The sequence below is a fragment of the Mauremys reevesii genome, linkage group 1 (assembly GCF_016161935.1).
Source record: "Mauremys reevesii isolate NIE-2019 linkage group 1, ASM1616193v1, whole genome shotgun sequence".
In the NCBI taxonomy this organism is placed as follows: Eukaryota; Metazoa; Chordata; order Testudines; family Geoemydidae; genus Mauremys; species Mauremys reevesii.
Genome location: NC_052623.1, coordinates 323,678,159 through 323,787,175, shown reverse-complemented (window position 1 = coordinate 323,787,175; position 109,017 = coordinate 323,678,159). Strand labels below are relative to the sequence as shown.

Below are 109,017 nucleotides of genomic sequence, written 5' to 3'. Positions count from 1 at the left end.
TATAAGGAAAGGAGTTTAAGCTTAGCTAACCCCTTTCACCCGAAGAACTCAATGCACTTTACAAATCCATATAACCTGACATCAAATAATAGCATGGAACATTTAACACATTACTAGGAAACTTTGACAGAATGACTGTTTTTGTAAATACTCCCTTTAGTTTTAATAACAATAGAAATAAAATATCTAACTCTTATATAGTGCTTTTAATCAATAGATCTCAAAGCACTTCACAGTCTTTAATGTATATATCCTCATAATACTCCTGTGAGGTAGGGGAATTTTATTATCCTCATTTTACAGATGGGTATCTGAGCCACAGAGAGGCTAGGTGACTTGGCCAAAGTAATTATCTGTGGTGACACAAGGAATTGAACCAGTGGCTCCCAAATGGTAGGCTATTGCTCTCTCACATTCGATTCCAATGCTATCAGACTTACTGAAATAATACTAAGGGCTAGTCTACAACTGGCAACGTTAAAGCACTGCCGCGCCAGTGCTTTAACGTAGCCTGGGTGGTCGTGGCAGAGCTCTCTCAGCACTCTAAAAAAAACTTCCACGAGGGGCATAGCTACCAGTGCTAGGAGTGCAGTGTTTTTTCACACCCCTGAGTAAGACAGTTGCAGCGCTGTAAATTGACCGTGTAGATAAGCCTTAAGAATCAACATACCACACAGCTTGTCGTTCTTCACAGCAAACCTGCACAGCTGATTTTTTCTGCTGCTTTTGCAGCAGTGAGTAAATTTGGGGTTTCTGCTCTGCTTTAATTACATCCTTAGCTGTGTAGGCACATAGAAAAACTGTGATTTTTCAAATAGCTCGAGGCTTAAAATAGATTAACACTTTACTGATGCTTCCATTTCCTAGAAAGTTTATTTTCTTTTCAACTAAGTGTGAACCCACTGAAAGGCTTCAGGGCTTGAGGCAACACCTACAATGTTTCAGAAGGAATTTATTTTTCTTGTTTAGAGTTAAACATTCACTTTAAACTACATTTCATTCTAATGTTAGAATATTAGAATGCCAGCAATGTTGGATTTATATTATACTGTATGTACACAATGCTGTCCTCCCTGCCCTTTCTCCCTGTTTCATAGGTCTGTATAATGCCTCCAGAAAATGCTTTAGCCTGCTGCTGCTGCTGGCTTTATCTTTGCTTCCAACTTTGATAACTGCCAGAATTGTCAGATTAGATTTAACTTGTATACAGTGAAATAACTGGCTGTGAAACTGAGACATAACATGAAACAGTAAGAAATTGGCCTATTCCTGAACTAGAAAATAGAGCAAGAAAGAGGCTCCATGGTAAGACTTAGTTTCTTTCAGCTGGTTTCACTGCAGCTCAGTGAGACCTGCACTGTTACTAAATCCCACCTGCTATCTTTAACTGTCACCAAGTTCATGGTTGAAAAAGGACTCACTGCATCTGCAGTAGCTAGATGCAAACCTGAAGGTATTCTGAATCCAACTGGCACCATTTCTGATGTTAATGTATTTCGCTTTAATAAAAAGAGACAAGTATAAACATGTTAATTTTAATCAATGGAAGTCAAACACAAGACATACTGTATTTTAGAGCAGGCGAAGAATATTTTGTTGTTTTGCTTCTTGGCGAAGCAATCCTTTGGCACGTTATGTGAATATGTTACTTGAAGTATATTGAATAAATGAGTGAATTATCAGTCTTAACAGTTATAGAGTACTTCACATTTTCAAAATCCTGTCTTAACAGAACTGATTGAGCCTTACAGGCCCCTGTGTGTAAAAGTAGGAAACGGAGACACAGAAGAGATAAGGCACTCACCCAAAGCCCTTTGAAGTCAATGGAAAACTTTTATTGACATCAGTGGGCTTTGCATCAGAGCCTAAGGCCAGATGGATCTGAATGGGAGTTAGGTGCCTAAATACCTTTGACGTTCTGGGCCTAACTGACATATTCAAAGTCACGCGACAAGTCAGTGATCTTGCCCGCTGAGTCTGCACCATGCTCAGCCCTGACTTTCCAGCCTGGCCTGCCCAAATGCACTATCACTCCCCAACCCCAAGAGGGGATACAGGCTGCTGGAAGCAGGTCAAGGTCAGGCAGACAGCCGGCAGGACCCCGATGTAGGTGCTGTACCACAGCAGCAGCGGGGAGGAACAGCGCTGGCTGCTTCGCTGTCCAATCCAGTTTGGTCCTGGTGCCTCTCTATCATGACAGAGGGGCCTCAGGGTGAAAACTGAGTAAGTGGCATTATGACCTGATGCAAGGTTTTGCCCCATAACTCCTCCTGGAGCAGCGTTGCGATCCCCATGCGGTACATTGCAATGCCACTTACCCAATTTTGGTCCTGCCACTCTTTCTTCACAATGGAGGGCTGGCAGGGTCAAACTTCAATGGCCAGTAGGGTGGCTAGCACTGATCCTCCTCATTGCCACCGGAGGTACCAAGTGTGTATAATGTTCTATGAGTGTGGGCATTGCCGCCTACTATACCAATAATGCCTTTCTCTGATCCCTTTACCAAAATATCAGCATTATAAACATCAAAGAAGCATCACAGAATATAGAGGACATCTCACTGAGCCCACGGTTCAGGGGCAGCATCAGCTGGGTTCAAAACAATGACATTAAAAAAGGTAATGGAGAACATAGGATGGGTAAGGTCCTCTCTCTTAAGGAAAAGGAAAAGAAAGAAAAGCTAGATGGAGAGATAATATGGTCTCTTGGCTGAGAGGAATTATTGCATCTATACCATAAAACAATCTGTGTAAATTTTTAATGAGTCAGGCTGTGCCAAATGTTTCCAAAGTTTGTTTCAAATTTGGTAGGGAAGGAAATTAGCATAGTGACTTTTCTTTCTAAACATTCTAAGGAATCTGGTCAAAAATTCTGAATGAAAAATGCAGAACCAGAATTTTCCATGGGAACACGTCAATTTCTTTTCTTGTCTTGTCTTTTTTTCTTTCTTTTTGCTATAGGAAAGTTTCAAATTTCATTTCTATATTTGATGTTTTGTTTTGATTTTTGGAAACTGAAAAACATTGGTCTACCAATTCAATTTTAGGATGGGGGGGGGCTTTCCCCCCTTTTATTTTTTCTCCCTTTTAAACTTTCCCCAGCGGGAAAATAAAAAGGAGAGGGCAGATGTACAAAATATATGATAAAGTGATAAAAGCCCACTTTTCACAATTTTTTTTTTTGGTTTTACTTTTTTCCACCTGGACAGTATTTGACAATCAGTTGTCACCATTAAGAAGTCATTATTTGACATCCTTTACTACATAGTGGTATTCAATATTACCACAACACTGTAGTTAAAATTCAATATATATATCGTGAGTGCATGTGTGACCAGGGTCCCAGTGGGATCCAGCTGTGGTCACTCAATTAGGGTGAACTGCAAAGATTGGGGCAGACAATCCCGCAAAAGATGGTGGATATTCCAATACTTAGATTTACCAAACCAGCATAAAACAGCTTCTTAATTACCTCACTGGTTATTCAGAAGTCAACAGCACAGTTCCCTTAAAGTACCCAGCCTCAGGCCTCCATGCAGGTACCCAAGTCAAATATTATGATTTCTGAAAATCATATTTCATCATACAAAGAAAAGGTTGTACTAATCCCAAAGGATCATGTACATTACCTCCCAGGTTATTGAATATTCCATAGCTTACCCAGATACACTCATACAGCCAATTCTTATTAATTAAACTAAAATTTATTAAAAAACAAAAGAGAGAGAGAGTATGGTTAAAAGATCAATATACATACACACATGAGCTCAATCCATTGAGGTTCAGATTCATAGCAGAGATGGTTAGCTAGGTAGGTGCAAAGAGTTCTTTCAGAAATAGTTCATAGGTTATCATTCAATGTCATTGCAGGGTGTTCCAGCTTAGGACTGGGATCTCAGTCCTTATGGCCTAAGCTTTCTCCATATGAAGCCTCAAACAGATCTAAGGTGACAGAATCAGGACCCAAGGATCTTTTATACAATTTCATGTCTTTTGACAAATTGGAGTTCCTCGGGGAACAAAATGTAATTTAGGATGACTTTGAAGGAGGTCTATCACCGGTACTTAGCTAAATGAATTAACATAAGGAATTTGCTTGTTCCTCCATCATTCACAGTATATTTCAAAGAGTGATGAATACTGAGATATTCCATCTTTATAATTCATTTACATGCTAGGATGTTCTTTTGATCTCTGAACTATCAGAATACAGCATAGACAGGGATTATTGATTACATCCTTGACCCTACTCATATATATGCAAATACATAAAAACACAAACATTATCTCCCCACATGTCTTTTGAGGGTTATTTATTTTGCAGGATATTTAACCCTTTCTGGCCATGCATCACAGTGTGTTAATAGCTTGAAAATTTTGACTTTAGCATCTAATGCATATATTTTTAAAAGATTTGAAAGTGAAACCTTCATTGCATGTAAATTTCTGTATCTGTAAAAACTGGATATGTTTTAAACATTATATTCTGCCTAAATAAAATCTTTAATATTGTTAAATTCACATAGGCTTTCCTCCCCTTTTTTCTTTTATAGAAGTGTTGAAATATTTAAGAGATTCTCGAGATCAATCCTGCTGCCTGTTACCTCAGCTGAACTACATTAGTTACATCTCAGCAGTCAATACTAGCACAGTAGACCTAGTTTTCACTGGTACTTTCCTCATATGACCCTTCTTTGACAGTGAAATTAATCTACTGAAGAACAGAGATAAGATTTCCAGGTTTCTGTGCCAATTGACTTCATGCCTCATTGTAGAATTACCATACTTAATTTGATTTAGTTTGCCCTCAACGCTGGAATGCACCATAAGGCCAGTTCCTGGGCTATAGCTGAAGTGCACATAGACCATGTTGGGATGAGGGGTGTGCACACACAAGGCACCTTAACACTCTCCTTGGCACTCATCTGATCCTTGTTCTGCTCTGGGTAGGGTCACTGTTCAGTCAACAGAGTATAAGGCTACTCTGACTAGCAATGGCCCCAGAAGACCAAAAATGCATTAGAGTAATGACATACTACGGTGGTATCGTGGCCATGACCCCTTCTCCACTAGGAAATAGTTTAGTGTCCTCAGGACAGTAATTTGGTCTAATTCCATTTATTGCATTTAGTGTGTGGGTGCTGGGTGGTACTGGTAGCCAGCGGTATACAGGAGGTCAGAATAGATAATCTTCTGGCCTTAAACTCTATGATTCTGCCAACAGGAAGGGGGAGTGGATAGGAGTACGTACATTAACATATGATCTGCCCCTGAAACCCTTAAAAGTTTTAAAGCCAGATTACACCATCACCTGCAACACCACACAGACTCTGGTCCTAATGCCTATTTCCTGGTTTCTTTCTTTAATGAGTTATATTTTGTGGGCCTAGAGAGTGGAAATTCATGGCTGGATCACCTTAAGGTATTTGTCAAGAGTCCATGTCCAACAGCTCGGCAACTTGCATTAGCCCATGGCAAGAAAAATGACAACTTTTGAATATTTTATTCTCCGTGTCTCTTGGTGAAATCTTTTTAATTTCTATGTGATAGCACCTTTTCTCCAGAGTGCTGGAGAAGAATCATAGAAGTGCACAGGACTAAGAAAAATAATAATAATACAAGTGAATGGCTGGCAGTCTTGCATAAGAACAAAATATTGGGTATATAGGAAGAAGAATAAGAGGAGAAGAGGAGAATATTATTGAGAAGAAACAGAGATTGGTTGGAATGGAATATAAAATGACAAGGAGTCAGAAAAAATGAGAGAGGAAAAGAGAATCTCAAAGACTTGGGGCTTGAAGGCAAAAGGCCCAATGTTTATGATCTATTTAGAGTGTTAATTCTTTGGGGCAGGGACCAGGTTTTTGTTGTGTGTTTGTACAGCACCTAGCACAATGGAATCCGGGGCCATGACTGGGACTCCTAGAAATAACCACAATTGAAATAATAAATAGCAATAATAATAATTAGAAACAATATGAACAGACTAATCATTGCTAGAGAGAGAAGAAGAGGAAGGAAAGGTGAAAACAGTGGGTGAGGAAAGCAAAGGAAAAGTATTGAATTCCTGTAAATACTACCAACTTGTCCACAAAATAATGGCCTAGGCTGTAAAAGGTGAGATTTAATGAAGAGAGAGAAATCAAGTGGCTGATGAGATGAAGAGAACTGAGTATGGAGAAAAGGATACACAAATAATAAAACATGGAATTAGGTTTTAGTAAAAACATTGTTTAGATGCAAATAAAATATGAAATTGAACAACAGAGGATGCAGATTTAGAAGCGTAAAAGGGAGATCCATGCTGGTATTTTTGCCAGCAGCATTCTAAACAGTGAAGATCAATGCACTGAATTCACTGAGCTCAGCAAGGGGCAGTGGAAAGCAGAAGATGGTAAGAGGAGCTTTGGAAGAATTTCAGTACTTCTCACACTAACGAGCAGTCCACTCATCAGACAAATGAAATAAATAATGAAGTGGCCAGCTAGACTCCTATAGTTGCCATGCGTTAAGTGGTTTACATTTAGTCATTTTTAAGAAGAGAAGAAAGCACATAGTGTCTAGACATCACAGCTTATGAGGAAGCTTCTGGATAAAGTCTTCTTTTATATATAATATGAACTACAATACCTTGGTCTAATACAGTGAGTTAAGTATTTTCAGTCTAATTTCTGTATACCGTGCCTATTTTTAAGTTAAATATTTACAGAAATACTTAACTCTTTGTATGTGTCAATATGTAAATAGTGTTTTTTTACAGAGGTCACAAAATCACAAAATGCTGTAGAGAACACTGTAGCAATTCAAGGTTCTTAAGGTGTATCTTGAATCTGAGTGCAGATGGTTTCAGTCTTGCCTAGTGACAAAGTCATAGTATTTTATTTTCTTGTACTTAAATTCAACTTTTTGTTTTTACTGCAGCATGAAAATCATGGAGTTCTGCTGCTGCTGCTTTTGCAGAAAATTTATGCACAAGTTGTGATGTGCACTTCATGCACAATTCATGAAACACTGTCCTCCATGGCCTATATGAGACCTTTCAAAAGTGAGGCAGAATTGCAGTGTATTGGAAATTGGGACATGCATTTCCCTTTCACATTTGCAAAAGATATGGCTTAAATTAACTTCCTGTTTTCTTATTTTTTATTTCCACAAATTCAGTGCAGTCTGGGTCCTGTGGTTTTTAACCCTGGGCCTTTAGTTGTAGGCGGGCCTAAGCCTGATTGTCCCAGTACTGGCAATAGGTGCACATCATGCAACTTCTGCAACAAATGAAACAGGGGTCCTAGAGACAACAGCCCCCTTTCCAACACAACACCATCTCCAGAGCATGATCCATTCTGCAAACTGGTATTTTCTAACTTTTGAGCACTTAATTTTGCAACCTTAAAGTTATTTCTGTGTGTGTAATATGTGTATATGTAAAATAATTGTTGATAGAAGCATAGGTTGTTAACAAAGAAATACCCTCTTCATCAGGTTTCAGTGCTTCATTTTTCAGCTAAACTATGTTTCTGCAAAGACTATGATCACTTCTTCTATTCTTCTTCTATACCTTTTTTAAAAATCAACTCTTCTTAGTGGAAAATAGAATATGAAGGGTGGGATTTAGGGATAAGTGTATTTGTGATCTATTTTCCATCTGTGCCATAAAATTGACGTCATTGCGGGAGTGAAGCAAAGGGTGTCTGCCACCACTTCATATAAATCCATCATAATCCTCCTAAATGCAACAAAAGATTTATTTCTGTAGGCACATATTTTTTCCATCTTAAATTATGCATCATGTGCTGCTGCTGTAGAGAATAGCATTGATCCTGTCTCTTGCCAAATATCTGTATAACATAACCATTTACTAAGATGTCAACCTTTTTTCTCAAAAATCGTATGACACCTGGTATGTATTATAATTATAAACCAACCCCCATATTAACTGTTTTTATGTCACTATTTTAACTTCTAAATGTTGCCCATATGAAATGTAGCACCACTGCACAGTATGTGTGACCTATAATCAACTCAAACTTCTAACATGGACATTTCTGAACTTATTTGATGGCCTGTTGTGCCAGGGTACAGTACTGCCGCATTGTAAATATCTTACTTTTGGTCACATGGATGTAATACCACAGCACAGCTGGGCAGGGATCCAATTCACACTCAGGGGGAGGAAAACAAAGACACAAAAGATGTTTTTGTTTTAATTTAAATCCGGTACTCAACTGAGATTAATAGAATAACGTCGGCTTCAACAGGTTTGTATGTAAGTGGTTAAATACATTTGTTTTCATAAAAAAACAAACAAAGCCAGCTTCACCAGGCATGACCCCTCAGTTTGGTCTCAGGTCAGTTCTAGTCACTCCTACAGGCACTGTGAATTTATATAAAGTTGATATAAAAAACCCAAAAACCTGTTCTGATGTGAGCTGCCCTTACACTGTGGTGACATGTCAAGGCAGGTCTGTATTAGGTTTTTATTTGTGTGAGATTTAGCTGTATTGTGTCTCAGCTTCTCAGTGTATAAACTTAATAGAATTTGAACAGACCTGGCCTGATACCCATGTAAATTCAGGACAGGATCAGCTTTAGATAATGAATGAGGTTCCCCTTTAAACAAATGAATATTTTTCATTCACTTCCCAAGATTGCCTTGGTTTGGTGAGTGTCAGCATAGGTCAGTCAGTATGTCCCCAAAATTAAGATTTTCTTTTTTTAGTAATTTGTATGTGAGACTTGCATGGGCTCATTCGTGCCCTGTACGTGGATAATATAAACTTTGTCTGGTAGGCCATTATTCCATTATCATCATACACTAGACTCATTAGGCATTGTGCATCATACTATTCCATCATTCCTGACAAAGTTAATTGAGCCAGTTTTTTACATCCTTTGATAGCCCGCTGCTGAGGATATGGTCCCTCTCTGTGCCCAATACACAGAGAATAGTAGTTTTTTACACCCCTATCTAGAGAGCTTTAGCTCACTGTGCAGCAGCTTGTACATTTAGTTCTGGAGCTTCCTGGTTCAGTCTCTAGTATGTCAGCCAAAATGATGACCATCACATTTACTCATCATGAAGAGCTCCTCCATTGGCAAGGAGCCCAACAGATATTCATTTTAGGTAAGGGTGGTAGAATCTGGATTATAGTATGGTGGTAAATAACAAAGTATCCCAGTGGAGAGATTTACCAGAAACAAAGATGACATTGTTACTGTTACCAGTAACACTTGGAATTGGAAAAAAAAGTATAGAGTCACCTGGTTACTACTGAAAGGATACATACATAATCAGCAGGAGTTACATTGACATGGTGTGATAGCTCAGTTTGCTGCAGTTCTATTGGTATCAGCAGACTTACTGGATTTTCTGAGAGCCACCTTCCACCTGTCTCTCCATCAGCAGTCATTAGGGAAGGGGAACACTTTTTGCACTTTAGACATTCCAGATATTTCTCCTTTCCCAGAACCCCTTCCTAGTGATAGAAAACGTAAAATATGATAGTTCATCCACTAAAAGAGATGGTTTCATTCGACGAGACATAGGTGAAGTGAGGCATCCTGTTCTGCCCCAGGATCAGCCTTGGGAGGACCTGCAACTCTGTCTCTCTCACCTCTTAGGCGAGTGCACCACCCTCTGGACCGGGGTGGGTAAAATACAGCCCACGGGCCGGATCCAACCCATCTAACATTTCTGTCTGGCCCACCATGACTAACATTTATCTCCAGCCTCCTCTGCCTCCTCACGATCTCTGAGTCTGGGCCACTAAAAGTCCCGTGGCGCAGCAGGGTGCTCAGGCAGGCTGCCTGCCTGCCTTCCGTGGCCCCACGCCTCTCCTGGAAGCAGCTGGCTGCTCCTGGCATGTCTCTGCATGCCCCTGGTGGTGGCGGGGGGAGGCGACTCTGCATGCTACTCCCACCCCCAGCACCTCCCGCAGGCATGCCTGCGGATGCTCCACCAGAGCGACGGGACCAGTGGACCCTCCACAGGCACGTCTGCAGGAGGTCCACCCGAGCCGCGGGACCGGCAACCGCCAGAGCGCCCCCCGCGGCATGCCGCCATGCTTGGGGTGGCGAAATTGCTAGAGCCGCCCCTGGAGGCTTAGGTGTGAATTAGGTGCCAAGGTGCTGGTCAGCGTCAGGACTGAGGCAGCTATATGTATGCCCAGTTGGCAAAAATTAGGCACCTTGGGGACTTTAACAGTGGGAAACTTAGGCACCTAGAGACTTTAGGCATCTACAGGATTAGGTGGCCACTGGGCCATGGTTTTGTGAATACCAGTGGTGCCTAAATATTGGATGTAATCACCTAATATGTCAGTTAGGCACTTAGGTCCTTCTAGTGAATCTCACCCTGGGCTTCTTTTCCCATCAGATCATGTCTATGACCATTCTGTTCCAATGTAAGGTAGAGTAGAACCCAGGGCAGCAGCCACATCCCTGCTGGTGAACTCTTCTTGCAGTTGGATTGTTCTTTCTTACATTTTCATATACATTATATTTTATTAGAGGTGAGGATGTTCCAACATCTGGTCCAAAGTATATAGCAGTTACATTTCCTTGCATTTACTGAAGGGAAAGAAGGAGCTTGCACTGACCTTGCTGTAGGAAGTGACATCTTTGGACCCTGATCAACTTAATTAAATCTCATATAGCACCAATTCTTTCCCCCAAAACACTTCCTCCTCTGTTGCAGGCTGAAATAATCATGTACTATTTGGTCAGTGGGTTGTAACAGTGTACTTAAGAACATAAGAACATAAGAAAGGCCGTACCGGGTCAGACCAAAGGTCCATCTAGCCCAGTATCTGTCTACCGACAGTGGCCAATGCCAGGTGCCCCTGAGGGAGTGAACCTAACAGGCAATGATCAAATGATCTCTCTCCTGCCATCCATCTCCATCCTCTGACGAACAGAGGCTAGGGACACCATTCTTACCCATCCTGGCTAATAGCCATTTATGGACTTAGCCACCATGAATTTATCCAGTCCCCTTTTAAACATTGTTATAGTCCTAGCCTTCACAACCTCCTCAGGTAAGGAGTTCCACAAGTTGACTGTGTGCTGCGTGAAGAAGAACTTCCTTTTATTTGTTTTAAACCTGCTGCCTATTAATTTCATTTGGTGACCCCTAGTTCTTATATTATGTGAATAAGTAAATAACTTTTCCTTATCCACTTTCTCAACATCACTCATGATTTTATAGACCTCTATCATGTCCCCCCTTAGTCTTCTCTTTTCCAAACTGAAGAGTCCTAGCCTCTTTAATCTTTCCTCATATGGGACCTTCTCTAAACCCCTAATCATTTTAGTTGCTCTTTTCTGAACCTTTTCTAGTGCTAGAATATCTGTTTTGAGGTGAGGAGACCACATCTGTACACAGTATTCGAGATGTGGGCGTACCATGGATTTATATAAGGGCAATAATATATTCTCAGTCTTATTATCTATCCCCTTTTAATGATTCCTAACATCCTGTTTGCTTTTTGACCGCCTCTGCACACTGCGTGACATCTTCAGAGAACTATCCACGATAACTCCAAGATCTTTTCCTGACTCGTTGTAGCTAAATTAGCCCCCATCATGTTGTATGTATAGTTGGGGTTATTTTTTCCAATGTGCATTACTTTACATTTATCCACATTAAATTTCATTTGCCATTTTGTTGCCCAATCACTTAGTTTTGTGAGATCTTTTTGAAGTTCTTCACAATCTGCTTTGGTCTTAACTATCTTGAGCAGTTTAGTATCATCTGCAAACTTTGCCACCTCACTGTTTACCCCTTTCTCCAGATCATTTATGAATAAATTGAATAGGATTGGTCCTAGGACTGACCCTTGGGGAACACCACTAGTTACCCCTCTCCATTCTGAGAATTTACCATTAATTCCTACCCTTTGTTCCCTGTCCTTTAACCAGTTCTCAATCCATGAAAGGACCTTTCCTTTTATCCCATGACAGCTTAATTTACGTAAGAGCCTTTGGTGAGGACCTTGTCAAAGGCTTTCTGGAAATCTAAGTACACTATGTCCACGGATCCCCTTGTCCACATGTTTGTTGACCCCTTCAAAGAACTCTAATAGATTAGTAAGACACGATTTCCCTTTACAGAAACCATGTTGACTATTGCTCAAGAGTTTATGTTTTTCTATGTGTCTGACAATTTTATTCTTTACTATTGTTTCAACTAATTTGCCCGGTACCGACGTTAGACTTACCGGTCTGTAATTGCCGGGATCACCCCTAGAGCCCTTTTTAAATATTGGCGTTACATTAGCTAACTTCCAGTCATTGGGTACGAAGCCGATTTAAAGGACAGGTTACAAACCTTAGTTAATAGTTCCGTAACTTCACATTTGAGTTCTTTCAGAACTCTTGGGTGAATGCCATCTGGTCCCGGTGACTTGTTAATGTTGAGTTTATCAATTAATTCCAAAACCTCCTCTACTGATACTTCAATCTGTGACAGTTCCTCAGATTTGTCACCTACAAACGCCAGCTCAGGTTTGGGAATCTCCCTAACATCCTCAGCCGTGAAGACTGAGGCAAAGAATCCATTTAGTTTCTCCGCAATGACTTTATCATCTTTAAGCGCTCCTTTTGTATTTTCATCATCAAGGGGCCCCACTGGTTGTTTAGCAGGCTTCCTGCTTCTGATGTACTTAAAAAACATTTTGTTATTACCTTTGGAGTTTTTGGCTAGCCGTTCTTCAAACTCCTCTTTGGCTTTTCTTATTACACTCTTGCACTTAAGTTGGCAGCGTTTGTGCTCCTTTCTATTTGCCTCACTAGGATTTGACTTCCACTTTTTAAAGGAAGTCTTTTTATCTTTCACTGCTTCTTTTACATGGTGGTTAAGCCACGGTGGCTCTGTTTTAGTTCTTTTACAGTTTTTCTTAATTTGGGGTATACATTGAAGTTGGGCCTCTATTATGGTGTCTTTAAAAAGGGCCCACGCAACTTGCAGGGATTTCACTTTAGTCAATGTACCTTTTAACTTTTGTCTAACTAACCCCCTCATTTTTGTATAGTTCCCCCTTTTGAAATTAAAGGCCACAGTGGTGGGCAGTTGGGATGTTCTTCCCACCACAGGGATGTTGAATGCTATTGTATTATGGTCACTATTTCCAAGCGGTCCTGCTATAGTTACCTCTTGGACCAGCTCCTGCGCTCCACTCAGGATTAAATCTAGAGTCGCCTCGCCCCTTGTGGGTTCCCGTACCAGCTGCTCCATGAAGCAGTCATTTAAAGTATCGAGAAATTTTATCTCTGCATTTCGTCCTGAAGTGAAATGTTCCCAGTCAATATGGGGATAATTGAAATCCCCCACTATTATTGGGTTCTTAATTTTGATAGCCTCTCTAATTTACTTGGTGAATGGAGGCATTTTTATGTAACATTTCTTAAATATTAGTAGCTAATCTCTCTCTCTCTTAAAATCAGACACACAACAACAGCTGAAGAAAACAATTTGTATTGTTTTTAACCCCGTCTCCCAATATATTTTCTCTTTCTGGGCAGATGGTTTCCATAGCAAGTTTCAGCCCTGAAACTGTCTCAAGACACACTAAGAATTGCTAATGAAAATCCAAACAAGAAGCTTGTAAACTACCATGTACCATCTATAAAGGGATGGACACCGACTATAGGCTGCAATCCATTTGTAGGCTTCCTCTACCCTATTCAGCACACAAGTATCTCCATATTAACATACTCATTAGATCCATTCCTGAAATCCAAACTATGGAGTCTTAAAATGCTATTCATACCCAATATGGCTCTTTCCCCCTAATACTATACAACATAATAGTCCTATTTTAAATGAGAGTTGCTCGACTAATTCTCTGTACATCAAACTGCAAATACCATCCAAGTGTTTAAGAGGCACTCGCTTTCTTACATTAGTTTTGCATCAGTGTTACCCCACTTTAGATTGCTTGAATGTCATCATAAATGGAAGGTAATTTCTTCATGTTCTCTCCTAATCTGTCCTAAAACTTCAAGCTGTACAGTAGCTTTCTAATTCTAATTAACCAGGCTTTTGGAACTGACATCTTTCTCGGGATTTTCTTCTGCTTGATCCCACCAGCACTTCCCCTTGTAAACAAAGCACACAGTGGGTGATGATTATGATAGCTGATTAAAATAAGTAAACAGATTGGAGGACATTAAAGTTTTATGCTTCCCTACCATCTGCTTCCTCTTTGCACTGTACAGACTACTGTACATATTGTACACAATTGATTTTGTTTCCACTTCAGTAGCAGCAGACACTGTGGCACGCCATTAGTGGTTGGAATAATTCACGCAAACAACTGCTATGCCTGTTTTAGGTAGAGGCATGGCTGATATTCTTTGTTTCTCATATGATTTTGGCATTGATTTCAAGATGATTTATCTGAATAATGGTATTGAAAAGAAAATATGAGCAAAGTAGTGGATACTTTGTTTCAACATTGAGAAGTAATGAGGCTGATCAGTATAAATTATGACTTACTCCATTGTTTACTGGTGTAAAGCTGGTGGAAGTGAGAGGAAAACCAGGTCCAATAAATAGTGGTCATTTCCCGCTCTCTCTTCTTTGATTTTCACATGACTTCAGGCTCCATTTTATTATTTCAGCATGCTCATGTCTTCTTAATACAGATCTCCAATGCAGCTAGAGAAATGTACATTGTACAACAATACATATGGCTATATTGTGATACTTTTATGTTGTCTAGTAACTTACTCCTCAGGGAATTGTATTGAAATTAGTGGGACTCCTCAATATGTAATATACAGTCAACATGAGTAAGGTGATTGCAATAAGGCCCATTAAAAACTATTGTGTTTTTCTCAATAGTACTGGTATGTTTATTTCTTTATTTCCTTTCACAACATAATAACGGAAAGAAAGAAAGAAAGAAAGAAAGAAAGAAAGAAAGAAAGAAAGAAAGAAAGAAAAGCTAGAGGAAGAGGACAATGAAGAGAACATGGAGTGCCTAAATCTCCTTCAGAGAGCATTGTGTCTCATCCTAGGAAAAGAAGAACACAGATCATTTTTGTTGCCCTCTGCTGGACTCTCTCCAATTTGTCCACATCCTTTCTGTAGTGGGGAGCCCAAAACTGGACGCAATACGCCAGTGCCGAATAGAGGGGAATAATCACTTCCCTCGGTCTGCTGGCTACGCTCCAACTAATGCAGCCCAATATGCCATTAGCCTTCTTGACAACAAGGGCACACTGCTGACTCATATCCAGCTTCTCATTCACTGTAATTTCCAGGTCCATTTCTGCAGAACTGCTGTTTAGCCATGTGTTTCCATGTGTTTAGCCATGTGTCTCTGTGTTTCCATTCTCTATCTGTAAAATGGGATAATATTTTCCTATCTCAGAGGTGTTGTGAGTATAAACCCATTAATGTTTGTGAGCTTCCTAGATATCATTGTGGCAGGCACCATAAAGAGAAATACAGCCTATAAAGCTGACTTGGGTGTGAATTCAGAGATCAGAATGCTGCTGAAACACACAATTGCTCTCCTAAGCCCTGATCCTGTAATTGGATATTCCAGGATAGACCTTGTACCTGCATGGAACTCCATTGCCTTCAACCTGATGAAGACTCATTGTTACATTATAATCTTTTAGAAGGCAAAGTATGAGTACTAGCTACATTAATAAACTAATGTTTTTATAAAGTATGCTCTGAATTTTATCAAGCAGAATATTTGCAAATTCATGTTCTGAATTAGCTATGTTGTTTGAGAAATTAATCATGTTAATAATTTTAACAAGGACTTATGAAGTGTGCATTTATGAGGTCCCATTTTTAATCAACTTGTGAGGAAAATTAGCCCAATCATAGTTTTAATTTTTTGTGACTCATTGGGTCATTTTTCATCCATGAATTAAAAACAATAACTCCAAGATAGTTATTCTGTTGGTCATGCTCACTCGAGATCATTTCTACACTGACAACCTTTTCTTCAGCTTCAGATCATGAAACCACTTAAGGAGTAGGTCAGTAATGATGCAAAATGATGTGACAGATCAGAATCTGCCATTTTTTAAATTTAATCCAGAATTTTGGTTCATAGTGTGAAACCTCATCTAAATTTCATGTATGGCCCTATGTGGATAGGGGGCAGAACTCCTAAAACCACCTGATGAGTATCCTGATTCCTACGTATGGAGGAAGTTGCTATTCAAAGTAATTGTATCAGAACGTGGCCTATAGTGATAAGTGAGCCGCAAATGGTTGTAAGATTTGTTCCTACGGGGATAAATACCCAAAGGTTTGGATGTTTATCAAAGTTTTTCTGAACTATCTGAACCTCACCAGTCTGCAAATTTGGGGTAGGATCGTTTGGAAAAGTAGGTCGCTCATGAGATTTCTAGAACTTTCTGCTCTGTTCTGGCAAAAAATGTAGCAAGAAATAGCCTTTCTGATGGTTTTCCTTCATTTTCTCTTCTGAGTCCAACCAAGATTTTCTTGAATCTCAAAACTAATTCAATTACAGTTTTGGGTAAAGGTTAGCTGGGGATTTGGGGAGTGTGGGGGGGAAGGAGGGGTAGAGTTTTATCTTTTCAAAACCAGTTAACCCATTCCTGTTGTAGGTGTCTTTCTTCCTCACTTAGTATATAACACATTTACTTACAGAATTCACCAAAAATTGAAAAAAAATGGCATCTTCTTATCTGGATAAAATAATAGTGAGGGAAATGATAAATCCACTAAAGTAGTGGATGTCATCAGCTATGTCAGAAAATCCCATCACAGTTTTCAATGAAAAAGCAATAGAACAGAGTAGTAAATGCTGCAGTGGAAGCCCACCAGTCAAGTGGTTGATATCCCTTTTAAGAGCACCAAAGGGATTATCTCATGGGAAGGATGGAATGTACCAACAACCATAATAAACATCCATGTGAGGTCTCACTGTCAGTGAAAAAGGAAACTTGTTTAATTTTTGGTGTAATATAACTTACTGCAGTTTTACTGTTGCTTTCAGTGACTTGAGGTTATTGTTCTGTGTTTCTAAATGATGGGAGTTTAAGCTTTTGCCAAGAAGTAAACAGTGAAATCTTTAACACATACAGTCAGCTTGAACTAGGAGAAGGGAAGAGAACCTCCAGGCTAGCCTGATTTTGATAAATCATGTCACATTGAATGTGTTCAAGAGCCAATGGAGAGATTTAAAGTCAGGCAATTTTTGTTAAGATTATTAATTTTAAAAAACCTTAGCTTGAGGTCTTGTGTTAATTTTTCGTGTGAGTGACCTGGGTTTGATTGCTGGGATCAGTCTCTTGTTGCATGGGCCACTTAAAGCAGCAATGTGTGGAATCAGCAAGCTAAGCCTCTGGAAGGCAAACAGTGACCCCACTGACTGGTATAGGAGCAGCAGCAATTTGGTCTGTAGATTGTTCCATTCAGCCACAGGAAGGTCTCCATGCTGGGGAGAGAGAAAATAGTGGATATTCTGTAAAAGACCATGATGGAGCTAGTTACTAGGTCATGGTGCATGAGGATGGAGGCTGCTGAACTACTAGAAGTGCGTTTTGACCAAAATGATTCCAAGTAAACTGTCTGGGGGAAAAGAGAAGGCCCTGATTAGTGTCATAAGTGTGAAATATGTCAAGAATTAGGTGTGTCCTATGGGATAATAGAGGAATTATCACTATTAGAGCACTTGGCAGGCCAACAAAGGATAATATCATTTCTGTGTTTGATTTAGGTGAGTTTGGAGAATGCATGCATGTAAAGAGGCAGATTATCCTTACACAGGTGCGCAGTGGGTGGGATGAGGCAAGAAGGCTCCAGCCCTTGCATCACATGAGGGTCAGGCAGAATTGCAGTCTGTGTACTCTGGGGAGTTCCATTCCTATTTCACCCGGGAATGCATGGTGCCCCAGAATAAGTTAGGAGGAGATGGAGCCAGGGCTCCTTCTCCCATATCCACTAGTCGATAGAGCTAGCTAGCTGAACCCTATACAGGAGGGTGGTAGTGAGCACATACTTGACAGCTCCAGGGAGTATTCTGTTGCCTTGAGGCAGAAAGCCTCCTGTTGTGCCCTAAAGACAGTGCAGTTCCATATTGCCCCCAGAGAAGGGCTATGTCTACAAGACACAAACTCAAAGGGAATTCAGTGAGGAACTGATCCTGCACCTTCACTTACACCGCACACTCCCAAAATGCAGGGCAGCATAAGGCAAGGTTGGCAGAATGAGACCCTAAGAGAACAGCAGGAAACTAACCTGCTCAGGAAGCCAACCTTCAGCCTCTAAAGGATGGTCATCATTTCTGCACTAAGCAGCTAATCTACAATTGTTTACAAATATAAAATACTCAAAGCTATTAATTCATTGCTAGTCTGCAGCATTTTTTTTTTTAGTGCATAACATTCTATTTGTGTGCTTAGGGGTTTTTCCTGCAATATGGATTATATACACTGTATGCATTTTAGAATATAGGCAAATCAATTCTGCATTTGTACTTCTGACTATGAAGAGAAAGAACCAGACATTTTATAACTTGACTGGCACTGGAAGGTCAAGAGGGTTCAGAATTCAAAATGCTGGTAAGACTGGTGTGGAATGTTTGTCTGAGTTTACCAGTGGGGCAATAGGTTCACTAATGCGCTAACACAGACACAACAAATAGTAACTCAGAAATGATGGCATAGTGAGTAACTTGCTCCCAGCCACAAACAGCTTTGCTGTCTGCAGTGCAGATGATTAACTGTCCTATTTTTACTCAATCCTGTTTGCTAACTCACTAAGCCACAGACAGTTAACAGAAATTATCCCCCCCACCCCCTTTTAAGCTATTGCCTGTGAGCTCATCGAGCAGTGACAGTTTGATTCAGGAATGTACAAACTAATAAACATTGACATTGAGTTTGTGATCTATTTATTTAGACCGTGTAGATTTATTAAATCATTTGCAATGTGGGATTTAAGCTGACCGTAAGTTACTAAAACAATAACAACAACATTACACTGTCAACAAACTTAAGTACCCAGAGCAGGATGTGAAGCAAACTTTGTAACAGGCAAATAGCAGGACTCAGAGAAGCCTAATATATTTCACTTAGGCAGATTTATTGATATGTTAGTGATCTTCTGCACATTAAAAAATTAGCAGAGTATGCCAGTTCTGGGAAATGTATAGTATAATTTGAAAATCAACTCATGTGGCCAATTGGAGTTTCTAAAATTAGAGGACAGCAGAGACAAACAACATTGTAACAAACAGTAAAATTGGTTTTCAGCTAAATCTTTTCCTAATTCTTTGACTGATTTAATTGTAGTACCCCCATATCTATCTATCTATCTATCCTTGTTCCCTAATGTTATTGGTATATAATTTCTGATATCCCTCTGTCATGCAGATTTCATTTGCTGAGCCTGAATCCCAGGAAAGAGTGCCAGACCAATGCACAGTAGGATGAGGAAGGGAATCTTCACTTTCACCCTGTAGGCTGCTGGTGGCCGTCTTGGCTTCCTCCACTTATATATGGTATGGGTAAGAGTAAAGGATATGTGCTACTTTCCTTCTGCTGTTGTTTCTGGGTCAGTGGATTCATACTGTTTATGGACCATTGACCATGCCTCACCAATACCTTAGCCAGCCAAAATCCTGGACAGATTCCTGCTCCAGAGCTTGCTTCCATAGCACGCAGGATGTAGAGTCCTCTCTTTAGGCTCTTCACTGTCTGGAGTCTGTGCAGAACATTTTGGCCCTTAAGCAGTCACGTATAGGCTGCACAGGATTGTAAGATCTTCTGAATATTTAGCTTTTCATTAATTTGGAAGAATTTACAATAGTATTTAGCATTTATATGGCTCTTTCTAATTTCAACACATTGTACCAACATTAATTAATCATCACAACATCCCTGGTATGTGGGTAAGTATTATCTTCATTTTATAGTTAGGAACACTGAGGCAGAGAGAGAGACAGTGATTTCCTCAAGGCTACACAGCAAATCAGTGTGACAGAGCTGGGAATAAAACACATCCCATCCTTTGCTCTACTATTATGAAGATAGATCTATGTAACTTTGCAGGTACAGTATTTGATCTGCTCGGTTAACACATTTCTTCACTCGCTCTCTCCCCATCATTTTCCCAGTTACTATCAGCTCCTAATATAAAGGATTTTCTCCTGTCCCATTCCTTCAGTTAATAGACAGTGTGCAAATTCTATCTACCTTACAAATAAAAGTAGCCACTAAAAGGTTTGAGAAGTGACTGTACTATTCTCTCCAGGAGAACTGATTGTTGTTGTTGTTTTAAATCATGGAAAATGTTGATGAAATGGGGAAAAATTGTTACACAGTGAAAAATCATAAATCAAAATGTTCATCTGAAAGAAAAAATATTTGTCAGAAAACTTTATTCAGAAGTACTTCATCAATGGCTCATGGGAGTTGTTGTTCAAGTGCCTTGTGCAGTGACTCATGGGAGTTGTAGTTCGGGTGCCTCATGCCCCCAGCTCGCCTCTATAGGTTAAACTCCCTGGCAAGACTCCATCAGGCATGCACCATGGTTCCACCTCTTGCATTACCGTGAATCATGGGAGTTCTTTGCCATGATGCATTATGGGGGATTTAGTTTGCCTGAGGAACTTACTTCATAGACGAGAACAGGCCACAATGTATCCAAATTAAAAATCCATGAACTGAAGTGGCATTTCCAAATTGATTTTTTTTCGGTTTTGGGCTAAAACCCAAACAACGGAAAAGTTTTTGGGAGTTTAGTTTATCGACTAACAGTCAAAAATACTTTGAATGACAAAATTGCATTTTGTTAACAAAGCAATTTTATGTCAAAACCCAACCATTTTAATGGAAAATTTTAAACAAGCCTGGTCTTTTTTTTTTTCTCACACCTCCACACCGCTCTAGCTTACAAAAAGGAATGCAGTTGACCAAAGCATTAAAGTACTCTGCAATGTGTTCTCTTGTACCATGTTCATTCTTTTGCCATTTCTATCATTACAACCTTGACAGCTGAATACTTTGAATTCTGACAGAGTTTTTTAAAGTATATTAGGAACAAAAGACATCCTAGCAATAGTATAGGCCTATTACTAGATGGAAATGATAACATTGTTAATAATGATGGCGAATAGGCCGAATAAATATATAAATAAATCTTCAGTAAATATTTCTGTTCTGTATTTGGAAAGAAGCAGGCTGATGATGTGCTTGACTCACATGAGGATGATGAAGTACTTTCCATCCCATTAGTAACTCAGGCAGATGTTAAACAGCATCTGTTAGTGATAAACATTTCAAAAGCTTAGCAGGCCCCTATAACTTATACCCATTAGTTCAAAAAGAGCTGGCTGAGGAGATCTCTGGTCCACTGATGTTATTTTTTAATAAATTTTGGAATACCAGAAGATTTGAAGAGTGCTAATATTGTGCCAATATTTAAAAAGGGCAGCAGTATGAGCTAGTAACTATAAGCCATTTGGAATAACATCAATCCTAGGCAAAAAACAAACAAACAAAAAAACCTGATACAGGATTCCACTAATAAAGAACTAAAGGACAGGAAAATAAGCAAAGCCAGTCTATATGGTTTTATGGAAAATAGGTCTTGTCAAACAAAATTAATGTCATGCTTTGATGAGATTATAAGTTTGGTTGATAAAGGCAACTGTGTAGATATAATATTAGACTTTTTTAAGGCATATGAATTACTACCACATGACATTCTGATTAAAAAATTGGCCCCATAATATATCAATTAAGCACAAGTTAAATGGATTAAGAGATGGCTAAGTGACAGATCTCACAAAGTAGTTGTCACTTGAAAATTATTGTCGAATGGGAGTGTTTTTAGTGGGGTTCTGCAGGGATTGATAATAATTCCAGTGCTATTCAACATTTTCATGCTTGGTCATGAAGTAAATAAAAATTATTGCTGATAAAATTTACAGATGACAAAAAGATTGGCAAAGTAGTAAATAATGACAAGGACAGGGTGGTCAGATGCAGCGGACAAGGGCATACTGAAAAAATTCAGAAGGTTTTCCGATTTTTCTTGCACAAAATGTTTTTCAAAAATAAACATTGTAATGAGAACCAAGGCCTTTTCACTTATATATGAATGAACCCCCAGCCCATTTTGTTAAAAAGGCTGCTGGGAGTAGGAGAGATCCCGGTCTATATAAGCCAGACCCATTTCATTCCAAGAGGAAGGCGTAGGATAAGGCGGCATTCTAGAAGCAAAACCTAGGGGAACAAAAAGAGCATCATAAAGGGGCAGGAGAAGAGAAAATCACCCAATATGAAACAGTTACTGAGTTTGGGGAGAGTGGGTAACAGGCTGGGACATGCCTCCCCAGGAAACTGTGGAGTTGACATCAAGGGAAGGGAACTATGGAGAAATGGGGCTAGACACTTTTGGGTGTTTATGATGATGATAAAATAAATTCTGATGCCCCTTTTCTAACTATTACTACGTGTTCTCAGGCTCTATTTTGTCTCCTCCCCCAACCCCTTTCTCCCCCCGGCCCCATGGTTGTCAGGTCATCATGACCCATATAAGGCAATTGCTTCATGACAGATCCCTTAACCCTTTAAAGAGAGGGTTTTATATATTCTATTTTAGTCTAAATGACATTTCACACCAAAGAGCACTTTATCCAATGCCCTTGGGTAATGGGCAATGCTGATGTACACCTAAAACCACAATGCCATAAGAGTCACAAAATATAAATCATCCCAAGCAGCAACACTTCTCTCCTCCCTGCAACTCATGCAAACAACAATAACAGTTAATTCTTGATATTACTAATCTTCATGAAGAGAGGCTTAATCTTTGATATTTCCATTTCTTTGAACTGCCTGCAGCATTATGAAGGTTAGGATTCACTAAACAAAACCAACTAAACAAGCGTCCCTTCCATGTCTTCCCAAAACTGTCCCACTGCTGCATAAGTACTCCTTTGCTGTCCCCCTTTCATGGTCCTGTAGATTAAGATGTTGCATTGGGCATGACAAATGAGCAGTCAAAAACCTTACATATCTGTCAGTCGTCCTACTTCCTCTTTTCTTTGGTTTGGAGCTATTTATATCTCTTTACTGAAATATTTCCAATGTCTGAACCCAGTTAGAAAATATCTAAAGCTAATGAAAAAATGTTTGTTTATTTATTTGAGTAGTGGCTAATGTCCAGATACTGTTTCCATTACTTATACACAATGGGATTATTCCTGCAGTAAATTACTACTCCGCTTGAGGAAAAGTCACAGAATATTCTATTCCTTCATATTCCGAAACCATGCCCATCACTCTGGCATCTGAAATAACATCAAAATGAAACAAATTTTATGCAATAAGCTTAATTGTTCTAATATTCATTTCTTATGCACCCCTCCTTGACATACACCCATGCTCACCTTGCACTCTCACTCTTGTCCTATTCTTCTAATTCTAAAAGGTATAAAAATAACTGAACTGAGTTTTAATGTTATTTATAGACACCCTATTTAGAAACCACATAAGAACAATAATCCAATTTATCTGAGAGCCGGTTCTGTTTCTGTATTTGGAAAAAAGCAAAGGGTTCACTACCTATACAGCGAATGTATCGCATATGAAGTGACCCTTATGTTTTCGATATTGTAGTATAAATAATAAATAACATGCATCCAGCCCTCAGCATGAGTGTCAGGTTATTTAAGGATAGTACTCTGAGTTATTGATGCTGTTTGTAGTAAAACAGAGAAATGTATAGAATGCATTCCTCAGACCTCACCATGGTCACATGTAAGAAGGCATTAAGTCATTATTCCAATCTGTGTCCATAGATGCAATATAGTCATATGATTGGGCTGCTGGAGCATTGCAGAGCCCCTGTAAGGATGTATCCATAAACTAAATCTCAAAACACAAACAGAAAGTTGGTCACTAACCCATTGTTCTTTTCCTTAAGGAATCCCACTATTTGTATATTGTTACGGTCACTAATTATTGCTACTCTGGTCAAGATGCTAGGTAAGCAGCAGAAATAGCACTGCTTTGTAATGGATGCACACAGATGCCGATTTCATCTGTTTTTTCCTTGACCAAACCTACTACATATACTGTTACACTGCACACACTAAACTGCTGTATCCTGGCATCTGGGATTCTGCAGCAACTGACACACCGTGGAAACTGGACTCGGGTTCTGATAGTACAGTCACATTGTCATTCTTATCTTATATTATTGCTTCATTTTTCCTGGTCGTGTGCTGCACAACCAACAAGAACATGTATGGCTCTTTGAATGTGTATCATCCTGCCATTACTGTTTCCTTAGCCACAGTCTGATCCCAGCAGCCTGCCTGGTCTGGCACATTTGATAAAACCCACAGTGGGCTTGGCTACACTTACAAGTTGCAGCGCTGGTGGAGGCTTTCCAGCGCTGCAATTAACACCCCGTCCACACTTGCAGGGCACAACCAGCGCTGCAACTCCCTGGTTGCAGCGCTGGCTGAAAACCCATCCGGGTTGGGGTATAAGAGTGCAGCGCTGGTGACACCAGCGCTGCTCAGCAGGTGTGGACACTCACCAGCGCTTTACCTGTCCTCCAGGGAATAAGGAGCTATCCCAGAATTCCTGTTCAGCCACTCTGCACATCAGTTTGCACTCTACTGCTCTTGCCTCAGGTGACCCGCCCTTTAAATGCCCCGGGAAATTTAAAAATCTCCTTCCTGTTTGCTGCAGCCAGGTGTGGAGTGCAATCAGTTAATCAGTTACAGGTTACAGGTAACCATGCCAGCATGGAGCACAGGTGAATTGCAGGACCTCATCAGTGTTTGGGGTGAGGCGTCTGTTCGATATCTTTGAGCAGATATCAAGGGACATGCTGGATAGGGGCCATCACTACAATGCAGGGTGAAAGTTAAAGAGCTGCGGAGTGCCTATTACAAAGCCCGAGAGAATCGCAGATCCGGATCCGTGGAGATGGACAACATACTTGGGGTGACCCACTGCCAATCCCAGGGTAACGATGGACACTTCTGAGCAGGCTGGGGACAGGAGGAGGAGGAGGCTCCTGGGATGGGAGATTCCTGGAGGCATGCAGCCAGGAGCTCTTCTCAAGCCAGGAGGAAAGTACCCAATCGCAGCAGCAGCCAGCAGTTGCAGAAGGACAAGCAGAGGCGGCTTTTATTTTCTGGGTGGAAATGTTTCTGGAGAGGAAGGGGGTTATGGATGCATGCATGGCAGCGTCTAGATGTGGAATAGCCCGTTGATGTGGTCTATTAATCTGCTTCAGTTATCTCAGCAAAGCTTCATCCAGGCGTGGTGGGCAATATGCCTGCGCAGGTTTATAGGCAGAGCCACTGTGTCCCTTGTCCCAGGCGCCACTCTTCGGCCAGGGGACCATTTCTGAACACAGGCACGAATCCACATTGCTCTAAAGAGCCCCCGCTGTTCCCTAGTGAAAACATCTTCCAGGATTAAGTCCTGTGAAAAATGTTGGGAGACTCTTTAGTGAAGAGATAGGAGATAAGATCACCCCTGCATCTGCATCTTCACTCAACCCCTCTAGCACTCCAGATTACTCCTCACTCACCATTTCGTGGCTTCTGTTGTGTTTTCCTTTTGGGATAAAGAATGCAAGTGAGAACTTGCAAGTGAGAACTCCTCAGTGTAACAATTCATGTCTGGAGATAGTGGATACAATGCTGCCCGTGTTAAATGTTGTCATTTCTGTGTGTACAGTGACCTTGACTGGACTGCCCAGATGTTCAACATCACAGAGGCTTCAAAATTTGAGAAAAAATCCCCGAAAGAGCAAAGAGGACATGCTGAAAACTGTTCTTCAGCACTCTGCTACAGAGAGAAAAGAATTGAAGGGCAGGACCGAGAAATGCAGTGGCCAAGAGGAAAAGCACAGAGCGGCTGCTAAGCATCCTGGAGTCTATAGAGTCACTCGTTGCCATGCAAGCAGAGCACTACCGTGCTACTCCCCACCCGCCCGTCCTTTGTGCCTTGTGCCCCAATGTCAGCTCCAACCACCTTTCCCCAGCATCCAGGCTCTTACCACCACCAGCTGCCTCCAACACCTGTACGTTCCCCAACCAGCCCTGATACCTACCACCACCCTTACCCTCTGCATTCAACCCCCATCACCATGCAGTATATGCACCCTGAAGTGCAGGATTCATTAAACAGCAATCCAGACATGGCATATGCAAACTTGTGACTGTACAGTTCACCAACCCACACCCTTGCCCTCTTGTGTTAATGAAATGTTGTGTGTCTGTCTGTCTGTCAAGGAAGTTTTTCTTTTCAATAAAACAATTCTTGGCTTTGAAAACAGTCTTTATTATAGCAGATAGTGAAAGACACCTTAGCCCAGTAAAGAAAGAGGCACTGCAAATCATATTATTATTATGGATAATAGAATAACAGTGTAAGCAGTGCAATTCACTCCCATGCAAGGCAGCAAACATTACTGTTGGCTTTCAGCCTCAAATTCTTCCCTCAAGGCATCCCTAATCCTTGAAGCCCTGTGCTGGGCCTCTCTATTAGCCCTGCTCTCTGGCTGTGCATATTCAGCCTCCAGGACTTGAACCTCGGTGGTCCATGCCTCACTGAATGTTTCACCCTTCCCTTCACAAATATTATGGAGGGGGATGCTGCTTTCCCAAGTCTAGCTTCCCATACAAACATCTCCAGCGAGCCTAAAGCACACTCCACAGTCATTCTGCACCGGCTCAGCCTGTAGTTGAACCGGTCCTTGCTCCTGTCAAGCTTCCCTGTATAGGGTTTCATGAGCCAAGGCAAGGATCACAGTGGGCATTTCGACATCCCCTACTGTGATCTTCCTGTCTGGGAAAAAGTCCCTGCCTGCATCTTCCTGAACAGGCCACTGTTCGAAGAATCGTGCATCATGCACCTTTCCAGGCCAGCCTGTGTAAATGTCAATGAGTGATCGCGCCTGGAGAACCATAGAGAAATACCCGATTAACGTACTCTGATGCCAGGTGGGGGCCAGAATAGGAATATGCGTCCCATCTATCGCCCCTCCACAGTTAGGAAACCCATTTGTGCAAAGCCATCCACAATGTCCTGCACGCTCCCCAGAGTCACGGTCTTTCTTAGCAGGATGCGATTAATTGCCTTGCAAACTTGCATCAATCGACTTTCCCACACCAAACTGGTTCCCACCGACCGGTAGCTGTCTGGATTTGCCATCTTCCAGATTGCACAGCTCTCAATCTTGTGTCCCTCAGCACACAGTCCCATGAAAGTGGCTTTGTTCTGCAGCCACTGCTCGTCATCCCAGACTTCCATGACGATGTGATCCCACCACTCAGTGCTTGTTTCGCGGCGTTCAACGGTGCTGAGCATTTCCGTGAATGACAAATCCATATTGATATCAGTCGGACTCCTCACTGTCACTTTGGAGCTGAAGGAATAGCTCGACTGCCAAACGTGTTGTGCTGGTGACACTCATCAGCAGAGTCCTCAGCAGATCGGGCTCCATTTGCCACAGAAATCGCGATTCACAGAGAGTAACAGAAAGACACTCACAATGGCCGCTGCCGGAATGAATGCTGGGATGTGAAGCGATGCACCACGGGCGCTGGCAAACAGGAAGCGAAATGACCCGCACACTTCCTTCCCCTTCCGGTGTTCTGTGGGATAGCTGCCCACAATGCACCTCTCAATACAGCGCGGGACAGTGCTGCCCACACTGCAGCGCTGGTAGCTGTCAGTGTGGCCACACTCCAGCGCTGGCCCTTACACAGCTGCATGAGCAGCGCTGTAACTCCCAGCGCTGCAACTTGTAAGTGTAGCCAAGCCCACAGATTCTAAAGTCAGCTTTTCAAAGATCCGTTTACTAGGGCATTTAAGTGTGACTCAGATCCTACCAGTCTCATGTCTTATGATGTTTTTCCTGTGCTGGCTTGGCTGCCAGACTCTCAGGCTTTTAAGCTTACAGGCAGCTTCTTTTTAAGATGCTCTTTTTGTCTGACCAAAGTAATCTGGGAATCTTTTGGCTCTCAGCTCCACTGTTCAGCACCTCTTAATCTTATCAGTTTCAGTTAGTGAAGATATATAAAATAATCAGTTTTGACCATGCCCCTGAGACCTGAGAGTCCAGGAAAGCTTTCAACGGATATACAAACTATTGTAAGTTACATTTAAACAGTTGGAATCACATTTCAATATCATCTTACTGGAATCCCCAAATATTTTAACTACAGTAGTAGCTGAGTTACATTGGCTGTACTTAAAACCTTGCCTTGTGTTCATAAGATTCATGGATAGCATTACTTATGTTTTAATTACAGCATAGTGTCCATTGTATTTCTAACACTTTCTATAAGAAATACCCATAAAATTGTGAATACTAAGATTAAATAATTTTCAAATCTTATTTATGAATCTAAATTAATTTGAAAGTTTTTAAATACTCCTATTGTGTTCAGTAAATTCCCTCTCTTTTTAATGGGGTGTGTGGCATTTTGGGGGAAGGATTCAACAGCAGAGCAATGACTACGTCAATTATTCTAAAGAATAAGAAAAACCAGTAAAGCAACACAGTGGAAAAAGAGGGAAAGGCTGTTCAGAAGTCCCCTAAAGTCAACCAAAAGGTTCCCCTTTGACTTCAATGGGCTTTGGCGCTGGTCTTAAAAGTGAACATCAGAGATAATGTAATTGCAATCTTCAGAACATTCAAGCACTCACAGAAAATAGTTCACAGATCATCTTTGCTTTTCTTTCCATTTAAAAAAAAATATTTCCAGAAAACTGCCCTGCCTTCATGCATTTTGCCAGTACTCTCCAATCATCATAGTCAACACTTACACTCCTCCTTGAGGCAGCAGAAACCTTCTGTGAAGAACGCACTTTGTCTTAAAGACCAGATATGTCTTATATCATGTACAACATCTCTGCTTTCAAACGTTTTTGCTTCTCAGGTCAACAAATTACAGCACTGAGCTGTGTATGCTTTTGGACAATGGTGTCTGTTTATTTAGATTATATGAAAGAGTGTCTCTCTTTGCTCAAGGCCCTTTGTCAGGATGGGATTAGATATGAGCTCAGTATACATTTTTTGTTTGTTGCTTTTAATATGATCAGTAAAAACAGAATTGAAATGCCACTGTTGGAATTTAATCCAAGCATTTCCAAGTCAGCATGCTTCCCTGAATAAACTGTTCTCACAAAATAAAGAACCATTCATAATATAAAGGTCAGTGTCAGATATACGGTATGCCAGAAAAAAAAGGAGTGAAAAACAAGCTCTAGAAGAAGAACCAATTGCTCCAGAATTGCTACTTATTTATTAAATTGACTATTTTATTTAATAAAGCACCCTCCATGTGAATCAGGACTCTGGACAATTTTAATAACAAAGATGATCAACACACAGCGCAATGTAGAAAGTGCTTGGAAAGAAATTGTTGGTATGCAGATCAAATGAGAGGCCTTCAGGTCCCTCATGCCAGATGGGGGGTAGTTATGAAAAAATCCATTAACTTGGGAAGGGGACAGAATGGAAAAAAAAGAAGGGATATTCTTTAACCAGAAGGATGGATCAGATTTAACTGATCCTAAAAGCTCATTCTAAATGTATATAGAACAGGAACACAAGAGACATTTCAATGACTCCAGTTATCTAAAGACTAATTTTTACCAATGCCCTACAAGAGTAAAGTTGAATCTAATATTAAGAATGGTTCCATACTCTCTTGTGCATGTGGGCCCAATCCTACAAGCCTTTACTCCAATGCATTAACCCACTGATATCAATGTAATGAACAATAATGGAATTGGAACACCTGTAACCTCCTCAATTGTGTGTTGATTCAGCAGGAAAAAGATACACTTTTTTCCAGGTGCATTTGAAAATTCAATTTTTGAAAATGCAGACCATAATATTTTATCAACGTACCTTCATTACCACCTTTTGTCATTTAATATAAGCAGACATCTACTATATTCAATTATTTTCATTGTGAATATTGAATGATCTTTGTTCTCTGATGTGGCACTTTGTTTTCTATTCTTCTATCATGCAATCTACAGATGGAAAAAGACCTAGTCCAGCTCCCTGATTGTTTCATAGATTGTAAGGCCAGACGGGACCATTATGAGCATCTAGCTTCACTTCCTGTAGTGCAGGGTTCCTCCTTATTGTGCATTGACTAGGACATTCACCATAGTAAAGAATATTAGAATATTCATAGGGTGTATGAAACATTTTAAATATATGAGACGCTTAACTGTGATATTGATAGTTTAAAATTAAATCAAGAGAGTCTGAAAAAGTGATGTAAACCTCTAATGGAAATCTCTAAAGTAATCAGACTCCAAGCATACAACTCTAGTGAAAAAGCCTAAATAATAAGTTTTTCTTTTTAAATCCCATCTTTGTCCTATTTTGTATTTTGTTTCGTTGTGCTTCACTGAATATGTGAGCACTGTAGCCAATGAATTTACAAACACTGTTCCTAACTGAACTTTCAGTATGCATAATTCATAAGAACCAAGGCACACAATTCATAGGAACTAAGGCAAATACACTGCATTTTGAAACTACCGTCTCCCTAGATGCCCTCCACTGGCTTGAAAATCCTATACTCAGAGAAGAGGCTCCCTCATGGAAGCTTCCTCTGGAGGTGGCTTAATCAAACTTCAACTCAGCATCCTGGCTGTTGGGCTCAGACTGCCTGCTTGGCTTTCCCCAGAAGCTGAGGTAGTTCCTGAAATGTCGAAACAGAGCATTTCAAGCAGGTCATAAAACTGTAACTTGTCAGCTCCTCTAAAGGTCCAGCTGCTGTGCACAGCTTTCTGCCCACCCTGAAGACAGACAATTGTATTTCAGCTACTGTTTTAGCAATGATATATTCCTAGCCCAGTCTTGAGAACACTAGACCCAATGTTAGCTATTTACAAATGACTAAAGAATATTTTCCATTTAAACTTTTTTTTAAAAATGGCATAAAAGTATTGTGTTCAAATGGATTTGCACTATGTCTCAGTTTTTAGATTGCCTTATAAAGTATTTTAAAAAGCTATTACCGGTACTTTACTTAGATAGATTTACATAATGAAGTTCTGGTAAATATAGACTATGAATGAAATCCTGATCCTCATTGAATCCATGGGAGTTTTGCCATTGCTTTCAGTGTGGCCAGGATTTCACTTTGTGAATGAATAAATTTGTGCTACAAACTGTTACTTTTAGCATAGAATTTAAATAACACTTATTAATCATTCATAAAACAGGCCACATCATGCCCTCATCTCTGTAAGTGCAGAGGGCACTGAGGTAGTGGGTCTATTGGGACTCTGCTGTAGAGACAAATTTCAGACTATTGGGAGACACCAAAGGTGGGACTCACAAGAACAAGTTGTCATATGCACTATATGCTTCATGATTGGTTGCCTCTGCTAACGGGACTACTGCTTTGCTGTTCAAATGCTTGAGCATCAGAAAAAAATATGTAATATGCACATTATAGGCCAAATTTTCAGAAGGGTATCTCCCAGCTTCCACTCATGTACTGTACACCAGGCAACAAGGAGAAATTTGCACCATGGTTGGCCATGCCCTATCTGTTGGACATGCCCTATCTGTTCACTGCACAAAAAGTTGACTGCATTTTCCAGTGTCATATGTACCAAATGTCGTGGATTTAAAATACAATACAAATTTAAAAAATACTACTGAGACATTTAAAACTTCAGACTTCAAATTTCAAAGTAACCTCCCCCCTAAACCCCCCCCAAAAATTATTCCTACAGATGGCCTAAAAAGATTGTTAAGGTGTAACAAGATATTATCGGGAGAAGTTACCTACCCATGTTCAAATTAGGAAATATTGCTCTTGTGCTAATTGTTTAACCTGCCATATACATTTGTCCAGCTGCTATTTTGTGATATTAAATGAGGCTGAACAGAACAAATATTCATTCCTGCTAATATAGTAATTTAGAAGGAGCAAAATATTGTTTTTGACAGCTAGACTAGTAGTGAAAGCACCTAGAACAATTTTTATTCATGAAATTCCCTCAGAATAAAACACATGCAGAAATATTGTTTAAACACAATGCACAAAATGGGATATGGGGAGATCTTCCATATGTTGAAATCCATATGGGAGTATTTCCATTTACTTCAGTGGGTTTTGGATTAGGCCCTATGAAAACCATTAATGAGGATTAGAAGGGTGGATCTCCCTCCTTCTGAGTATTAGGGTGATTGCAACACATCTGCATACTTTTTCTTCTACCGTGCTATTCCAAGAAGCCTCTCTACTGGACCACTGCACCTCAGAGGCTCCACATGATGGGGGTAGAGACAGGAGGAAATGCAGCAAAGAACTGGCTCCTTTCCACAGCCCTTGGTCTTGCAGATCCAACTGACTTGTGTATGGAAATCTGGTCAGGGAGGGAGTGATACAGTTTGGAACTTTCGATGACTGCTTGTGAGCAACAATATAGGCTCTCAGCCAATGTTCCATCTTTCAGCTAGAGTTTAATAATGTACAGTTGCTGGATCTTTTCTTTTTATAAAATTGTTGTTGATCATGCTCTTTTAAGCCTAAATTTTCAAAAGTGACTAGTGATTTTGGGTGCCCAACTTGAGATATCTTAAAGGAGACTGATTTTCAGAAAGCGCAGAACATGATCTTCTGAAAATCAGGCTCTACTCTTCTCTTCTCCTACTGTTGTAAACTAAGCCATGCCCTTGGTTGGCCTAACCTGAACTGAAGTTTTAAATGCTTCATGATTGCCTGTTATGAAGTAGTTCACATACCGCAAAATGTATGCATTGATCTAGTTCTAACATGAGGGAGAATAAAACTTTTCAATTTTTTTTTAAATGTTGTCCTTATTTTCTTTATGGTACCTATCCAGTTTTGTAGTGCCAATATATATACCACCAATCTCATTTTAAAGAAGAATATGTATACCCCAAAGGGGAAGTTTAAAGTTTTTATGTTCATCTCAATGCAACACTTTTCATTACTATTTTACAGGGTTACAGACTGGTGAATATATCAGAATATATGTACCTTGTATGGAAGGGCAATATAGCCACCTGCTTCTCACACAGGATCTTTGTTTTTGTTATAACAACCCATCCACCCCCTCAGCCCCAGGAAGAAAAAAAAAGCGTATGCAGTGTTTTTGGTGTTTTACCCAAGTGCAGCTGTTTCCTTTTAGAAATTTCAGGCTAGGTTTAGTTAACTAAAAGGGAGAGGGTGTTAAATAGGCCGCTTCCTGGACAGTAGACTAAATTAAAGGCTAGAACAACAGAGGCAGATATTAGTGTCTGAGACTGGTACTTAGAAGCAGTAAAACAAGGAAGTCAGGGTTGACATTCCATTATAATAACATAAGGAAAATCAGACAAGGGACTGAGTGGCTGGTGCAGTCAAGACATGAGACAATCCATGAGTTCTCTATGAAATATGACAATAAAAGATAAAAGCATACATATTTGTGGGCTACATTTGCTATATATATATATCTGCCATGCTGGAATATAGCCTCACACAAAGTGAGACAGTCTAAACTTGTTAGCACATACTCAGCAGCAATTACAATAAATTACTGACTTCATTCAAAACAGATTTAGAATGTTAAATCACTGTTTCCTTCAAGTTGTCCAAAGATTGTGTCTGCCTAGTCATAAGGCAAAAAGAAAATTAAAATTAATCTTGACTGTGGCCAGTAGCAACTTTCAATCCAGGTGTCTAAGAACATTTCTTACCAGAGGTGCATATTTGCTCCTTCTATATGAAATTTTTGGTCATCCGATCACATTTCCTTTCATTATTTAAAACATAAATAAAAATCTTGCACAGTCACAATATGGTCTCTGGTTTGCTTCTGAGGAAGTAAAACTATGCAAAGCCCTTTATTTAGTCGCTTGTGGCAAAACCACAATAGGTCTTTAGGTAAGCTTCCTGGACATATGTTTTTTTGGGTACTGTTTGCTTGGACATGTCATGAAATCCTGTGAAAAAATATCTATTAATAAACACCTCAGGGTGAAGTTGTATGCATAGGCCCCAAATATTGGGGCCTATACATCTTTATACATGCCTCATAGATCTACTTTCATGCTTGTAACCCTGAAATATAGGAACTGTCCTGAGAGGGGTAGAGTGAGTCAGCTGTTGTTCTGGTTCAGGCCTGCACTTCTTTAGAACGTAGGCTTGCCTAATATGATGGAAACCAAGCTGACTGCCTTGGTTATTTGTTTTGGAACTGCAAGCTGGACTTGAAAAGTGTCCCAGAGGTGAAAAGATAGAGCAGGCCAAAGGGCTTTTATATGAAAAGAAAATCTTAAAGAAGCCATGATGAAAGAATAAAGCGTGAATATCCATTACTGTTACACAAACTGTAATTTTATCTTTTTGGAGTGTATTATTGTACATCCATATCCAAGAGGATGTTCCTGTAATACATTTGCAAGTTAGCACACCAACTGGATAAATAACTGTTAGTAAATAAATAGGTTTCCATTTTTCAAAATAAATACAGAATGTGAAGTATCAGAGGGGTAGCCATGTTAGTATGGATCTGTAAAAAGCGACAAAGAGTCATGTGGCACCTTATAGACTAACAGAAGTATTGGAGCATAAGCTTTCATGGGTGAATACCCACTTCATCAGATGCATGTGGTGGAAATTTCCAGAGGCAGGTATAAATATGCAGGCAAGAATCAGTCTAGAGATAATGAAGTTAGTTCAATCAGGGAGGATGATGCCCTCTTCTATCAGTTGAGGGGTGAACACCAATGGAAGAGAACCTGCTTTTGTAGTTGGCTAGCCATTCACAGTCTTTGTTTAATCCTGATGTGAAACATTTTCGTCTGTATGTAATGAATATGTCTCTGTTATTACTGAATTCTTTACTACAACACAATTGTAACCTTAGATAAGGAAATGAAAGAAAATATACAGTTGTACAATATTAAATGCATGGCCACTCCTATCCTGCTTTAAATAGCATTAAGCATCTAGGAAATTAAGGTAAGAGTCAGCCAACCTATAGGCATTGTTGTAGGCATTGTGGCAGACATAGGTCTTGAGATGGCAGTGGAAGGAGGAGAAGGTGGTAGCCTTTCAGATCACTTGAGGAAAGACATTCCATAAATAGAGGTAGAAGGGAGGAAATATGTTTGTGGATGAAGGGGGCAATCATTGTTGGTGGAATAGAGTGAGCAAGTGACTTACAATTTTAATACTGCTTCAGTAAAGGTGTATGTTGATTAACTACTTCTTAATACTGTCTCTCTCCTCCTGACATACTGCCACAATTATGATCAGCAGTGTCACTTAAGATGGAGGTCTCTCAGTTCATGAGAGGGTCTTGCTGGCAGCACATCCTCTGTCAGGGGCCCTCAGCTTTAAAATTCACTCCCCCTCCCATGGTCTAAAGTAGCTTGTATCTGCTGACCTTCTGGGCTCAGGCAAACACCCGTCAGTGATGATCTAAGTACTTATTCCTGCCACAGTGAGGTCTCTTCCAGCCCTACATTACTATGATTCTATTATATTCTTGGACAAACATTTCAGGGGGGCTGAGGTGTATGAGATGCTGAGAGATGACGATTTTGATTGTGTTCTCTGTGGAAGGGGTTGGGTTTTGTAGGCTCTGGTGTAGTTTTTCCTGTCGTTTTTAATGTACCATGTCTTATTGCTTTGGGTTGTATTTTTAATATTTTGTCAGGGCTCCTGGAGCCAGAGAATGGGTATTTTCTGTTCATTTTAGATATAAATAAATAAAAATAATGTACAGCTTGTCTTCTTTACAACTTGCTGATATATCACTGCCCACCACAAGTATCTGGAGTGATCTCCACAGCCCAACCTATTGATCGTCGTATAAAAGAGCTTTAACGAGGCATATCAATTCAGAAATTTGGCATACAGGAGGAATAGATATTTATCTCCTGGTGACTTTGTGCTCCATCCTTCCATTCCTGGCAACAGTGAAATAAATAAAACAACCCGTTGTCAGTAAGAGAAAATTTTTTTTTTTATTCTTTCCTACTTCACCCATGCAGAGTAAGGAGGATTTGCTCATCTGAATGGCTGGTGGGCAGACACACCTTAACCTGATGCTATTCAAAATGAATAATAATAATTACACAACCACTGGGTAGTGAGTAATGGTAATTTTGTAATTCCAGTCTGAGAGAAATTTCAGCCAGACACCCCTGAAAGTGTTGCCATGGGTACTATGCTGTGGAGGTTTATATCTGTGTTAAATATAATAATGTCTAGTAGAGAGAACTATAATAATAATATCTGATGGTGAGAATGCAGAAGGGCAGGGGGAAAAACCTGTAGTATAAACTGTTTTGTTTGGAATTCCTTTTCAGAAGATGCTGGGTTTAATGAGCAAGATGTAACTAGTTTTTTTATTTTACTGAAACTGCTGAATTTTCCAGACACTGCCAAAATCTTTATATGCAGTGTTTTTTCCTTGCGATTCTTAGCCTTGCCTGGATTTATTATAGAGTATGTGGTGCTGTTCCTATGCAGTGTTTCTAAATGGTGAAAGGGGAGAATGTAATCAAGAGGGTATGTCATCCTTGGCATTGTTTTCACTCCTATATGGAAATTCAGTAGTGTGCGATTTTCAGCTGTAGTTCTTCATTCATACCTTCTCCATGGCAATCATCTAATGCAGGGTTTTTTTGGTAATGTTCTTGTAGGTGAAATATTAACTCCACTCTTTGTAACAGTGAACCTGTCAACTTCTCATAGTTAATTGTCTCAGAGATCCCCTTTCATCCACCTGTGATCACTTAGCAGATCAAAAAAGTCAGACACCATTTAAAGACCAGAGGATCCTAAATCAGTCTCAAGCTGCTGCTTTTAATGGTTTGTTTTGACGGAGAGGCTGGGTCACATGGTTTTCAGTGTTATGTCTGGATGCCTGTGAAACTAGGTCATTGAAAACCTCTTCTACTAGAGGGAAAGCTGCTGTCTTTAATTTCTCTCTCGCTCTCTCTCTAACGTGGCCTTTCTTGCAATTACAGTAACAGCCCAACTTACTACAAATTGGACCACAAGGAAAAAATACACAGGACGTGAAAGATCTTGACACACCAAAACATTTACACTGCTGAGGAAAAAATAAGCATTTCTAGGAGCTAAGGGTTTTACATATATTACAACTGAAAGATGGGTCCAGAATAGGTTACATTTGTCTTTGGTATTACACTGGCAATTTTTCTGATCAAAATTTGGGTTTGATCTAAAGCACTCTGAAATAATTGGAAAGACACCATATTTTCCTTTCTGGCAAAATATAAACAACATTTTTTTATTTTTGTTTTTTATTAGGGTATGAAAACTTGTGTGTGTGTATATATATATATGTGTGTTTGAGTATATATATATATACAGTACACACACACACACATATATACACACACACACACACTCACAAACATACCCTAGATGCCCTACTGAAACAATATTTTTGTGAGTAAATCAAGTACCAGTATCTTGGTGCCAGAAGTACTTTGCTCCCAGCAGCAGAGTATATAAAGAGAAGTGAAAGCCAAAAAACACATTCGTCTTCTTTCAGTGCTCCAAATATTGAATGATCTAAGTTTTTTCAATGTGTTAAGAGTAAATAGCTCAGAGAGAGTTTTATAAGATCTGCACTATAAGAAATTCTCCTTATTAAAGTGTCAGATCTTGATTCAAAGGCAATTCAGAGAGTTACTGGCACTACAAAGGCAATTGTGGTATGTCCACTAATTTGAAAAGGATAAAACTTGGTGTTTCAGGTAAGCTTTAAAGGTGGATTTCTTCATTTTTTGAAGACACTATGCTCTAACTCTAAATAGTTCAGGAATACAGACAACATTTCTCAGACAAGCAAAAGAGGAAGTTATTGTAGTATTGCAGTACATTTATACCACATTATTATGTTGTTTTAAACTAAAGCTTCCATTGTAAATTTGTTTGAGGCATTTCTAATGTCGGGCTGAATTTGACGTGAGCTAAACCGTAACACTATGATTTATTCATCCCCCCACCACCTAATTCAAACTTGAGTGCTGGGTGGGAAAGCAATTTCAGGATCAGCCTATTATTATCTAGGGCCAGATTCTGATTCCCTTATTCCGCAAGCAACGTTACTGATTTTAATGAGGTTATTCATGGTATAAGGTGCTATAGAAGATGAATAAGGGCTGTCGTAATCTGCCTCTAAGTGATGAAGTTATACTAGGTATGCAAAAGCAATTGATGTTGCTAGAAGGGGACATTCGGCAATTTCCTTTCTGTGGGACTACTTCTGCTAAGGCATTACGCAATATGGGTAAGAGTGGCTCAATCTAGCCTGTCACAGGATCACAAACAGTCTTGTAGGGCAGTGAGAAGGGGCCTAGTCTTGCAGCCATCCTTCATTACTGCTGTAAATAGGAATTTTGCCTAAGTAAGGTTTGCCAGATTGGGCCTAAGAGGAGGAATTGGTGTGGAGTTGCTGTTGTGTCTGAATATTATGCACACCACCACAATGAGAGGTATAAGATCTCTAGGTCGCTGATCAAAAGCTCACTCAAATCAATGGGAGTCAACTTCAATAAGCTTTGGATCAGGCCCATGTCCTGGACTGATAAATAAATATGGAATATCAGAACTGACTTTCAACCTATGCCTTTGAATTTCCTCTTTAAATTTAGTTTTGGTCATGCTTGTCATTATACATTGCTACTTTTGAGAGTGAGAGTGAAAGAGAGACCGAGAGAGATTTATATTCATAAAACTCCTCAGGAAAACTGAAGTAAGGTTATTTTTAAAATGAGAAAAATTAGCTGTTTGATTGGATTTAAAGCTTTATATATAAAGAACTGTAGCTGCCATTCTTAGCGGAGCAGATGTAGTATTATATATGTTCCTTACGGTCTAATGATTTCCTATCATCAGGGAGATCTTTAACACACTCTTCAGTAATGAGCCAAATTCAGGTGGCAGGGAAATTACAGCTTACTTTTCTCCAGAGGAGAGAGTCTTTATTCTATTGTTTATCTTCCTAATTGTGTGTGCTCTTTCTATGCTTCGTATGTTGTTAATTGCTTTTCTGAGCTTCATGTTGTCAAATGACTGATTAAAACTGTAAATTTAGTCCCCTTTATCTTCTGCTTAGAGAAACTACATGTATTTACAAGTGCAGGGCTAAATTCTCCCTCTCTGATAGGTTTGTTTAAAGCTTAGCGTAGATGTCAGTCAGAGATTTGTGCATAAAGGAAGATATAAATAACCCTTGAAGAGATTTTCTGAGCTACTTGGAGAGAAGAGGTTAGCCTAGACTTTGGCCAAATAGAATTGGATACCTGGAAGGACAAGAGTAATCTAACCTCTTAGGTAATTCTGACTAATCCAGAACCCAGGAGAAACAAAACTCTCAATGAATGGACACACAAAGAGTCCAGATATGCATAAAATAATTTAGCAACCCTTCTGTCCCTGTTCATTAATATTCTTCCTATAATATTGATTTGTGTGGCTATCCCACACTGGAACAGAGTGTATTGCTAATAAGCCACAGGTTTATACCATATGGACAAATGACAGTAATGAAAGTAATGATCTGTATAAAAGATACATTCATCCTAAATTGCAACTGATTATCTGTTATAAATTTAAAGTATGTTTGAGGATTTCCCTCTAAATTTTGGCAGTATTTAAGCATATGCACATGAGACTGGGAAACAGGTATCTGCCTGTTTAAGATTTTGGGGACCAGTTTGTTCCATTTACTCTCATGAATTGTCCCATAGACATGGGTCCTAGGTTTGGGTGTACCAAGCAAAATTAATGGATGTGACTAATGGCAGTTAGTACGTAACTCAGGCCTTTTGATTTATACGCGGAGCTCTGCTCAGGAGGAGCATTGGGAAACATTCTGGCTCTAAAAAGGCAGAATACATCCTGAGTCTTGCTGTTAAACAATAATAGAATACCAGTTTAAATGTATTATGAATATTTTTGGGTTTTTTCCACATTTTCAAATGTATTGATTTCAATTACAACTCAGAATACAAAGTATAGAGTGCTCACTTTATATTACTAGTTTTGATTACAAATATTTGCACTGTAAAAAAAGCAATCTAGAAGTCAAAGTATGAAGGGGCATACAAATGTTTAGCATATATGGCATGTAAATACCTTGCATAGCTGGCTACAACAGTGCCACGCAAACGCTTGTTCTCCCTTCCGGGTGACAGTGTAAATAAGAAGTGGGCAGCTCAATTTCCTGTAAATGTAAACAACCTTGTTTGTCTGAGTGACTGGCTGAACAAGAAGTTGGACTGAGTGGACGTGTAGGCGCTAAAATTTTACAATGTTTTGATTTTGAGTGCATTTATGTAAAAATAACATTCTACATTTGCAAGTTGCACTTTCATGATAAGGAGACTGCACTACTGTATTTGTATGAGATGAATTGAAAAATACTATTTCTTTTGTTTACCTTTTTTACAGTGCAAATATTTGTAATAAAAATAATAATATAAAATGAGCACTGTACACTTTGTATTCTGTGTTGTAATTGAAATCAATATATTGAAAATGTAGAAAAACATCCACAAGCAGCGCCTCCTCTGGCTGATGGTGCCATGGAGTGGGCAGCTGTGACATTTCCCCCCATCTGCTGCTGGGCTCAGGACTGTGGCTTCTCCTCAGCTTCCAGCCCCCTTTGACTGCTCATGCAGCCAGTCAGAGCTGCCCAGGCAGCTCTAGGCCCAGCAGAGCCCTCAGGGAGTAGCCACCAGCACACAGCCCCAGACAGGTGGGTGGCCTGCTGAGGTGAGTCAGGGGGAAGGGGTGGTGCTCTCTCCCTGGACCCCACTATGCACAGCTGGCCAGAGCCCTGCCATCCCTTGCCTTCCCCAAAATAGAAGTCAAATATGCCTATGCCCAAGGGTTCCCACCCCTGGCCTGGAGCCCCAAGTCACCCTCCCCCCGCTGGGCCCTGGAGTTTTTCTAGTATGTTGAGAGGGGCCTCAGAAAGAAAAAGTTTAAGACTCCCTGATTTGGAGGTCAATGAAGGGATTATTAAGGAGGGATGATTGGAAAAAGCATATGACACTGTAGCTTTAACTCAAGTTGAGCCTTCTTAAAAAATATATCACTAACTCCTACAAGAAAAGAGAACTTAATTCCTGATCATAATACAAGGGCCACATCCTCATCTGTGGGAATTTGGCATAGTTCCATAGAAGTCAATGGCACAAATGAAGAAGTTAAAGCAGCGTGTCATGATTTGCCATAATGGTTCCCTTTTCTCCAAGCTGATGGTTATTAGTTTTGGAGACTGGAGACATTATTGCCACTCAAGAGAATATGCTCCATTATCTTGCCTGATTTCAATGTCAGTCTGACAGGCCTATAATGACATTGAAACCGGACAAGATAATGGAGCAGCTGATACAGGACTCAATTAATAAAGAATTAAAGGAGGGTAATGAAATTAATGCAAATCAACATGGATTTATGTAAAACAGATCCTGTCCAACTAACTTGATATCTTTTTTTTTAATGAGATTACAAGTTTGGTTTATAAACATAATAGTGTTGATGTTGTATACTTAGTCTTTGGCAAGGCATTTGACTTGATACCACACAACATTTTGATTAAAAAACTAGAACAATATAAAAAGTCACACATTAAATGGAAAAACTGGCTGATAGTTTTCACAATGTAATTGTAAATGTGAAATTATCATCAAGCAGGTACATTTCCAGTGGCATCCCACAGGGATCAGTTCTTGGCTCTATGCTATTTAACATTTTTATCAATGATTTGGAAAAAAACTTTAAATGATCACTGATAAGATTTGCAGATGACACAAAAATTGGGGGAGTGGTGAATAATGAAGAGGACAAGTCACTGATACAGAGCAATCTGGATTACTTTGCAAACTGAGTTCAGACAAACAATATGTCACTTAATATGGCTAAATGTAAATGTATACATCTAGGAACAAAGAATGTAGGCCTACAAGAGGGGTTCTCCCAGAGCTGTAATCCACCTCCAGAGAAGTGGTAGCTAGGTCGATGGAAGAATTCTTCCTAGCACTCTCTATGCTGGTGGTTAGGTTGGCTTAACTACTTCGCACTGGGCATGGGATTTTTCAGACCCCGAGTGATGTAGCTGGGTCAACCTAGCTTTTTAGTGTAGACCTGGCCATTCTTACATGATGGGATACTCTATCCTGGGAAGCAGTGACTCTGAAAAAGATGTGATGGATAATCAGCTGAACATGAGCTCCCAATGTGATGCTGTAGCCAAAAGAGCTAATGCGATCTTGGGATGCATAAATGGGAATTTCGAGCAGCAGTTATTTTACCTCTATATTTGACACTGGTGTGACTGCTGCTGGAATGCCATGTCGAGTTCAAGAAGGATAAATTTGAGAGAGTTGCCACAAAAATAATTAAAGGGTTAGAAAACATACCTTATAGTGAAAGACTCAAAGAGCTCAATCTATTTGGCTTAATAAATACAAAGTTAAGGGGTGACTTGATTAGTCTGTACGTAACTGCATGGGAAACAAATATTTAATAATGGGCGGCAAAAGGTATAACATGATCCAATGGCTGGAAGTTGAAGCGAAACAAATTCAGACAGGAAATAAGGTGTACATTTTTGACAGTGAGGGTAATTACCCATTGGAACAACTTACCAAGAATCATGGTTGATTCTCCATCACTGACAATTTTAAAATCAAGATTAGATGTTTTTGTCTAACAGACATGATCTAGGAATTATTTTGGAGAAGTTCTATAGCCTATGTTATACAGGAGGTCAGATTAGATTATCACAATTCTTGCCTTAGAATTTATGAATACAATACTGTAATATTGAAGTCTAATTGTGTTTAGTTAAAAATTGTTACAAGTGATAACACAAACTGAAATTTAAGTCCCACTTTATATGACCCCATCATTTTAGTATCTGACACAATACAAATGTGAAGAAAGAGATTTTTTCCCCCATTGGATTCAGATGGGCTTTGTATCAGACCTTAAAACAGAAAAAGATAGATTAGGCCACAATTCTGCAAGCAGGCACATGCTTAACTTTGCTCATATGAATAGTCTCATTAACTTCAAATTTCAAAACCAACTTCCATTTGTAATGTCCCCATTTCATTGTGGAATTGGGTTTAATTACATTGGAAAAAATAAGCAATACATTGATTTTAATTTGAATTTCAAGTGTGACTTCCTCCATGCCTCAGTTCCTCTTCTGCCAAATACTACCCTGCTTCACATGGCAGTGCTCTGATTTGGGGGATGCTCTGATTTGGGGATCAGCTGTGTTATTGTAACGGACGAGGGTAGCACTGAAAACCAGCACCATCTAAATCTGAAAGGAGGAAGACACGTGAAGCTATCATGTAAATATTTCTACTGAAATTCACTCATACAGCTGTAAAGCATACAGCTGAGATGTGTGCCACTGAGCACAATCTGTAATGTAGAAAGAGGAACAGATTTCCTAGCATATATTTAAGGCTCTTCATCTGAGGATAAAACATTCACAACAGGCTAAAACTCTACAGATTTTCATTGTTGGAGGCTGTTTGCTGATTTTTTCCCCTGGTCTTTCCTTAATCTATATTGTATGATCACCATGTACATTTTGTGAGGTGATTGTAACATGCCAAAAGTAAACCTACTGTACTGTACCTTGGCTAAAAGTCAGCTTTCTGAGCCAAGGATTTCTCCGTTCCGAGATGTTCCAGAGTCATCAGAGCATCCCGTCCTTGACTGTCTTAAAAGTTTCAGAGATGATTTATGTCAGATTTGACTCTTTCCTAGAGGTCATTGGAGTCTATAAGCAGACTTTAGGGCTGTAGTTTTGTGATGTCAAAAGTAAAATGCTGGTGCTGGAGGGAGTAATACAATAGTGTTTGCACTTCTAAAGCACTTTCCTGGGAGTATATTGGCTAACACTACACAGTAGCCCATGTCAGAACATTGGAAAAACATGGAAATGTTGGAAATTTTTCATTTTTCATCAACATTTGCTGACCATCTCTATTGCAGATATCTAACTACTGAAGCCTCACAATGCCACTGTGTGGTAGGTTCTACTATGGTGATGGGGGTGGGGGGCATATAAAAACCTAAATTGATTATCTCCCCTTCACAGATGGAGAAATGAGAGATTAGGAGCTTAGGCTCGGCACACAACCAGTCTGTGATAGAGCTGACAATATAATTCAGATCACCTAACTCTCAGTGCCGGGCTTTACAAGTGGATGTTACCGATGATGGCCATGATTCATCGTTACTCTAGAAATTATTAAGGAGACCAAGCATCTGATAAATTCATGTGGATCTTGAAAAGTACAAACTGTGAAAACAACATATTCAGACTGTGAGCTATCCAGACAGTTTGGGTGGCAAAAAGACCTAAAAAGGCTTTAATCACAATTGGCAAGAGGACATGGAGTACAGCTTTTACTCCATCTGTTTGAAATGGATTTACTCAGATTCTTCCTACAAGAGTAGAAATGCAACTAGTTTGCTAGACATTTTGAGTAAACTTTTCAACAGCACATAATTCCTACTGAAAGTCAATAGAATTTAAGCACTTTTGAACATTTTCCCCTTTCTCTTTTACTGCTTAATGATTTATTATATTTAAATGTTTAATTTTTTCTGTTGAGCTGGTTTCTTTTATTCTGTCTCTAACTCTGTTTTATTCACTTGTTACTGTTCTTGCATACCAATATCCATTTTGTTATCATGGTAGTGGCTCACTGGGGCATGGGCTGGCCTGAAAACACTCTGAAAAGTGCAGGAGTTATTTTATCGAATTACTCAAACAGCTGTTCCAGTTTTGCAGCAGTTTCTTTTATATTAATCCGACTGAGACTTTAACAAAACTTTAGACAGTTTAAGAGCATTCTAGTCATAACTGCCCTCAAATTTATTTTCATCCCCAGATTTGGCAGTAACAGACCATGAGTCAGGGAAAACATACTAATCAGTGCTCCATCTGCACAAGATAAGCTGAAATATTTTGGTCTACCTTTTCAGATGTGACTGGTGGTTTTGTGTTCCCAACTTGAGATGCTTTGAGGGGCCCTGTTTTTCAGAAAGTGCTTAGTACCCACTCTCTGAAAATCAGGCTCCTTTAAGATATCTCAAATTGGTCACCCAAAATTACTAGTAATTTTTGAAAATATTGGCTAATCTTTGTGGGTTTTTTTAAAAAAAGTAGTTGGTAGAGCCATTAGTTAATTCCATTAATACCCCTGGAAAAATATAACCTGAATACACTAATTTGCATGTGTTTCGATTTTCCATATGGTCCTTTATCTGAAGTAAATGTAAAAGGTATCAGCCTGAGTTTAAAAAATATCATGTTACAACACATATGTCTTTAGTCAGTGTGATCTTAAACAATGGCTTTTGAGAAAGCATAAAATATTGTGTATTAAGACTTTTCTAATACCACTCATGCACTTCTTTTGGCCTTCATGCCCTATTTGCTTCATTAAATATCTGTTGGTTATATGTTTGACTGGAAGGTGTTCTTCAGAAATTTTAAGGGGAAAAGGGATATTAATTATGAGTACTCTAGGCACTACTATCGTTCTTGTTGTTCACATTTGTACAAATGGTAATGACATATAAACTCAGTTCATTGAGTGCTTGCTGATACATACATGGGGCTTTTCTATCTGTTTCATAAGCGAAGACAGCTATGAATAAAAATGGGTAAAGCATTAGTTATCATGGCTGGAAAAAAGATTTGAGCTAAAATCACCTTATATTCACAGTCTCCACTAAGTACAATAACCATTAGCAAATACACAGACTTCTCCGCTCATATAATTTAGCCACCAGCTTATTTACCTGTCTGTTGGCCTTGTCCACGTGCAAAGGCCAGGCAGCCACATCCTCTGCTGTAGCATCGGAAGCAAGATTACACTTACCCTCAGGAAAATGACTTGGCTCCAATCCTAATCTCTCTTTGTCATATTCTTTAACTCCTCTCCTTTATTAGATCTCCAAATCATAGCCCTAAGCTGAACCTGAATGCATTCACATGCCCCTTCTATGGCCAGTGAACATAAGAGGGGCATCAGCTGACCACCCAGCTGCCCCTCCATTCATGTTAACTCAGAGGTCCAACACTGAGGTCCAGTTGTGAACTTTCAGGGGAAACTGGCCACCCACCAGCTTTCAGGTCTGGCTCTGACATCCAGACCTCCCTACAAAGGAGACCCTACAGCACTGATTCAGGAACTGTCCGATATTCAATAAAGCCTCCATTTCTCCATTTGTCCTTAATAATAAATGAAATCTGACCATGAATGAGGAGTCAGCTGACTACCAAGTACAAAATATCCAAGGGCACCGGATGTGAACTTGAAGATGGCCACACTTGTAGAACATACAAAGTAATCTTCTTGGATACGCCTGCCCTCTTAGGCCTGGTCTACACTAGGACTTTAATTCGAATTTAGCAACGTTAATTCGAATTAACCGCGCACCCGTCCACACCAGGAAGCCATTTAATTCGACCTAGAGGGCTCTTTAGTTCAAATTCGGTACTCCACCCCGACGAGGGGAGTAGCGCTAAATTCAACATGGCTATGTCGAATTAGGCTAGGTGTGGATGCAAATCGAACTTAGTAGCTCCGGGAGCTATCCCACACTGCACCACTCTGTTGACGCTCTGGACAGCAGTCCGAGCTTGGATGTTCTTATCAGCCATACAGGAAAAGCCCCGGGAAAATTTGAATTCCTTTTCCTGTCTGGCCAGTTTAAATCTCATTTCCTGTGTGGACGTCGTGGCGAGCTCAGCAGCACTGGCAGCGATGCAGAGCTCTCCAGCAGAGGAGTCCATGCAATCTCAGAGTAGAAAGAGGGCCCCAGCATGGACTGACCAGGAAGTCTTGGATCTGATCGCTGTGTGGGGCGATGAGTCTGTGCTCTCGGAGCTGCGCTCCAAAAAACGGAATGCAAAGACCTACGAGAAGGTCTCCAAAGCCATGGCACTCAGAGGATACAGCCAGGATGCAACGCAGTGCCGCGTGAAAATCAAGGACCTGAGACAAGGCTACCAAAAAATCAAAGCGGCAAACGGACGCTCCAGAGCCCAGCCCCAGACATGCCACTTCTACGAGGCACTGCATGCCATTCTCGGTGGGTCTGCCACCACTGCCCCACCAGTGACCGTGGACTCTGAGGATGGGATAGTGTCGACGGGCAGTTCCTCGGCGATGTTCACCGATGGGGAAGATGAGGAAGGGTTTGTGGAGGACGAGGCAGGCGACAGCGCTTACAATACTGATTTCCCCGACAGCGCTTACAATACTGATTTCCCCTGATTTCCCCTGATTTCCTCTTCATCACCCTCACAGAGATCCCCTACCAACCCTCCCCGGCCGTTAACCCGGACTCTGAATCAGAGGAAGGATCAGTCGGTAAGTGCTATAAACATGTAAACATTTATTTTTTAACAAAACAGGAATAAAAACTATATGAAAAGAAGGTCAATACATATAGGGATCGAACAGAAATCCTCTTGGGACAGTTCCACAAAGCTCTCGGCGAGGTACTCGAAAAGCCTCCGCAGGAGGTTCCTGGGGAGAGGTGCCTTATTGGGTGCTCCGTGGAAGCACACTCTTCCGCGCCAGGCCATCCTGAGATATAGTGGGAGCATTGCCTCGACCAGCATGGCAGCATAGGGCCCTGGTCTGTGCAGGGATTCACGCAGCATGCGCTCTCTGTCTCTCCTAGTGACCCGCCTCAGGGTGATCTCGCTCAGCGACTGCTGCATCTAATTAGGGGAATTACTGTAATGTTACTATTGTGAATGCTTGACTTTTCCTTTGCATAACAATGACCGTCGTTTAACAGCCACGTGGTGGAGGCTGCAGAGGAAAAGCATACAGGGATCTTTCCCGGGGACAGCCGCGAGGGGCTGGAACAGGGTCAGACTTTATGCTTTCCAGATTGCCTGCAGCAGGAGGGCACTGCTATCCATTAACTGTTAAGCAGCCTAAAGTTTACGGCTTACCTGGCCTGGCTGCTACACGGATTCTGCTGTCCTGCCCCGCTTGTCCGATCTCCAGTGCAAGACCCCAGGCAATGAAAGCGAATGCCGAAAATTCGAACTTGTCCTGAGAGCACATGAGATTAGGTGCCCTGTATGGTCTTGTTCACAGAAACTGAGTAGACTGTGTTCAGTGTTCGCAAACATGTATCTTTGCAAGGAAATCACGTCCTTTTTCCCATCACACAGCTGCGGCTCTTTACCGAACTGCCCCGGCATCCCCCTCACAGAGGCTGGCACAGATTAGGCGGCAAAAGAAAAAGACTCGGGGCGAGATGTTTGCTGAACTGATGGCCTGCTCCAGAGCTGAGGCGGCCCAGCAGAGCGAGTGGAGGGAGACCCTCTCTCAGCAGCAGCGCTCACACAGCGAACGGGAGGACAGGTGGCGGCAGGAAGACCAGCAGGCGACTCAAACGCTGCTTGGACTAATGAGGGAGCAAACGGACACGCTCCGGCGCCTTGTGGATGTTCTGCAGGACCGCAGGCAGGAGCAGAGAGCCCCCCTGAACTGTATCTGCAACCGCCCTCCCCCGCCACAAAGTCCTGTCCCCCCCTCACCCAAAATCACAAGAAGGAGGGGCGCTAGGGGCCGTGAAAACTGTCACTCCACCCCAGCAGAGAGCTCATGTACCAAACAGCTCTCATTCCCTAAAGTATTAGAATTGCTTCCCTTCCTGGCTCACCCGATCTCAAATCCCAGTTTCATCCCCCAACTGTGTAGTTGAGTATTAAAAATAGTTTGCTGTTCTTTACTGTTTCCGTCATGTTTCTTTGCAGAAGACTTTGTGTGAAGGGGGGGGGAGGGGTTTGTTAATTGCATAGGACAGCCACCATTACCAGGGTACAGACATGGGGGCAGGATCAACAGCAGGTCACACACAGAGTGCAGTCACTAGGCACCCGGGTCACTCTGCGAGGTGTCTGCTGCCCCAGGTCAGTCTGGGAGGTGTATGTTGCCCCAAGGTCCAAGCGCCTGGCATCCACAAATGGCAAGGCAGGCTGCCCTTACCATGCCCTTCCACCCTAGCCATGAACCTCTCCGATGCCCTGAGCCCCAGCCAGAGCAATCATCCCCCTACACCTACTCACCCTTCCCACACACCCCTCACCCCTTCCTGCAAACCCACCCCTTCCTGCACACCCTCCTGTAACCGTCCTCCCCCCAGAGACCGCTGTAGGAGCAGGAGCCTGTCATTCCTCGAGTTTAGAAGCGGTCTGTACATCACTGCACACCATACCCACCACAGTCTGCGTCCCTGTTTGAACCCTTGAACGCGAATTCGTTAGTAAAGAAAACTTTGTTAATTAAAAATGTTCCAATAACTTTATTTTTAAACATCTGTTGGAAGGGGGGAAACCTGGTGAACGGGGTATGTAACCGCTGAAAAAAGTAGATAGTAACTGAAACAGGGGCAGGTTCAGCTTGTCTGTAAAGAGACTGGACAGTCATAGGTTACCCTGCTCTCTGAGGAACCTAGCTTTCAAAGCCTCTCGGATGCACAGCGCTTCCCGCTGGGCTCTTCTAATCGCACGGGTGTCTGGCTGAGCGTAATCAGCAGCCAGGCGATTTGCCTCAACCTCCCATCCCGCCATAAAGGTCTCCCCCTTGCTCTCACAGAGATTGTGGAGCACACAGCAAGCTGCAATAACAATGGGGATATTGGTTTCGCTGAGATCCGAGCAAGTCAGTAAGCTCCTCCATCTCCCCTTGAGACGTCCGAAAGCACACTCCACCACCATTCTGCACTTGCTCAGCTGGTAGTTGAAGAGCTCCTTGTCACTGTCCAGGGTGCCTGTATAGGGCTTCATGAGCCAGGGCATTAGCGGGTAGGCTGGGTCCCCGAGGATCACTGTAGGCATCTCCACATCCCCAACACTTATTTTGTGGTCCGGGAAGAAACTACCTTCCTGCAGGCGTCTAAACAGACAAGAGTTCCTGAAAACACGCGCGTCATGAACCTTGCCCGGCCACCCGACGTAGATGTTGGTAAAACGTCCCCTATGGTCCACCAGTGCTTGCAGCACCATTGAAAAGTAGCCCTTTCGGTTAATATACTGGCTGGCCTGGTGGGCCGGTCCCAGGATAGGGATGTGAGTCCCATCTATAGCCCCACCGCAGTTTGGGAATCCCATCGCGGCGAAGCCATCTATGACGACCTGGACGTTTCCCAGGGTCACTACCTTTGAGAGCAGTAGGTCAACAATTGCGTGGGCTACTTGCATCACAGCAACCCCCACGGTAGATTTGCCCATGCCAAAGTGGTTCGCTACTGACCAGTAGCTGTCTGGCGTGGCAAGTTTCCAGAGGGCTATGGCCACTCGCTTCTGCACAGTCAGGGCTGCTCGCATCCGGGTGTCCTGGCGCTTCAGGGCAGGGGCCAGCAAGTCACACAGTTCAAGGAAAGTGCCTTTACGCATCCTGAAGTTTCGCAGCCACTGTGATTCATCCCAGACCTGCAGCACTATGCGGTCCCACCAGTCCGTGCTTTTTCCCGGGCCCAGAATCGCGTCCCATAGCATGAACGTGACCCATTGCCACCATGATCTCCGCGGGATCCCGTGCTTTGTGAGAGGTCTGTGCCACTCTGACACTTCATGTCCTCACCGCGCTGCCGGAGCCTCCTCGCCCGATTTCTCAGCAGCTGACTGTGGAAGAGGTGGACGATAAGGTGCGAGGAGTTGACAACGGCCATAAGTGCAGCGATGATCGCAGTGGGCTCCATGCTCGCAGTCCTGTGGCGTCCGCGCTGTCACTGACCAGAAAAGTGCGGTAACAGATTTCCCGCCGGCGCTTTCAGGGAGAGAGGGTGGGAGTGACGGTTGAATGACAACAGTTACCCAAAACCACCCTCGACACATTTTTCCCCCAGCAGACATTGGGGGCTCTACCCAGCATTCCAATGGGAAGCGGGGACTGCGGGAACTGTGGGATAGCTGCCCAGAATGCACCACTTCCAATGTCGACGCTTGCCCCATTAGTGTGGACTCACAAAGTCGAATTAGTGTCCTTAGTGTGGATACACAAATTCGAATTCATAAGGTCGAATCCACAAATTCGACCTAAGTTAAATCGAACTACTCTTGTAGTGTAGACATACCCTTAGTCAATTCCCACAATCCTGACAGTTTTTTTAGCAATGAGTCATTGTACCCACCACCGCGTCTAACTTAGTCTCCAGACAAGCCAACCTTAGGGTAGGGGACCTTCTATTTTTCTTTTGGGGGAAGTACTCCTTACCTACCAGACAACCTGAAATGAGGCCCAATAGGCTTGTTTCCTATCTTGCTGTACCCTTGCTGCAAAAAAAACTTTACCCAGGTGGCCCATACCATGTAAAACACAAACCTGGTCTGTGTACCGCTATCCTCTCTGACAATGTACTGAGCCTTTAGGGTACATCTACACGGCAAGCAGCAACCCATGGCAGCATGTCTCAAAGTCTGGATCTACAGACTCAGGTTCATAGGGCTTGCACTATGGCACCAAAAATAGCTGTGTAGATGTTTGGACTCAGGCTCTGAAGCCCACCCTCCTCCCTAGCCTTCACAGCTCGAGCCTGAACATCTGCACAGCTATTTTGAGTGCTGTAGTGTTAGCCCTGTAAGCCCAAGTCTGTAGACCTAGGCTCAGAGACTCGCTGCAGTGGGTTGCTGCTTGCTGTGCAGATGTACCCTTAGAGGCTGAGTATGATCAGCATCCCTTGCCAGTAGCTGGAAAGCACCTGGCTGCTCATTTGCAAGCTGTCACCATGTTTACAGCAGGGTGAAGTAAGAATGAGAGGGAGAGCTCATTATTCTAGGTCTGTTCCATCATTCACAACTTCTTCATATGAAGTGAGTGGCTTAAGTGAAGTTCTTCAGGTATCTCTTTGGGCACTTGCATCAAAAAAAGTCTCACAGAGCTGCTATCCTGAAAGGCCCTGCACCTTGTTTAAAACAAATAAATCTTAATTCTGACTAAGTGGCCTAAACCCTCTGAGAACTCTGAAGTTTGGAATCAGTTTATCAAATCTACCTCTTTATATGGTATTTTCAGTCCTACTGAACACCCTTCCCACACTATGCTCTCTCTTGTCATGGGAATCCCACAGAAGTGCCCATAGCATCTTGAGCTCAACTGCAAATGAGACCATTCCCATACTCCTGCTACCAGTCCTGGACCTAGAATCTGCCAGACCTCCGCTCCATTCTAATGAAGTGTCATCTTTCCCGGGGGCTGGGAGAAGTGTGTACTGTTTGGGTGCCATTTTTTTTTACCTCTGTTTCCATTTGCATAACATTTGCCCTCAATGAAGGCCTAGCATAGTTGCTTACTAAGATAAGGTCTCCAGCTTGCTTGCTGTGGAATCTATAAACCTCCATCCGTATAAAGGATTACACCAGATGAGGCAAAGTCTTGCATTCTAATTAAGACTGTTGATTAATTGCAGATTAACTCACGTGCTTAACTCAGAAAAATTAATCATGATTAACAAAATTAATCGCATTGTTAAACAATAGAATCTCAATTGAAATTTATTAAATATTTTTGGATGTTTTTCTACATTTTAAAATATATTGACTTCAGTTACAACACAGAATACAAAGTGTACAGTGCTCATTTTATATTATTTTTTATTACAAATATCTGCACTGTAAAAATGATAAAAGAGCTAGTATTTTTCAGTTAACCTCTTACAAGTACTGTAGTACGATCTCTTTGTTCTGAAAGTGCAACTTACAAATGTAGATGATTTTTGTTACGTAACTGCACTCAAAAACAAACTAATGTAAAACTTTAGAGACTACAAGCCCACTCAGTCCTACTTCTTGTTCAGCCAACCGCTAAGGCAAACAAGTTTGTTTACATTTACGGGAGTTAATGCTGCTGGCTTCTTATTTACAATGTCACCTGAAAGTGAGAACAGGTGTTCACAAGCCACTTTTTTATCCAGCATTGCAAGGTATTTACGTGCCAGATATGCTAAACATTTGTATGCCCCTTCATGCTTCGGCCACCATTCCAGAGGACATGCTTATTAAATGCTCATTAAAAAAATCATGATGCTCATAAAAAAAATGTGTTAATTACATTTGTGACTGAACTCCTCGGGGGGAGAATTGTATGCCTCCTGCTCTGTTTTACCCACATTCTGCTATATATTTCATATTATATTCGTCTCGGATGATGACCCAGCACATGTTGTTCATTTTAAGAACACTTTCACTGCAGATTTGACAAAACGCAAAGAAGGTACCAATGTGAGATTTCTAAAGATAGCTACAGCACTCGACCCAAAGTTTAAGAATCTGAAGTGCCTTCCAAAATCTGAGTGGGACAAGGTATGGAGCATGCTTTCACATGTCTTAAAAGAGCAACACACCAATGCGGGCTGGGCATGCTCTGTGGACAGGGCACCGGTTGCCGAGCCAGTTCCCCCGCCCTGCCCCCATGGGGCTTGCCCCAGCTGATGTGGTCGAGCAGGTGTGAGTGCTTCCATGCACCGGCCCCCTCAGTCCTAGCGTCCGTCCCAGTGCAGCACATGGCTCAGCGTGAGAGTCCTGGGGGTGATTAGGGATGGGGGGCATTGAATGTGTCGGGTGTTCTGAGGGTTCAGTCAGGGGGCAGGAAGTAGGTGGGGGTCAGATAAGATGCAGGGCTATTTGCTGACTATTAATAATGGAGATGCTCAAGGCCAAAGCTAGTTCGATATAACGTGGTTTCACCTATAACATGGTAAGATTTTTTGGCTCCCGAGGACCGCGCTATATCGGGGTAGAGGTGTATTTAGTTTGTTTTTTTACAGTGCAAATATTTGTAATACAAAATAAATCTAAAGTACATTTTGTATTCTGTGTTATAACTGAAATCAATATATTTGAAAATGTAGAAAACATCCAAAAATATGTAAATAAATGGTATTCTATTAACAGCACGATTAATCACGTGATTAATCACGATTAACTTTTTTAATCACTTGACAGCCCTAATTCTAATAATATTTCAGTAGCAGACTGGGGCTGCCCATTGCAACCAGCAATCTAAATTCCTCTGAATGAATTCATGTCATAGTCCTACAAGTATTGTGGGCCTGACAGACTGATTTGCTATATTTTGGAAAAGGCAAATATTTGTTCAACAATCTGCCTGCATATGACAGGTGGGTGGCACACCTGCTTTCACAGGTCCAAGTTATTCCATTAGTCTCTGTGCCCTTATCTCTCCTTCTGCCCTGACTTCCATCATCAATTCCCGTTCCCATAATGAGATTGTTTCTGTATAGTGCCCTTTAAATATGATCTTTGTTTGAGAAGTTATGCCACGATTGAAGCAGCCACTCTTGTTTACGCCCGCCTCACTGAAAAATTGGGACTGCTGTCTGTGATGGTACTCCCCACAGTCTATGCCCCTTCTCGCACAGGGGAGCCATCTTAGTGGCCTCAACTGCCAGCATCCTTGTAACTTTTCTTCTCAGTGCGTAGAATGGCATACCCCCAGGCAAGGGGAAGGGGATACAAAGTCCTCCCTTTGGGACTACGGAAGCCAACAGGCTTATGTCGCATTCTTCTGTCCAACCAATCATCCACAACAAGGCAGAGGGCCTACGAGGAGGGTAGAGGGGAATAAACCTTAAGGAGGCCAAGGATTTTCTTTTCCCTGCTGACTTAGACAAAACTTCCTCACCTCTGAGGTTGTGGGGGGTGGGGCCTTTTCCCATTTCTGGCTGTTGTTTGGTACCTTAATCATTTCAGGCCATTGTGAGACCCACATATCATATTACCTTACTTTGACCTCCTTTCCACTTGCCATTATAATAATTCTTTACTGATATTAATTACATGCTTCTGCTTTATTGAATGGTTTAAGATGAGAAGAAAGAAATGTCTACAGTCAGCTTTCCATAAGTGTATATCTGTGGCTATGGAGATCCCTGCCAATTACAGGATACTGGTGAAACTCTGCTTAATCCTTTTGTCTGTCTTGTCTATTTAGATCATAACCTCTTTGGTGCAGGGATGATCTCTTCCTATGTGTTTGTACAACACCTAGCGCAATTGGACCAGGATCTCAGCTGGGCCCTATCTACAATGCTGCTGTAATACACATTCTTAATAATAATAATTGTGCAAATGAAAAATGTCTTTTTGCCCTTAGGAGTTGAGAAATGACAAATGTCTATTTGCCCTTAGGAGTTGAGAAATTAAGATCAGCTATAGCAAGAGTGAAAATGATAAATGTGAATTCAGTTTAGCAGATAGTATCAGGTAATAACTGAAAATATCTGTCTTCATATGTTTGTTTCTTTGTCACTGTGAATAGCAGACTGGCAACCAGAAGGATTTTGAGGAAATTTAGACTTGAAATTAGACAAAGGTTTCTTACCATCAGAGGAGTGAAGTTCTGGAATAGCCTTCCAAGAGGAGTAGTGGGGGCAAAAGACATATATGGCTTCAAGACTAAGCTTGATAAGTTTATGGAGGGGATGGTATAATGGGATAGCCTAATTTTGGCAATTAATTCGTCTTTGACTACTAGCAGTAAATATGCCCAATGGCTTGTGATAGGATGTGAGTTACTACAGAGAATTCTTTCCTGCGTGTCTGGCTGGTGAGTCTTGCCCACATGCTCAGAGTTTAGCTGATTGCCATTTTGGGGGTCAGGAAGGAATTTTCCTCCAGGGCAGACTGGCAGAAGCCCTGGGGGGGTTTTGCCTTCCTTTGCAGTGTGGGGCACGGGTCACTTGCTGAAAGATTCTCTGCACTTTGAAGTCTTTAAACCATGATTTGAGGACTTCCATGGCTCAGACACAGGTTTGATACAGGAGTGGGTGGGTGAGATTCTGTGGCCTGCATTGTGCAGGAGGTCATACTAGATGATCATAGTGGTCCCTTCTGACCTTAAAGCCTATGATTCTATGATTAGCTTTCCTCAATCTGAAGTTTAATGATCATTAGTGCGGGGATAGTATTACATAACACACTCCATTTAAAGAAAGAAAGTTCTTAAAACAAGCAATTTACTTTTAATTGCACAAATAAAGGAATAATGTAAATGAAAGGATGCTATCTGTGACTACTGGATTCCCATAAATGTGACACAGTTGATACTATTATGACCTCCGTACCATCGCTTTCTGTGTCAGTGTCCATAGTAGAGTGCCCCCTTTAGGCTCTAAATGGGGAGCACATGTATGTGAGTCCAGTTATCTCCATCCCAGTGGGTATTGCGGCATGTGTCTTTCTAGCAGGAAAGTACTGAACTCTCCAATTGAGGCCTCATGGCTGTTTCATCCCCTCTTGGGGTCTCAGGTAAAGCAACACAACAACCCCTCATCAGCAAATGAAATTAAACAAACAAACAAACAAAAAACCCTGAAGGCAGCTTCCACCAGGATATGGGCGTCTCTCACTTCAGAGGGCCCTGGGAGTATCAGTGTCCTCTTCAGAGTTCACTGGGGCTCCAGAATAAGGCTCAGTTTCCCCCCTTTTGGCTTAGGGGTTCTGCACGCTCCTTCTGTGAGGGCAGGGCTCTGCAGGCTCTCAGGCTTCCCCTCAGGCTGGAAAGCCTTAGCAGTCTGTTCCCTTCCCAGGGCTTCCCCCAGCTGAGTGTGCGTCCTTCTTTTAACGCCGCCTCCAGCCCTGGCACGATTTGCAAGTATGGAAGGTTGGGGCCACTCCAGCCAGAGCAGCTCCTTTATATACCCCATTACAGTCACCCTATGTATTTCTGGTGCAGAGGCCCTTTCAGAGAGGATCAGGGGTATTCATTGACTCCTGCTTGGCAGGTTTACACCTGGTCCCCCTGTGCAAAGTTTAAGTGGCGTGGAGAGCCTTGTTCTGGCCCTCTGCACCACACCTGAATTTTATCCAACAGACTGGCAACCAGAAGGATCTTCATTTTGATTTTTAGACCAAACAAAAAATGGCATAATGGTTGGACAATGTAACTAGAAAGAGTTAAAAAAAATCAAAATCTAAATATACAGTAGGGCAGGATTATTAAAAACCTCATGTTGCATCTTTTCTCTCCCCCTCCCCCCTTTGTTATCTGGATATTGACTATTTACATTGCAAGCTACCTTTAGGACAGGACCCTGCCGTATTGTTTGCATGTGAAATACCTAGCTCACTCTTGGATGCTAGATCAGTAATTAATAAAGACAGTAATTACTGGAGGATGTTGGTGGATCTGTGGACTATAAGCATAATTTACAAGATATTCTCTCTCCCTTACACACTTTTTTTTCTGGTGGAAAGATTTCATATTTCTGTACTTTGGATGACTGAGGCCCATGTGAGTCAGCATCAAAACTCCTTTGGCCTTCAAAGGGAGCAGGTCTGTATCATGGTGCACTGGGTGATGCCCTAGGTATGCCATTGGTAGGATTATCGAATGAAGTAGGAAATGCAAAGAAGAGAGGTAGATTGTTTGTTGCATGGGAGAAAAGGCAGATGGCAGATCCACCAACATCCTCCAGGAGGGCTGAGTACGATTCTGTTATTAATTACTGTCTTTATTAATTATTGATCTAGCAACCAAGAGTGAGATAGTATTTCACATGCAAACAATAAGGCTGAGTCCTGTCCTAAAGGTAGCTTGCAATGTAAATAGTCAATATCCAGACAACAAATGGGGGTTGGCAGTTCCAACAATAATGTGTTTTTTTCTCTGTATCTTTCTCATTCATGGTGTTCTGAAATAGAAAGTAACATGGAAACTATAGGATCAAGATAATATTGGTCACAGATAGGTGCACATTAGATTTATAGACCCTAAATCTTCCAGAGTGACACAAATCAACATGATATCCCTGAGTGCTGGATTTTGCACTTAGATCTTGATTTAGCAGAAAGATATTTTAATCCATGTAATCAAACAACTCCCTATTGTCTATTTATTGGTCGAGGAGGTGGCTCAAAAGCACAAATATTTCCAGGAAAGGTCAGTTGTAACTTTTCAATTCACTAAACTGGTTTCAGATCTCTGCCTATTTAGCATACAACGGGCTGAATTATCCTGATCTGCACACAGTAGTGTCCTCTTGCATAGATCTTTCCTGCATGCATGAAAGAGAGTTGTCAGCTACCTCCACAGGATCCAAGTGTAGGCTGAGATTATAGGGAAAGGTAAACAACACACATTGTCCCATTTTCTTGTCTTGCTCAGGAAGCAGTGGGGTATCTGCTGGAAAGGTAATTTGTAGTATGATGAGTGGGACTGGAGAAAGAAGGTCAGGTTTTAGCAGGGAATGCTAGGTGCGTCCCAGAAATACAAGGTGGTGCCCAGACTGCTACCAAACAGGACACATCTTCACTTGTAAAGTTATAGCACCGGCAGTTACAGCGCCGCTGTTGTTTGTTCACACTGTCAGTTGCCTGCACAATAGTGTGTTCACACTTGCGGCACTTGCAGTGGTATTCAGAGCAGTGCACTCTGAGCAGCTATCTCACAGAGGTTTAAATAGGGACTGGGAATGGCTGAGCCATTACAAACATTGAATCTATCTCCCCTTGTAACTATTCTCACACTTCTTATCAAACTGTCTGTACTGGGCTATCTTGATTATCACTTCAAAAGTTTTTTTTTTCCTTACTTAATTGGCCTCTTAGAGTTAGTAGGGCAACTCCCACCTTTTCATGCTTTCTGTATGTGTATATAGATCTCCTCACTATATGTTCCATTCTATGCATCCGAAGAAGTGGGCTGTAGCCCACGAAAGCTTATGCTCAAATAGATTTGTTAGTATCTAAGGTGCCACAAGTACTCCTGTTCTTTTTGCGGATACAGACTAACACGGCTGCTACTCTGAAACCTGTCTTTCTCTTTTGCCACTAAGACTTGTGGGAAGGCAAAGGGGGTCACAGGGCATCCTGGTCCTGTCCCAATGCCCCGTGATGCATTGCTTTGCATCCTGGCAATCCCTATGCTTCCATCCATATTTGGCACCATATTTCAATGGTTTGTGTACTGTGCACTCTGCCTCTTTTGGGCTGCCAGAATGGATCCTGAACTGCTGACCAGTATGCTGCTTGCTCTGACTAACACATCATGAGTGGCAGTGGAGTTATTCCTTAGACTACAAAGGCAAGAGGAGTGTGACATTGATCTCGCCATGTGTAGTAGCTATGACACGAGATTGCTTGTGGCATTCACGGAGGTGCTTACCACAGTGGAACGCCACTTTTGGGCTCGGGAAACAAGCACTGAGTGGGTGGGATCACATCGTGATGAACGTCTGGGATGACAAGCAGTGGCTGCAGAACTTTCAGATGAGGAATTGTGTGATCAGCTCACCCCAGCCATGTGGTGCAAGGACATGAGAATGAGAGCTGCCTTGCTGTTGGAGAAGTGCATGGCGATTGCACTGTGGAAGCTGGCTGATCCAGACCGCTACTGATCAGTAGCTAACCAGTTCGGAGTGGGAAAGTCAACCATTGGACTCATGTTGATGGAAGTGTGCAGGGCCATTAATTGCATCCTGCTCCGAAAGACCGTGACTCTGGGCAATGTGCGTGACATTGTGGATGGCTTTGCACAAATGGGCTTCCCTAACTGCAGAGGGGTGATAGATGGCACGCACATTCCAATTCTGGCACCAGACCACTTAGCCACCGAATACATTAATCGCAAGGGGTATTTCTCAATGGTTCTCCAGGCACTTGTGGATCACCGTGGGTGTTTCAGAGACATTAATGCAGGCTGGGCCGGAAAGATTCATGACACACACATCTTTTGGAACATTGGCCTGTTCAAGAATCTGCAAGCAGGAACTTTCTTCCTGGACCAGAAGATCACCATAGGGGAAGATGAAATGCCCATTGTGATCCTGGGAGACCCTGCCTACCCCTTAATGCCGTGGCATATGAAGCCATACACGGGGCAACTTGACAGCAGTAAGGAGCGGTTCAACAACAGGCTGAGCAAGTGCAGAATGACTGTTGAGTGTGCATTTGACCATTTAAAAGCCCGCTGGTGATGCCTGTATGGGAAGCTGGACCTGGCCAATGACAATATTCCTATGCTTATAGCCTCGTGCTGTATGTTCCATAATATTTGTGAAGAGAAGGGTAAAGGGCTCACTCAGGGCTGGACTGCAGAGGCTCAGAGCCTGGTGGCTGAGTTTGAAAAGCCATAGACCAGAGCTATTAGAGGGGCACAGCATGGGACCATAAGGATCAGGGATGCCTTGAGACAGCAATTTGAAGCTGAAAGCCACTAATATTTGTTGCTATGCTCAAGATTGCAGTGCTTGTAATGCTAGGAGGTGACTGGTGCAGACGATGCAATAAGGGGGCTTAACATAATTGTTGCTTTGCAGTGCTCTTTTTGCTTTCACTTAATAGAATAAAGATTGCTTTCCAATCAACACAATTCTTTTATTAAAAGACAACAACCAGAGGAGAGAGTCAAATGAAAAAATACATCAGCAGGGAGGTGGATAGGGGAAGAGAAGGTCTCAAGAGGAGGAGGGATCCTGGGATGGCTAAAGGTTTGTGTATGCCCAGGGATCATATCCAACCTTCTTCTTTGGAGTACAATGCACCGGATACTGTACTTCATCCGACTGCTGTGACTGGCTAGGCTCCTCCAGGGTAGAAAAGAGCTCCTAGCTGCATGCATCTCTGGCCTTCAAGTCATCATCTACCTCTGGGTCCCCCTCTCCCTCCACATCCTTGTCCAAGATTTCCTCCTCCTGGCTCGGTCCACTCTCGATTGGCACATGAGCCAACAAACTGCAGAGGGATGGGTATTGATTGCAGTGGGTAGTGGGAGTCCGCAGTGCTGGACTGTGAGGAGGGAGGAGTGGAATGCTGTGAGTAGAGAGTGGAACCAGGAGGTTGATAACAGTGTGTTGGTGGTATCTGGGAAGCGCATGGGAAAGAGTTTTGCGACAGCAGCTGCAGGGGAGTGCAGGCACGGAGCTACTCGGTTTGAAGAGCTAGTATCACCTGGAGCATGTCCGCTTGGCACTCCATAACATTTAAGAGACACTCTGTGGCTTATTTTCTGGTGTGCCGCGTTTTCCTTTTGGTCCCTCTTCTCGCTGTCTTGCCACTCCTTCAATTCCTGTTTCTCAGCGGCGGAGTGCATTGTAACCTCATGCAGAAAGTCCTCCTTAGTTCTTCTTCGCCGCCTTCTAATTCTGTGCAGCCATTCAGCCGCTGATAACAAAGAGAGAGGCTGGGCTCCCGAGGTCATCTCTGTGAAGTTTAAATGCAACATTTTACAGAAGCAGTATTGTTTGCAACACACAGAACACTGATTTAGTGATTTAAAACACAGCCAGTACTCACACACCTGTCACTAACTGCCTGACCACAGGAAAGCACACATGAGCCAGAAGACCCCCAAAATGGTGAGTAGCCGCGGGGGCAGGGTAAATCACTCTTCCCAGACCCTGTTGTACAGTGGGCACATGGCTCTTGGGGAGAGAAAGCACTGGAGGGGGGGGAACTGATTATCATTCCTGTCCCCACACTTTCTACAGTGTGATCATATGGATGATATCTCGCTGCTGAGGGTGAGCAGGGAATCAAGGGAGGGTCTTCTCCAAGCCTACGGCTTCTGCCCAGGCATCTATGCAGCTCGCCTGTGTGCAGAAAGGTCCTCCTCCCGCTCCGTGATGGCACAGTGGCACGGAAAAGCAAAGCGGCTCTGCCAAGGAACCTGCAGCAGCATATTTCCCAGTATCTTCATGAGAGTTTCCTGGAGATCTCTGAGGGAGATTCCTGTGAAGTGAGGGAGTCAATCAACAGCCTGTTCCACCACTCAGAGGAGGCATGCAGTGGGAGACAAGCCTGCTTTCTGCAACCCTCCTGCCCCCAACAACTCGCTTCAGCAATTCCCCAAATCAGATCCACTTACCAGGGGCCTCTTCTCCTGTTTGCACTTCACCAGTATCTGACTGCTGTGACTGGCTAGGCTCCTCCAGGGTAGAAAAGAGCTCCTGGCTGCATGCATCTCTGGCCTTCGAGTCATCATCTGCCTCTGGGTCCCCCTCCCCCTCCACATCCTCATCCAAGATTTCCTCCTCCTGGCTCGGTCCACTCTCGACTGGCACGTGAGCCAAGTATCCACAGGGGCCTTCGCAGTGGAGGTGGAGACACCACCGAGTATCATGTCCAGCTCTTCATAGAACCAGCAGCTCATGGGCACAGCTCCAGAGTGGCGGTTTGCCTCCCATGCCTTGTGGTAGGCGTTCCGCAGCTCCTTCACTTTTACCCTACATTGCAATGTGTCCCGGTCATGGCCACTTTCTATCATGCATTGTGAAATCTGTCCATAGGTATCATAATTCCTACAGTTGGAGCACAGCTGGGACTGGACAGCCTCCTCTCCCCAAATGCTGATGAGCTCCAGCAGCTTGTCATTGCTCCAAGCGGGGGATCGCCTGGTGCATGGAGCAGGCATGGTCATCTGGAAAGATGCACTGAGACCACTGCACACATCACCAAGCAAATAGAAGGGGGACTTTCAAATTTGCAAAGGAATTTACGGGGTGGGGATGATGGTTGGTCACTTGAGGGCAGGACAGTAGAGTTCAAACACATGACCAGAGAGGTGAGAACAGGCATTGTGGGACACCTCCCGGAGGCCAGTTGCAGCTCTGTAATCCCCATGGTGTCTACACTGGCACCGCAGCGCTGTAGCTCTGGCGCAGAAAGCTTTATACCTCTTGTCGGGGTGGGTTTTTTAAAGCGCTACAACTGCGCAGTTTCTGCGCACTAAGTGTCTTGGCAGTGTGTACACCTCGGGAGTTACTGCGCAGAAGGCTGCTTTACTGGGCAGAAACTTGCCAGTGTAGACAGGGCCTTAGACCTTTCACCATGTATCAATGGTTTCTAGGCATGCTCAGTACAGCCTTCCTACAACTGTGCCTGCCTGCCCATGACTTCTTGCTAACGAAAGAGAACCTTCCTTTCAGAGGGATTTGAGGATCAATGGTGGGTAGAGTAGACCCTGACAGAGTGGCTTTATTGAAGCTATGCAGGTAGTAACCCAGAATGGGATGTAAGGGAGACCTTGAGCTAGTGTGGAAGAAAAAGACTCAAGGGCTCCTAGAATTCTGCAGTTCCTGGGGGACAAATAACATATTGCTATGTTAAAAACCAGTTATTTGGACACTTTTGTAGTCAGCAGGACAGATGAGTGTCACAGACTAGTTAATGTGTTGCCTGCTCTCACAAATCTCGTGTTGTTTGATTTTTTTGGTAAGGTCCTGGGGCCTTGTGAGTATGGGAGAATTCCACCTTTCTTTCTTTCTTTCTTTCTTTCTTTCTTTCTTTCTTTCTTTCTTTCTTTTAAAGTAAGTTTCTAGCCTTCATGATCACGGAGAAAAGCTTAAAAAATGACCCAACTGCACTTGAAAGGCTCAAAAAAAAAAAAGAGGAGACAAATAAAAGAAACCAACATTTATTATTTTTTTAAAAATCTCATGGTTTTTAAGCCAATCTCATCATTTTGGGGGATTTGTGAGGTTTGAACATTTAGAAATGGCAATGCTGTAATTATGTACAGATGGTTTTACTTACAGTATAGATGGGGTCTAAATATTTTTCTAAATCTCTCCACTGTTGGTTAAAACACACTTCTTTTGGGGGATTCAGGATTTAAAAAAAGGTGGAAAAACTGAGCATCTGGAGAGTCAGGGGGTCAGATCCTCAGCTGCTATAAACCGGTGTAGCGCCATTCATTTCCATAGTACTATGCTAATCTACACCAGCTGAAAATCTGTCCCGTGATTTTTGAAGGATGGCAAAATGCCAGTGGATCAAAAGTTAAGGCCATATAAAACTGCCCTTGTGCTACACTAGAAAATTCTATTTACATCTTAGTTGCTGTTCTACTGTTGATTGAGGACATTGTATGATCCAAGATGGAGTTTTAAGTTTTATCATGTATTTTTGTTTGTGTCTTTACTTTGAACATGTAATTATTATTTTTTTTTACTAATTTGGCTCTGGCTATAGATTTCACGCCTTTAGCAGAACTATTCTTTTTTTGTAAACTTGACATTTTTAACATGTGAAAAGTTTTGTATCATATATTTCCCAATAAAAGCCACATATATTTGAATATAATAACATTTACAATATAGGGGGAAGGCTTTTAGAGGCACAGGTGGGACTTAAGCATTCGACTCCCATTGAAAGTCACTGAGAGTGCTAATGCCCACTTGTGCCTTTGAAAAGCTCCTCCCCCCCATATTTGTACTAAAGTTTGCTCCCTAGCTTGTAATGAGATTTATGTGTATGCACATTTTAATGAGAGTTAGAAATAATACTGTATGTTTTCCTTTTTGAACAAATAATTATTTAAACTGTTCAGTTAAACGCAGAGTATTTTTAGGTGTCACGGATAAATAAGTGAGAAAATGTAGTGATCTGTTTGACAGTGAAAATAAAAAATATGAAGAATGTCTAATGAAGACGTTACCTCCACTTCTCTTCTTCCCTCCTCACTCCTTCATGGAAAAGTGACAGAGAATTTTGTAGAGAATTATAAACTTTCGGAAGAATTTTTAAATCACCCCATAGAAATCTATAGCAGGGATGTCATTCTTTATAACTTTCCATGTTTTAAGAATATTTTCTATAGCCCCCTATTTAATTTCTACAGCAGCCTATTGGTTCCATTCCTATTAAATTCCATGGAGTTAGGATTATTTTAAAAATTCCATTCTTTTTGTAAGTAGACTGAAGCAGAACAGATGGCTTAAAAGGGACAAGCTAAGTAACATTCAATGCCATCTTGTGTTAGAATGTATTTGCCAAAGTCTGACAAATAGAAGGTTTAACTTGTGTTACAGCAGAATGCAGCTATCATATTATCTCTGAATAATAGAACTGAGGACTAGTCAGGGGTATTTCCCACAATTCTTTTATAGGAATCCTCCAAAGTTTTGGATGCTGTGGATAATTGTTCCTGGTGTTTCACTATCTAAAGATTATATATATACATATAAGGTCATCTCAGTTGTAGGTTTCTGGGTTCTTCCTTTTTTTATAAGAACATTAATTCCTGTGTGACTATCACTTACTTTCTCAGTGCCTCAGTTTTTTATCTGTAAAATAGGGATACCCTTTGTCTCTCTTGTTCTTCAAGGCAGAGACTGTCTCTCATGTTTAGGTACAAACCCTAGCAAAATGGCCCTGATCTTAGTTGAGTCCTCTGTGTTCTATTGTAATACAAATAAATCTCAAAAAACTAGCCATCAATAGGGAATCATCATTGAATGGGAGTGTTTCTACTGGGGCTCCACAAGGATCAGTACTAGTCCCAGTGCTATTCAACATTTTCATCCATGATCTGAAAGTAAATGTAAATCCACTGCTGATAAAATGTGCAGGTGACACAAAGATTAGCCACATGGCAAATACTGACAAGTAGGACAGGGCAGTTGTACAGAGTAATCTGGATTACTTGGTAAATAGCCCTATTTTAATATAGCCAATGCAAAGTTATAAATCTGGGGACAAGGAATGGAGGCCATACTTACAGAATGGGGAGCTGTATCCTCAAAAGCAAGGTGTGAAGATTCTACCAAAATGGAGTAGCAGGTGGAAGAAAAGGCAAATAAATAGTAATAAAATAGAAATTTATCTACTCTGACTGCATATGACTGAGAAAAAAAAATATTAAAAGCACATAATAAAATAGTGTCAGCCTGCCCTGGGGTTAATGAAGGAAACAAAAAGAACAGAAACCAAGACAATTGTTAATGGGGGTGATAAGACATTTTCTTCTTAATGATTGTAATGGAACAATGAGTTCAGCCAACATAAAACATGCATTCCAGCACCAGCAGAGCTACAGAAACACACACATGCAGACAGACCACTTCTGAGGTGAAGAACAAACAAAGGAAAACTAAAATAAAAAAATCCCCCTACACCAGTGTTTCCCAAACTTGGGACGCCGCTTGTGTGGGGAGAGCCCTGGTGGGCCGGGACGGTTTGTTTACCTGCCCCATCTGCAGGTTCAGCCAATTGCGGCTCCCACTGGCCGCAGTTCACCACTGCAGGCCAATGGGAGCTGCTGAAAGCAGCGGCTAGTATGTCCCTCAGCTGCTCCCCACAGCCCCCATTGTCCGGGAGCAGTGAACCACAGCCAGTGGGAGCTGTGATCGGCCAAACCCGTGGATGGGGCAGGTAAACAAACTGGCCCGGCCCTCCAGGGGCTTTCCCTACACAAGTGGCATCCCAAGTTTGGGAAATACTGCCCTACACTAAGAACTGAAGTGAAACACAGAGAAAAGAGCAAAATTATTTTCAGAGATGGCCCCTGCCACCAATATATAAGGAAAGCTTGTGACTTTAGACACATCCCTGTTATTCAGACAAGCAACTGTGAGTCACAATTCCTTCCTTGCTTCCTCCTTGCTCTAGGAGGAGAGAAGTACCAATGTGTTTTGGCCTATACCAGCAGTAAGTTACTACCCTTCTCTCCACATTGACTCAGCTGCCCTGGACAATGATTGGAACTATTGAAGTGGGAATGGAACCAAGGCTGTGCCTATTCTCCACTTTAAAGGTCAAACCAACATTTTAAATTCTACCTGGTGCAGAATAGGTAGCCATTGCAGCCTCAAAACCATTAATGTCATTTGCTCCCATAAATCTGTACCCTGTAACAAACAAGCTGTCAAATTGTGCACCAGCTTCAATTTCTGGATAGAATGAAAATCTAGTCCCATGTAGTATGCTTTACAGAAATCTAATCTAGCTGACAAAAGCGGAACTGGTCATCTGTTATACATAGATAGCTGTTTTTCTTACCTGCAGTTTTGTAACTATGCAGGTTTGCTTTTCAGCCTTTAAAGAACTCTTTTAAGTAGTGAACTAATGTAAATGCTGTATGGCACAGGTGATGACACTGGACAACAGAAATCTGTAATTGGAAAAAAACCTATGAACTTTTAATTCTCTTGGTACATCTTTTTCCCCATATCCTAGGTGTTTATGTATGTTAATTACATTTGGTTGTGAAGATAGACTTAACAATATAAGTGCATACAACTGTTGGCTTTATTAATCTAGACAGAAAAATTGGAACAATAGGACTTAAATAATTGTAAATGCCTTCCATTCATCTTAATGGGGAGTTAATTTTGAAGCCCAATTATGGTAATTTAAATGCCAACATTGTTAACCATTTCACTGTTGACTGTACTATCAGAAACATCCTGCCAATGCACTCATGCTTTGTAGCTGAATGTGCCTGTCATGCTGTGATGTTCTATTACTTTGAAGGGATCTTCCATAGAAATAAGGCTGTGGGTTTTTTTAAAATATGCAAATAGCAAAATATTTGATTGAATATTCTTTCAGTCATTTGGATAATTGTGATGTTTCTTCCCCAGCCCTGAGCCCCATCATGAACCCTGAACCCCTCATCCCCAGAGTGCACACCCCCAGCCAGAGCCCTCATCCCCCCACACCCCAACCCACTGCCCTAGCCCTGAACCCTCGCCCGCATCCCCAGCCCCAACCCCCCAATCCCCTCATCCCCAGCCCCAACCCCAACCCAGAGCGTGCACCCCCAGCCAGAGCCCTCATCCCCCCACACCCCAACCTGTTGCCCTAGCCCTGAGCCCCCTCATACACCCTGAACCCCTAATCCTCAGCCCCAACCCAGAACCCACACCCCCAGAGCCCTCATCCCCTCAAATCCCAACCCACTGCCCTAGCCCTGAGCCCCCTCCTGCACCTCAATCCCCTCATCTCCAGCCTGAAGCCAGAGCCCTCACCTGCCTGCACCCCAACCCTCTTCCCCCTTCCCTAAGCCCACTCCCACACTCTGAACCCATTGGCCCCACCCCCACCACACATCACCTCCATATTGGTTCACATAACAAAATTCATTCCACACATGGGCATAAAAAATTAGAGGGAACACTGTGGTGGACCATCATTTTATGTTTCGGAGCCACATTGTCTGTGTTTGAGTTAAACTATAAACTCCTTGAGACAGGAACTGTGTCTTCCTAGATAAGTTGGTGCAACAAGAGGGTTTAGTAATTAATGAAGGAAGAATAATAGAATAAAAATGAGTGTAGGGCTCTGATAAACTGAATGGAGACAGAGACAGAGTTCTAAACTCATTATATATGAGCTTAAAAAATAAGGTGTTTAATAAACCGCAGAGTCAAATCTTTATGAGTAATGACAAAAATATATTAATAATTTTTAGCATCAATTATTAATATCTGCTGTATACAAAATTTTCCTTTTCCATAATCTGGTGCTTATAATTATTGGTAGAGCAAGCAGCAGGCAAGTGAAAGGCATAAATAGGTGAAGCAGACTGAAATTAATTAAACAGACATTGCTAGATGAAGCATCTGCATACTGCAGAGGGCCCTGACCTGGGAACTGCACTTATCTTCAGGCCCCATGGCACAAACCCACTGTCATATCTAATGGCCTTTGTTAAAAACAAGCTTATTGGTGAGATCAGTCACAGGGAATCAGTTTTGGTTCATTCCAAGGCAGTGAGGTTTTGTTTGTAGATGTCAGGAGGGATTTAACAGAGGAGAGGTTATAGAGAAATATCCATAGGATAACTAATTAAGTTGAAAGATTTTCATTGCTGTAGGGAGATGCTTAGACTCGATGGCCTCACAATTTCTGGAGTAATGTTGATTATTCTAAGAACGTTCCCATCATTTTAGAAGGAACTGGCTATTAGGGAGGGGAAAAAAGCAATAGAATATAGGAGCAATGTTCAATATCCCCCTGACCCAAACTGGCCAGCAAATTTCCTTCTTTTTTATTGCTAAAAACTATGATGGGTGAGAATTTAAGATAAGTTTAGTGTAATAAATACTGGAAATGTTTTGTAAAACCACTTACTATGGGAAGAAGATTATTAGGATTATTTAAATTTTTTATATTCTGTATGTATTGAACAGGATGCAGAGTTTGGAATGCTTTATACAACCGACACCACATTCCCACCAACAGCATTCTTTAATAAAAAAATAGGACTATAGAAATATCCCTGTAAAATTATCATTAAAAAGAAGGTGATTCACATGCCATTAATCTTGTGTGGAATTGTGTGAAAGCTTTTGCACACAAAGAAAATATCAGAGAGTTTGCTGTTTCACTGCTTTTTTCCTGAAAAGCAGAAAAATCTATCTTTTTTTATATATATATAAATTATGGCTTTATTTGTTTCTTCAGTGATTGAAATGCAAGTTTTGCCAGGGGATCAATATTGTGGTTAGCAAGGATGAAAAATGAAACCTGAACATTACCCCCTGAAGTTCGGAGATAGAGAGTGACAGGCAGGGTCGGCTCCAGGCGCCAGCGAAGGAAGCAGGTGCTTGGGGTTGCCAATAGAAAGGGGCGGCACTCCGTCTGTTATTGGGGCGGCATGTCCGGGTCTGCAGTGGCAATTTGGCGATGGGTCCTTCAGAAGTCCCTCTCTTCCTCTTTGGAGGCACTTCGGTGGCAGCTCAATCGTTCTGCTTCAGTCTTCGGTGACAATTCGGTGGCGGCTCCTTCACTCCCTCTCTTCCTCTTCAGCGGCACTTCAGCGCAGGGCCGGTGCAACCACTAGGCTGCCTAGGGCGCCTAGTGGTTGAGGGCGCCTAAAAGCCCGCTCAGGGGAGGAGGTGGAGTGGAGGTGAGCTGGGGAGGGGGGGCGCGGGGAGGGCCACCCGTAGCAACGAGGGGGGGCACACAGGGGAACTGCTCCCCGCACCAGATCACCTCCACTCTGCCTCCTCCACTGAGCACACAGCCCCCACTCTAATTCTCCTCCAATTGGCGCTGCAAGCCTGGGAGGGGAGGAGAATTAGATCGGTGCCAGTGTGCTCAGCAGAGGAGAGCTGGGGAGGGCTCCCCGGGCAGTGTTAGCTGCTGTGGAGGGGGGCTCACCGGGTGGGGTTAGCTGCAAGGAGGGGTAGCTGCTGCGGGGTGGGGGCTCCCGAGTGGGGCGGAGGTGGGCTGGGTTAGCTGCTGTGGTGGGCGGGGTTAGCTGCCGTGGAGGGGGGGGCGGGGTTAGCTGGTGGGGGGGGGCAAGGTGGAACTTTCACCTGGGGCACGAAACTTCCTTGCACTGGCCCTGCTTCAGTGGCAGCTCTATCGGGTTTTTCTTTTTTCTATTTTTTTTTCGCCACTTGGGGCAGCAAAAAAGCTGGAGCCGGCCCTGGTGACAGAAAGGGAATATTCTGGGGATGGGTGAATTGGCTGAACTAGAATAAAACCTCTATCCTTGATATAATTAAATGTACCCAAATTCTAGACTCAAATCCATTCAGAAAAATTAGGTGTTTTTTTCTTTGAATAGGTGGGCTATGGTGCTTTGCAATCCGGTGCTGCACAGGCTATATAATAGAAGAAGTAAGTGGGTGGTGGGGTGCAAGAGCCCTGTTTGAATGGCGGCAGATGGAAGAGGAAGGAGGCTGTGTGCCAGGGTCTGTTGTAGAAAGTGTAGGAGCTGGGATCATCAGTCTGGCTAGGAGAATTGTGTAGAAATCAGATCCCATCCCCAAAGTGCAGAATGTTAATAATCCATCAGAGTGTAATTGACTTCATATCCCAAAGTCACCCCTAGGAACCTACCAATTAGAGCAAGATGAGGAAGTGAAAGAGCTGCCTTACTGGGATGAATCATGACAAAGAGGAGAAAAAAATGTAACTCTTCTGTCAGGTGGAGCTGGCAACAACCAGGGTCGGTTTTAATATCGAGGGGTTCTTTTCCATCGATACAGAACCGGCTCGAGCCCCCCACCCAATAACCTTGTAAAATTACACATCACCCCTGGGTGCCTGTGAGAGGTAATACTTCCCCACTTGCAAGCACGGATTCTGAGTGTAGAAACAAAACTTTTAATGAAAGGAGGGAAGTCACTCACCATTAAGTAGGGAAAATGCCACAAGCAGGATTCATAAACATAAAACTGTGAGCAGGATGCCCACCCCAGAGTGCGTGGGGCAGTGCCTTCTGCCTCATGTTCTTGAGTTCTACAACCAAGAACTCCCTTTGTGTGCCACTCTCTGTTCTCTCGCCATACCTCACTCACAGTGGTTGTTCTTGGTCAGTGAGGACCAAGGGATCAGCGGTGCATCTGTGTGAGATCACCTCCCATCCGAGGAAGAATGCACCTTGCTTGCTCTGCCATCTGAGCACTTGCTCTGGCTGGATGCTCCACCAGCCATGGTTCCTCTCCGCTGGCTGCTCCACCAGCAACAGTTTCTCTCTGCTGGCCGCCCTGCCAGCTGCTCATTCCATTCCCGCTGGGCAGCAACTTGCTGCTCCCTCCATCTGACTGTCAGTTACCTTCTGCTGCCACCTGTCTTTCTGCTGTGACCTCTGCAGGTCAGTCTCTTAGTGATGGTGAGATCTTAGTGGTTTTCAGCTTTTAGCAGGCTGGACAGAAACACTGTCCCACAGTAAGTGATTCCAGCGCTAATTTAAGCACTTCAAATAACTAAGACTCCTAATGAAGCCTAGCTCTATCTTTAAATAGTGGGAAGGAACAGGGTAAACTAGACCTGGGATCTTAAGGGAGAGTCCACATCTCCTGGCTGGGATACTTGTCATCCCTCTCCCCTCCACCTCTTATTGTCCCAGGGCTCTGGCATTTGAGTCCCTGACTTAGTGAGTTTCTTTCCGCTGAGGGTGACCCCCTCATTTGGGACAGGTTAAGCACAGTTCTCCTCCCCTTTATTCATACAATAAAGACAACAACATTGATAACATGTTTCAGAGTAGCAGCCGTGTTAGTCTGTATCCACAAAAAGAACAGGAGTACTTGTGGCACCTTAGAGACTAACACATTTATTTGAGCATAAGCTTTTGTGGGCTACAGCCCACTTCATCGGATGCATAGAATGGAACATGTAGTAAGGAGATATATATACACATACAGAGAACTTGAAAAGGTGGGAGTTGCTCTACCAGCTTTAAGAGGCTAATTAATTAAGATGAGCAATTATCAGCAGGAGAAAAAAAAACTTTTGTAGTGATAATCAAGATGGCCCATTTCAGAAGGTGTGAGGATACTTAACCTGGGGAAATAGATTCAATGTGTGTAATGCCTCAGGCATTCCCAGTCTCTGTTCAAGCCTAAATTGATGGTATCTAGTTTGCATATTAATTCAAGTTCAGCAGTTTCTCGTTGGAGTCTGTTTTTGAAGCTTTTCTGTTGCACGATTGCCACCTTTAAGTCTGTTACTGAGTGACCAGAGAGGTTGAAGTGTTCTCCTACTGGTTTTTGAATGTTATGATTCTTGATGTCAGATTTGTGTCCATTTATTCTTTTGCATAGAGACTGTTCAGTTTGGCCAATGTATATGGCAGAGGGGCATTGCTGGCACATGATGGCATATATCACATTGGTAGATGTGCAGGTGAATGAGCCCCTGATGGTGTGGCTGATGTGATTAGGTCCTATGATGATGTCTCCTCCCTTTGTTCTGTTCCACCCCTTTATATCTCTTTTGCATAAGGCAGGAATCCTTTTGTCCCTCTCTGGGTTCCCACTCCCTCCTTTTCAATGGAAAGACACCAGGTTAAAGATGGATTCCAGTTCAGGTGACATGATCACATGGCACTGCAAGACTTCAAGCCTTGGTTCCTCCCAGCCTGACTCACAGGAAGGCTGCCTACAAACAGAGCCATCCAGTCAATTGCCCTGGTTAATGGGAGTCATCAAGATTCCAAACCACCATTAATGGCCCCCACTTTGCATAATTACAATAGGCCCTCAGAGTTATATTTCATATTTCTAGTTTCAGATACAAGTGTTACATTTATACAAATAGGATGATCACACTCAGTAGATTATAAGCTTTGTAATGATACCTTACAAGAGACCTTTTGCTTGAAGCATATTCCAGTTACATTATATTCATTCATTAGCATATTTTTATAAAATCATATAGGCTGTAACATCACACCCTGCATTCAGTATTAAAGTGATTTGTAACCCAACACCAGCCAAAGTTGATCACTCTAAGCACATCTCTCTATCTGAAGGATATCTTGGCAGAGTAGGTGTGTTCATGTAAATACAGTTTGCTCCTGAAGTCTCTCCCCATCCCAGCTAGTTGTTAGAGGAGAATTCATTCATACCCTGCTTAAAAATATTAATAGACCTTCAGTGATGTAAATACTACTGTGCTGTCTGATTTTGGAAATGCATATTTTATGTGCTGGAAGGAAGAACACTCAAAATCTTCATTCACTTACTGATTTTTGTCCTAGGTCAATTAGCAAATTACCTATCATATACATTTAAATGTTGGTTAGGCAATTCTGCTGGGAATCTAGTTCTTAAAAGTAATATAGTTTATTTCACATTTCATCTAAGAATTTGAAATGTCTTTCTTTTAAAAATGAACAAATTGCCACCAATAGAGTTAATGTTTTGTCACCTTTCTCCTTTCAACTGGGTTATGAACGATCTCTGTGGATTGCGTTTTTTATTGCTTATATTTTTGTATTACACATTTTCAAAAAGGCTTTTATTAACCTGTGTCAGATAAAAAAGTAGAGATGAAATTTTCAAAAGGATGCAAGACAGTTAGGTGCCAGACTTCAAAGACTGCACCCCAAATCCTTTCATTTTTAAAATACCTTTGTGTGTGTCCAACCTTCAATTTACCAAAATCTGAAAAGTAACTTCTAATCTTGTTAGGTATTTTAAAAAGCCACTCACAATTTCTCAATGCAGCCTTTTTTTGACAGAAATTGGACTGTTTTTCTAAGCAAAAATTATCACAGAAATTTTAGTTTAATTTGAAAGTTTCCAGAACCCTGTTTTTTTCATTCTTTCATCATTAACTCAGAAATTTTCTGTGATTTTTTCTTGGAAAAAATGTGGGTTTTTTCCCCATTTTTTCCTAACTTTGTAGTGCAAAATTTAGGGTAAATGTATTTAAAATAAATGAGTTGAAAGGCCAACAACTACAAAATCAACCATGGTTTGAGATTCACTTTCTTCTGCCAACCTAGGACCACATTTTTAAAATGAAATAAGATTGAGGGCCACATACATTTATATGTACATTTGCTACAACTGTGGTCCCAAATGAAGACATTTATCTGTCTGTGAAGTTGTAGTGTTGATAATGACTATAATAAATAACTTGCCATGTGCATTTCCCTTTATGTTCCAAGGCTGTAATTTAGCATTAATAAATGTTTACTATTTTTTTTACATAATCCTTGCAAGTAAAAGTTGCTCCACCTGATAGCTAAATATTTTCTATAAGGCGGGGCAACATGTTTCTTTCAAAGTATTCCTGAAATAACATCTTTAGTTCATGGAAATATCAGTCCATCTGGATAACACTAACACTCTATGTAATCTGAAAAAAGTTAAGTACATGTGAAATGGAGTTATGTGCCTTCCTGAATTAATCCTTCATCTTATCACTGGTCACATAAAGCACCCACAAAACCAACAAGGAGTCCGGTGGCAACCCACGAAAGCTTATGCCCAAATAAATCTGTTAGTCTTCAAGGTTGCCACCGGACTCCTTGTTGTTTTTGTGGATACAGACTAACATGGCTACCCCCTGATATTTGTAAAACACCCAGTAAACTTTAGGTTCCTCACCTATGCTCCTTTCCCCACCACATCTTCCTGCCTCTTCTTTTTCTGCTTGTGTGACTACCCCAAGAACTCTTCCCAGGCTGCTTTGCTCCTCTCTCCGACCTGCTCCTGCTATTCACCCCTGTAGCCATCTTTCCTCATGCTCTCTGGTTCCCAGCTCTTCAAGCTTTCAACATACCACTCCTCCTTCCACCACTGTTTAGGATCAGCACTCTCTATGCACATCCACATTACAACAATCCCCATATCCCCTCCAGCAACAATTCCCATTCCCAGTTCTCACTGAATCCCATTCCCAGTCAGTGGAGAATACTGGCCAAAAGAGAAAAGCCTCAGGGGCCTTGCTATCTCATTCCAGGAGTTCTACTGTACAAGTAGACCTAGGGAATTGTAGGAGCAACTGCTGAGGGAGAGGAAGGGGTCTCTGCAAAAGAGCTGACGTCCAGAAAATTTCCACCCTGTGTGGGAACAGTGCATGTTATTGTAGTGTAGGGTGGGGGAAAGCTACAGGGGGACTTGTTGGTAGGATCAGGACTGGCTGTCAGCCTCACCTAGGGAGGGGATGAAAATGAGAACTGACTGTTTAGACAATACCTCCAGACCATAGAGGAGAGTTAAAACCAAACCTACCCTGGCAGGGATGCCTGGAGATCCTGGGATCCCAGGTCTGACGGGTTCCCCCCAGGGTGCCACCTGGAAATGGGGTACCACTTAACCTGCCTAGCCCACCAGCCTGGGCTCCCTTTACACTGTATTGCTGTGACAGGCCCTCAATCCCCGACAAGCACACATACAGGTAGGGACACAACCAGCTGCAGCTACATACAGATGCTGGGATCAGCTCTGCCTGGGAAGGCTCAGCTAAGGAACTGCCCAGTACTCAAGTGCACACCCGCCTTTGCAGGTTAAACCCAAAATTATACCATCCTGTGCTGCACAGAGAACTGTACAGCATAAACTCATGAAATTCACCCTCACCCTCAATGTGGAGAGGAATATACACAGCTTTCTGCCCCGAGTTATGATTTCCACACACTGGGTTTAGACAACATAAAAATAAGTTTATTAACTATAAAAGATAGATTTTAAGGGATTTTAAGGGATAGCAAACAGATCAAAGCAGATTACCTAGTGAATTAACAAAAACGCAATCTAATCCTAATATATTAAAGAGATTGGATATGAGTAACAAATTCGCGCCGTAATTGTTGATTTAGGCAGTTTTCAGAGATTCTTGAGGGCAAGCTGCACTTGCTTTCAGCTTAAAACTACAGGTATTCTTTTCACAGGATAGAAATCCCTCTAGCCTGGGTTCAGCCCTTCTCCCCTAGTCCAGTCCATGTTCCTCATCTCTTTCTAGCAACCTTCTTGAACACGGAGTTAGTGAAGAACCACAATGATGTCACTCCCCTGCCTTAAATAGCTTTTGCATATGATGGGAACCCTTTGTCTCCAAATTTAGTTCCCACACCTTTCAGTGGAAAAACACTGGTATTCTATGATGGAGTCCAGTACCAGATGACCTGGTCACATGCCCCTGTAGGGACACAGCCGCTATGACTCAGAGACTGTTTGTAGCATCCTCAGGAAGGCTCCTCAGTGTGAGATTAGCATTTTCTAGGACCTATTATTCTCCCTAATGGTCCTTCCCAGCCAGCCATCTAGACTGATTGTATTCTGCCTAGCGGGCATTTCCCAAGTGTAAACACATTTGTAATAAATGCAAAGACAATATTCCTAACATCAGATACCAAAATGATACATGCATACAAATAGGATAATCATATTAAATAAATCATAACTTTTTCAATGATATCGTACATGACCTATCTTGCATAAAATACATCATAGTTATGAAATAATCATATCATAATAATATTACTGTGAGGAATACGGGGTGTAATGCCACACAAGGAAAGGGACATTTTAGTTTATGCACTTTTATTGGAAGGTGTTTTATCCTTTAGACTTTGCCACTAGGCTGGGATGAGCATGGTGGAATTGATTTAACGAGCTCACTAGGTGTGGGTGGCTCTGAGCCACAGTCTGCTATATCCACCATTATTGAAATTGCATAGACTCATAGACTTTAAGGCCAGAAAGGGCCATCATGATAATCTAGTCTGACCTACTGCATGTTGCAGGCCAGTCAACCTTACCTGTAATGGACCCCTAACCTCTGGCTGAATGACTGAAGTCTTCAAATCATGATTTAAAGACTTCAAGTTATGGAGAATCCACCATTTACACTAGTTTAAACCTGCAAGTGATGCATGCTCCATGCTTCAGAGGAAGGTGAAAAACCAGCAGGGTCTCTGCAAGTGTTACCCGGGGGAAAAATTCCTTCCTGACCCCAAATATGGCAATCAGTTAGACCCTGAGCATGTGGGCAAGACCCACCAGCCAGAGAAAGCCAAATAAAATGGGGGAAAAAAAACCAACCCCCCCATAAAGTAAAGGGTTACAAATACCTTCTGCATTCTGAAAACTATTTAAGAAACAGACTTAGCATGGCTCAATCCTAAATCTATAATGAACTAAATTAGTTTTTCTCTTTTTCTAATGCAGTGTGATATTTGAAGCTTTACGTTGGTATATTGTTTGTTCAATTCTCTCCTATTTTGGAGGAGTTGGAGAGGTAGCAGTTCAGACATCAAGGCACGGGTCTGCTAAAACAGCATATTAACTGTTTTATATGCTCAAGTTGACAGAGGAATTATGGGCCAAATTTGAGGCATACAAACAAAAGTCCTTAATAGAAAAGAAAAGAATTTATTAAAGAATAAAAGAAAGTAACTTGTCTCTGTAATCCAAGATAGACACAATTGCAAATGAGAAATCAAATTATAAGACTAATTCGCCTTTGACACATACCTACGTGTGATTGAGTGGAATGTCAGCCCTCTGCAGCCATGTGAGCTGGCTCACTACTAGTGTGACTACATTCTGAGGACAGTCATGACTCCAAGAGAGCCAAAGGGACTTCATATTCCCAACAGAGGAAGAATCTCTGTGGCTGCTAAGGGAAGGGAGATCAATTAAAAGAAAAGCATTGGTGGATTCAAGGGAGCCACGCTTAAGCATATGTCACAACATAACTCACAATGAATTACCAGGATCCACAATAAAGAGAGGTGTGGACAGAAGGATACAGGCATAGGTACCAATATCTAATAAGATTTTTGAGAAAAGAGAAGTAACCCTGAATTAGTTACAAAACAGCTATATGCCAGGAAAATTAGCAGAAATACTAAACAAGAACAAAAATTGCCAAGCAGTTACCACCATTGCAAATGGAGAGAATGCTAGATTTCAAACAGAAAGTGACTACAGGCCTGCAGTCAACAGCTACCCCAAGGTCATCTGACATAATCATCCCTGAGGAACTGAAGCCCTCTAACCAAACCCAAGGAGGGTTCTGGTGCTCTTTTTTCTTGAGGACATGGAATATACAACTGAAACTGCTAATGTGCAGACAGATGTAACATAAATATGATGAGCCACAAACAGTGGCTCTGAGTAGCATATCAGCGACAGAACAGGCCTCCGCTCAAGCATCGATTCTGGGAACAAGATGTAGCCATGTGACCAGAAAGCCATTAAGAAGAGGTTATGACAGTTATTGATAAATGTCCAACAAGAGACAGAATAATCCTCTCATGTGTCAGAGGGATCAGGCTATCTAATCTTATGCCCATCCTTCACATTTTATTTGGCTATTACTTTGTGGGGATTATTTATAGTTGGTGTTATTTTTTGTTTGAATTTTTTTTTTAAAGGAAAGCTGTAAGAGCAGCCACTCTGGGGACTTGCCAGTTCCAGGGTTTTCCTCTTAGACTGAATTTTCAAACCCAGATACAGCTTTCTGGGGAGAGCTAACATGTCTGTGTACAAATCCTGATTCACTGCCCTCCTCATTAGTCCACTTTCTAGGGAAGAGCAGCCAATCAGATCTGCTGCTTTTGCTGAGGAGCAGCTTCCTCTCTCAGCACACGGAGCAGGGTTCATAGAACATCAGGGATGGAAGAGACCTCAGGAGATGATCTAGTCCAACCCACTTCTCAAAGCAGGACCAATCCCCAATTTTTGGCCCAGAGTCCCTCAAATGGTCCCCCTCAAGAACTGAGCTCATAACCCCATGTTTAGCAGGCCAATGCTCAAACCACTGAGCTATCCCTCCCCCTGGCCCAATCCTAAAGGACTGTGAATGCTACTGAAACACTTAACACTTTCATCTCAGAGATGCAATATTGCCAACACCAAGCATTCAGAAATCAGGACTTAGCTGTCCCCCTTCCGCCTGAAAAAAATATGAGCCTATCTTAAAAATATCACTTTTAAAAATAATATTTTAAGGTATTTTTATTTGCCTAATGGTTTTGTTGTTCCCGGAGGTGAACTCAGGTCACATTTTAAAGCTTTGCTTCAAAACCACAGAGCTATCTTTCTGATGAAAGATAAGATTCTCATGTAATCACCTGACTCCAAAAGCTAAGGCTTTAACATCAAAACCAAATATCATGAGACTGCAATCAGATCACAAGAACGGCAACACTGGGGCTAGAGGGTTTATTGCTCCCCAACCAGATCTGTAATACCCTACCCCCAGGCTTAGGACAAGCAAGGAGAGGAGATATCTGGAACTGCCATTCTTCCCAGTACCACGTGGAGAGCAGCTTGAGTCCTCCTTTTGCAGAAGGGAAGCAAGGAGCAGACCCAGAAAGATAGCAGCCAAAAGAGCAGTAGCAGCAGCAGCAGAATTGGAGCTTTGAAAAGGTGCACTGGGGGGCAAGGGCAGATATGGCCTGGAGAGGTGTGTGTGCAGAATTAACGTGTAGGCCTTAGGGAGCTGGTTCCCTAAACTCAATGCTGTCAGCTTTTTGCCTCCAACCTCCCTGAGGGGGAAAGTCTCTGGATTTTGATTGGTTTCTAAAGTCTCTGGTAATGTATTTCATCCTCCATAGGCTACTTTCCAAAAAGTTGGAGTCTTATTGCTATGGCAGCTAGAATGAAACCAAAACATTAGGGGCAGTGTCTGTTCGGGTGTCACTGTAGCAGATGCAAGTGTGTTTGCATGAGCCACCTCCTGGTTCAGCTAGGAAAAACTGACTTATCTTATCAACAGAGAGGGTCTCTATAGTTGTAAATGCAGGGGTAGTGTTGTTATTGTTATTATTTTATTTCATTATAATTCTATAACATCCCAATCAAAATACCTTATGGTGAACATGAGTGCAATCTCGGCAAGTTGCTTGGTTTCCACTCTATGAATAAAGCAGTCACAAGGATAATATATAAAGAAATGGATCCAAATGATTTTTAATAGGACATTGACAGAATTAAAAAAAATCCAATTAATAACATTAACTCATAGGCTGATTTTTGTTAGACGATTTTGTAATCTGTATGAAGACCTAATTTAATCAGTTAGTAAACGTCTAATAAGTACTCTTTCTTTTTACATTTTCTGATAAATACCCTTTGTTATAAAAGGAATATATGATAGGTTTGAGTTCCCTTTGTGTCTTTCTGGAGAACACAGGATGTTGGATAAGTGTCCTATTTTCATAAAAGTGCACAGACCGCCTGCTGGATAATATAGGCTATGTTCTGTGACATAATAATAATAACATTTAACATCCCTGTGGTGGGAAGAACATCTCAACAGCCCAACACTGTGGCATTTAATTTCAAAAAGGGGAACTATGCGAAAATGAGGGGGTTAGTTAAACAGAAATTAAAAGGTACAGTGACTAAAGTGAAATCCCTGCAAGCTGCATGGAGGCTTTTTAAAGACACCTCAATAGAGGCCCAACTTAAATGTATACCCCAAAATAAGAAACACAGTAAAAGAACTAAAAAAGAGCCACCGTGGCTTAACAACCATGTAAAAGAAGCAGTGAGAGATAACAAGGCATCTTTTAAAAAGTGGAAGTCAAATCCTAGTGAGGTAAATAGAAAGGAGCATAAACACTGCCAAATTAAGTGTAAAAATGTAATAAAAAAAGCCAAAGAGGAGTTTGAAGAACGGCTAGCCACAAACTCAAAAGGTAATAACAAAATGTTTTTTAAGTACATCAGAAGCAGGAAGCCTGCTAAACAATCAGTGAGGCCTGTGGATGATCAAGATACAAAAGGAGCACTTAAAGACGATAAAGTCATTGCAGAGAAACTAAATGGATTCTTTGCTTCAGTCTTCACGGCTGAGGATGTTAGGGAGATTCCCAAACCTGAGCTGGCTTTTGTAGGTGACAAATCTGAGGAACTGTCACAGATTGAAGTGTCACTAGAGGAGATTTTGGAATTAATTGATAAACTTAACATTAACAAGTCACTTAGACCAGATGGCATTCACTCAACAGTTCTGAAAGAACTCAAATGTGAAGTTGTTGAACTATTAACTATGGTTTGTAACCTGTCCTTTTAATAGGCCTCTGTACTCAATGACTGGAAGATAACTAATGTAACACCAATATTTAAAAAGGGCTCTAGAGGTGATTCCGACAATTACAGACCGGTAAATCTAACATCAGTACTGGGCAAATTAGTTGAAACAATAATAAAGAATAAAATTGTCAGACACACAGAAGAACATAAATTGTTGGGCAAAAGTCAACATGGTTTCTGTAAAGGGAAATCGTGTCTTACTAATCTATTAGAGTTCTTTGAAGGGGTCAACAAACATGTGGACAAGGGGGATCCGGTGGACATAGTGTACTTAGATTTCTAGAAAGGCTTTGACAAGGTCCCTCACCAAAGGCTCTTACGTAGATTAAGTTGTCATGGGATAAAAGGGAAGGTTCTTTCATGGACTGAGAACTGGTTAAAAGACAGGGAACAAAGGGTAGGAATAAATGGTGAATTCGCAGAATGGAGAGCGGTAACAAGTGGTGTTCCCCAAGGGTATGTCCTAGGACCAATTCTATTCAACTTATTGATAAATGATCTGGAGAAAGGGGTAAAAAGTGAGGTGGCAAAGTTTGCAGATGATACTAAACTGCTCAAGATAGTTAAGACCAAAGCAGACTGTGAAGAACTTCAAAAAGATCTCACAAAACTAAGACGTTGGGCAATAAAATGGCAAATGAAATTTAGTGTGAATAAATGTAAAGTAACACACATTGGAAAAAATAATCCCAACTATACATACAATATGATGGCACTAGAAAAGGTTCAGAGAAGGGCAACTAAAATGATTAGGGGTTTGGACAGGGACCCATATGAGGAGAGATTAAGGAGCCTAGGACTTTTCAGCTTGGAAAAGAGGAGACTAAGGGGGGGATATGATAGAGGTATATAAAATCATTAGTGATGTGAAGAAAGTAGATAAGGAAAAGTTATTTACTTATTCCCATAATACAAGAACTAGGGGCCACCAAATGAAATTAATGGGCAGCGGGTTTAAAACAAATAAAAGGAAGTTCTTCACACTGCGCACAATCAACTTGTGGAACTCCTTGCCTAAGGAGGTTGTGAAGGCTAGGACTATAACAGCATTTAAAAGAGTACTGGATAAATTCATGGAGGTTAAGTCCATTAATGGCTATTAGCCAGGATGGGTAAGGAATGGTGCCTCTAGCCTCTGTTTGTCAGAGGGTGGAGGTGGATGGCAGGAGAGAGATCACTTGATCATTACCTGTTAGGTTCACTCCCTCTGGGGCACCTGTCATTGACCACTGTCGGTAGACAGGATACTGGACTAGTCACTAGATGGACCTTTGGTCTGACCCAGTATGGCCGTTCTTATGTTCTTATGTTCTTATGACATCACAGCAGCCGGTAATGGGTTCTAACTTCTGACTGGCTCAGTGAAAATTGTATAAAACTGAAACTTTGCAAATGCTAAAGAAATCTGCAAAGAACTCTCTTCCACCAAGTTCTCTAGTTGTAAGCTAATTGACAGACATTTTATTCTGCTCTACTTTACACTCCTGATTTAAGGTAGCTAGATTTGAATAACAATAGTGTAATAATGTAATGATTATAATAATATAATATTAGTAAATAAAGAACATGTGAAGAGGGCTTGATTGCCCAAAGGCATAGCCTATTGTGAGGTGTGGTGCATAGGTGTACCAGCCTATTCTGGATTTTCTCACCTTTTTTCCTGTGTTTCAGTTCTTAACATTTTCCCAGTAGCTTTTATTTTGAAAGGCTTCAAAGACAATCTAAAGCTTTAAAAAATCCCAGAGTGCAAGTGAAACAGCTATAAACCAATTTCTTAGAATACTTCTAGGATGTTTGCTTCGGAGGAAAAAAAGAGACCACACATTTTCCGTCTAATTGTATTGGTGAGATCACGCACTGTCTGAAGCTTTCACTGCTAGTTCTCTGATTTTCATTGTTTGACTACACACTTTGAATGATGATTTGTCAGGTTAAATAGAAGAAGTGTCAACATATTCTTTTATATCTGGGTGTTCCTCATAGTAAAGAGCCAACATAGACTTGATTTTTGGCTGCCATTGGAGACTGAGGCCTAGAAAATCCTGGGAAGTCAATTGTATTGATTTTTCTCAAGAGCTCACTGTGACCCAGTGACCACACATCAATGTTCAATTTGCCAAGGAACAAAAGGACCTTCCTTTTCTATTTTGGCTGAGAGGTGAATGTCGGAGTGTTGTTTTATTTACCTTTTCCCCCTCTTTAATACACAATAAAGGTTTTAGAAACCTAGGAGAACACGGCCATGGTCTGTGTTTGATTGAAAACAGAGAAGAATCATTTTCCAGGGTTTGTTAGCTGAATCCTCTTAACCTTTTCTTGTCATCTGAGGTTAAAAGCTTTAAAACCATTAGGCTAATAGTTGTTAGTAACAGGGCAACATAGTTCTTGCAATAAGAGCTAGCAAAAAGAATATAAAGACAACTGAATATTTCTACCTCGTATATCCTACCTAGTTATATCCTAGTTGAGAAGATGGAAGGGTGTAAATGCTGCAAGTACATGAGTAAATCAGCTTATAAATATTACCACTGATAGTTAACAGTTTCATATGAAGTCACTGTGTGGAAGAGAGGTCCAAACAAAACAACAGATGCAGAAGAGTTTTTCAGCTGCTAGGTTGGGCAGTCCGCAAAGGTTACTATTATTTTCCTTTCTGCCTCTATTCCAATGGGCCTAACTTTGGGACAAAGTGAGAGAGCAAGTGAATGAGGAGATTCCAGTCTTAAGATTTGGGGAAGTGGGCCAAGATCACAAGGGAGCCGAGGGATATACTGTGAAGCAGCTGCTGGAGATTTAAAAGCTTCCTACTCAGCCTCTTACACCTACGAGTAACATAGAGGGACAAGACTGTACTGGGTAGACCATTCCTTTAAGGCCAGAGGGAGACAGACTATCCCATTCCAGGAGTTTGAGGGCAGACCATGACCTAGGGAATGTCATAAGCAGATGCTGGGAGACAGGAAGTGGTCCCAGGGGAATAGTAAGTGTTTGTGGAACTATCCATGCTACTGTTTATTTAGGCTACAGGACCAAAAGCAGTGTAATGTAAGGTGGGGCAAAGCTCCCTTTTTCTCAGCCAACCAGAACAAGCTCTGGGAAGGAGAGTAGCATATAATCTGCCTCTTCCTTCCTAATGGAGAGACCTTAAAGAAAAGATTTTCTTGCCCACTGACCTCTTCCAGCCTAGGAAAGAGGAGCTGAAGTGCTTTGACCTGGCTTCCAGGTGACAGAAGATGATTGGAGGATGCCTGGGAGGGAAGGACTTTGTTATGAAGGTGTTGCTTTGAGTTCTGTTAGTTTGAAACACTTCATTGCCAGTCGGGATAGAACTGAGTGAGTTAATTTAAAGGAGCCAGCTGCGAAAAGCTGGTTTAAGGGCTGCAGCCTGCTTCAGGGAACATATGGCAATGTTGCCAAATCTCATTATATCTGGTGTTTTGCTAAAAGTGCTAGACTTTGCAGTCACGTGGATAGAACAGAATCTCAGCTGTCACTTTATAAAAGAGTAAGTTTCTAGCCTCTGTGGTCGCAGAGATAAGCTTGAACACATGACCCCTAAGGTTCAGAGGCCAGAAGGCAAATAAAAAGAACTCTACATGTATTATTTTTAAAATCTCATTATTTTTATGCTCTGTCTCATAACAATTTAGGGTCTGACTCATCTTTTTATTTTTAACACTTAGGGTGGTAATGCAATACTGTTCTGGTGACTCTAGGGGAGTGAGGCAGACTGCCATAAGTTCTACTCTATATCAGATATGAGCTATTGACTGATTAATGTTGAGTATAAGAATATATGATCCCTGTCTCTTTAAACTCAGATGCAAGGCAGACAGGGAGCTGGCCTCCAGATGATACCTCCAGCTAGGACAATCAAAATGGAAAAGCATATGTCTGTAGGCTACAACAAAGATCAGTCAGCTTTAGGAGACAGAGATATTTCTTTGGATATAAGGGGTGGATTCTGTCCCACCCTCCAGACTGATTCCTGTACTCTACTGCTGTACCACAAGGGACTGGAAGAGAATTCCTCTGGTGCCACCATGAGCAGCCCCATGTTGGCCCCCATTGCAAGCCCCAGCTCAGGTCATGTGCTATGGTGGGACTGTAGTGTTTTGTACCATCAGGTACTTGAGCTGCTTAAGGCTGTGAAGCCGTTCATGTACAAACAAGAATCAAAGGTAGATTAAAAATGATTTTGTCAGTCTCCCCCTGGGCTGTGCATTCTGTGCTGGACTTCCTGGGGGGCAGAGCAGAGGATTTCAGTCAAGATGTAAAAAGCTGCAGCATGAAATAGAGAAAAGGGAAAGCAAACCCATGGTCTTTTCCCAGAGTTTCCACTTTGGTTTATATGTACTAATAATAGAAAGCTTCTAGAGGAAGCCCTGAAGAGGAGAGGGATATATAAACGGGCTAAAGGAGAAAAATGGAAAGGACGGAAGTAAGATACAGAATAGAAGGGGAGTAGTGATAAAACAACACAGGAAGGAGACAGGGAGAGATAAGAGAAAAAAACAAGGGTGACCAAAACACCAGGTATGAGCACCTTACAATGTTGGGGAGGTTCAGCTCTAGATCGCATTCCACCAGGCCTCTGTGTCCATCAGGGGCTGAACCAAAACCTGGGATCTGAACCCCCCTGAGCTGTGGAAAAAATAATTTGCAGAACTGACCTCTTGTGGTTGAAGTCCATGTCTAGGTAAAAGAGAAGAGCGAGCAAGTCCCACCTCCTGGAGAGAACCCCAAGGTGACTGTGGTGTATTTTACAATGAAAAAACAAAAGAAGGCTAAATCTATGCCAGGGAGTTTGCTAAATTTTTGTATAACTTTGCAGAAAGAAAATGGATTTTGAAGGGTGCTCTTAAACAGAAAGCAGAACTGCCCCCTCAGCTGTTTAAATGGCTTGTAAATTAGTAGCAGGGAGGAAGAAGAATGGGTATGGTAAATGAGGAACGCTGGGAACTATATCCCTCATTTTCTCCTCATCATCCCTCTAGCTTCATCTCTTCCACTTGTACAGAAGTTTTGAACTAGTTAATGTCAATTTGGGTGACCAAGGGGGTTTCTAGGCTTACTGTGAATCCAGGAGATTAACAAACACAAGAGGGTGGGGAATGGTTTGTAGTTTTGAGCCATCTTTTCTTTTCAAACTATTGCTTTGAAAAAGTTTAACTAGGCTGGAAAAGATTAACATAGGAATTGAAGGGAAATGTAGTAGAACAGAGAATTATGGCATACCAGAAAAGTGGATCCATTCACAGATCTTAATCATTTTCCACATGTGCTTACACTGGCCTACAACGTGTTAACAGGGTTTGTAAGATTTTTTAATAACCAAATTACTGAGTTCTCAATCTGTCTCACTATGAATGACTGGGAGACTGCAATTGAATGCTGGCTGATTAATCGCTCAATTAAACACTGGTATAAGATCTCACAAGGAGTGAGTTAAGGACACCCTCACCATGACAATATTAACTCTTAATATACTTCCATATATAATTTTGTTTCTCAGCTTGAATTTATTTTACTAAGGCTATATATCCTATATACTAATATGAGTTCCTTTTTTTGTAATGATGCTCACTCCCATTAAAGTGAAAGGTAGTCCAGAACTAGAAATTGGTGAGTACAGTTTCCTGGCAACTACATCTAAACTCAAGTACATCATTAATGCCCATACACTTCCATTCTCCATGCCAGACTATTTGATGTGTTCATTCTCAGACTCTGAGGCTCCATTGCCAGTAAATCAGCATTTTCTGGTAGTGGCATGCCATGCTGGGCAATGCCTTCATCTAGAAGTGATGTAGCATTCCTGGAAATAAAAAATGTTAGCAACCCAATAAATGGTAAATAAATATTGAAAATCTTTACCTACGCGAACAGATTCCTTCACATCTTTAGATTGTAATTTGGGTCTCAAGGTTTGTGGAGTTGCTCCCTATGATCCTATTTTACCTACTCACTATGTTTTCAAATAAAAAAAAATCTACCTGCTTAATTCCCTCAGCTCCAAATTCTAAATTAATTTTAAGGCCTTCTGCTTACAAAATGTTCTATAGGTTTTGAAATTGTTGTTTTGTTTGTTTTGGGGGGGGAAGTGTCTTTGAGAGGTAGGAATTTGATATTAGAAATCTGAAGACTTTTTTCAAAGTTCTAGAACTTAGCTATAATGAGTGTTCACAGTTTTTGTCTGTGTTATTTAAGTTTCTGACTTCTCAGCTTTTAAAGAACAAATATCTTTTTTCTAAGCTCTTTGCAAATTGTAAAATTATCACTAAAGCCCTGATGCTGCAAAGACTCATGCACATGCTTAGTTTAACTCATACTTAGTGAATTTTCATTGACTTCAGTGGAGCTGTTTCCAGTGGGTTCGACTCTTCACAGGACTGGGGACTAGGGCTGTCTCCTGGATTTGTGGTGTAACAGGATTTCCATGTGAAAGGCACGTAGGCAGTACTTTAACTGTGGTTCTCCTGCTTATCGATTTGGGACCAGATTGTGCTTTTGGGTGGCGCACAGTTCAGTCTGCAGCAGTTCGGAGAAGTAATCATGACTCAGATGCCAGTAAAGGAATTATGGTCCCAGGGGTAAGTAATTTGCTACTGATAAAAGGCCCTTCCCAGTGCCAGACTGCTACCCTCCTGCACTGTGTCAGTGCAGTGTACAGTACACTGGGGGAGATGGGGCGCAAGCAAGGCTCTGCTCCCTTGCTCTGGGACTGTGGGCACCCAGCATCTTCTGTCCCCTCCTCCATGCCAGAAAAGGCCCCAGGAGGCCACTCAAGGTGGGTATGCAATGGGGAGCATCTTTACTTTGCCTTTTGCCCATGGGCTATATACTTCAAGCCATGCTGTGCCCCTTAAAAGATTCAATAATTTCCAAATTACACCATCTTTTACCCCTCAGTTCATACAAATCTTACTTCACAGACAGAAGAAAGGGTGAGATGATGCTGTATGACTTGGTGGTGGCCATCTGAAACATTTTCATTTTACCCATTCTCATCAAGCCACATTAATATGATGCCTGTCTGAGCTATTTGATGGAGGGCCCTAATATTGCTGAACAGTACAATAGAAAAACCCTTACACTGCTGGCACCAGCCAAAACTATCTGAATCAAAGCCTGACAGTCTGATAACAACTTTACCATAAAAAAAATCTTTCACTTACAGTATATTTTACACAGCACAGCATCCAGCCTTTTCAGTCCTTTTCTCTGTAGTATCTAAGGACGGCATGTCTTCAGTCTGAATCTGTTTGGTGAATAAATAACAGGAGTTCCACGACCCATGTTTCATTGGTTTTCTGATTTTTCAGCAATATCCAACTCTTCTGGGAGTAATTTAGCATATCTCTACCTAATAAATTTTATAACTAAAAGCTTTGTAAGACATCTGTGACATTTAGGTTGCATTATTAAAAAATAAAATAGTGTATATGTTCAAACATCAAGGGGCTTTACTCATGCAATGCAATAAAAAAGACAGGAAAGGATACAAAGTTTATATACTTTGCATATCTAATTTTTTCCCCATATTTCAGACTCTTGTATGTATTATCCGTCTGAGTCTGGAATGCAGCAGTGATAGAGAGATGCAAAACTTCACTAACAGCTTTCTAATGAACTTCTTAAGAGAAGGCATTAGGGAAATTAGTTTTAGTGCTGTAACATATATAGGAGGCCATAGAAAAGAAATGCAGCTTCAGAATATAGAAAATGAAAAAACGATACACCATAGTTTCTTTCTGGCAATAATTTCTTCAGAGTCCTGCAAATTCTTATGCCACCTCCTGTTTCAAAAGAGAGGAGTCAATTTTTTTGTTTCATAATGGAAGCCTTAATTATTATCAAAACACTAACCTATTGCCATTTACAAGAATGGCAGCAGTTGATAATCACCATAAATAACAGATTCTAACCTAGCTAGGTTAACTGCAGAGACCAAGATGCCTAGCCAGTCATGTCTACTGAATTCCACAATAATTGCTAATAATACCTTAGCAAGAGCTATCTGGCACCTTGGTCAAGTGTTTCATACCTGAGAAAATTATCACCTGAATCGCTCCATAGGATTGGAATTGGAGTGTTTCATCATCTTTCAGCATTGCCGGCACAGCAGGAATGTAAACCTTCCAATATTTAGAATATGTGTAGAAGTTCAATGGAGGTTGTGTAGGAAATGCAAACAAGAGTTGTAGGGGGGGAAAGTTGCCTTTTAAGGCCTGATTGTCTGTCACTATGCTTCCTGTCTATTCCTTTACACCATTGCAAAGCAAATTCAAAGTGGGTATAAAATTTTACAAAATTAAAATGGTAGCATTTTATACCAACTCCCCAGTTACTTTGCATGGATGTAAATGACTATCCAGGGAGATAAGCTATGAGAAATCAGAATATCAACCTCTACTGGAATTACATTTCCCTCCCTCAGTCAAGGAAAGAAAATGTAACATATTCAAGAGAATGACTGTCAATAACACATGCAGACTTTTGTCTATCTGGTGCACACATAACTGGTTCGATAGTAACTGGCTACCCAGCAGTACTAAAGAGTTTCTGGGAGGCAGTAGTTGGATTTGCTGATTATTTGATAAAAGGTATTTGGGTTTAATGTTGTAGGTGAAGAAAGGGATAGTGTAAGAGATGATGAAGGCATGGCTGAGAGCTCGTTGGTCAATTATTGTGAATAATTAGCATTTTTGCTTAGCAACGTAAATGTGCATTTAATGTATAGTCAGATTAAAAACATGTTGAGTGCCCGCAACATACATCAGCCTCTTAAAAAAACAGGCCAATATGTCGTGCGTTCTGAATCTTACACTCTTCAGTGAGATAGAACATAGCATAATGTTTCAAAGGGCTATTGAGAGGTAAATATTATCTAGCCTTGTGCCATATGGAAGTTTGGTTTCCATTTTGCCTCTGAAATGGTTCTTATTTTAGAGCTAGAGGAATAGAGCTATCAAACAAGAAGCTCAGCAATCACTGATTTGACTATGGCCCATGTATCTGTAAATACAATTCCTTGCTTCACATCAGCTCAACCCAGGGTTTGTCTACATGGGGACACTCAGGAAAATTAATCCAAATTTACTAATGATGTGAATTTAAAGTGGATTAGTTAAACTGCATTGACATGCATGGACGCTCTAACTCATAATTAAAGTGTCCTTAATTTAAATGAGTTTAGTTCACTTCCAAAGTTAATTAAGATAAAGCGAATTAAGCCCTCTTTAATTTTGAATCAAAGTGACCACATGGGGTTTAATGCAGTTAACTAATCCATATTAAAATCACTCCTTTAGTTAATTTGCATTAATGTTCCTGAGAGTCTCTGTGTAGACAAGCCCTTAGCTATATTAAGCAGGATCAGTGTCTTATTCGCCTCTCCACCTCAATTACATATTTGTCACTGTGTTGCACTGTATGGATTGTTGGACTAGGTGTAGACATATGAGCTGTAATGCTAATTAGCCCTCCAAAATGTTCCCTAAATGTTCAGCGAGTTTCTTGGTTTAAAAAATAGCGTGAGTGAATTTGGAGTTCATGAAGGTAAGGGATTGGTAGTATTGGCATGCATTGTGATATTTGCACCACTCAACTCATTGTTGCATTGTAGTCATGATCCCTAACACTCCCTGAGCAGATTGTGTTACCTGTGCTGAACTAAAGCAAATTAGCAAATCTTGGTTGCTGGCCATCATCTTGGCTAACACCAAGGATTGGACTGGGGACATCCTGAGTAAAACATGAATCTTTACCACTTGAGTTAAAGAGCTGGGATTTGAAAGTGAGGCCTGTAACAGACTCATACTCTGTGGATCAGGCACAAAAGGGGACACACAACATGCTGCCTAGCCCACGCTGTTCACTTGCTTTGTGGTATAAACAGATTATAGACGTTAGAGATGGAAAGACCTTTTAGCTCATGAAATCCATCCACAGGTCTGATTGTGTACCCTATTTTTTTTGTTTTTAAATTAGAAAGGCCTACTACACTGTCCCTACTGAACCACTAAGGTATCTTTTTTTTCCTACAAAGAATTCTTGTGTAGTAGTTTGTATTTCAGCTGTTAAAATGTCAAATGGTGTGTGTCATGCAGGTGGCAAAAGTGAAATTATTTACGGTATGAAATTTAAATTTTGGCTGGGATCCCCAATAATCATGTGACAGGAAGTTCCAAGAGTTATCAATTGGAACAAAATATAATAAATACATAGGTCTAATTTTGCAAAACTGAAGTGTTTGGCTATGCCTTGGCTAAGCACTTAAACCAAACTCTAAACCTATTCAAAGCTTATCCAAACTATCTGTGCTTCTTGCTTCAGTGAAAATGGGCTGAAAATTTTGTAAGGGGTTTCATCGTGATATTTTCAGTGATTCCATTTCTGGTGCCAGCTAGAAATGCTGTGAAAACAACCTTTTATGGGACAATTCTGATAGTACTGGCTTCCCTCTTGGCCAGAACCCCAAAAATGAAGAAGAGGAAAAGTTACCAACCACATTAGAACCTCTAAAAAGGTTCCATTTGAATTTGATCATAAACATGGATGCCAACTGTGGGACAGAGAAAGAAGGTAGAGTTCCTGTTTTATCTGAACCAGTATCCCCATCTCTCTTATTATAATCTCTTTCATTAGTTTGCTCAGGGCTTAAGTCCAAGACACAAGCCTCGCTTTCGATCCCCCGACTCAGAGTCACAATCAGATTCCCACAAATGGGTAGTAAATTGTTTGAATTAGAATCAGATGGGCACAGATTATGCCACTTTCAGCTAATTTGTGTTAGTTCTACAGTAGCCCTGTGGTCTTTGAACAGCTCAATCGTTAGAGTAATGAGAGAGGGAAAAGGAAGGTGATGGGACAATGGGCCCTTGATGTTCAACAGTATCACTGTTTTTCTCAAAATTGGCAAGCATCAGCAGATTGGCATAGATACCGTGTTTGACAATGGTGCCTGAACATACAAGTGCCAGCTTACGTTCCAGGTCTGCCAATTTCTTCTTCTTTTTCTTCTTACTTTCTTAAGGAGAAAATAGAGCAAATATTCTTTATTGCTTTGGTTGTATTCACCATCAAAAGTAGGAAAATTTTATACACGCAAGATGTTGGTCTCAGCTTCTTAAAATTTTTTACTTTTTTTTCTGGGAAAGTTTCCACCAAATATCATTCATATGCTGTTGCCTGCAAATTGACAGCTGTGGCACAAGTCGTAGACAAATGGCAATAAAAAGTGAATGGGGAGATAAAGGAAAGTGTTTCTTCCTTGGTTATTTTATGGTGCCCAGAATGGTTCTAGGCACTTCAGAGAGAAATAAAATAGACACAAACAGTGTGGAGCCAAGTCACCTGAGCCCAAATCAGGAGGCAATAGGAAAGAGGGCAGAAACAGGCCTGGTCTACACTAGGCGTTTAAATCGGTTTTAGGAGCTTAAAACCGATTTAACGCCAAAACCGTCCACACTAGGAGGCACCTTATATCGATTTTAATGGCTCTTTAAACCGGTTTCTGTACTCCTCCCTAACGAGAGGAGTAACGCCAGTATCGGTATTAACATATCGGATTAGGGTTAGTGTGGACGCTGATCGACGGTATTGGCCTCCGGGAGCTATCCCACAGTGCACCACTGACCGCTCTGGACCGCAATCTGAACTCGGATGCAGTGGTCAGGTAAACAGGAAAAGCCCCGCGAACTTTTGAATATTTCCTGTTTGCCCAGCGTGGAGCTCCGATCAGCACGGGTGGCGATGCAGTCCGAAATCAAACTAAAAAAAGAGCTCCCGCATGGACCATGCGGATGTGATCGCTGTAAGGGCAGGCAAATCCGTTCTATCAGCGCTCCGTTACAGAAGATGAAATTCAGAATCCTTTTTTAAAAATCTCCAGACAGACGCCATAGCAGGGACTCAGCGCACTGCAGCGTGACAAGTGTAACGGAAAGCCAAAGAATCAAATGGACGCTCATGGACTGGAGGACTGAAGCTATCCCACAGTTCCTGCAGCCTCTGAAAATTATTTGCATTCTTGGCTGAGCTCCAAATGCTTCTAGGGTCAAACACAGTGTCCGTGGGTCATGGCATAGCTTGGCAATCTACTCACCCACCCCCCACCCACCCCCAGAAGCGAAAGGTAAAACAATCCTCTGACTCTTTTACATGTCACCCTATCTTTACTGAATGCTGCAGAGAGACGCGATAGTGCAGCAGTCAACACCAACATCCTTGCTCCCCCCCCCCGCCATGGGCGGCTGATGGTACAATATGATGGAAATCCATCCTCATCATCAGCATCAGCTGATCATGCAAAAAGCTGGAAATCCATCCTCATGATCAGCTTCAGCTGATGGTACAAAAGGACTGGTAACCGTCCTCGTCATCAGCCTATTGGCCCTAATTTTTTCTGGTGGATGGATGGTGCAATATGGCTGGTAACCATCCTCATCATAGCAACAGGGGGCTGAGCTCCATCAGCCCCCACCCTTCATGTGTAAAGAAAAGATTCAGTTGCCCCTGGACTAGCAGTGGGATGCTGGGCTTCTCTCCTACACACTGCTTAATGTCCTGTCTGGACTATCATAGCAGCTGGAGGCTGCCTTCCACTCATTTCTCACTAACAAGTCAGTGTGTCTTATTCCTGCATTCTTTATTAATTCATCACACAAGTGGGGACAATGCTACGGTAGCCAAGAAAGGCTGGGGAAGAACGGAATCAACAGGTGGGGTTGTTACAGGAGCACCCCTGTGAATAGCATACAGATAATTTCTGGGCTCTGACACAGAGCAGGTGGTTCTCTAGCACACTTGCCTATATTAGGCAGCACAGATTCTATTTTTAGATACCAAAGGAGGGATTGACTCAGGAGTCATTCCCAATTTTGCTTTGCCCCTGGCTGATCGGCCAGGGGCACTTATGACAGCAGCCAATGGTACAAAACGATGGAAGGTGCAATATGGCTAGCAACCACTCTTGGCTTTTGCACCCCTGGCTGATTGACCAGGGGCACTAGCAGCAAATGGTACAAAAGGACTGGTAGCCATGATCATCCTCAGTTCCAATTTATGGAAGGGTTTGGATGGTGCAATATGGCTAGTAACCATCTCTGCTGTCATGCAAAAGCAAAAGCATGCTTCTGTGTAGCGCTGCTGAATCGCCTCTGTGAGCGGCATCTAGTACACATACGGTGAGAGTCACAAACGGCAAAACAAGCTCCATGGTTGCCATGCTATGGCATCTGCCAGGGCAATCCAGGGAAAAAAGGCGTCTGCCGTTGCTTTCCCAGACGAAGGAGTGACTGACGACATTTACCCAGAACCACCCGCGACAATGATTTTTGCCCCATCAGGCACTGGGATCTCAACCCGGAAGTTCCAAGGGGCGGGGGAGGCTGCGGGAACTATGGGATAGCTAGGGAATAGCTACCCACAGTGCAACGCTCCAGAAATCGACGCTAGCCTCGGACCATGGACGCACACCACCGATTTAATGTGTTTAGTGTGGCCGCGCGCACTCGATTTTATAAAATCTGTTTTACAAAACCGGTTTATGCAAATTCGGAATAGTCCCGTAGTGTAGACGTACCCACAGATGCAACTCATGAGTTCACGTGCATGCGTGGTGTTGTGGAATTTTTTATGTTTACTTATTTTAAACAATTTTTTTAAAAACCATGGTAGGGTGGGGGTTGGGTGAGGAGAAATGGTGGAAGGGGATAAATTATTAGGATCATATGAAAAGTTAGAAGGAAAAGGGAGAAAAACACTTTTACCACAAGACTAACTACACTGGCTGGCAGCAGAAGAAGGTTGTTATCTTATGTGAACCAACAAGTAGAGGAAGACCTGGGTCTGAGTTGCTCCATTGTATCCAGCATAGCCAAAGCCAAAGATATGCAGGTTCTTTCTGAAAGATAGTGTAGCTAATGGATGGGTCTGCAGTGTTAGAGGCTTGAGTTCTGTTCCCAGCTTGTGTAGCTTCTCAGTGGGGTAAGAGACTTCTTAATAATAAAGCTGGTGCAGCATACATAATTAGTAGCATCAATCAGAAGAAATAAGTCTAGAATTCATTCTGTCCTGGGATGAAATCCCGGCCCTGTTGAAGTCAATGGGAGTTTTGCTATTGGCATCAGTGGGGCCAAGATTTCACCCCTGGTTCTCAATGTGCAGCATATCTTCCCCTAGGCAAAATAATACTGAACAGAGCAGGAATCATTTAATTTTTATCCCATCTTGACTCAGTGTAAAGTGCTGAGGTGAGACACCAGGATGGTACCTGCACAGTGCTGTAGAATGTTAAGGGATTTTGGCAGCAATCGAAAACCAAGCTGTAACAGGCAAACACATCCTGGAAATAACTACTTTTGATAGCTATTGAATCTGCCATTCTGAATGGATTTTCATGAGGCCAACAAAAGGCACCACCCTAACTACCCCCTGCCAAACTTCAAAGTCTTATGGCAAATCTTGGCAATAGTGGAACCCTTCCAAAAACAATTGCAGGAGTTTTAAAAATGGAAAACACTATCCAATGTTAATATAAGGGTCGCTTGCACTTCTCTATACATGTCTGCAGTGTAATTGTAGTCATATCAGTCCCAGGATATTAGAAAGACAAGGTGAGTGAGGTAAGATCAGAAGGGTTTTCATCAGAAGGGATATTTGGAAACCATGGCTTAATACAAAAAGATGACTAGAGTAATTTCAACAGAATACTGTTCTTGCTCTTCATCCTCTCCAGAAGAGTATGCCCTGGAAAGAGCTGTAGTGCCCAGTCTTCACTCAGTTAAGCTGAGGAGGCTGCACTAGCATCATGTTTCTTAGAGCCATAGTGTGAAAGGATAAGTGGATTTTTTGTTACTGAAAGCTGGTGATTCTGTAAATGTCAATGAGTTATAGGAACAAATGTTTGCTCCTCACTTACAGTAATGGCTTCACAGCATGCCATAAATCAGTTCTAGTTCAGTAGACTAATGCACTTCTTGTGGGAGAGTATTTTGGGGACTGAAATGCATAGGCTGACTAGAATCCATTAAAAAATTGTCAGGCTGGATCTCCAAAAAGGCCTTTGAAAAGAAGCCCTATAATTATTTAAAAATTTAAGGTGATCCAGTTCTGAATGTTATGTGGGCTGGTATTGCAATCATTGTAATTAGTGCTTTCTAATCATCTACAAACAGCAGATCTGCATGAACCCTAAGTATTTTCTTTAATATTACTATTTAAGGTGTGTGTGTGAAAGGGAAGGGGGGCATATTTACAGAATATGAATGATGAAAGTGCGCTGAAGACTGATGCTGCTGCTCTTCCAATGTGTAATCAGATGTCGTGCTTATGAAAATAATCAGTTTGTCAATAAATATTAAAAAATGAAGAAGGGACTGAATAGCAATTCTTACATCTCAGAGGCATTCTTTGTTCGTTAATTGGTAATAAGTGGCCTAGTTGCTTGGGTGTTGCTGATATCTGTCTGACTTATTTGCATCTTAAAATAAAGAAAGAAACATTGATCTGTGTACACAGCAGCCCTCAGTCCTCCGCTGTGCTGAAGCAGACCTCAGTGGAGAAAGGCAAAGGTAGGTTAGGCTTGCTGTGGCTTATATCACAATGCAGTGACCTTTTAGGGCCATTAGGCTAGTAAAGATCTCCTGCAGAGCCTGCCCTTTCCTGTCCCCATCACACCCTCTCTCACCTCTGGCCTGCCCCCAATAGACCTTCCCTTTGCTGGGAAGTGTGGGCAATGGTGATGTTCAATCAGAAAAGCTAGCTTTCTATTGCCATTAAGTAAGTATACCAGGAAGCAAAACTGCAGTTCAAATAGCTAGTAATACATCATTCCAGTTTCATGAAATTTTGTCATTCAATACTTTAGCTGTCCATATCGCCCCAAGATAAGCCAGTGTTCTTTTATTTCTCCAGTGTCCACTGAAGAGGAAAAAATATTTTTTTGAAGATTAAGTACAAATGAAAATGGTGAATCTGTATAGCACAACCCTCAAAAATGAGGCCATTCCTCTTCTGCAACAAAGATCTATGTAAAACAAAGAGGAGAAGGCAGGCAAGCATTTGAGAGACCTGCCAGAAGCAGTCCGAAAAGTCTGGGCTTCCTGCCAAGAGTCTCTGAACCTAAAATCGCGGGTTAACTAAACAGCTAAAATTTCACACCACTCAAGAGCTTTTTTTCCTTGACAGCTATAAATTACTGGTACAACTCCCCTAGTATGCTTGCTGGTCAGAAGATGCTGTTTTACTTCCAGAAACTATACCTTCTGACTTCCATAACTCCTTATGGACTTTTTACTTCTAATGGCCAGGGTCAAGATAATGTCGAATTTGTGAACTTAAAAGTCTTCAATAGAATATAACAAACTTGTCATGGGAAGAAAAGGGTGATACAAATTTTTCTTTTAAGAAGACAGTAAATACTGATTATCAAATTTATATCTTGAACTGATATAATCCCCTACCATTGAGGATCTTGATTTCAAACTTAATTATACCTCAGAACATCCCAGTTTACAGACAAGAGTCAGAGCTGAGAACAGGACCACAGTCTTTCCAGAAGCACTAAGGTGTTTCTCACTTTTTTGAATCTTTGTTCACATTATTCTCTTTGGTGTTTAACTTACATAAGAGCATAAGAATGGCCATACTGGGTCAGACCAAAGGTCCATCTAGCCCAGTATCCTGTCTTCCAATGCCAGGGGCCCCAGAGGGAATTAACAGAACAGGTAATCATCAAGCGATGATGTCGGTCATTCCCAGCTTCTGATAAATAGACGCTAGGGACACCATCCCTGCCCATCCTGGATAATAACCATTGATGTACCTATCCTCCATGCATTTATCTAGTTCTTTTTTGAACCCTGTTATAGTCTTGGCCTTCACAACATCCTCTGGCAAGGCGTTCCATAGGTTGACTGTATGTTGTGTGAAAAAATACTTCCTTTTGTTTCTTTTAAACCCGATGCCTATTTGGTGACCCCTAGTTCTTGTGTTATGAGAAGGAGTAAATAATACTTCCTTATTCACTTTCTCCACACCAGTCATGATTTTATATATCTTTATCAAATCTCCTCTTAGTCATCTCTTTTCCAAGCTGAAAAGTCCCAGTTTTATTAATCTCTCCTGATACGGAAGCCATTCCATACCCCTTATCATTTTTGCTACCCTTTTCTGAACCTTTTCCAATTCAATATATCTTTTTTGAGCGCGGGCAACCACATCTCCGTGCAGCATTCAAGATGTGGGCGTACCATGGATTTATATAGAGGCAATATGGTATTTTCTTTCTTATTATCTATCCCTTTCTTAATGATTCCCAGCATTCTGTTCACTTTTTTGACTGCCACTGCACATTGAGTGGATGTTTTCAGAGAACTATCCAGAATGACTCCAAGATCTCTTTCTTGAGTGGTAACAGCTAATTTAGACCCCATCATTTTACAAGTATAGTTAAGATTATGTTTTCCAACATACATTACTTTGCATTTATCAACAATGAATTTCAACTGCCATTTTGTTGCCAGGCCCCCAGTGTTGTGAGATCTTTTGCAGCTCTTTGCAGTCTGCCTGGGACTTAACTATCTTGAGTAGTTTTGTATCATCTGCAAATTTTGCCACCTCATTGTTTACCTCTTTCCCCCAGATCATTTATGAACATGTTGAATAGGACTGGTCCCAGTACAGACCCCTGGAAGACACCACTATTTACCTCCCTCCATTCTGAAAACTGACCATTTATTCCTACCCTTTGTTTTCTATCTTTTAACCAGTTACCAGTCCACTAGAGTACCTTCCCTCTTATCCCATGACAGCTTACTTTGCTTAAGAGCCTTTGGTGAGGGACCTTGTCAAAGGCTTTCTGAAAATCTAAGTATACCATATCCACTGGATTCCCCCTTGTCCACATGCTTGTTGACCCCCCTCAAGAATTCTCACAGATCGGTGATGCATGATTTCCCTTTACAAAAACCATGATGACTCTTCCCTAACAAATTATGTTAATCTATGTGTCTGACAGTTTTGTTCTTGTTTCAACCAGTTTGCTGGGTACTGAAGTCAGGCTTACCAGCCTGTAATTGCCGGGGTCACCTCTGGAGCCCTTTTTAAAAATTGGCGTCACATTAGCTATCCTCCAGTCATTTGGTACAGAAGCTGAATTAAATGATAGTTTACAGACTACATTAGTAGTTCTGCAATTTCACATTTGAGTTCCTTCAGAACTTGTGGGTGAATACCATCTGGTCCTGGTGACTTATTACTGTTTACTTTATCAATTTGTTCCAAAACCTCCTTTAATGACACTTCAATCTGGGACATTTCCTCAGATTTGTCACCTAAAAAGAATGGCTCAGGTTTGGGAATCTCCCTCACATCCTCAACCGTGAAGACTGATGCAAAGAATTCATTAGTTTCTCTGAACGGCCTTATTGTCCTTGAGTGCTCTTTTAGCATCTTGATTGTCTAGTGCCCCCACTGGTTGTTTAGCAGGCTTCCTGCTTCTGATGTACTTAAAAAAAATGTTTGCTATTACTTTTTGAGTCTTTGGCTAGCTGTTCTTCAAATTCATTTTCGGCCTTCCTAATTATATTTTTATACTTCATTTGCCAGAGTTTATGCTCCTTTCTGTTTTCCTCACTAGGATTTTACTTTCACTTTTTAAAGGATGCCTTTTTGCCTTTCACTGCTTCTTTTACTTTGTTGTTTATCATGGTGGCACTTTTTTAGTTCTCTTACTATGTTTTTTAATTTGGGGTATACATTTAAGTTGGACCTCTATTATGGTGTCTTTAAAAAGTTTCCATGCAGCTTGCAGGGATTTCACTTTTGGCACTGTACCTTTTAATTTCTGTTTAACTAACCTCCTCATTTTTGTGTAGTTCCCCTTTCTGAAATTAAATGCTACAGTTTTTGGGCTGCTGTGGTGTTTTCCCTGCCACAGGGATGTTAAATTTAATTATGTTATGGTCACTATTACCAAGCGGTCCAGCTATATTCACCTTTTGGACTAGATCCTGTGCTCCACTTAAGACTAAATCAAGAATTGCCTCTTGTGCGTTCCAGGACTAGCTGCTCCAAGAATCAGTAGTTTAAGGTGTAAAGAAACTTTATCTCTGTATCCCGTCCTGAGGTGACATGTACCCAGTCAATATGGGGATAGTTGAAATCCCCCATTATTGTTTTTTTTTTATTTCAGTAGTTTCTCCAATATGCATGAGCATTTCACAGTCACTATCAACATCCTGGTCAGGTGGTCGGTAATATATCCCTATTGCTATATTCTTATTATTAGAGCATGGAATTTCTATCCATAGAGATTCTGTTGTACAGTTTGGTTCATTTAAGATTTTTACTTCATTTGATTCTATGCTTTCTTTCACATATAATGCCACTCCCAACCAGCATGACATGTTTTGTCCTTGTGATATATTTTGTACCCTGGTATCTCTGTGTCCCATTGATTATCCTCATTCCATCAAGTTTCTGTAATGCCTATTATATCAATATCCTCATTTAATACAAGACACTCTAGTTCACCCATATTATTATTTAGATTTCTAGCATTGGTATAGAAGCAGTTTAAAAATGTAGAGAGATCCACAACCTTTGCACCAGGCAGACAAGTGACTCTGCAGTTCTCCTGGTCATCGCAAACCCAGCTATCTATGTTTCTGATGATCATAGCTATTATCGGTCTCTTCCTAATAACTGGAGTTCCCTCCCCTGGAGAGGTATCCTCAGTGTGAGAGGATACCACAACATCATCTGTAAGAAGCGTCCCAACTATGGGATCATTTCTCTCTGCTCCAGTTAGATATTCTCCTTCCCTGAGACTTTCATCCTCCTCTGTCAGGCTGTCAGACTGGGGGTGGGATCGTACTACTGTGTCCTGGAAAGTCTCATCTATGTACCTCTCTGTCTCCCTTAGCTCCTCCAGTTCAGCCACTCTGGTCTCCAAAGCCCATACACGGTCTCTGAGGGCTAGGAGCTCCTTGTACCGAATGGACACATATGCCACCTGCCCATAGGGCAGATAATCATACATGCTGCATGGGGTGCAATACACTGGATAGCCCCCACTCTGTTGCATTATCTTTTTACTCATGCAGCTTATTGCTTTGTTTTGTTTTTATCAAGGGTGTTTTTGGCTTTAAGTTTAACTTACTAGAGGCGAACCCAGTACCGAATATACAGATCTGGGCCCAAAGTGTAAACACACTCAAAATTCAGTGGGTGTCCACATCCAGAGCTGTAGTTCATCCCATTGTAGAGAAAGCCCCTGGACATAGAGTTAGGATTCATTTCAGCACATCTGTAAGTGACCCAGTCATAGATTTAGCAATGTGTTTAGCAGCTACTTCAAAGGAACAATGGTTCAGTGAGCACAAGTCTGAGACCCACATTCACTTCCTTGCTACCAGTAGGTATCCTGTGTGACTTTGGGCAAGTCACTTAGACCCAGATACCTAAAAGTATTTGAAATCAATGGGAGTTAGGTACCTAAATATCTTTGAGGATCTGGATCCTAGTTGCTCTGAGCTTGAGTTCCTCATCTGTTAGATGGAGAAAACATACATCCCTCCTCACAGAGCTGTTGTGAGGATAACTACATTAAAGTTTTTGTGTCAATCAGATACTATAGCAATGGGGCCATATAAGTACCTTAGATATTTAGTATAACAATGAGCTTATTTAAAGTAGACATGGGTTCAACTAAAACATCATATGCATATGCCAGGTACTTGATGAAACTAGGATCCAAGTGTGGAGTTTGCCAGAAAGCAGATGATCTGTGGGAGGATTCCAGAGGAGAAGTTGTTTGTACTTTAATGCTGACTCACCTCAAAAACTATAGAGAGGATTATCTTCTCTGATGAGAGATATGGAGGAGCGTTCCAAGTCCAGATAAGACAGTGGGCTCATTGTACTCCCCTGACCATGCAATAGCCAATGTGCAAATGTTCTGTGCTGCTGGCAGGAGCACTCAGTGCAAGAGGATTATGTGTGGGCTGCTATTCTCCAGAATATGGTCAGATTATACATATACTCTGCCAAAGAAGCCTTCCTTTGTGGGGAGATGCCAATTTTTGTGTTGAGAGATTAATAGCTATTAGGTTATGTTACACATTTGTACTCACATGGCTGTATTGCAAACAATTGAGTTACACCACAATGGATTTACCTCAGCAAATTAGAGTGCAAGGATGCTATATCATTAGTGATGTATAACTATACTGTTTATTTTCTATTATGCAAGCCTCTGTACTCTGGCTGGGGTTGTTTTCAGATGTGGATGCCAAAATCTAAAGCCATATTGAGGCACCTCAATACATGACATGATTATCAGAGGTGTTGTATTCAGGCTGCTTTTTAAAGGCATCTACATATAGATTAAGGAACCTAATTTTAGGCACCCAGGTTTGAAAAAGGGCTCTGTACATTTATTTCTTAGCACCTACAGCATGCAAATTCCTATACTCTGGATCTGAAGAAAGGCTCTTGAAAGCTTGTTTCTCTCACCAATACAAGTTGATCCATATACTCTGGTTGACAGCCATGATCAGCCAGTCAGTCAGGAGTTTATTTCCTTCCCTACAATAAGACTTTTCTTCCCAACTGTGTATTTGTGACTGTGCATTGTTTGCTCATATTGGGGAAATCCCAGCCCTTCTTTCCCACTTTGTTCTGAAACACAATATAAAAATAGTAGTCAATTGTTCTGGGAAAAAAGAGTCAGATCACTTATAGGGAGGGGAAAGTGGTGTGAGGAAGTTGTGGGGAGGGAAAGGCCAAAGAGTTGATGTATTTTAAATATATATTTTTAAAATGTACTTTCCAGGAGTTTGACAGCACATTTTGATTTTTAGAGAGGCAAGGTGCGCGAGCTAATATCTTTTATTGGACCAACTTCTGTTGGTGAGAGAGACACGCTTTCTAGCTTACACAGAGCTCTTTTTCAGGTCTGTGTGGACAAAAGCTTGTTTCTCACCAACAGAAGTTGGTCCAATAAAAAATAGTACCTCACCCACCTTGTCTTTCTAATATATCGGGACTGACACAGCTACAGCTACATTGCATACATTTTAGTTTTTGTTTGTTTTCCCTCATATTTAATTCAATTCGAGGATTTATTTTAAAAAGTCAGTTTAAATATGATAGCAGATGTGCTTCCTGTTAATTCAGTAATAACCATATCCTAGGCTAATAAACTTTGAGACCTTTGGCCTAGGAGTTTATTTACTATAAATACCTTGGCCTTTGAACCTCATAAAAAGGAAGGCTTCAGAGTAGCAGCCGTGTTAGTCTGTATCCGCAAAAAGAACAGGAGTACTTGTGATACCTTTGAATGACCAATATAGTTTTATCAGCCATTGCCACTCAAAAGTTTTTCATTTTTTGTCTGTGCACATAACTTGTATAACACATGCCTCTATTTCTCCCTTCATGCCCACTCCCACTAGCCCTCTCCAAAAAAACCCCAAGAAAATGCCCTGCACAGAATAATCTTATTAGTTATGTTCATTTTTTTTACATCTCACTTAGGGGTCGTAAACTTGGACTTATCAAGTGTGGACCAATTAGAGCACCAAGAATCAGATGTCCTACTTGCTACTCTATAGCTATGATATTACAATATTAGAAGTTCAGTAAGCTGCCAACCCTTAGCCATTAAACTGGATTTAATTATTGAAGTATTAATAATTAAAAAAATCAGGACAAGCAAAAGTCAATGTAAAACTAAACACAAACATTTCTACTTAAATATATGTGCATCCTCATCTTTCTTTTTCTGTGATCTCCTGGCTGCCTCTTTATTTGAGTTTGCTAATGAAGGAAACTCTTGCATTTTCATTGTGAAGGGTTAAAATCCATGTGCATTTTATATAGCAACCTGGTATATGGATTGTGCCAGCTCTTTTCCAGACCCAAAGTCCAGAGTATGGTCAAGGGACCAGAGGCCTAGCAAATAGTGATCAGCTAAGAGAAAGCTGGGGTAAACAGCTAATCTTGTTTTGCTAAAATAAGCCTAGCCAGCAAATTGCCAGATGTTGGAGTAATAACTGAATATTGTGTCTTATGCAAAGTTTCAAATAGAACAAAGCAGCCCTGTTTCTGTTGTGTTAGTTTCTTCTGTAGGGAGATGTTCTTCCTACACTCCAACCTTGAGTTCATGAAGGGTTGGAACATGTCAGTATAAGTTATAGCATCCTCCCACCTCCCTTTCCTAGGGACCAATGCCTGCCTTAAAACACAAAGGAGATAATCTTTATTGCCATATACTTTCACTGTTTCTTTGTTTTAACTCCTAGGAATGTATCCGCTGGACAATCAGAGGAGCTACTCCATTCCTATGGACCCCAAATCAGAATTCAACATCTATATTTTATACTAATATCATTTTATCAAAGTATTAATTAAATGTTAACTTGCTAACTTGAAACCATGGGCGTAGACATTATGTAATCTGTTAACCATTGGTTAATGTGCTATCTTGTCTTGCTGCAAAACCTATCCCGGGATGTGGAACTGCCTACCCCATCACTTTCCCCCACCCATGGAAAATCCATATATTCTATCGTAATCAATTGATTGACAGTGTCTCTGAGCCTAATAAGCAAGATGACACTCCGCCAGCACTGTGTGTAATAAACTCCTATGCTTGACCTCTTCACGGTGTGGATTTATGTCCTTCATATTGCAAGTTTGCAATACTCTGTACTTTTCTTAACTCAGTTGCTCCTGGAGTCATGTGATTATATAAGAATCTCAGCATTTATTTTTTTTAAAAAGTGAGTTTCTAGTTCTCATGGTTGTGGAGAAAAGCTAGAGAATATGAACCCCTAAAGGTTAAAAAAATCAGCGGTCAAATAAGAAATGGTTGCAAAAATGCAGTTACCGCTTTGGGAGAGGAAAAAAACCATCAAACCCAAGTGAAATGTTGAATTTTAAACAGTGCATATTCTTTTCTCAAAAAACATGGGTGCACATGTGGTTATTTAATGAAGAGGTTTCTCTTTACTACCATCGGTTAGCACACTGCTAAAGAAAAGAGTGAAAGAGGGAGGGAGAGTTATGAGAACACTTTTTAGAGGTTTGCTAGTGGTTTCTGGTTGATTTTGAAAGATTCCTGGAGGTTGCAGTAGCTAAATAGTGTGTCTATAAAATATAATAGCACATCAAAGTAATGACTTTATTTTTTATGCAATGGGCAGTAATTCCCCCCCCCACACACACACTCTTCTAAACTAATTTTATCTACTTCTATTTATCTTTGTCTATGTCTATATATATATATATATATATATATATATATATATATATATATATATATATTTTACTGACACGTATCACCCTGATATCTAGGTATCTGGTGTACGCATACAGATCACAATGTAGGACTAGGACGAGAGTGCCATAAACAATTAAGAAGTATAAGTACATAACATAAATGGTATTATTTTTCTCTTCCTTTGGGAGCAGAGGTATCTGAATTTTAGAGTTTCTTTGATTGAGGGTGCTTCTTTTGTAATTAGTGTTGGGTTTTTTACACGTGACGTTCCTGGGGAAAAGCTTACTCAAAATCTGTATTTACATTTGAATTTTTAAAAAGCTCTGATTTTTATTTTCATTTTTAAGCTAGAGCACTTTAAGTATGTGTGTGTGCATGTGGTGGGGGGAGGGGAATCCAGCTGAATTGTAAAGACAAATTATTTAGGTCTGAGTATGATGTGAATGTCACAACTAATCCTCTTGTTGCCTGTCTGTGCTCAGACATATGACAGCAATTGGAATTGTAGTTCTTAGTCTCAAAAGGGTTGCAAATCCCCAGTGTAAACTAAAACAAAGCAAAGCTGAAACTCAAATATAATGGAAAAAGCAAAACCGCAAAAGGGTAAGTTGCTGGCCACTGCTATATATTATTACTTTTTCAAAGATTACACATTTCAGACTATCAACCAAACTGACCTATTCATTTTTTTCCTCCTGCCTGACAAATAACAGTGTGTTCAATGCAAAATCTCTGTTACTGAACAGTTTTAGTGGCAAGTGCAATCCTTTATGTGGTAGATATATACACAGCTGTATACTGTAGAACTGGTGATGCTAGGCCATATCCCCAGCAGGTATAAATCAGCATCACTCTGTTGAAGCCGTTGGAGCTGCCTACATCCTCTATAAATTGATTTTTGCTATATTTTCTGATTTGAAAAGTCATAAAAAATTACCTTGTAGAAATTATTGGTAGGAATAGAGTTGCAGAGGCTGGCCAAAGGTATGAATATGATGTAACATGAATGGTCAGAGTCTTCTATGCTAAAATAAACAGTTCTACAGAATTTGATAATGGGCATCCCCAATGCAGAATGCAGACAAGGGACGTGGCTTGCTTAGCATGGCAGCGGGATGACAAAAATCATTCAAAAAAATTCTGTAGCAAAATTAACCAACTTTTTGCTTTTCTTCTTTTATATTCTCTTTTTGTAGCTGTGATTTTAGATGTGCTATTTCTTCTTGGGTGTATTTATTTTATTCTTACCACCTTTATTTTTTGCCCTACAACCCCAGAGCCCCCAATTTTAATTTCTCCATTGTCTTTAATTAAACTGGCTTGAAGCTCATGAGCTTTTAAAAACACTATAAACTTGTTTGCAGAGGCTAGATTTCCCAAGCTCTTATAGCCCTACACAATATAGCTTAAATGGCAAAGTCCCAAGCCTTGGTGCACCATGACAAAAAGTCTAGTAAAAGAGGAAATTCACACTGACATCTGTATATTGTGGTTATGTCACTTTACAGTTTAAAAACACAGTATGGTGGAAATAGTGCTTGCATACAATGCTTGACAAGTAGTGGAGAAAAGAAATGTAAGTTTAATTCCTTTTGTATTGGTCATTCTTTCTACACATGACCAACTAATCAAGTGTAACTTTCAATGCTCTAATAGCTTAGTATCTACTTGGGTGTTTATTAATTACACAGTAACCCAAGGTGTTATCAGTAAGTAATTACACTTTCTTGTCTAGCTTATGAACAATAATTTAACTTTTCATAAGTGTACATTTCACACTCTATTAGGTCACATGCTTCTAAGGTGCATTAAGGAACTTGCCTGATTTTTTTTTCAATGCTGTCTCTTTTACTATTTTTTTCTATTCCATTGTAGCTAATGGAAAACAGAAGGATCACAGATTAAATATCAGGGTTTAAAGAAGTGGTAAAAGTGTAAAAAACAATTGTTTGAACGTAAAATTGTAAATGAAACACATTTACAAAGTGCCAGCCAAGAGACTGTGGCATATTGAATAAAGCTTCTGAGCTAGAACCTTATCTTAATACTAATAAGAGATAAATTGAGTCTGCTGTAGGCCCTAGAGGCTTCAGTTCTATGGGAAGCCTCTAGGAGCAGGGCTCTGTTAAAATAAAAAGATAAAATCCTATACTTTTTTTTTCTGATTTAGTCTTTTTCCCCTTTGCTACTAGTGATAAGGGGCAACAATGCAAAACTCCCCACCAGCTGGTGTTTCACAATGAAAAAGCTCTTGGGAAAATGACTCTCCTACTGACAAAGGGAGTCTGAATGCCTTACTTCAGAAGCCTGTGCTATTTACATAACCACATAAAGGCAAGTTACAATGCAATTAGCCATATCAGGATCACACCAGACAGTGTGAGAGTTCTTTAAAAAGGTTCCCCCATATACTGTCATGATGGTGCTTTATGCTTTTAATTAAAAGACTCTGTTATTGACTATGAGGCCTTAATTCTCGGGAGTCTAGTGGCGATGAAGTTATAACAGGCGATTTTCTGTTTTCCAACCACTTGTAAATTATACCTTGCCATATATAGCAAGACTCTAAAAATTAGGTGGAAAGCCATTCATTTATTTTCCAAAAGAGAAAACGAGAGTGACATTTCAAAATTAACAGGTACAGTAGCTCATTCAATAGTGCAACCCTACCCCCATTTTAAAATGAATTGATTACACTTTATATTCAGTGATGAGAGTTTGGCAGATTTTAACTCAATGGGAATCAAAAAGAAGTGACACAGATTTAGAAAAAAGACAGAGAGAGATCAGGCAGTTTGAAGATCATACTACTTTTTTTGTAATTTATTGCTTGAGATATTTTTTCACTACATAATTTAGACTAAGTAGAGCATATTGCTTTTGATAGAGAGGTTTTCCAATATATAATGAAAAATTTCAGCTAAGTCAGATTTTCAAATACTTCCGTCATATTCTTTATTGATAAGCATTTGTTGAGTAGTCTGGACAAAATATGCATACTATTCTTTAAAAGCAACAAAGAATCCTGTGGCACCTTATAGATTAACAGACGTTTTGCAGCATGAGCTTTCGTGGGTGAATACCCACTTCTTCGGATGCAAGACTTGCATCCGAAGAAGTGGGTATTCACCCACGAGAGCTCATGCTGCAAAACGTCTGTTAGTCTATAAGGTGCCACAGGATTCTTTGTTGCTTTTACAGATCCAGACTAACACGGCTACCCCTCTGATACTTGATACTATTCTTTGTTTGCCAACTATTCTTTTTTGCTATTTCCTATTAGCTATTCATTATTCATGATATGTGGGTTGGTCAGCTAAGTCACATGCTATTGTTTCTGTTCTCTGTCTGTATGACTGCAACACTTGGACTAGGAGAGTAATGGGTAACAGCTAGGAACAATGTATGCCAAACAACACATTTCTTCTGCAAGTTTTTGAGCACATAATGACTGGTTTTTAAATTCACACAACTTTTGGGATTCATGAATACCATAGATTGCATGGATACCAGTAGTTGTCCAAATATTTGTGAATACCAACTAGCATAACCTCATAAATTATAGGGCGTGAAACAAATATCATTTGACAAAAGGCTTTTTGTCAAATGATCAGCTCTAATGATCAATAAATAGCAATTTGAGGGC

At 41.3% G+C, this 109,017-nt stretch overlaps 1 long non-coding RNA gene across 1 annotated transcript; it reads right to left on the bottom strand.

Moving 5' to 3' along the window:
- Positions 1-23,154: 23,154 nt before the first annotated feature.
- LOC120388422 lies at positions 23,155-82,322 on the bottom strand. The gene is made up of 6 exons (XR_005590573.1): positions 82,266-82,322; positions 79,846-79,893; positions 66,834-66,945; positions 65,555-65,595; positions 23,393-23,426; positions 23,155-23,293 (listed from the first exon to the last, which is right to left on the bottom strand). It is a non-coding gene; the product is annotated as an uncharacterized LOC120388422 (long non-coding RNA).
- Between the last annotated feature and the right edge of the window lie 26,695 nt (positions 82,323-109,017).